Genomic DNA, 126,321 nt, shown 5'->3' on the forward strand with positions numbered 1-126,321 from the left:
GTGGCCAGCCACCAGCCTCTCGCCATCGCGTTCATTTGAGCTTTGTTCCTGGACAAATGCGTCGATAACTTTCCATATGGTTGGGTTGTGACACGAAACAACTGAGGCCAATCTCCTGTGCCATCCTTCCTGAGCGTTGTGACTCCTGTCCTCACCACCACTGGGTGCGCTCGTAAACGCTCCACAGGAGGATGGGGAACATTGGCGTCCGTCGTTGTCCATTTCCTTCTGAGAGTTCCGATGTAATATTGCTCAAAGTAGGCAACGACATCCCCTGCCTCATCTGGCAGAAAGTCCTCCAGTAGCTCGAAATAATGTATAACATCACCTGTGGGCTCAAACGCTAATGGTGGCAACATTCGAATTTGGACAGCGAACTGAGGCTCTTGGCCGTACCGTTCTTGACACTGACACTGACTTGAACGTCCCATCTGCGCGCCAGTTATCATGTCTTGCAGGTAAATCCATATTATCTGCAGTCGAGAAAACCAGAAACTTCTGCTGTGCTGTTTCCGCACCACTGACAGTTATCATGCAGCAGGAACATGTCTCCCCTGGAGGTCATGGTGTATGCCTCAGGAAGAACGATTTCCTGGAGTAACCCGGGATTGGGTGGGGCATTGTGAGCTTTCACCCGTTCTCGCTGCGCTTTCCGCTTTCCGCTGCGCACAGAAGGAAGCTGAGTCGCTGCTTCTTGCGAGACGGCTCCTACCGCTGCTTGCATGACGGCGTGGGTGGATTCCTGTGTTGTTGGCGCTCGCTCTGTGATGATGTCCCTTACTCTCACAGTGCCTCTTCTTGTAGCGTCAGGTGTGTGGCAGTGTGTTCAGCTAGCAGCTGTAACAGCCCCTTTATCCGTCTTCAATCTTCCTTTGCAGCTCAGTCCGTCCTTTTGGTCGCATCTCCAGTAGATGACACCTCCATTGCCCGACTTCTCTTTGATATAGGCATATCCGTGGTGAACAACCTTCATACCGCCTCATTGTGTCTTTCCGGCATAATCAGGTTCCATTGTGCTCTTCGTAACTCAAAGTACAAAGGAAGATTGACAATAAAAGGTGTGGGTTGATATACTTCATTTTCCAAATAACGTGCAACCAGCGCCAGTACGTCAGTGCTGCTTACCCTTTGAGAACTAGTTTTCATACATGAAGCAATTTGTACACTGGGAAAAAGTATGGACTTTCCCGTACATTGTGAATACTGTAATTTTAGAAATTTTCGGTGCTCAATATTTTCGGCATGAGAGCAAAAGTCTAGGTTAGGTGAACAGAAATTTTCGGAACAGAGAAGCAGTTTCCTATTGGATTACTAGCACGTGTGTTAGTGTTTGTTCGGTGTATTGAAATTTTAGGTATGGAACAGATGCACCAAAAGTACAATACCGAAAATAAAAGCACATCAAAAATTTGTGAAACTACAGTATGTGTGATCTGTGGTGCATGCAGTAAAGACATTTTAGTACAGAACTATATTATTTCATTATACTGCCGTACGATGTGTTCCCGCTGTACATTACAAAAGAAGGCTGTTAGATAAGTCTGCATTTGAGGAGCCAAATTAGATTGTTATGATTGCAGTGAGTCACAGAAAAGAATGAGCAGATCACACGTGTCACAGTGCAGTAGGTTTCATCAGTGGTACATGATTGTATTCGTATTAGTACTTTTTTTCTCTTTTTTTTGAAGTACATGTAGTGTATCAGGCCGGCTTATTTCTATTTTGGTGTCTTTTTTCTGAATAATGAACACCCATCTTCTCCCTTTGTTTGTTGTAGGTGAGCTGTCCTCACCCTCTAATGAATGGCCGAGTTCAGAAGCAGCTTTTCCTGGCCGCCGCAGGTCATCGTGTGTAGCGTTTAGCCAGAACACGCCTGGCAGCAGTCCAAGTAGTTCAGATCAGCAAGTGGCCGCAGGTGGACAGTGGCAGGCCAGCTACACCCCACCACCCACCGGCAGTCACACAATACTGCAGACGTGCCGGGCATGCGGCGGCCCTCTCTTTGACTCTGTCCAGGGGCCACCAAGCAAGGAGTGGCTGATGCAGCGACAGCGACAGCAGTCAATCACCACAACCCTGACTTCCATCTCTAGTCCGTCACCGCATGCACCAGGTCCGACACAAGATGCGGGCAGTGACACTGTTGCCATGGAGGCTGATTGCAGGTCTGCTGCTGGTGGTGGCAGTGATCAACACAGCAATGAATCTGAATGGCACGGAGTATACGGGTCACCGCTGGATAGCGAAGAGGACCGACTCCTGTGCACTGGATGTGGGCGATCCGGAAAGCTCTGCCAGTCTGAGAGAAGCATGCTTTCTGAAAGCTTATGGTCCATACCAGCGCTAGACAGAAGCAGCTCCTTCAGATGTTCCCGACTGAAGCACCTGTACGAATGTTTCTTCTTCCAGCACAGACGGCGATCACTTGTGTTTGTGGTGCTAATGTTGCTGGCCTATCATGTGATCTTGGTGGCACTGGAGGCCATCTCTCTCCACCACTGGAGGCATTGGTGAGCAAAGTCACTAGGCTAACTTATTCTATTGTTGTTTCCAAATCGTATTCTTGCGGCGTTGCTGTTGCTGTTGCTGTTGCTGTTGCTATTGTGTGTGTGTGTGTGTGTGTGTGTGTGTGTGTGTGTGTGTGTGTGTGTGTGTGTGTGTGTGTGTGTGTGTGTGTGTGTGTGTGTGTGTGTGTGTGTGTGTGTGTGTGTGTGTGTGTGTGTGTGTGTGTGTGTGTGTGTCGGAAGGGGGGGGGGGGGGGATCACAGCTGTGACACAGTTCTGAGAAAAATGATGATTTTAGTCCGCACTAGGAAGAACGGCAGTGGAAGCATGCGGAGTAGTATGACAACTGTTGTCCAATAAACAATTAGTTGTCACTGTTGGCCGGGATTGAGTGAGACGGGTGTGCATGTTGGGTAAGCTGCATTTGGTGGTCTCACTGTTCACCAGTTCTCATGCTAATCAGTGTAGCGCTTTTGTTTTGTTTTCTCTGTGAACGTTGCCTTTCTACAGGTTATTGTTCCACGTCATAACAGTGTTTGCACTGTACATCCCACTGCTCCTGTACCTGTGGAAACTGCCAACAGCTGACCCAGCTCGAACAGAGAATCAAGTAACTTTCCCAATGGATAGCCTGTGTCTGGCATGCACACACTCCAATTCTCCGCCGTACCAGAAGCTTTCAACGCGCCGGGAGGATCTGGACACGTCCGGCAAGACTTTCTGGCGGATCCGCATCATTGGACTGCTGTGTCTGATACTGATCATGATGGAGGCGTTCATCTACTTGGCAATGTGGAGTCCTCCGCGGCAGGTTATATCCGGTGCATGGTTTGTGCTTCTCGCTTCCTGCTGTATTCACACAATGTTGCCCTTTGCGCTTACGCTATCGATTCCGGTGGTCGCCATGTTTGACATCAGCTACATGGTCGTTGGCAGTCTATCTATTCAAGCAGCAAATGCCGATCAGGAGTACCAGATGTCTGCTGTGGCATTGCTCCTGATCGCGTCCAATCTCATCGGCATCACGCACCGTGCACAGACCAACAAGCACCAGCGTGATGAGTTTCTTACATCGCTGTCATGCCTGAAGTCAACGCGTGAAGTGCAGGGCTACATTTCCCTTCAAGAAAAGCTTCTCAACTCTGTAGTTCCACAGAGCATTACCAAAGAGTGGAAGAGGACCATTGATCACAATGGTGCACTGGAACTGAAACCAATGGATATTGCTGAGCAGTCTGACACAGCAGCCAAGTGCTCAGCAAACGCCACGGTCAATTTCCACGATGTTATTCTCTCCATGCACGACACGGTTACCATTCTGTTTGCTGATATCGTTGGATTCACCAAGTTGTCAGCCAGCATTCCTGCACAGCAGCTTGTGACGTTGCTTAACACGATATTCAGTCGCTTTGATGATTTGGCCATATCTGGGAACTGCTACCGAGTGAAGACACTCGGAGATTGCTATGTATGTGTGTCCGGCTTGCCAGATGCCCACCTGCGTCATGCTGATAACTGTGTACTGCTGGGCCTGAAGATGTTGGAAGAAACTCACCGCTTGTCTGAGGAGACTGGGCTGGACTTGGCTGTGCGCATTGGTGTCAACACTGGGTCTGTTGTGGCAGGTGTGCTGGGGAAAATAAAGTGGCATTATGATATCTATTGTGATTCGGTCAGCGTGGCAGCACAACTGGAGGCCAGCGGTGAGCCTGGCCGTGTGCACATCAGCCAGTCCACATTTGACCTACTCCAAGACACATTCTCAGTGGAGGCGGTGAGTCCCGAGAAGACTGGCCTGGGCGATGTCTCCTATCTGATTGGCTGCAGGGAAGTACCGGCTAAGCCTGACTCGGGCTTCGATGATTGTGTCTGCAAGCCTAGTGGAGCAGACTTGGAGACGAGCAATTCAGATCTGAGCTTACCAAAAGACTGGGATATCCATATGCCTTTTAGTGGTTTGGCCATATCTCAGTCTTATCCGGGTGAGAGAGTTCTTCCACAGGTGCCGCATGACTCCCTCCACAATGACGTATCTACGAGCGATCAGCTGAGTGACACCGCAGCCATCTCGGTGCATCGTCCAAGCGAGGTGTCCGTGGACGAACATTTCGAGCCGGACCACCCAGGAGGTGTTCTTTCCGTCAACGGTGAGCCTGTGATGTCAGTCTGTGACACAATGGCTAGTGTCTTGTCGTCACAGCAGCTGGAGCAGGTCAGAGCCAGCGATATGAACTCTTGGACACTGTGCTTCCTACCTACTGGCTTGGAAAGAATGTACCTATGCGAGGAAGACAAGCAGTTTGGAGTGCGCACCTTCTACTCAGCTGTTGTTATCTTGTTGGCAGCAGTTGCGCATGGCCTGATCAACAGGCACACCTGGAACCATGCTTGGCTGTTGTGTGCCTACTTCATCCCTACCGTCATCTACCTTCTACTATTCGTTGCAAGGTCGTGCAAAGTACAGCTGTTCTCATGCCATCACTATTTTGTTCTCTTTGTACAGCGGAATATCTGGGTGCGCTACATCACCACGACTCTCACTGCTTTGGTTCTGCCGCTGCTGATCCTGCTGTCAGTGAAAGACTGTGACTCGTCAGCCCCGTTCCTCCCTGGTAATGTCACATCACACGCAAGCGTAGGCTGTGACTACCCGGAGTCCAGCTACTTGTGTCTACTGATCGCAACTAAGCTGCTGCTACTGCAGACGGCTATACTCAGCTACTACGTTTGGCTTCTGGCTCTCTTGATTGCAACCACAGCAGTAACACTGATGTTCTGTGTGTTTCACTCAGTGTTTGATCGTAAGCACGCTTACCTACAGCTGTTGTCTGATACTAATTATGGGGACAGTGAGTTCACTGGGTACAATGCCATTGGCCTTGTGAGTGTCATTCTAGCCTACGTCTCTAACATTCTTCACGGACGCATGTGTGCTGAGATTCGCCGCTTCTGCTACCTGTGTAGCTGGAGAATTTCCAACAAGCAGCATGCTACCGACGCACTTCAGATGCACAATCGACACCTGTTGCTGAACATCATGCCAAGGCACGTTGCTGATTACTTTATCGCAGTGCCATCACACAGCCCAAGACTGTATTCAAAGGAGCACAAAAATGCCGCCGTCCTGTTTGCCAGCATCCCCAATTTTGGAGAGTATTTGAGGACCGTGCAATCATGTGAGAAGTCCTGCCTGGAGAGTGTCCGCATGCTCAATGAGATCATGTGTGAGTTTGATTCACTGCTGTCCTGTACACGGTCAGACGGCACAGCTTACTACAGGGACGTGGAGAAAATTAAGACGGTGAGCAGCACATACACGTACATTGTAGCAGCTGGTCTGTCTGGCAGTGAGGACATTGCTGATGAAACTGACATGACCGGCAGTGCGGAGGACAGTACCAATGAGATGACCATGGCCAGCCAGCGTCGAGCACACACCTCGGCATCCGCAGACCTAGTACGCCTGGCCCGTGCAATGCAACACAAACTGGAGGAGATCAACGAGAGTGCCTTCTACTCATTCAAGCTGCGCTGCGGTGTTCATCAAGGACCGCTCATCAGTGGAGTTCTTGGTGCCAAGAAGCCGCTATTTGATATCTTTGGTGACACGGTCAACATTGCTAGCCGCATGGAAAGTACAGGAGAGTCTGGTAAGATCCAAGTTGTGCAGCACGTGGCGGATGAACTCAGCGAATGCGGATTCAGCTTCGAGTCACGTGGTCTGCTACAGATCAAGGGAATTGGCGAGATGGCTACGGCATTTATCAGTGATGATCAGGAGTAAGTTGCATTGTTGACCCCCCCCCCCCCCCCCCCCCCCCCGCTCTCTCTCTCTCTCTCTCTCTCTCTCTCTCTCTCTCTGTCTTCTACTAGTTCCACTTGAAGTAGCAATTTGGTACATTGGCTGGCCGATGTCATCAGCTTAGTAAACCTTGCTGCTATACTCGAGGAACTACTGCTAGAACTGGTGACATGTAGTACATCTGCTGTGGACTGCATTGCCTCGGATTGGGCAGATTCTGTGCTGGTAACATCCTGCGTCCAAGTTTTCCCTGTTGCGGGTCAACATAGCTTCAGTCACTGCTTGAGAAGATGTTGACACTAGAAATGTACCTAGCAAACCCTTATCTATTTATTGATTGGCGTGCACTGTATTCATGCGAAAACCAATAGTTGAAGCACAGTTGAGAACTATCTGATGTTCCATTATTTGGAGCCATAAGTATTATTATTGATCCCTGAGTTTAGTGCACTCCGCTTGTGATACCATGGCGTAAATGAGGCTAGTCACACGTGACATGTTGTGATCTTGATGTATAGGGGTTATGCGATTACACCATCAGTTGAGATGCTGTGTCAGTGTCGCGGCACAGCACTGCACTTGCACTAGCGACTTGCACTGAATACTTGTAGTGCCCATTCGAAAATATGCTGACTCGCACTCGTCACTATACTTGAGCCCATTAGAAAATCCGCCATGACATCATTCACATAACCTCTAGAGGTTACGTGAATGATGTCGTGGGGTGAGTCAGCGGCCCAGCTCATGGGCGCTATGGATACGGCGTGAGTCACTAGTGAGTCGCTAGTGCATCGCTGTGTCATGACTTTGGCAAAGTATCTCAACGGATGTTGTAGTCGCATATCCTCTATCATACAGAGCACTTTAAATGTAGCTGATAATACAACATTTTAACGTTTTAACTGGAGGGCTGCCTGTCATCCATGTGGATCCCCAACAGTTTAGCATCTGTCTACGTGCAACTGCCAACTGCAAGCAAATATGCTCTTTCAGCGGATGGATTTTGATGGAACGCTGTGACCTCTATCACACCTACTGAGCTACTGTCTTGGTCAGTGAAATAAATTCAAATAATTAATTCAAACCCAGGGCATTTCCAGCATCTGATCTCAGCAGCCCTTGACCACACCCTGCACTAGCAGTTTCTTGTAACTGTGGGTGTAAGCTCAGCTCAGGCACTGGATAATACGGTCACGATTCTCAAGCAAGGGGTTGGATTTTACACTGGGCCATAACTGTTCTGTGACGCATGGATCTGTGGACATGTTGGAATGGCAGTAACTACTAGTATGACAAGTTTATTTGTTGCAGGTTTTCAGGCAGTCTACACAGGTACATGTTTATACACTTGTAGACAAAGCTCTTCTAACATTTCTATATTTTCCAACTGAACTGACCTGTTTTTTTATGGGGGGGGGGGGGTTAAATCATTGTGTGAAATATTCAGCCTACGGTATCCAAAATACTCAGTCGAAGTAATTGACTGGATACAGGGTCAGTGGCAGTATAGAAGATACAGTCAAGAAAAGACTTCACCAGATCTAAGTGAGTTCCTTTCCCTTTTACAAGGTTTTTTTATTTCCTACTGCAGTGCAGTGACTGAGCATGGAGTCAATATGGATTGTTCATGACAAACACTTCCGGCGCTAAGAAATAGTCCGATATAAGCATTCAATTTGATGGTGAGCCAATAATAATTGTAACAAAGCAACGGGACATAGCCGATTAGAGTAACCACTCTTCTTTTATAGTTTTATTTTTATGTCTCCCGCAGGCCATTGGCTTTCTTACAGGAACCAAAGGGAGGTACACGGAAAAAGAACTTTTTCTCGTCTCATGGTCTATTTGAAATACTAAGTCATGCACATGGTATGCTCCAGTGGAGCCATGGCATGTTTCGTAACAACTTTATTTCTACAAGGACTTGGATCTTTGGAGTTCATGCCACACGACATGGACATGTGCCTAGGGATGGCGATCACGAATACCTTCACAGATACTTTACGATGCAAACATGCTGTGAGATTTGTATTGACTGTATTTTCCATTATGCCCAGGTGAGAGTGTACCAGCAGCATAGGGCTATTGAACTACTACACAGGTGAAGGCCATAGCAGTGCCATGTGATCATGAAGATGAACATTAGTGGCAGCATTGTGCAGACAAGTCATGTTTAAAATGATGATGGAACTGTGCAGGGTGTAATGGAGAACTAGACAACTGACCAGCAGATAGGACAAGGGAATCTCAATGTGCACAGTCATACAGCAGTACAGAGGAAGCTGCGTAAAATTATTTCAAAAAACGATAATTATATCGGAATAGGAATCAAATATTAAATAATTCTATATCTGTATAACTAACTGATCTATCTAGGCAGGCAGTGAATGCACATCTAGTGAATTGTGGTGGCTCATCAACTGAACTAGCATCAAGCATGTGTCACTGGAGCAGATCATAGAGTGTTGCTGCAAGTAGATCTCATTCAAGTTATCAAGTATACTGCTAAAATGGTTCAAGAAACTGTTCAAGGCCATTGGGCCTGTGGCATATGAAAGTTCACTCATCCTGTTCGGCTGGTAACGTGTTGCCGTCACGCTGGTGCACAGACGCGTGCCTGGACAACTCGTCCGAGCGGGCGAATGTCCTGGGGCATTCGGGACACGAGTACGGCTTCTCTCCGGAGTGTGTTCTCTTGTGGCTGAACAGATGGTCTGAGCGAGAGAAGCTTCGATTACACACATCGCAAGTGTGTGGGCGTAGACCACTGTGTGTACACAGGACAAGAAGATGGCGGAGATCAACACTGGTTAGTACATGATAGTTCATCGGTGCTATTCAATACATGCCCACAGTGACGCGCTATCCACAATGCCGGAATCACAGCAATCAAAACACAACAAGTGAAGCTAGCATGTACATATCTGAATTTGTTTGGCCCCCTTCTACTAGCTAGTAGGTAATACAATAACCGCAGAGATAGCAGAGTCATAACTTCACATCTAACGCTAACTAATGCTGCTGGTGACTTACGTATGGCGACGAGCGTGCCTTGCAAGTTCATCACTGCGTGTGAAGGTAGCAGAACAGATACTGCAGATGTATGGTCGCTGTCCGGTGTGTGTGCGATGGTGTGCCTCCACATGCGATGATTTCGAGTATATCTTGCCGCAGCCAGGCTCGGCACACTGGTACTTGCGCATGCCAAGCTTCACGAACGCAGAGGAGAACCGGCGGCCTTTCCGGCCGCGTCGCTTCTCCTGCGGTGCCAGGACTATAGCCAGCACATCAGCGGGGAGGTTTGGTGGCAGACCCTCTGGAAGCTGATCATAATTTGGCGAAGGTGGTGTTGTCGGCTGACTTGATCCGGACTCCTCGTCATGACTATCACCAGGTGATGATGCCACACTATCAGTATCAACATTGATGAACTCATCTGAAGTAAATGAATCCAGGCTATCACTTGATGACACTCCGTAGGCCGGCACAACTTCTCCTCTGTCCGAACTGTCACTGCTGGTTCCTGAAGATGAAGCCGATGACGTCACCATCGATCCACTTCCACTCTGCAATCTCATTGAATCAAGGATAGCAGCTGCTTCCAAATGTCGATCGCCAATTTGTCCTTCCCTAGTTGTCATCATTGTGTGCACGGGAGAGTAGATGGCAGTAGGGGATAGTCCCTCTCCAGGGCTGCACGCCGGGCTGGACACTACCTGCTGTTGATGCTGGAGACTGTGACTGTGGGTCGTCGGTGGTGGGGAGCAAATCAGCGTGGGCTGCAGGGGTGGTGAACATGGAGTCGATGCCATTCCAGGCAGGCGCAATACCGGTTGATATGAGGACCACATGTTTGCACTAGACGTTGGACTCAGGAAGAAAATCGGCGCGCAGTTCTGCTGGAAGCGTTGTTGGTGCGGAGGGCTTGTTTGCTGTTGCTGCTGTTGCCGATGTTGCTGCTGCTGCGGCTGTTGTTGTGACAGAGACATAGTGGTATGGGGCTGAAACCAAGTTGTAGGCTGACTGTAGGCTGTTGCTGGCTGCAGCTGATGATGATTAGCCATTGTCAAATGTCCAGCTGGGAACGTTGTTGCTGCTGTTGGCACTGGCATGGTAGCTGGTGTCGGCTCAATGGCTATCATTCTCAGAGGAGAGATGTTCAACTGAAAGCGACAATAACACACTGACACGCACCGAACCGCGCTGCCTGTATTTTATATTCTCACCGCTAGCACTTACACACTATTCACTCGCCGTTGCGTGTACGCACGGAGGGTAATGAAGCGAAATGCCCTAACTGGCCTAAGCACTCTCTGTCTGGTCTGAATGGGGCAAATGGGCAACTTACTCTTTTGAGCAGTGATGGGCCAAGGTTGACTCAAGTCAAGTGTATTATTCAACATGCGGCCGCTTAGCCGATTACCTACTGGAGTAGTGGTAAGAGTGAACTCAAAGGTGAGGAAGAAAAGGAAAAATGGTGAACACCAACAATTGCAGCTGGTAGCGATCTGACGGAACTGACCGTCGTCGCGCTCCTTTTACGCGTCTCGACATCACACAGAGCTGGTGGCGACACCACTACTGTCCAGTACCACCAGCAACACAAGATCGTACTACAAAACAGCTCAGCGCTAACAACACGGTGACAGTTCGTACGGAAATCGTCCAACTCTCTCTTTCTTCGGAACTGAGAAGCGCGAAATAGACGTTCCGCTCCGGTGCACGTCTGCTGGGTACGCCACGCGTTGACAGTACACGTTCCTCGCGCTGACAAGTCCCCAGCCGCATGCTTGCATGCATACTATTTTGTACCGAATTGGGATACGGACACTGTCAGTAGCGCCGTGTCCACAGGACATGCAACCTTGCTGGTCGTGTCAACACGTCTGGCAGCACACACTCGACCTGCGCTGCATGCGCAAGTGCGCCTAGCCAATCGTGTCCATGCAGTACATCAGGCTCAGGTGCATGCAGCAGGCACTCGATAGCGCAGCCACTACTAAAAATTAAAAATTAATGGTCCTGCAGTCGACCAGTCAGTACCAGTATACTGCACATACAGTGATCATGGTGATACACGCAACACACGTGGCTCAAACGAGTCAAAGGAACATCGGTTGGAAACGTGGCCCCAGCTACGTCATCTGAGTAGAGGAGCGAGAAGCTAAAACCGGAAAATCTCCCCGTCCTGTGGAGGCAACACGGAAGGGATTGGGGCTGGAGAATATCTGTGGGCTGCCTGCCAGGGCCAGAGGTTGACCATGCCACTTGCGCCTCAATGAGATGCTCTCGGAGGTACTCGTTTGCATGTGCCGTCTTTTGGAGTGCGGACATTGTAACACTTCTGTTCCGGTACTTGGATGTTATGCTTGGATGAGTACGCTGGGCAATTACCACCACTCGAGAACAATGGAGGTATTGAGTGGCCAGCGTCACTCATCGGGAGCCATTTTCAAAGCTAAACCTGGCCTCTATGGGTTTCAACGGTGTTTGTGTTTGCTCGTTGAAGGAAGTCAAAGGATCTTATGATTCTTATCGATTAGGCAAAGCGTTGAGTATCAGACGCTGCAGCCTGCACATCCTCTCATTCATTGCTTTCTAACTCTAAGTACCCACCTTAGATTTAGGCAAAACACGGCGACACGTTTGATGCGGAATCAACAATTTACAAAATGTACACTACAGTTGACACTGCACTGGGTAGATCTACAGTACAATACATGTGTCTTGATAAAGTACCACCCCATGCCATGGTACATGGTGCAACACTGCATGATGCCTAGCGCCTCAACCAGTTAAAATTATATTATTTATTGTTTGTGTTCTACGTAACTCGTTCTCTAGCTTGTGTCACCAGCCGCGTACGTACATGTACATGTATACGCGTACCTCACTTTTTGTTTCCAAAACGAGTCTGTGGTCGTCAGTCAACACGAATAATTACCTTTGTGGGCACAGTACGGCTGTCCAATGTGACACTAAATTCCCTCTCATACCGTCTCATACTCAAAGTGACATAACCACACACTGTGCAACTGTTGTGAACTAATAGTAATACTGACTTGTGGCTATGCTGTATGCACTCTAATCATGCCGCAGTAATGCCATGGCGAAAAGAGCTGTTTTCGGGGAAGTTCCAGCTCACTGATCAGTAATAATACTAATATGACTATGGCACTTTCAGTCATCACGTGGTCAGGGGACGCGACGAAGTGCTATTGAGTTGCGTAATAGTAACTAATACTAATACGGTGAAGTGTCAACAGACTCAACACAAACCCTAGGCCCTAGTGAGCAACGCGGTGCGCGGTGCGACGCCTGGTGTTTGATTGCCATGGTCACGCTGGTAATTCTTTTTTAGCAAGCTCAAGTGGCGAAGCGACCCAGGGATAACGAGTTTTAGTTCGAATTTCACCTTGGCAATACCATGACTGATTCCGAGTGTGGACTGTGGAAACAAGACGTATTGGCGTCATCGCCATTGAAATTACGTAACAACAGTGCACACAATGTCATGTCCTCCGAAGTACAAACCGTTTACAGTGCAATTATAAAGATGATATTGTGCATTGTGCTGTATTTGTAGCCAGTTAAAAAGTCTACATGACAATACATGTATAATTATTATAAGTAGTAAGTACATACATATAGTACATGTACATGTATGTAAAAACGTACAGTCTGGAACCTCTGTACAGTCATGTATACAAAATGTAAATCCAACTCACATGGTGTCATCATTGTACTTCCTCACTACATGTACAATGCACATGCACAGTGACTACATGTACATGACCAGTACAAGACCAGTACAATCATTCATGGTAGGTCAACTTTACTTGCAAGTAAGTTACATGTACATGTACACGACTGTGCATGACAGTACCTCAAAGTTTAATAGTTACTATTAAATACTAGTATTCCTCTAAAGTGTCGTTATCCACACAGTGCTCCGCAACACCTGCGGCAAAGGGCAGAGCCTCCTTCGGAGTCCTTACACCGAAGGCAGAATGAGGTTTTGTTTACAACTCGAGTTTCACGCTTATGCGATGATCAGGCAAAATAGCGAAGTTTATTATGTACTGTTATGATTCAACGTACATGTACATGTACATGTACCGGTAGTAGTACTGTTGCCTCTGTTGGACTCGCGCGGACTCCTCTGTCTCATGGTATACATTGTACATCATTACGTGTATTTCCATATGACCCAGAATTGGAAATTCTGAGGGAATGTGTATGTCGATCTTCCTGCATTCATTTTGTGCTTTCAATAAAACACGTACAGTACCAGTAATCGTTTCAGTCAGCGGCCATAGTCCACAGGCATAGGTGTACTCAAATTATAATAATTATGTGTTTGTCTCAACCACGAAGACAAACAAAGCACTCAGACGAGGTGGTAAACATAGCAAATGTAAACAGCGATCATTCCATGTGTTTGATGGCGTGATGGAAGTGAGTGAGTAGTGAGCACCCATTGATGCATTGTGTGTCTATATGAAACGATCCCTGCAATAATGTGTAGCATGACTTTCTATCACCAAACATACTCACTCAGTATTGTATTTTTCCGACTGTACATTTGTGCCATAATCAATGAAAGGCACAGTGCCAGAACTCCGGAGGTTTCATCCATCAACATGACAACAATCCCGACTCCAAGTCTTATCACTATCAGCCTCTACCAAAATAATGCACAGATTGCTCAATCTGCACAGATAATGTTTATGTATTGGCTTGTGGTTCCTGTCATGTACATGTACATGCATCTTCAATCAGTGACGGTATCTTCAATCATGTACATGATTGTACATGTAGATAACCGGATTGGCCGATAATGTGTTGTGTAGGATCTGCAAAATGTACTCTATCCAAAGTACATGTACTACATGTAATGTACGTGTACGTGTAGTTCTTAGCTTCAGCCTTTTTTCCGTTCAAGATCGACGCACACCACGACCTGGTAGGTGGAGTCATGCTGTGTCTTGCAGTTTGGGATGAGTGGAGACCTGGTACCAATGTGCCAATTGTTATGCTTGCTTGGTTGTGAATGATCAAGATCACTATGGCCAGTATGGGCATATGCACATGTAGGCATCTGATACTTGAGTGATAGTCTGGGCCGTCTGGCCGAACACACGTGATCCTTTATCTTCCGATTTCAGCAAGCGATGTATTAGATGGATAGAATAAGACGACTCATGAGATAGAGCCTGACGGCGCAGACAAGTAAAACAGTTACTAGTAGATAGTTCGGATGAAAGGAAGGCAGTGATACTCCTGGAGCCCCACCGTCGTCCCGTCACGCTTGGTCGCTCCGCGTGCGTTTGAGCCTGCAAGGTGGTCTGCAGCCTGCAGCTAGGCCAGCGTTTGTATTGTTGATGTTGGCTTTCAGATAAGGGGAGCTGGTGGCACCATGTACACTGACTGTACCAGTACTGAGTTGCTGAGCTGGGCATGGGCCTCCCGGCTGCCGCGGTCTGCCAGCGGGATGAGTACAGGTGTGGTCATTTTGTCAGTGCCATCATGAATGATGCGTGGCAAATCTGAAATCTGTCCTAACTAAAAGCCAATTAAATATCAAAATTGTGCACTCAGAGACTCTTTGGTATACATCATGTACATGTACATGTGCATGTTGCAGTGCAAACTGCACTATGGAAAACCAATACTAGCCATGTACATGTCATGTACATTGTGCATGTCAATTTAGCTCACTGATGACCATGGTTCTGAATCTTCTGATGTTCTGCATGTAATCTACATGTACATGTACACACATGACATTGTACATTGCATGCAGCCGACTTTCCAAAGTTCCGTTACTCCTTGAACATCTGGTAATATGGAGAGAATCAGTATCGGATGAAAGCATCATGAAACCCAGACAGAGAGTCTTCAGTCGAAGACATACACTGAGAGACGCCAAGATGAGACGGTCTGCGAACGGAAAGAGCCATACCAGTAATAGTATTACATTATGGCGGTGATATGACCGCACTACTTTCCTGCCAACGTGCAAACTGTTACATGACTGTACATTGTACATTGTACTTGAAAAGGGGACATCCCAACTATTGTAGGATATACAGTATGCTGTATCGATACAGCATACTGCTAGTGCTGTTCACTGTATCGATGCAGCATACTGTACTGTACTGTTCACTGTATCGATGCAGCATACTGCTAGTACTGTTCACTGTATCCATGGTAGACTCTACATTGTGGTACATCACTACATGTACAGTGTACGTGTACATGTACATGATTGTACATTTAATTTTGTACATGCAGCGATGACTGGTGTTGTTGTAGAAAACAACGACATGTTATACTTGAATTGGCACCGCCCTTATTATACATTTTGGTACGTCCAAAGTCCAGTCGGACGCGACTCACGCGAGTAGATTTGTAGTATCCACGCTACAAAGTCATTGTAGTTCTAGTAATAGTATTGCATTGTACACTGATGCAGTGTGAGCAACTCACATTGCACTGAACTCTTGGCTGTGTACAGTGTGTGGTGTGGATCTATCTACCCTTGATACAGTCATGGCATTTACATGACTGTATAAAATACAGTACATGTACATGTATAAACATTGGGAAACGGTCCTGTCAAGAGTCCGGCATGTCCATGTACTGTACATGTATGTCAGTGTCCGCTGTCTGGTGATCGCTACTAGTACTGCTCACACAGGCTACAGTACAGGCTTCATCAGCACATGACTACACGTACAAAATGACAGTGGTACACAAACAGGTTTAGTGGAAGTCAGCTGCAGCTTGTCTGGTCTCGTGATTTCCTGGGAAGTCTGAGACACATTTAGAACTTACTTTGACAAGACTCCAGACATTTCCTGTCAGTTGCGTCCGCATCCTCAGCCAGACAGATCTGCCATGTATTGTCTTCAGTACAGTATTATGTACGTACAGGTTCCTGCACGAGTATGAGGGCAGTACCGCGGAATCCAGCCCGCGCCGCGATAGCGGCAAGGGCTGGATGAACAGCGGTACTGACCGAGTATGAGTGACTGGAACGTGTTTCCCGTATGCACCCAAGCCAAGGTCGCAAGGAGATCACTCAGTGACACTCACAATCTTTGAGTTTACAAGAACCATTCTGTGACTCGAGTCCTGTATGTACAGGTTTCCCGTATGCACCCAAGCCAAGGAGATCACTCACAATCTTTGACGTTTGAGTTTACATGAACCATTCTGTGACTTGACTCGAGTCCTGTATGGCTGTATGAGGCTGTGTCAGTGTGAGCTGAGTGAGAGTGACTTCGACAACCGGACACGGACTACAGACTCAGTACACGACTTTTGCATGTACTTTCAGACCACAGAAGCTTGTCATTGAAATGGTAGACTCATGAGTGGATTCTGTCCACTGCCCGTCGTCAAGTGACGACGGGCAGTGGATTCTGTCCACTGCCCGTCGTCAAGTGACGACGGGCAGTGGATTCCGTCCACTGCCCGTCGTCACTTGACGACGGGCAGTGGAACTAGTTCCATCACCATTCATCAGGCAGGATCGCGCTTTCCAGCCCGCGTAATTTGATCTGTCATTGGTCGACTCCAAGGCGACAGTCATGTGACATACGGGAAGTTATTGTACATAATACGTGTACCGGGTATGCTCAGTAGAAGCTCATACCGGTATACATGACCCATGTGCATAGTCATTGTACATGATTGTAGTTGTGTGTGCAAGGGGGGGGCAGCGAAATCCTTATCCTGTATCAACAATGTTTTCTTGAACAGAACATTGTGTGACTTTTTGTGCCAGATACACGTACCGGTACATGTACGATTCAATGGTTATGTGCATGCACCACTACTACAGTACTAGCTGCTAGTAGCACTAGGCATTACACTAAAACCTACAATGTCATGCACATGATTGTACTGTACATGGTATTCGATAAACCTTGTTTTAGTTCACACATGTTGTTGGTTGACAGCATGAAACAAAGTGGAGGACACCGTGTTCGGAAACAATGACCTTTCTACAACCATCCACGGTTGGTAGAGCCCCGGTCTGTTGAGACCATCTGAACCGTATAGGTCTTTAATAGAAGTCTATAAAAAAATCTCAGAGTCCCCTAGTAGAATAAAGAGGGTCAGAAACGGGTCAAGACCCATACGGTTCAGATGGTCTCAACAGACCTGGGCTCTACCAACCGTGGATGGTTGTAGAAAGGTCACTGTTTTCGAACACGGTGTCCTCCACTTTGTTTCATGCTGTCAACCAACAACATGTACATGTACTGAGTGTCTTCAGTACTTCAGTCGACACTAGACCTCGAAGTGCAATCACTGCTGGTGCCTGCACCAATACTGGCAATAGGCAATACTGCACTGATAACAGTGATGCACACACGTCCTACAATGCTACATGACATTGTACACATACATACATGTTCTTGACGTTGTACATCATGTACAATGTACATGTACCAATACTACCAACAAAGTCACCAATATACTCTTGATACTACACTACAGTGACTACACGCATGCCGTAGATATTGTACATGTACATGACTGTACATGTATTTGTAATTTTCGTGTTGATCATCTCGATTCATCTGCCATACTACATGTAACAGCAATACCTCAGTCGTCTCTTGTGAAGTCACGGGACATTTAAATTTTACTTGAAATACAATGATTATGTAGTTCGCTCAGCGGTCTACATGCAATGGCCAGCCCCAACATACATGTACATACTGGCGTAGATTGTACTGAAATAGATAGATTCTAAAACATCGTGGCAAGAACCTATCGTGTGGACATTTCGTGTCATTCTTATCTATCTTGAGAAGTAGCGCTAGCTAAGTCACAGAGTCGCACCTCACTGGTGGTGCCGACTCAGCCACAATAGTGTGCAGTCATGTACATGACTTGGTCCATCATGTAGATATAGCAGATGTAACTTGTATTCAGTCAGTGTGATGAAGCACAGAAACGCACACGGGCACAGTCAGCTTCAAAGCTCTCCGTAAGCAACACCAATCATTATCAAGACCCTTCCACGAAGAACTTCGGACTCGAAGTGCTTGAAAAGAAAAGTATATGTAAGTACATGTACATGTACTTCTAAACGGACGCACTGAGTTAAAGCACGGCCTCGGACTTCGGATCGCGGAGTGAACACTACACTTTTAAAGGTACTTGACAAGTACAAAGTGTCGACTGTCGTGGAGGTTATCATGGTTATGGCCCAGTCGTCATGTAGTTCTACTTCTAGGTTATGGCCCAGTCGTCATGTAGTTCTAGGCTGTGCCCGACTCTTGGGGCTACTAATAACTATTTATAAAATATGGCACGTCGTTTGACGACCTACGCCAGCTAGCGCTAGGATATGCCCCATGGCCATGTGGCCAAGCGGCTAGGAATACATGTACCAGTAGTAGTACCGGTACATGTATGTGGAGGAAATGGTGTAACACAGGCACTGGTGGTACTATGCTGCAGAGCAGCAAAGTCTATTCTTGAAAAGAACATACATGTACATGTACATGCACAATGCACATGTATTACCGGTACTCCATCTGCGGACAAAACTGTTTCTTCCTTTGTGGACTCATCATGTGTTGCCATAAACCTGAGTCTGAAGTATAGTGCATCATAAGATTCATAATACCATAACTGCACAGAGTGACATTTAGTGTCGAAACTCAAGGCGGCGTGACTCAAGCCAGTACATGATTGTACTACTACTAGGCAGTACAGGACACAGTGTAACCTAAACGACAATGTTATTGCCTAGACTAGAGTGCTCAACACCACAAGGTTGCATGGGAGCAATACCACAAAGGCATACAATGTGCATGTACATGTAAGACTAAGAGAACAGAGATAACAGGCTACTTCAGTAGATCATGCACATTATCGTCATAGCAAGGCTATCCTCATGCAACTTTAACTGAAAATCTGTACATCATCTGGCTACAAACTTATATCCAGCCTAGCGGGCAAGTAGTAAAAAGATCACGGTTCGCATGAGACTCGGCTAGAGACTCAGACCGAGTTTTCCGCATCCGTAGGAACGCCACCACCCTTCAAGGATCAAGGTGCATACATGTATGCAGCTCCTAAACTAAAGCGGTGGGAGGTGAGTAGATCAGACCCACCAAAGTGGTCAGAGACCGAAAATCCCATTCGCTGCATCCATTTAAAAAGGTAATAGTTAGAGAGCTTTCTCGCTACTACAGACAGGCAGTTAGGTATTGTAGTATGTGTCTCCGGGGTTGCAGGAAGCTGTTCGAACGTCCCGTGGTTCTGGAGGCTGGTGCTTCGTCTGCTGCACTAGCGCATAGCTGTGTCGGAGGCTCAGGTTCCGGTCTAGATTTATGGATTTCATTGATACGTTTTTTTAGAAGCTTACATGTACATACATGTATGTATGCTGTTGCCTCTTGTGTGCTCCGTGTGCGGCTGGTTGGGTTCTTTTCTTTAACTTTGGGTTCTTTTCATTTGCTTTGAGTTCTTTTCATGATATTTTAAAAGACGTGTGAATATAATGTACGTGGACGCACCGCTCAGGGTCGGATTTCAACAACAAAAAAGTTAGGAAGATATGGCGCAGATGGTGTCAATTTACATGAGAGGTAAAGAAGAAAAGAACTAATAATTATATAATTATTAGATGTCATGCAACACATCCTACTACTGTACAGTCAGCAAGAGTACCGAGTGTACCTTGCATTGGACGTGACGTTACCAGGTTACGGGTCGGATTAAATAATGCATGTACATGTACATTGTAGTACAGTATACTGGTACGCGCCAGAGTCCATAACTATGATAACACCACAGACTCTGTCATCCCGGGTTATGCTACGGGTAGCTTCGGATAGGCCCGGCCAGGAGTTGGCAGGAATCTACAATTTCACAAAACTGTGGGTGTCCGTCGGATTGAATTCATCATCCTCAGACAAGAAGTTAGTTCTATCCTCCCAGTGTCCCGAGCGGGCCAACAAATCTCCATCAACTACTTTCAAACATACATGTACATGTAGTTGACGCTATCCAAGTTCCAGAGCAGAATTTGAGAAGAGTTGAAGCTAACTGTGCGACTCGTGCATTGTAGACTGTACAGGTGTTTGCAGATGTCCCAGATCATTGAACAGAGAGTCGCACACCCCATCAAATCTGAAGAGAATGATACACCAAATCACCGCGTCCAAACTGCAAAATGCAATTACCGGTGACGCACCAGCAAACATGCATTGGTGCGCAGAACCGCCAATCTGCTAGTGCTACCCAGGGGTTGCTCTACCGGACACCACCATTATAGATGCTGGCAGATGCTATGTGTCAACTAACTTCCAAACCCAAAAGTGCAGAGCTAGACTGAGAAATCATTCCCCCCCCCCCCCCTAAACACACACCACGCATGCACACACACGCACACACACACACACACACGCACACATACACCTGGTCCTGGTCCTGGTAATCACTGCCATTACGGTCACGTGTCCCCTTGCGGGGCCGACAATATGGAACGACGAGCGACGGCAGTCCGCTGAGAGAGAGAGGTCAGGGACTCAGGAACCATGTTCGAGAGAGCCAACTCCGGCAGCTATGGATCTGGCTTATCATCGGAAACGATTCCTCCCACGGCTGCCGTTTGAACTGGTCCATCACTCTCCACAACAGAGCGAACATTCCATGAGCCAATGCTCAGAGTCGTTCCAAGTCGTCGTCTTCGTGCGGTAGTTAGCTCCACTTGCGGGCTTGCAAGGCCTCGCGAAGGACTCCGAGGTGGGGGGCGACGAGGAGAGTGTCGGCATCGTAACTATCCGACCAAGTCTCCTGTCAATTTGACACATACACATACATACATACACACACACACACACACACACACACACACACACACACACACACACACACACACACACACACACACACACATACACACGCACACACACACCATTAATTTTGACCATTTGACGCCCATCACCAGAGGCGATGATAGCGATGCTACAGCAAAAGCCATAGCAACTGGTGCTGGGATTGCACCATTCAACAGCTTGCAAGGCTGAAGAATTGACCGCCACTATTCATCCTGGTCTACACCACACAGCTATGAAGTGGCTTTTTCTGGCCAGTGAATCCCTAGTTTTTGGTCTTTTTCATTTTTTACACACACACACACACACACACACACACACCACCACCACCACCACCACCACCAGCACATAACAGCAGCTATCCCACCAAGGCGCCATGCGCGAACTGATGGTGATGATGGGTGGTGAGAAGGCCAGAGTGTGACTTTGCAGCTTAGAGAGCTTGTGTGGCAGACGTGTGTTTTCCGCTATTTCGCCAGGTGTATCTTTACCACCTGGGACCATATTATTCAACCTCTTGATTCATATTATGTACATGTACGTCGACTACATTGTACAATGTGTGACTATGCATTACGTTAATAAAAGGAACCGCCATTTTTAAGTCATGATTGTAGGGCAATGAGTTCGTTGATAGCAAACTGTTAGTCGTATTTTGTTGAAGGAGAAGACATTGTTTGTACTCGATCATTGACGATGGCCAGTTGTCGAAATGTTGTAATATAACGAAGCTGGTTTGGATTTCCAGTGTCACCTGGAATGGATTTGTTCACCTGACCCGTCTTCTGCTACTTGGACGAAACTGTGCCATTACGGCATTAGCCTTCTTCGTACTTTGTCACTTCAATGCTTGTACCATGACTATGATTGTGATCTACTACTTCAGAGTAGTAACTGTCTAAATAACGTTTAGTTCGTTTTCCAGTTTATGCAGGTACATGTTGTAGATGTACAATATTCATGTACATGTATACAATCATTGCACATGTGCCTGACGTCGGCTATCATGTAGGGCAAATAATCTCCACCCTTTCTGCCGCTGTCAAAAGTGCTACGACTTGTGCATGTAGCACGTGTCCCCGGAGATCTGGGCAGCGTGATCTGCAGATCCCATCTACTACCGGAATGTTGCGGTGTACGTGCTGCAGAGCTGGACAATCACTGTGTCGACATGTCCAAAATCAATATGTCCACATTCTGCCTTGAGTCAATGACACCTGCCATGCCAGGACAGATCCTTTCCCTGGTAATGTGGTGTATATGTGCTGCTGCTACCAGGTAACTCGTACATCGGAAACGTGAGTTGCTATGTGTAGGTCTGTCATGGCTCAGAAGCTATATGGGGTAAATAGCGTGTGCTTCTTCAAACTTCTGTCGCCACTGTCAATTGCCATGCGTAAAACCGTAAACGCTACATGGAGAATTGTCTGAACAGTGAACATGGTGTTCCTTTTGACTCCCACCATCATTGAGTTTTTGGAGGCAACGGCAAGGACGTAGGTAGTACAACTAGAGATCGACTCAACACTACAGGCCAAACAGGTGATTTGAGACGTGCCATCGTTGAGCACTCGACCGACGTCTACAGCTACTACTGAGCACTATAGCAAACAGTGTACATGTAGCTGTGAGCTGTTCTTCCGGGTTCTAAACATATTCCCGGGAACAATCATGTCAGAAGGAATCTGCACACGGTCATTGACATTATGATTGCAGTGTACGAGTTCGTACAACAATCAAAACACGGTTTTCATGTATCGCACTGGCTGTGAAGTAAAGCCTACAAAGAGAGGAGGTGGGGCAGAAATGCCGGACGACTGGTCCGGAGCAGAATGCAGTCCGCGGTGCAGTAACTGCAAGAGTGGGTTAGTAATCATGGTAATTTTGTTGGTGAACGCGACTCAGTCTGTTGAGTTTGTGTGATGGCCGAAGTCGGTAGCCTATTTTGTAGAGTCCACCCTAACTACGGTCTACCAAAGCCAAAGGTTGGCGCGTTATGAACAGTCATCAGTTCGGTTACATTGTAGGTGGTTCGGGAACCGGAAGATGTGTGGCTTTTCAGCTCGTCGCCTAAATGACGAGCGCCGAAATGGCCCTCTCTTTTGTCTTACATCATGATTTCAGTGGCCTGCACGCGCACGTGATGATCCTGTGACATCAGTCATCATGGTCATCAGTGGTCGAGTCGATCGAAGAACATTTGCCAAGATTTGGCAAGATTTGTTGGGGGAAAAGGTGTGTATGTGTTGCAATTGCACTCGCTTTTGGATTACTAGTATTTAGTCTAGTACTGTAGCTGGACTACTTTTCACTTTGTCGTGGAAACCTGCAGTGTTTTCGCGGTGGACGTTGCTTGAGGTAAGTCATTGAACATGTTAGTGTCTTGGAAATCAACACTTTGCTCGTTCGGCACTGTGCCATTCATTTACCAGCCCGATTGTACCCGTACATGGTAGCAAGGTTTATGTACTCTTGATAGTACATGTAGATCTACATGTAGGTGTATTTTTCAAATGAAGAGACACTCGTAGTTTCATGATTGTGATTTGGATTGTATGTGGTCATACACGTATGGGTGCAGGAGGAATCCGGATACATGTAATAATAATAATTCGCGGGATTCGCGTTGGCATCGCTTGAATGTTCAGAAACACACAAACTAGCCTTCGCTTCCGCAGGCCACCACTATGCCTATGCCTTGCACACCTGAGTGGCGAATGCAGACCTCACAAGTGAGTCAGGGGAGAGTAGGTGAGTCTCTCAACCAATCGGGCGTGTAACGGCCCATAACCCTGTAAACTGCATCCTTGTTACCCTCACTCCGAGCTGCGAGTACCCAGTTGACCGTGGGCGTGGGTGTCGGCGCAGTTCACCACGCATAAAAAGTCTTTACTCACGTAAAAAGTCTTTGCACGCTCCCTGCTACCAGCGCGGGTCTCGAACTCGGGACCTCATGATTCGCAGGCAGGCCTGCAAACCAATCGGCCATATGCGTTGGTCTATAATTCAAATCCCAAATTGCTGGGGAGAAACTTTTGATTACATGTACGGTACTTGGACATTCTCCAAACATGTACACACAATACATAATATAATTATGTGAAAAATGTCTATGAGGCTGTCCAAAAAATCCACCAAAATCATCGCCTTTTATCCGCAACTGCAAAGATTGAAGACTTCTGAGACTTCTTTGTACAGCCCATTCATAAAGATGAGTTTCTTGCTTTTTGCCATCAATGGGCCATATGGGTCAAGTGACAACTTTGAGTTTCTTTAATTTAAATAGTTTTTGCAATCCCCTATGGAATGCTCTTCCAATTACTGGTATGTTTCTGAAGTCTATTTCTCCAAAAAGCAAGCTGTAACAGGGGCGTAGCACCCGCTACGACTGGTACGACCATGGCCGTACCACTTTTCGAAAAGTGTGGTCCGTCCGGAACGTGCAAAACCGTATTATAGGATCCATCGATGCATATGCGCATCAGACTTTGACCTTTTTCTAGACTCGTACTCGTAGATCTGCCATGCATCTGTGCATGTCCATGCACGTCTCTTCTGACCGTGAAATAATTCTATGACTTTATAAACTGTGCCAGAAGTTCCCAGAACGCAGGATTTTGTGTCTTTTTACAAAATTTTCCCGGGGGAGGTCCCCCCGACCCCCCTCCAAAACGGCCTTTGGCCGCGCCGACCTTCGGTCGTACCACTTCCAAAACCCCTCCTACGCCCCTGCGTAACAAGAATAAGATTTCGGCCAGGTTTGCCTCAAAAGCATATTCTGGACCTTTTTCAAATTCAAATTTCGCGGCATTGCACCGTGTACAATAAAATCACCAAATATGGGACCTCACCAGAGCCAGAGCTCATCTTTTTATGAATGGACTGTAATGCCGTACGTTTTGTACGGTTTTGATAAATGTGATAAATGGTCATAATTATGACTTAGCAAGTTTTGCGGAATTTCTAACTAGGTGTGCGTGTCCAGTTGGAGTTTGAATTATCACTCAATTTATCAGGCATTGTTATGTGGGAATTGACTGACATCGGTCCTGGCAGAAAGTTCGAATCAAGCTATATTCAAATTATGTATGAGGATTCCACCTGTTACCAGTAACTGTAGAGCTTTCATGAGATTTGCTCGGTTTGACTTCTCCCTTCCAACGTGTAAATGTTTGGTGAGTTTCTGGCAAGTCAGGGCGTCCTTGTAGTGCAACACAGGGTACATGCACGTATGATGTAGTAATCCTGTATTGACGTCTCTTCGGTTTTGCAGTCAAACCAGAGTCTCACACCACTGAACACGAAAGTGAAACACCTGTGCTTCGCCCATCTTGACTACACTGTGTAGTACAGTGCAGTGAATAGGATACAGTAAAACCTGCCCTGACCAGATACCCTTGGTGCAGCGGAAACTGTCCTGATATGACCGGATTCCGCTCATCCAGGAATGCACGATCGATCCACAGCACTTTGGTGCGTGACAATTTGTCCGGTCAATACAGCATTTCGCTTGGTACACGGTCCGGCAAACACAGATTTTTGCTGTCTTGACTGTAACTGTGTTCCTTGTGTGCGTTCCTTGTGTGTGTGTGTGTGTGTGTGCGTGTGTGTGTGTGCGCACATGTGCGCATGTGCGTGTTTGCACATACTGTATGCATGTGTACGGACGTGTCTTTCTCAGCAATGAAGTCCTCAGCCGTAACAATGGCATCCTCTCTCGCAATGCTTCTGCTGGCCGTCAGTGTGGCATACACCGCCGCCACTGATGTCAGCACTGAAACGTTAAGCTTTGTTGTCATCGGTGATTGGGGTGGTATCCCGTTTTACCCATACACCACTTTGGCGGAAACGAGAATTGCCAAGGCCATGGGTGACGTCGGTGCAAACATCCATTCAAACTTTTCCGTGGCACTAGGTGACAATTTCTATTTCACTGGTGTCAAAGACGTCAACGATGCTCGATTCAAGGAAACATTTGAGGTATGTACTAGTACATGCACACAGCGGACGTGTTTTGTGTACGCATGCAAGGTGACATGATACGCAGCTTTGCAGCATTCCTTGATTTCCTGTGACAGGGCGAGTTCTCCCTTGTCTTGCTGCCCGGCATGTTGCCCCATTCTCCGGTTTCTTTCCTGTGTGTGTGCTGTTTGCTGTCTCGTCGAACAGCGTGTATTCACCGCACCGTCCCTGATGTCGCGATGGTACGTGCTGGCTGGAAACCATGATCACTATGGGAACGTCACAGCCCAGGTGGAGTACACTCATCTGAGCAATCGCTGGTACTTTCCCCAGCTGTACTACACACAGGTAGGGTGTCAGGGATTTGATGCTACGATGGCCTGTGCTGGTGTGCTTCATCATAGACCATGTTCTTCTGTACATTACAGCAGAGGACTACAGTACAGAGCCATGGCCTCTAGCATGGACATATATCATACTACCTAAGGAATTGGATTGCGATCATCACGGCTTTGTACACGTATGTTTTCCTTGTGTTGTGCTGGGTAGTGGGCTATGATTCGTACAGTGCTACAGATCACTGTATTGTGCATGAACTTGTAATTATTATAGGTAGTCCATGATTGGTGTCTCTTCTCACCGTATACACCCAACGTTGTGTTGTTTTGCTGCTTCCATTCAGACGATGAATGTCGGCACTGATGCTACTCTGCAACTTGTCATGATCGACACTGTGTCACTGGCTGGCTTGTCAGACATGTTCGGACGCAATGTCCCGTATCAACCTATTGCAGCACAGGACGAAGTCGACAAGCAGCTTGCCTGGCTTGAAGCCACACTGGCGGCGTCCGAGGCCACCTGGTTGCTTGTATGTGGCCACTATCCAGGTATGTTGATGGAATGTGTGCATTGACCTACAGTTACGGAGAAGGGCAACTTAAGCTTTTAAATAATAGTTAAAATGCTGCTACTCAGAGGTTCACGCGTTAGCCATCATCAGACAGCACGATGATTGCTAACATGGGAAGCTATCAGAAGCAGCAACACAGCTTTAGTTGCCCTTCACTGTATCAAGATCTGCACCTACAATCGTCGCCAAAACAAATCCGGCCAATGTCGATACTATGGATGCAGTGGTATGTTTCCGGCGGTGCTGCATGATGTAGCATGCATTTAGTCTTTACCAGCACTTCACTGAGTGTATGCAGGGACATTAGTCATTGCATGTGCAGTGCACGAGCAAGAGTTGACTGTACTTGGAAGTAGAGTGTAGTATAGTGGTAGTGCATGCCGCCCATGGCCATGTACTGTCCGTACGGCTAGCATAGCATTGGACGGATTTCTTTGGCGACGACTGTAGGTGCATTGAGCACTCTCTCATTTCCCCTAAGTGAACATAGAATTACTCAATCTCCGGAGTACGTACATTGAATTGTGTACCTAGCAAGTTTGGCTGAACTAGTGTCTACTAGTGGCCACCCAGCTGCAATGCATGTACAACTGGACGCTCATATGTCATGTCTTGCACGGCTAACTGGCCATGCACTCTGAGTTAGTATGCAGCAGCGCTGGCTTTGGTCTGAACTCATCGTGTCATGCGATCATGCACATTTGTTTTCCGCGAGAACGTGTGCATGTACTAGCAACGTTGTTCGCAGGATTGTTTTCATTCAAAAGACATGGAAAGATGGTGTATTGTATCCAGAAATCTGTGTGTTGATGTTACCATGCCCCAGGAAAGATGTAGTAAAAACTGGCCATGTGGGAAAGAATTACTGTACGTGCATTCATTAAATTATGACGAATATTTCTGCTCATGCAGTATGTTTGGTCTTTTCCTTCGATTTGTCTCTAGTATGGTCTGTTGGAGAGCATGGGCCGACCAGTTTCATGGTTGAAAATATCAAGCCACTTCTGGAAAAGTACAGAGTAACTGCGTAAGTCACATCTCCACACTTTGTACATCTTGCCCCTTGCTTCTCGCTGGCGTCAGCGTCTCTGAGCTCTTTGTACCGGTACTCATGACGTTGGATTTCATTACAAAAAATTCTCATTTAAACTGGAGTGCATGTAGTAGTAGTCCCATGCAGGTACACTGTACATCATGTCACAGTCGCCCATGTGGTGATTTGTGAACGTATTCAGGCTGCCCAGGTAATTGGGAAACCTGTTAGACAGACCGTAGTTTAGACTTAGTTCAACTGTTCTGTGTTCTCACTCCTGCTCTTTGTGTGCTTTTATAGATATTTGAATGGACATGACCATAGTATGCAGCACATTCGTCCTAGCAATCAGTCAGTGGATTATTTCACCATCGGTGCTGGACATCTGACAGATGACTCCACTAAACACAAGGTATGTACTATGTAGTGCCTGCGCCTGTGGAGTGTAGTGGTGCCTGCACTTTGTGTGAATGTCTGGTCACAAACCAATTTTCTACTGCCACTGATTCTGTTGGAGGAGCGCTACACAATCCTACCCTCTTTTTTTTACAGGCAAAAAGAAGTTTTGGAACAAATATTATGTAAAAGCTCTCATTGCCTGTAAACGATAGAAAGAGTGTGCACACAGTCATACCATGACACCAGAACAACAATACCTCATCCGATTTAAACTATGATTTTTGATGAAAGTCACAAAAACGACGTTTAAATCAATGGGCGCTTTCGATTACACGTTTACACAATTCTGGAACTGGTTTTTTTAATTCTGGAATGACCAGAATGAGCGGATTCCGGCCATGTAAATGAACGACTGGAATTCACAACGCATTTTATTCATGTCATGTCACAAATAAAATTGATGATAATCGTAAAAAGAGATCACGTACACCCGCCCGGTACCCGGCCTCGCGCGCACCGCGCGGTACCGGTCCCTCCTTTCCGTGTCCCGCGGTGTAACTCACCACCTCATGTTCCAAGCAGATGAAAAGATGCCACGAACTACTGAACTAGGCGCTAAGTGTTACTTGCTTTCATTTTATAAAGTTAGTTTCTCATCATGGATCCCGATGATGTGTTTTTGCTCTTGGAGCTTCTGGAATCGAGTGATGATAACGACAACGGAGACACCGATGCTGAAGAGGACATGTTGGTATTGCAGGAGATGCCTCGCAACAGAGTTCCCCGCGCTAGGGATTATTATGAGGTAGATGTACCACTAATGTCAGAGCAGATATCTCGCGAGAACTTCCACCTGTGGAAGCAGTCATTCAGCGTGTCCTGGAGAAACTGGAAGCTGATCCTGTGCTGTATGGGGATAATCTCTTTGGGAATCCATCCATAGTTCTGGGGAAGCAGCTTCTTATGACTCTTCATTTTCTAGGTACATCAGACTGCACCTTTCGTAGCATGTGCAATTTATTTGGAGTGTCCATGTCAACAGGTCACAAAATTGTCGCAAAATTGTGCGTCGAGTGTGCAAATCTTTACGATCTCAAAGCCCCAGCGCTATCAAGTGGCCTGCTGCTGCTGAAGAACAAGAAATTGTACACAAGTTTTCCTCGCGTGGATTTCCAAATGTGTTGGGACCTGTTGATGGCACGCACATCGCTATCAAACCTCCTGCGGATCATCAAGATGCGTATGCTAACCGCCTGAAGTATCATTCCATGGTTCTCCAGGTGATTTGCGATTCTGAAATGTTTATCCTTGACTCCTACACCGGCTGGCCAGGAAGTGTGCATGACGCGCGAGTGTTCCGTAACCTGCCCAATATTTCAAGCAGCAACCGCTAATCGTGCAGCTATACTTCCGCAGAACTCAGTTCTCCTGGGAGACTCAGCGTATCCCCTGAAAACCTGGTGCATGACTCCGTTCAAAGGGGTTAATCAGCCGGTGCAGAACGTGCGCTACAATTCCAATCACTCCGAAACACGGCAAGTTGTTGAAAGGACGATTGGACTTTTGAAAGGACGGTGGCGCAAGCTACGTGGAACCCTCGGTATGACAGGTGATGAAGTGATGGTGGACACCACCTTGGCATGTTGCGTTTTGCACAACAAATGCCTGGCACACAACGGCGACCTCGAGTATTTCATGCGTGCCCCTGCTAACCAGGGAGGAATTCCACAAGTGGATGGTGGCATTGATGGTCTTGCTGCTGAGGGTGCTGTGGCAGGTGATGAACCAGATGCAAGGGCTGTACGTGATACCGTTGTGGAAGCTCTAATGGGTTTGTAGCAGAATTAAAGAATGGTACGTGTGTCACCAGCAAGCTTTTTTATTGGAGAATTACTACTACCTCTCACCAGTATTCATCTTCTCCTTTCTGTGTTTGGTTTCGATTTTCTGATCCTGCATTGTTCTGACAAGTTGCGAATCATTTTTAGTGAAACATCCGTGCTTGTACAAAGCGAGACTTATGTGTGCTTGTTCAACCATGACAAACATTCTGCTATTATGGGTATTGGCCCCCAAAATATTCATTTTGTATGTTGCGTATTCAAAAGCCATATTTAGACAGTGCTTTGAAAATGGTTCTGCCGGTGTTTTACCTGCGGAGTGCAGGGCAGTCTTTGGGCGTACACGTACAGCGTATGCCGCACTGCTGTACATGTCTGCGCACGCTGTTGGGGTATCGGATATGCAACCTGATACGCCTGGCTGCGTTCGGTGTGCAGGTATATGGTACTCGGGGCTGTGTGTCTGTCCAGGCTCTGGGTCGTACTTACAGCTCAGCAATCGGACGCACAGCAGTTTGGAGGGCTCAAACTGTTTACAAGTACATGTAGTTGTTTTCTGGCGCTTTTTGCTCAGCAATAGTAGTTGGCTTGTGAATCCACGTACTCTCTTGTGCTCTATGTTGAGCCATGCTCTCTCTCTCTCTCTCTCTCTCTCTCTCTCTCTCTCTCTCTCTCTCTCTCTTTTGTTCTCTCTCTCTCTCGTGCGTTGAGCCACATTGACTCACTCGCAACACTGGTCACAGAAAGCAGGGAGATTGATTTTTCCTGGGCACTATACTAAGGTCAATAACCCAAAATTTATTTTGGCGCTGTCTCCAACTATGTAAGTAGATCAGGATAGACAGGTGGTCGCACTTAATAAGGGTGATACGGCCAAGACGCAGAGTACTACTCGTAACTTGTTAGAAAGTGGGTAGAGATTCGGAGAGAAAGACACCTATTTAGTGGTATTGCATATCAAAGCCATGCAACGCAAGTAGCTACGAGGAAACGCAAGATATGTTAAAGCAGGGCGGTTCGAGAAAAAAAACTAACACTCAACACTTCTTAGAAAGATGCGATGAGAGCGAGAAAATTAGAGACAACGAGGTAACTACTTGAAGACCGATTACCGAGAGAGACAGAGACAGAGACAGAGACAGAGAGAGAGGGTAAAGGTGGTAGGAGGTGGTAGGAGGTAGAAAGAAATGTTGACTGATGGGAGAGGAACCACTCAAGCATGTTCATCTTTTCTTCGTGCATGGCCCTCTTCTCTGCTGCACGCTCCTTTTCACGGCGCTCACGATCTTCCAGAAGTTTATCAATTGGTGAAGAGATGTTGCAGTTTTGTGTTGATCTTGGAAGTCGCCGACGTGGGCGAGCTGTTGGGAGTCTCCTTCTTCAGCATAGCTGCAGTACTAGTAGCGTCTGCAGTCATACCAACAGTGCCTGATGTAGTAGCAGCTGCATTAGGGTCTGGTGTAGCAGGGGCTGCCGCAGTGTCAGGGCCAGCAGTGACTACACCAGTAAGAAGGACGGCAGACTGGGAAGGGGGGTCGCTTACAGGACTCTCACTGCCACTATCCCACTCGTCTTCACCAATCACCGTCACTGGCTGAATGCTACTTGATCCCGAACTTGCAATGACAGCGTCCGTGGTAGCGTACATAGCAGCAGCAGCTGGTTCACCTGCGGGAGTCACTGCTGTGCACATGGGGACTTCATTGCATGAAGACCTTGAAGATCCCATGCACAGTGGTTGTACGTTGGGCCTCTCGCCCAAGATCTCGCCAACCTCGGCTTCGTACCTGAAGGTCTTCCTCGGACCTTCTTTTCCTGTCCCTTCGTTGTAATCCCTGACCGAGAGAGATCTGTTCTTCAGGGCTTTCCATTTATTTTCCACTCTCTCGCTGTCGACATGACTCATCCCCCTCTCCTTGCAGTCGTCGGCCACTTCTGCCCACACTTGTTTATTCCTTTTCCTAGGATGGCTGAGGAATGGGTAGTAGGCTAGGATCACTGAGGAATGGGTAGTAGGCTTTGAACACTTGTAGGAAGTCACTAGTTTCCGCGTCTGACCACGTGCACCGCTTTACGACCTTTGTGGCTTGTCCTGACGGAGGTGAAGGCTCCATGTCGGCAATAACAGTTATTGGGCTTCGATAAAGCTGAACGCGTGTACGAAAGGACAACAACAACACCCACGATCTGGTAATACTAATAATCAGCTCCGAGCGGAAACTCAACTGCGGCAATTAGCTTTTCGGGAAGACGAAAGTAGCAACTACATGCAGTTGTAGCCCTGCTTTCGCGCCACGCCGGCCAGGGAGGCTCTTCGCGCGCTTGAGTCATGACCAGACCGGTAACACACCGACTGTGCAATTCTGGCGCCAGAATTAGAGAAATTCTGCCCTCTCTTCAGAATTGGCGGATTTGACGGAATTTGATAAAATCAATTCTAACGACGGAATTTGTCACTTTTTGTGTAATCGAACTGTGCATCAACAATAACTAATTCTAGAATTGACCGAAATGCGTGTACCGTATATTCTCTATTATAAGCGCTGTGCTTATATTTTTCCAACACCCCTCTGCCCCGCGCTTATATTGGAGACCGTGCTTATATTTTTTCAACCAATGCATCCATACAGATCAAGAAGAAATACATGCTAGATATCATGCATGCAGCATTGATTTCCACCAAGACCGTGCTAATAATAGAGACTGTGCTTATATTGTTTCGAAAGGTGCTCACAGTGTGCTAGTATTAGAGACTGTGCTAGTAATGGAGACCTGTGCTTATAATAGAGAATATACGGTAATCGAAAGCGCCCAATGAGGTAATGTTCTGGTGTCATGGTGTGCACACTCTTTCAAGTGTTACTAGGATTTTTGTCTCCACGTTGCCTGTAAAGCGTAAAGGCAACATTTTTGTAATTGTTTTTGGTTGCTGTCTTGCTGGTGCACTGTACATGTGCGTGCATGGATGTTTGTGTGTTTAGGGCGACGTCCCGGCTGGTTCACTGCGCTATCATTATGCTCCGTTTGACATTATCGCCTCGGACGGCGGCTTTGCTTCATTCAGCGTCTCGGCACAATCGATGATTGTAACTTACTACGATGCACATGGTAAGTGATCTGTGTGTGTGTGGCCACCGGTAGATAGCAGATAGAACAATCAATAATATGTACTTACTTGAACGCACCTGTGCTGAACTTTGCCGTAGGACGGTCACATGTCCCCTCATAACGTTACAAGGGGCCGACAGACATAGGGAAGGTTGGTTGAGTACGGTACGCAGCACGCTCCGCAGGTTAGCGTCCAGTGAGAGTTCTGTTATACTTGGCACAGCTGTGGAGTTGAAAACCCGTCTTCGACCGGCAGCACCTGCCACATGCGCTAGAATGAGCCTGGCAGCAGGGTACAGAGAGCTGAGTCCTCTCCTAGCGAAAGGGACAAACAGAACCTGGGGCCGGGTGCACCAGGGTGCAGCGTGCACAGGCAGGGCGTCCCTTACTGGTGAAGGAGGCTTGCCTCAAGTTGGTGTGGATGACATCCCAGGAATAGCGGGTTGGCTGGGATGCTAGCGCCGCTCGGAATCTCCTGTCGTACGTGAGCCACGCATCAGTCAGGAAATCGTGATTGGCGTCGACAATGATTGCCTGGTACTGCAGGCATTCAGGCAAGCGCTGTGGGCTTGCATCCACAATAACACGGATATACGCCGTCCAAGCCTCAAGCCACGTTGCCAAATTGCAAACCCGGTGCTTGTTGACGTGAGCAGCACAGATCTATATGAAGGGAGTTCAGTTCCGGCCCTGGTGAAAGCTGCAGTCACGACTCGCTTGTACAAGTGCAATGGGGACCACGTGACAGCTGTTTGGGCTGACTTCGAGCCCGCCTCCATCTGATCCTGTGGCCAGCACTCCCTTGTCGATGCTTGCACATGTACTTTACGGTAGTAATGCCAATAATGATTTGAAAGTATCTCCCTTTTGTTTTGTCCTTGTGCAGGCAAGGAGCTCTATCATTATGAAAACGCATCTCCCCGTACTCGCTGAGAACCATGCCATCTACAACCAGTGATGGGATTATGCTTGAGTACTTGGTATTTACCTTATCACTTTATAATGAGATTATCCGAGCTTGAGTTGTAGCTTTCACTACCGCTACGAGCCAGAGGCAGACCGTTGCCTCAGTTGCCACTAACACACAGCCTGGCAGTATGTCAATATGCCGTGTGGTGACAACTGCTTCACTCGAGCAAAGCATGTGACACATGGGAAATTTCACTCTCCGCTATGAACTTGAATACGGCTTTTTACCCATTGACTGCAACGTCACTGGGTTTTTTCATGGCTCGTTATATGCCGTGGTGTTGGCGATTTTCTAGTCTCTAGTCTTGCCCAGGAGAATACTGTGCTATTGATCCAGTCATCCTTTCGTTCAGAACAGGTTTTCTACTTCGAAGTATAATTATTGGTAAATTACGCTGATTTTGTATGTTGCTGCTCTGCCACCTGGCAGGATATGCTCTATCGGAGTATCCTTCTTTCTCTCTTCTTCTTTTCTTCTTGGTCTTTCTTCTTTTTTTTGCATTGACAAATCCCAGCAGTGGCTCCTACCCTGATTGGATGATCATGAGTATAGCTGTGCTGACAGCACAATGCTGCTGCTACCTAATGATTGGACATTGTCCTGCACTGTGACGTGAGCAGACTGTTTGCATGCTGCATGTTATGACTGAATATGAGGTAAACACTAAACGTGGGTTTTCAACCTTTCCACATGATGATATTTTACTTTGGGTGCATGTTCACATCTCGACCATAATTATAATCATGTGGATCTGGCTAGCTCCTCGGTCCTGGTATGCGCTTACAGTAGAAGTATGTACACCTGTTACATACGCAGTAAGGAGAGAGAGAAAGATCCTGGCCTACAAAAAAAAAGATACTCGTACCTGCTGGCATTCTGTTATGACTACACTACAGTACTGTCTGGTGCCTGGAGGTTTAGAGTCATAGCCTAGTCCATTCTTATTTTTCATGGAGAACTGTCTCTATTACTAGTAGTATACAGTCCTGCTCAATGAAAGCCAGTCACATCACTCAAGTTTGCACCTTGCACCATTTCGCAGCCCAGTGTTCGCAGATCTAGGGCTCCGCAACGCCCTGCATACTTGAGTGACACAACTGGATTTCATTGAGCAGGACTGTACTGTAGCTCAGCCACCATGTACACAAGGGTACGTATACTGCACCTGGTAAAATTCCAGGCAACCTATTCGTTCTTTGGCAACTTGCACTATGATACTGTGCTACAGAAAGATTCTCTCAAACTCCGAGTTTCATGCTTTCATGCCATTGGCATTGGGCGTGAATCAAGCCAGGTGATCCAAACATAAAAGGAGAGGGTTTTGAGTTTCATGGCCGACATCAAGAGTAGCGGTACATCATGTTCAGTGTCAGATTCTTGATTTTTATGATTTCTTAGCTAGTGAAAAATAATTCCTATCCATCAGCACTTACTACAGTACATATCTGTATTGAGGAGCAATGAATGTCAATGTTCCCTCTGTAGGTGCTCAGTTCTTTCACAGCCATTGCCAAGCGATCTGGGCAAAGACAAGGAGGCCCAGTGCTGCACGAGACGGGGGCATCGGGGCCCGTGTGGCAGGTGCGGCTGAAGCCGCACCAATAATCTCGTCTTGAAATTTCTGAAGCAAAGAAACTGGTTCAATTTTTTCCCCGAGGGAAGGGCCCCTCTTCACGGCCGCACCAATGTCGAATACCTTCCGACGCCCCAGATCAGGTATATTTCATACCGCTGCAACACGGGCCAGTGCACACTCCAGTGCGGCTTTACTTTACCGATGACCTGATCAGTCGTACAATACAATAGCTGGCAGTTGCAAAACACACAGTATTTCTTTGTATTTGTTCCCTCCGTCCAGCAGAGATGTTAGCAATTGGGGCTAAGGGTGGAAGACCCAATTCAACGCAGCAGAAGATACCTCAAGGAATACAACTACATCGCAAGAAATCTTGAAAAGGGCTATCGCAATAAGTTATTGCTTGCAATGTGAATTGAATCAATAGTGCAGTGTTCAAAACTGGTAATTTGCCAGGTGATAAATATCAACACTTTCCTAACATAATACTCGCCACTAGAACTGATTTAAAAAAGATTTCGTATTCGTAATATGAAGGGTTCCAAACACTTCAACTCCCACTCAACACGCTCACTCAGCAGACGACTTGCAGTTATTTGTCGGAGGACAGGAGCGCATGTGACATCTTCTCATAGACCAGAAACGTGATGCATGTCGCTGGTGTCACGCGTAACAGGTTGGGAGAGAGGCCTTTGTAAAATCCTCTCCAACCCTCGCTGGCGAATGTTCTCCGAACAACGTCCGTCATGCTGGTGAAGTCACTCTGCTGGTCCATCAGCCTAGCTCGTACAACCTGGTAAGGATACGTACTTGTTGAAGCAAAGAGCTTTGATAAAGCTGCAAGACTCAGATAGTGCACGGCGGAGAGATGAGATGAGAGGGGAATACCCACCAGATGACAGTAGTACTGCTTCAGCTGCTCATAGCAAACAAACTGTATCGCGCCGTGAGACACTCCAAAGAGACCCGGCACAAAGCCGCGGTAGCAGCCGCGAATACCCTCCTCACGATACAGCGAGGTCAGCCCATGGAACATGCCTCGGTACATGACGACTGCTTCGCCACTGGCATTGACCTGACCGGGCACTTGCAAGCACATCCTGGTCTTCACCACCCAGATAGGATTAGTTAGGCTTAGTGTGGTGACCCCAGCAAGTGTACCTATCAACATGTTCACACCAGCTGGCATGGACACGTTAGCATTACCTCCTTGATAGTAGGACTTCATTGTGTTGTAGAAGAAGAAATACAGGCCCCAGGCAGCTCCAGCACCCCACATATTGGGAGATACTCCTTTGTACAGGCCTTTGAATCCATCCTCTCTGTGTATGGTTCTAAGCGCATCCCACAAGCCATTGTAAGAGCGATGCCTCTTCCCACTACCATCGTTCACTTCAAAGCGAATTTTCACCAAGTCCAGAGGATGCAGCAGCAGTGTTGATAAGATTCCACCAGACACACCAGCGATCATATGCTCCACTTTGATGCTGGGTAGGAGGAAATTCTGCTTCCTTTGCTCTGCCACAGACATTGTGCAAATACACTATGGAAAATACTCACAAATTGCAAACTTCAATAATTCACTGACTCCAATCCGGCCATATCGCCTAAAACGTTACCCTTACAATCAAGTTCAACGCTATTACTTTACTAAACGTGATTCTACAAAACAGCTAGAGGAATGCAAGAGGCCGACATGTACTGCCTCAGTTGAGTTTCGCCTACAATTTGTAGTTTCAGGTTTCCCGTGAGCTGATGCCTGATGGGGAGGAATATCGAAAATAAAGTAAAAATGAGCCACATGTGCATGTGCACAACTACAATTCAAATTTCAAGCCACATGATATGACTCAATGACTTGTGCATAATTATGCGCATCATCATGTTCATGATCACTGACCATGCATGCTGACGTCGTCCATGACACAACACACATAACAAGTCATGCTGACCGATCGAGCAGAGGTGATTATTTTGGCTAGATTTGTGACTGTGCGGATATGAACATCATTTGCACCAATATGTGTGTAGGTCCCATATGGTCTAGTGGTTAGGATTCGGCGCTCTCACCGCCGCGGCCCGGGTTCGATTCCCGGTGTGGGAACCATTATTTTTTTTTTTTTTCCTTTGCAAGCCATCCATCCTGATCATATGGGCTCCCAACAACTTGAGTTACATAGCAGGTCTAATCCTGCTATGTATGCTCTCCTCCCTCCAGTCTTTCGTATCTCCTTTTTTGCTCCCCTTTTTTACTCAGGGAGAGAGAGAGAGAGAGAGAGTCTGTAGAGTTGAGAAGACCAATAATGTACTCTTGCAGTCTTGGTACAGGTCTACCCTCGCTAGTACGACATCGGATACAAGACAAACCTCATTACTGTAGTGTTTGTATTGTATTTTATTATTTTACTTGGGCATTCCCAACAGACCCTAAGCCTAAGGTCTTCTTCTTACAGGGTGCCCTAGTGTTGTAGACAACGATCAATAATCCCCTGACGCCTGAAACGCCTCGTCCGGAAAAAAAGACGAAAGATATACATGTACAATGTGAATATGATCCAGCAATCATGGTAATACTACTAATAGTAATACAGTCATGGTCACTGACCCTCCCCCCCCCGGGGGTTTTCTACCGCTGGCAATGAAATGGTGGCGAATGCAGATCAACGCTGGCGTTCGTCGAGAGTGAGCGAAGATGGGCAGTCCGGCTATGCATAAAGTCTTTCCAAGAGTTTCTCAGTGAGTTTCTACTCTTGGTCGTGCTCATAACAGAGCTAATGGGGCTGTTAAGTGATGACGTAACAGTTCCTTCGATACGCATAACAACGATCCCACTGGGGACAAACAAAAGTAGCGTCGTCTCCACCGACCCAGTTGTCAGTGGCAACATATAGGAATCGTGTACATTTCTTCGTTTCTTCTTTGCTGTTTTCAGTGAGTGTTTTGTTTTCTCTTTGTCCTTGATCTCGACGATGTTGTCGTGCTCATTACCTTACTGAGACGTCTCTTGTGACTGTAGCCAGTGTCATGGAGTATTTTATTGGCGTGACAAGGTAGATCGCCGAGATCGAGCGTTAAAAACGCTCTGCATTAGTAGCTCCTGTAGAATGTTTTCTGGGTTGGCCTATCCATGGTCAACAAAACCAAGGTGCAAGACAGCATGAGAGATCGTGTTAACGATGTGAACTCCAAAAGGTAAGCTCCTGAACAAGTGGAAAGATATGGGTATTTACAAACTCTCTCTTCATCCATCGATTGGCGCTATGCATTGCATTTTGTCTTCACAGATAATCTGGCCAAATTTATTGTAACTAGAGAGTGCAATCGTGCACTGCTTGGGGCCCATCCCAATGTCATCACATGGCTGTGGTGACTAGTGTATATCTGGGAGAATTTTTCCTCGACTGATACGGAGTGCAGATGGATCGATTATGAGAAATGCGAACATGTGAAGTAAGTAATTAGTTGTGTCGAAGAAATGTGCAATAAAATAAAATTTACTTTACACTCAAACATACACTGTAGATGTACATGTAACATCATGATAATGATTCCATCTTCATTGTCCCGCAACTGGTATACCATACGCACCGAATACATGGTGTGTGTGTGCGTGCGTGCAAGCGCGCGCATGTACATGCACACACTCTCATGCGTGGCCGAGTCGGCCAGATGAACAGACCATGCATTTACACGAGGTGTCCGTAATGTCATTGGAACGCTGTACTTTATGACTTTATTCCAAAAGAGTATGTCTTGCCCCTGACGAATGGAGTTGTGTCTGTGCTCAGCGGGTATCGGGCTATGACGCAACACTGCAATCAGCGCTGCAATTAAAAGAGCACTGCATGGATTATTTTGACTAACTTCCTTTGCGTTTACTTGGTTGAGCCCGTGGTTTCATTTCTGTGTTCTGTCATGATTGGCCTCTGGAAATAATCAGAGTGGATGTCATTTTGCCATGTGTGCCTTGTGCGACAGGTTCAAGGCTAGATGCACTTCACATTCGGCGTGCGATCTCAGCGTCTGGGACCTGATGAAGTCTTGGTTGGATGATTATTCAAGCCTGATACTACTCGACACACCAATGTACATGTCAATGTAATTTTTTCAGAGCTGCACTATTTACGTGTTGATGCTTACTTCGGTGTTAGCGTGTTTCCCCCGGATTGTTTCTATCATCATGATCGTGTGTTCTTGGGCTGAGCGAGCACATGCACAAGTGTGCAGCTATAACCCTGTGTATCTTTGGTTACACTTTGTTCTGCAATGCATGTACCTTGTAACATTATGTGCTTGCACTGCTTTGTCTGGCCTGCGTATTTCAGGACTATTCAGTGCATTAGACCCAGTTTTGTTTGGTTGCCGGATGACCTCGTGTTGCGTCGCTCTGTATTTGTATTCATCAATTTTTGGGCTTGAGAATTGAGCTGTTGTGTGGTTCCCAATATGAAAACATCATGCTGGTGCTCTGTGTTTCGATTATCGACTGTCGGAGCAGTCATGCATTTATTAGCAGAACGGTCAATACTGTAGTCTTTTCACGTGTTTGTCTTTTTTGTGTTTTCGCCGGGGGTATTAGCGGTAACGTTGCACACAGAACGGCAGTGTTGCATCACTGGACGACCCTGCCTCTGCATCTGACTTAATTTCCCCAGGATCTGGTGCAGTTACACCAGACAGCCACTTCCTGTAAACACGCAAACAGCAAAAGAAGAGATCCCGCAAATCAGGAAAAACCATTATGGAAAATTTAGAGTAGATCATACAACATTCAATAATCTGGAGTAATTACAGTGAGACAAACACTTCAAACAGTGCTCTCTCTCTGTCTCCATCCTTCCAAAAATACCCTATGACAATTCCCTAGAACGATTTTATTTTATATTCTTAGGACATCATTCTGAACATAATAAATTCTTCCATGGGTCTTCAATCACCACGGAGGGCGAAAATATATCTAAGTCATGCAGTTTACGGGAGGTACGAGCTGTCATGGATATAGAGGCTGATACTGTGCCAGCGTGAGGGCAGAGACAGAAAGAAGACACTGATTTCTTGAACAACTCACCTATATATAATCGAATCCACAAGGAGCGCTCATACTTTGATCCATCAGGACGCGAAACATCTTCAAAGCACTCTCAAACACGGAGTTTTACTGTGGGCAGCCAATTTCACAGCCATCATGAAGGCACTCGACGACTACAGGAGTTTTGTAGAGGAAAGAACAAGGAGTAAAGAGCGACAACAATCGCTTGAAGAAAAAGCAAAGAAAAACAACTGTCTCTCCAGTCATTTAGATGCTGTTGCCCTTGACATCTGGTTCCATCCAGAGGACGCGACTTTTGTTTGCGAAGGACTAAAGGGACCGTCACTTAATTTTTGCCGACTACCCGCCTAGCGCCTGGACTTGTAAAAAAATTGATTTTGCAAGTCTTCAATCATGTCTGCATGTACGCGCTATCCAATCCAGCCATGTGGCGTGAACAGATTGCTTGACGTGAAAGGTAGCGCGGGCGAGCGCGAGTCGTACGCGCTCGCGGACGTGTCTGGCACGTGAAACGAAAAGATTTTTTTGGCGGGTAGTCGGCAAAAATTAAGTGACGGTCCCTTTAGTCCTTCGCCTTTTGTTTGTCCCCATTGCTCTCCGTTGCTATGCGTATCGAAGGAGCCGTGACGTCACACTTAACAGCCCCATAGCACAGTAGTAGAGGTGAGGGGTGGCATGGCGGGAACCAGGCCAGGGAGGCGTGAAAACTCCCTTCCGGAGCTTCCTAGCCCGTCCAGGCGAGAACTACAGCCGTTGAAGCGGCCTCACAAAATGCATCACGCCGTTAGCATGGTTAGCAGTGTCATTGTTACATCGTGGGGGGGGGGGGCAGTGTAACAAGTAAAATACAACCGAGTAACTACATTATAACTTATAAGGCGAGGTGACAAGGAAAGAAGGAAGAGCGCCAAAAAGGTGATCTCTTTTGTCAGTAACGCAAGCAATCTTCTCGACTTGTTCTCATTCCCCAAGAAGCTTGTTGCATGCTGTTCTGTGTTTTAAAATGTTTGTCCTCGAAGAAGAGGAGGTTTTTCTCCAGCGGTTTTCTACAACCCGGTTGCCGTATGCTAAAGAAATGCGTTCCAGTTGTCCGTCCCGCTCCTCCACGCTCAGCAGTTGCTGTGGCCTGCACGTCTCAAGAACTTCATCAGTGCGAACTCCAGTCGACTGGTTTTAGAAGCCACACTCTCTCTCAACGTCTCTCTCTCTCTCTCTCTCTCTCTCCCTCCCTCTCTCTTCGTGTTCGCCATTGGCAATGGGTATACAAGTCGCCAGGCGTTCTTGGGTGGCTGCGCCAACTCCAGCAATCCAGCTCCAGGTACCCTGAAGCACGGCAACGAAAGCTGTGTTTGTGAGATAAGTTAGTTATCACCGGCAAGCCTCGAGCAAGGAAGGCCAAGCGGGAGTTGCAAAAACTCCACACTGGCATGCCATGGTGCAGGCAACCACAAGTACGAGTGTACATACTACTATTACTAGTCATTGTACTCGTATGTTTAGCGGGCTCCCTGCGAGTATTGCTAGCGGGTTGCCCTAGCACACGAGTCTGGAAAACACTCGGATGGCATATGGACTTGTGTGGAAAGGTTTCGCGAAGTCAAACCGACTGAAGCTATCATCATCATGAAGGTGACCTCGCACTGATGATAGCCACAGATGACTGGGGATGTTGCAGCTCTGTGCGGTAAGACTCAGAGTTCTAACTAGGGCTCAAACGGTTAGTCCGATTAACCGGTTGCAGACCGGTTACGAAGGATTAACGGTTAACCGATAAAGATAACGGTTACGCAGTAACTTTTCAGTCAATTTTTCAGTATCAGATCGTTGCAAAGTATGCACTTTCGAAATTTCGCTGGCTGTCGCACGCGTACGCAATTTCTGGGCTGTCAACTCGGTCATATCTGGTCTCTTCGTGTGAGAGTATGTATGAACGAGCATGCAAGAGAATATACAGTAGGTATCGGTTATAGCGTGGGTGTTTGAAAAACGACTTTCTATTCTTATTTCCGATATTTCTTACACACGATAAATCCAGTGTGGCATATCATATGCATGTGCGCAGGGGCAGGAAGATCATCGTACATGCAACGCAGTACTTCTGTACATGTGGCTGGTCATAGTCCCATAGGCTTACCATGTGGCTATGCAAAATGAGTTACATGGCCACAACAGTTGAATCTGCAGCACTACGACGCAACGAGAGTCACATCAGAACGGCATTGGACAGATGTTATTACTACATGCGATACACTTTGTACTAATCTGGCATGTTTCGCTACACAAAGTCCATTCTTAGGACCGATATATTCCACTATGGGATAAAATTGCTTGTAAGAATAAATGTGCACTTGAAATCCATGTTATGATTATGAAAACATGAGAGTTCATTCTTCTAGGCAGTATATTCTTTTACACGACCACGCTATAACCGATACGCACTGTACATGTGTGCGTTGTACTGAATAGGGTACATTTTTTCACTAAGTATAGTCAAATATACGGTTAAAAAAGAGTCCGCAGGATTGCCGTGGCTTATAGGTTATAACCGTTAAACCGACCGTTAGCTTAGCAGTTAACCGTTGGGGGTAAAACCGTGACCGTTAGAGCCCTAGTTCTAACAGATAATTTCTTGAAGAATGTATTGCAATGCAGCTTGAACATCAGGACTGTAGCACTGGGATTCCAGGTGGTCCGCCAAACGGGATACTTGACCGGAAATGAACATCACCGAAACCAGGAGCTGCCTGGTTTTCAACTCTAGATTTGCCTGTATGAGAGTCACCTTTTCGAAATAAGGTCAGGCCATGCCCGGATGGGCTAGCTGCGGCTGGCTACGGCCCTGAACGTGATTGTTTCCCAGTGCGGACTTGATTAGTGTGAGCAGTGTTACAATTTTTTTACGAGAAACCACAAACCTCGAGAACAGAATAGAGCTTTTTCAAGGACGCCTTTCCCGCCACCGCCCCGTCGATCACCCCGAGATTGTGGTGAACAGGTCGCATGTCAAAATGCCTTGAACAGTATACAAAATGTGACAGGTTCGTCTCCACCAGCGCTTGGAACGATTCTGAAGCTTGTTCTTTTTTGCCCAAGCCATGGAAGGGCTTCCTGGCAACTGTTCTGACTCAACATGAATGTCGGACATCAAGTGGAGCGCCATTCTACTGCTTCTTTCAAGCATCCATTCCCATACAAAGTGAACATAAACTGGGCTTCGCCTGTTCACCAGAGATTCAAGAATTTCTCGCACTTTACCCCAAAAAGTGACCGTTGGTACAACCTTGAAAAAGCTCTATACTGGTGGCTGCAGTTGCAGCTGTGGTATTGAAACTGCAGTCTCTCCGCCGACCTGAAGTCTCGGCTTCAGCAACACTTTTAAAAGTGCACACAAAGTATGCTCTGTTCTGCCTTAGGCTGTACTCACACTACTTGAAAGGTTGACGCGAATGTCGCGTTCAAAACTAGACAAAAGTACTTGAAAAAGCCATTCCAAGCACACTGCACTCCAGTGACGACTTGAAACATTCTTGTCAGCAAATTACCATGGAGAAACATGATGTCATGTGGTAGTTTTGCAAATCCCGAGGCACGTTCCTTCAATTTTTTTTGCGCTCGATCAACTTATTTGCAATTTTCAGTTCATGAGAAAATAGAAACAGTTATATCTTGCTTGGATCATGGAGTTTGTTCGCCATGCTTCGCGAAGAAGTAGCACATCGTCGACGGATGAAGAAGTTTCTCTCCACAGCTCAATGAGCTTCTTCTCCAAGTCGTCAGAAAACACTACGCGAGGCATGATGTCGGTACAAAAGCAATGGTACAAAATAAATGCGACAGAAACGGCAATCAAAACAACGGGAAGCTACTGGAAGAAAGAAGACGAAAAATACTCAGAAAAAACACCACAGAATTCAGAAATGACAGGCAAAAAAAGGAAACTACAAGTATATGTACAAGAGCAGTACGACCACGAGGAAACAAAGCATGAAAAATATTCTGGAGCCTTTCACCGTACAATAGTACTCTGGCCTCCTGACCTCGCACAGCTTTCCAAACGGCTTGAAAGCAAAAAAAACTCGTAGAAGAGGGTTCCGTTTCCGCTGAAACCAAGAGTACATGAAAACCTTTTTCATCTTCGCAACCGTCACCGTGGTAACATTCACACGTAAGTCACTTGTATGCGGTTTTTCAAGTAGTGTGAGTACAGCCTAATGCACTGTTTAATAGAGAAAAAAAATTAAATTTCCCGGCATTTTCAGGAGTTAACTATGGATACATTGACGCATGTAAAGTTTGCCGAGCGCCGTGTGAACTGGGTCATGGTTTGCAAGCGACTTCTTCTTCACACACACGCATGTGTTTTCATGTCGTGTGAATGGCCTATTAAATTAATATGGTACGTAACACGATATGGACAATTTGTACACCAAAAACGGGAGAAAATCGAAATGCTGGCCAAAGTGGAAGAATTTGAAACGGAAATCTCCTGCCGTGAAAAATTGAATGTGTGAGCAGTCGAAACGGAGCTAGGCTACATCATTGCTTGTAGGGTTCGTCCAGAAAAAGTAGATGCATAGTGGACTACTGGACTTTTGTGTTTAGTGCATGTTTAAAAACACGTCCATTATGGTACATTACCATTACCAGATTACGTCTTCATTATGCCATTGGTGCTCACACAACGGCACTGCTCACATAATACACTTTTCTGGATCCTTCTGGCCGTGTAGACGCGCAAAAGCAATACAAACGGAAATCAGCTCTGATCAGCTTCGATCATGTGAACTTGCCACAACAGAAAGAAAGAGGCCCATGAAGAAATAAGGGGTCAAAACGGAATGCTGGCCTAGCAGCAAGAAAAATACCGTGCACACTTTGTGGGACTGTGCTGGTTTTTGAACGGTTGTCCGCGATGCATTTGCAGGGCTTTTCAGTAGTGTGCGACCGTATACAGGCGTGTCGCACCGACTTTGGAGGTGGGGCGGCCATGGAAGGGTCCGGGGGTCCTCCCCCGGGAAAAAAATTCAAAAATTGAAGCCAATTGCAAGCATTCCCGGGCATTTGGTGCCGTTTCAGTGTACGGTAACTACAATGAAAGGCTTTTTGATTCTGCAAAAAAACAAGAAGATGCTACGATCGGGGACAAACATTACCCTCCCCCGGGAAAAATTCAAAAATTGAAGCCAATTGCAAGCATTCCCAGGCATTTGGTGCCATTTCAGTGTACATGGACTTTTGATTCTGCAACAAACCACGATCGGGGACAAGGATTTGCCACGTTTGCGCTGAGATCATCGCGCTTTGCTGCAGTGTGCTCAAACGGCCGAAAAAGTGGGGCGGCCATGGCCGCCCCGGCCGGTGCGGTTCCGACGCCCTTGGTATATACGCCTCCTGTTCGGATAAATTAAAATAAAATTTCTTGTCGCATCCGGATGGATTCAGCAATGGTTAGTTTCTGTGGGCACTCTCCTCCGGGGTCTCCTTTGCAGTATTGGCGCCTCCGGCTTGGCAGTCCGATGCAGTACTTGGTGCGCATCCGCTGGCCGAGAAGTGATCAGACGTGAACTCGTCGTCCGCGTCAATGTGCGTATTGTTGATGGTAAATAGTCTTTGTCAGACGGGTGACAGGTTCTGGGGTGGTGAATGGCGGTGGCGGCGGCACTCTCCTTGGTTTCGGCTTGGTTGTCATTATTCCCGACACGGCCAACAGTGCGATCCTGGCCGGGGCATGGTGCCCGTTGCTCAAATAAAAAGGTCTCCGTCATCAGGTCAAACTCGATCTCCGAAAACGGGGGCTAGGTAACCCAGCTTTGATATCTTCGGTGTAAATGACCCCAACTCGACCTGTGAGCCTGCATGGCACTACATGTATTTCCACTATCAGGATTGACCTGCATGCTAAGCTGTCTGCCTCTTACAAGCAGCTTTGCATCATGCACCGCCGCCTGCTGTCACTTGGGGAGTCCTTGTGCCTTGGGAAGCTATTGTGCCTCGATTGAGCCTACACTTTAGGAGTGCCCTCTCTCCTCTTTCAGGCTTGCTGCTACTATGGGTGCATTTGTCCCTTGACAAGCTTGTGGCAGCTTCTTGTTGTCATCCGTGTACATAGTCAGTAGTTGGGTTGGGACATATTATTATAGGGGCGGCTTTATTGGTTTTGTGTCTGGATTATGCAGCATCCTGGGTCACTTAAGACCATGGGGAGTACTGCTGTTGTATGTGAAGAAATATAATAAGGGAGACTGAGAGAAAAAAAGAAAGAAAAAAGAGAGAAACACTGTGAACAGCAAATCCACAATGCTTCATGTACAATCTCTTATACTTCGAGTATAATTAATCTGCTAGAAAGAGACTTAACACAAGCAGGTACTGAGAGCTAAATCAGAAAAACAAAATCCGTTGAAAAGTAGCCGTCGTCAAACCTAAAATCGAGCCCTTCAGTGACACAATAGCACTGAAGGCGATGTAATTCTTCTCATTCAACATCAGAGAAGCACCGTCAAAACCGATGAATGGGGGTTGATAGTATTGTTGACGTCTTTGTTATTGGCAAATGATTAATATTACGATCATAATTATTTTCTGCAAATAGGGGCTTCAACTAATAGTTCGAACCATGGGCATTCGCAAACCAATGCAACTTATTGAAGGGTAAATTGTTATTTCATCTGAGTTATGATGATGTCAACTGTGCCAAGGAGCGCCTCCTTTTGCAAGATGGATACGCTGGCTCCGGCATCCAGTTCCCTCACAAAGTCAGCAGTCGAGGGGGTTAATCCACCTAACTCCCCCCACAATTTCTGGCACGATCTTGGCCCGAACCTGCCACATCTGTTCCACCTCGCGCTTCAGGCCTTGATATTTCTGTATCTTCTCCACAGATTTTCGGCGGATGTTCCTATCCAAAGGGACACTTACGTCCACAAGCAATGCTTCATCTTTGCCCTTGATAACAATGTCGGGTCTTTGCTCTGACGGGCGCTGCTGTTGGAATTGGCACTTCCCAGTAGATTGACACATCCGTTTCAGCACTGTACACGACGTTAGTGAGTTGGTGACTTGTGTTCTTATTTGAAATGTCCGATGCACCATGCTTCCTGCACAGCGTCCAGTGGAGATACTTTGCTAACCTGTTGTGGCGATTGACATAGTGACTTCCAGCACAAACCGTGCATGCTCCAATAAGGTGGAAAACCGTTTCCTTGTCCTTTCCACACATCCTGAAGCTCGTTTTCGTTGACACACCCATTCCAAGTCGGAGGAATAGCGCGAGCTCTGGTGTGGGGAGCGAACCCTTTCTTATAATTATTATTATCAAATTTAGCAATCCCCACATGCCTTCTTACAGGGCACCCTAGAAATGAAAGCACTGAACTTCTTTCTTGCTTGATCATGGAATCTGCTTCGCTGGGGTATTGTTAACTGTGATGTGTCACGACATAGCTACTTCAAGTACATGTAGATCCGATTTGTGGATGGGAGCCATCACCATCTCTACGAGGACATCTGCACTAACCATCTAGTGGGAAATTAGGAACATTATTGTTAATTTGTATTAGTTTGGTTAGTGACCTTAGCATTGAAAGATGACTTGGCGGAGTGCTATAAAGGCCTTATAAAGTTATAATTATATTAAAGGGGAAGTATACCCTAAAATCAAATTTTCACCAGTTGTAGTCTTCTGGGTGCTGAGTCGAATGGTCTTGGTCCGAGGAAGCTGCGACGCTCCCTTCCTACTTGAATCCCAATCGAACTCGCGCACTTCCACCGAAACTGGGTGACTGCGCCCTACTAGATGGGGATTTGTATGCAAAATGTCACTAAAAGCGCCATTTCGTTCTTATAAAAGCACGGATGACCGCGATTGGCCCATATGTTGTAGTCTTTTGGACGCTGAGTCGACTGGTTTTGGTCCGAAAAGGCTGCGATGCAGCGTTCCTCCTTTATTCCCAATCGAACATGGTTGAAGAAGCGGTCACGTGCTCCTGCGTACACCAGTCACCTGGTCACCGTGCCTGCAGGGTACAACTTACTAGCCTGTTTGACCTTTTTTGGGTGTAGTCCTGTCACTCGAGTTGAACTCGAGTTGAACCTTGGTGTGAAAGTTGTCACCTGCTGGCGCGGTGACCAGGTGATTTGGGCACCCAGGAGCACGTGACCGCTTGTTCAACCATGTTCGATTGGGAATAAAGGAGGAACGCTGCATCGCAGCCTTTTCGGACCAAAACCAGTCGACTCAGCGTCCAAAAGACTACAACATATGGGCCAATCGCGGTCATCCGTGCTTTTATAAGAACGAAATGGCGCTTTTAGTGACATTTTGCATACAAATCCCCATCTAGTAGGGCGCAGTCACCCAGTTTCGGTGGAAGTGCGCGAGTTCGATTGGGATTCAAGTAGGAAGGGAGCGTCGCAGCTTCCTCGGACCAAGACCATTCGACTCAGCACCCAGAAGACTACAACTGGTGAAAATTTGATTTTAGGGTATACTTCCCCTTTAACAAAGTGCTGATTTTGCCGAGGTAACGAGGAGAAATCTGTCATAAAAATAGAAAATGATATACAGAAATCGATACAATAATTATTATTATGCTAGTGAGAATCGCTACGGTACACGTATTAAAGCCGGTCAGTTTTAGGAAATCGCTATAATGTGCAGCTCGTTAGAACAATGCCGGGCCTGTAGTAACTTGGGCATATTTGTGCACTCTTTGCTTGGTAGCAAGAGCAACGGTGTATACGGCCCGTGCGGGAGAAATATTCTGCCAAGAGGGCTTTGGAAAAATAATCACCGAGTGTCAGACTGCCAGGGACTATTTCTTTATGCAAGTAGGTCAATACGTTTGTTGTTTAGGCAAACATTTCCCGTGATTTGTACTCGACTGAAGGAAAAATTCAAACTGAGCACCTCCACGTTTTGGCACTTTGGATACACGGATAAAATTTCAGCCGAGGGCAAACACCTTTTGGGCGCATTAAAATGTCAGCCTGTACTGCCCCTGCCCATACCGTATTCTGTCACATTGTACCTTGCACATAAATATTTCGACTGCCACAAATTTTAGGCCCGAAGGCCCAGGCCGAAAATAGCCAAAAATAAATGTGCAGAAAAAGGGACGGGAAACATGGATATGGGTTATGACTTATGAGCAACTGTCCAAAGCTGTTATTAGAATAATTATACGGTCAGAAAGGACGACAATTACACACCAAACTGACAGAGTGCTGAAACATTCAGCATTTAGTTGCTCATATCTCGTATCCATCTGTCCCTTCCTCTTTCTACATTTCGTTGGCTCGGTTTCCGCATTTTTAGAAACTGTCCCGAATATTAAATTCTGTTGATTTACAGTATTGGGAATGGGATAAACTTCAAACTAAAGGTAAACAGTCAGGGGAAGCACCAGAAACTTGGAAGTGGAAAAAATGCCAACCCCACCAGCACTGCGGTTTGAGTCCAGGTGGAGTTGGCATTTTTTCACTTTTCTGGCAGTTCGTCTCCCCTGATTGCTTGCCTTGAATACACAGTTGACAGTGGTCCCTTTATAATCCAGGACCATTATTTTGTGCTACGGAAATTCTGCTGGATTAGGGAGGGTGCTGGATTAACAAATCCGATTTACTGCACGAAGTGGACATTTGGGTAATTGAGATAATATATATGCTGGTTTCTTGAGGGTGGTGGTGTGCTGGACGACTGTACTACTATTCTAGCACCCATGTTGTGCTTTGGGTCCGTGTATGACACCGGTATAGGATAACCAAGAGTGTACAGCTCAGCAAACACAACAGAAAATTAAAACAAAATGAGTAACGGCAATTGAAAAGCAGCTGGATCGATGGGTACAGCGGAAGTCGAAGCGGAATTCAGAAAGGGTGAATGAGGAAAGCATTAAAAAAAACCAGTAGAAGTGAAAATAACGCTCGGACGCACACTGGGACAGCAGGTGCAGGAAAATAGAAGAAAAATAGAAGCAGAGGAGAATGGAATTCTGACCAAAGATTAAAAAACACAACAAGAACAGCACGACGAGTCTATTTGACACGACTGTCTGTGATCTCTGATTAGCATGTTTCGTGGAGGTTAAGTATGTGTGTGTTTTCATGGAACTAAACTGCTTTCATGGAGATACTATTTTAATACTTCGAGTACATTCGCATTGCCAAGGATGATGTAGCCACTGCAAACCCAACCAGGAAACTAAGCCCTTTTCTTAAAAAGGATGTCGCTAGTGTAAAAAAAATTGAAGTTATTCGACATGTTCCGTCTTCTGTACTGTCTTCTGTTGGCTGGCGTCAGCTTCGTGTTCTGCCAGCCACTGCTTTGCCAGGTGCTTGCGCCGCGCCATCTCGGTGGTAACCGACCTGGGACACGACGGAATGAAGTGCTCTATGACCAGGGCTAACAAGATGAGGATGTGCTCCAACGTGAACACCATACCCACCACATACCTGCAGCAGCAGCAGCAGTGAGCCATGCATGCAGCACAGTAAGAACAAGGACAAGAACAAGGACAAGAACAGGAACAGAAAGATGAGAAACAACGGCCAACAAGCAAGAGGTGAGAGCAGATTCCCGTGCCCTGTCAAATGCATGACACATGGTGGTAACTGCAAGAGTCTGGTCAACTTCTCTAAAAGAGAAGGTTAGGCTGCAGAACGCAAAGAATTTGCCAGAAGTTGCAAGAAAACACTGTGCCTACACACAACAGTAAGTATTTCTGCCTGAATTTTAGAATTCCCTTCTCTGGCTTGCTTTTTCTTGGCTTACTGACGGTTGCGCTCCTTCCTCATGCAGAAATAATTTTTTTTAACAACAACATACAAGTGTTCTGCATTTGGAAGGAGTGCAGCCATCAGCAAACCAAGAAGAAGCAAGCCGAAGAAAATTTTAAGACTGTCTGCAGTGAACCTTGATATCTGACTTGCATCATTATGTGTGCTAGGTCGGGCAATGCCCAGCAAGTAACACTTTTCCTTCATTTTGCAATTAGGGGACAATAGTTTTAGGCTGGAAGCAGGCTGCATGGGTCAATTGAACTATCGCATCAGACCGTTGGCCTTACGGTTAGCCTACACAGCTAAGAAGCCACGTGTGTGTGCGTGTGTGCGTGTGTGCGCGTGTGTGCGTGTGTGTGCGTGTGTGTGCGTGTGTGTGTGTGTGTGTGTGTGTGTGTGTGTGTGTGTGCGTGCGATTGTGTGTGTTCTACGCATAACTGCTGTGTGTATACAGAAACAGGGGTTGTGATGTCAACGGCTGTTCCGATCATTTCTTGATTTTGGTGCGTGTGTTGTTTCTGTAGGAGGAAGGAGTACAGCCATAAGCAAGCTGAAGAAGCAACCCGAGAAGAAGCCAAGAAGGCAAGCTGAAGAAGCAACCCGAGAAGAAGCCAAGAAGGCAAGCTGAAAAAGCCATCCCAAACCCCGACCACCAAGAAGCCAAGAAGGCAAGCTGAAGAAGCAACCCGAGAAGAAGCCAAGAAGGCAAGCTGAAAAAGCCATCCCAAACCCCGACCACCATCCCCTCCTGGAATGATTACTTTTATAGCCTATCCTGGCTCTGAACTTCACACCTGAAATGGTTGGTCAACCGCCCTCAGCCAACCAGAGTTCAGCGTATCTCTCCTTTCTCATGCAGAAACAAATTTCTAAATCGGTAGAATTATCGCTCCTTCCTATGCGGAAACAAATTTCTAGCCTTCCCCGAGTCTCCGCCATTGCACTCATCCAATACCCAGCGCAGCTTAACTCTGATTGGCTGAGGGCGGTTGACCAATCATTTCAGGTGTGAAGTTCAGTTATCTTTACGTGATTACTAACCGGCTGTACTCGAGATCGGTTGAGAATAGTTGACCAATAATCATTGCAGACTCATTCCAGGGTAGGTGATGCATTTGAGACTTTTTTTCATTTCAAGACTCTATTTTGAATCGGAGCTGTAAGCTGAAATACCGCAATTGTCGCAGGGTCACGGCGAAATTCCTTCATCATTACAAGCAGGATTCAAGCAGGTTTCCTGCTGTATAACTAGCTCAGTATGTGTGGTAGTAGGGGCTACTTGCACACTTACACAGTGCTTTCGACCATACGGTACAGCATGCGCCATGTTGGTTCCAACTACCGACAACCCTTGCAGCTATGGGTCACATGGTGTCGGCCATGTTGATCATGTGGACAGTGTGTGGAACGTGAACATGACATGTGGACTATGATATATACATGGTCACTTTCCACACAGGTTTAGTCACATGATAAACTGATGTGATGATACGACTCTATAGCAGTAGCATGCACACTCACACTCAGACATGCCCATCGCGGAAGCGATGATAGCGAACAGCTATGTGTAAAAACAGCTATGTTACACATAGCAACTTGTGCTGGGATTGTAATACCATTCAACAGCTTGCAAGGCTGCTGAATTGACCGCCACTAATTTTAGCCTGGTATCCACCACACAGCTGAGACTTTTTCTGGCCAGTGAATAATGGAAGTTTCCGGAGGAGAAAGGAGGAAACTGTAGTTATCACCAACCCTCACCGCGCCCAGCTCACGCCGCTACGGCGTGCGACCTGAGCTGGGCGCCCTGCCGTGCAGTATGGAACTGTCCTCAAGCCAGTCACGTATTTGGCAGCCCAGTGAGCTGTCTACCGGATCGCAGCGTTTAGAAGCGCCAAATGCGGCAGGGCCAGTCTCAGGCTGGTCGCGTAGGCGGCAGGCCGGCGGGCGACCGGCAAGGCTGCATTCGCATTTGGATCACCGAAGTGATACAGGCACTTCGACGGCACCCCGTGGCGCATCAGGGAGGCATCTGGGGCCCAGGCAGCCCGCCCGTAAGCGCACCACCGTATCAGGTACGCGCAGGTGGAGCAGCAGAGCAAGATGTGTGCCGGACACTCACCATCATCCGGTCGACTGCATGGTTGTGCGACTTTACACAGCCAGCACTCATTACTTGCTATTGCTTGCAGAAGGCCAGAATTTTTTTTCTTTTTTCGCTCTTTCCATTCTTCCAGGCACGGCTTCATGTTAGAGCAGTAAATTGCAGTTAGGGACTCAGCTGAGTCAAGCTGGACTCAGCGTGTCAAGTTTGGCATAATACAATAAGCGCGCTATCCCCAAACAGTTGTGTGGTTATTGTGTGAGTGTATATGCAGGAGTCCGCGGTCACGTGAGGGGGAGTGATAACCTATTTTTCACTTTTTCCTTTTTTCTTTTTTCTTTTTTTCTTTTTCGACACACACACACCACACCACATGCTCCAGCATACATACACGCATGCACACACACACACACATACACATACACCTCAGACCTCAGACATGCCCATTGCGGAAGCGATGATAGCGAACACCTATGTTAGACATAGCAACTTATGTTAGACATAACAACTTGTGCTGGGATTACACCATTCAACAGCTTGCAAGGCTGATGAATTGACCGCCACTATTTTTAGCCTGGTATCCACCACACAGCTGTTTGAAGTGACTTTTTCTGGCCAGTGAATCCCTATTTTTTTCATTTTCCATTTTTTTTTCCTACACACACACCACATACTGCGGCATACACTGGCTGTTGGTAACCACCCAGGAGAATGAAAGAAAAGTCAGGAAGAGTCCGAGAAAGAGAAGAAAGACGTGTGTGACCATAATCGTCGGGAATTGCACACACACACATACACATACACACACACACACACACACACACACACACACACACACACACACACACACATACACACACACACACACAGTTATAGCAGTAAATGGCATGTGTTACTGACCTTCCATAACCCAGCTTGAACTGTTGATCACCACCCTCGTGTTTGAACATGTTTGGCATCCACTGCATGAGCTGCTCAGATGAGAATCCCAGGATGAAGCAGTTAGTCAGGATGGATGCGATGACCATGAAGTACATCACTGAATACCACACACCAATGCCACCAGCCCTGTACACATCAAACCAACACAATACAGCAGGAATTATGCATGCACAATCCACACAACTACTACTACTAGTACACAGCTGGTCATGTCATACTCCAGAAGTCCCAGTCTCCTACAAGCCCGGCATATACGTATGCACCATGCTCCGAATAATAACACTAGCCCTAAGGGGCGTCCGAAGCTATTTTCAATTTGTCTGGTTTTGCCCGAAGGGTATTACTATTAGTAGAAGGGTATCTGGGGGACCTCTGCGGGAATTTTTTTGAAAATCGTGCCTTTGAGGGCATTTGCCACCCTTGCATGATAAAATATGTTAATTATAAGAATTTAGAAGTTGCGACTTCGGCGGTATTAGTGATGAAGTTGGTTGTTCCTACGTGGAACACATGCTTCCTGCCAAACTTGACACTTGACTGACTCATGACTGCCATCCAGAACACACAAGGAGCATGTCGCACCTTCCACTCGGCAAACCTGCAAGAAAGCACCACTCCGTGCTCAATACGCAGTGTTTTGGGGAACTCACCCCTCATCAGTTGAGCTTGAGTAGGCTGAGGAAGATTGTGCCTGAAAAGCACCACCTATATGGTGCTCTCCAGGCCAAACCATCACCAGGGATACAAACTTACAGAGACGCTCCATTTCCAGCGCGACAAACACCTCGTGAGGCCCCAGGTAGCAGCGTGAGTCGGAGTCGCTCATGGCGTTGTGCTAAATAGATGCTGAGAGCCAGTAGCTATTCACAACGCTGTCACCTCCCAACAACTAGTCGCACGTCAGCGCGAGGGACAACAATACAAACGTAAAAGTTGCGACTTCGGCGGTATTAGTGATGAAGTTGGTTGTTGGCTTGTCTCACCAACACAGGTTCCTTCTTGGAGCCCCTACTCTTCCCATCATTGTCCTGTTATTTCTCTCCCCTCTTTTTATGAGTAGGTTGTGTTTTCAGTCAAATACACACACACACACACACTCACACACACATAGCACACACACACGTGTACACACACATGCATACACACACACACACACACACACACACACACACACACACACACAGAAACAGACACACAGAAACAGACACACAGAAACAGACACACACACACACACAAACACACACCTCTCTCTCTCTCTCTCTCTCTCTCTCTCTCTCTCTCTCTCTCTCTCTCTCTCTCTCGCTCCTCTCTATCTATCTCTCTATCACTCTTTCACACAGACAAAGAGATTTACACATTGCAAGCAGTACCTGCGGGAGCGTGGGCGCCTGTAAAGATAAAGCAACTTGAGAGAGTCGGTCATTGTCTCAACCAGAACAAATCCAACGCTGATTATGGAGCAGAGCGGAAATGCTGATGCAAATAGTGTTATGTACTGCAGGACAGAGAGACACGTAAGCACACAGGAAATCCAAACACAGCATTTACACAACACAATATGTACTAGCAAATCAGTCCGGCAAAACAATAACCTGTTGCTTGATTAACGTTTAAAGTCTGGTGAATGACTCATCCACCCTTATAAGACTGTATGTGGCTAGTGCAACACTAACAGGTTAGAATCATGTACATGTACACAAGCCACTACATGTATTGCCATTTCGCACCTATGTTCACTCTGTGCTGTGCAAGTCACGGCACTTAATCTTTGCAGAGCAACCGTACTACATGTAGCTACAGGTCAGTGCACACTTTGAATGCACTAGTTCACACTCCACATCCCATGTCATGTAGTGGTGTTGCTGGTCCACCTTTCAAGGGGGGGGGGGGGGGGGGGTACACCTCTGGCTTCACAGCATGCACTGAACTGCAATCCCTAGCCTAGGGGCCATTGGGCCAAAATATGCACATACTGAATGAAGGTCGAAAGATTTTAGGGGGTGCACATTCCCAGGTATCCGATCAGTATCGGTATTGGATGAGATAACTCACCCCAAACTGTATAACCATCTCCAAGTAGTCATCAAAAGAGTCGTATTCTTCAAGTGGAGCATCCAGTACAGCCTGCACACGGTGCCAAGAGAGCAACATCCAGCACAGCAATATACAGTGGTTACATTGCACAGTCAATTCTACGCTGTCACGATGATAAATCAAAGCTCTGGATGACAAGAATGGATATGATGTTAGGAATATGTCCACTCCAATCCAGCCGGAAATTCACAGTCTGAGAATAAAATCACGAAACCACATCAGGAAGATGCCTTTTTTAATAGATCTGGGCTCTTCTTTTCGCGGTGATATGAATGAAAACAGTCACAAAAAAAGAATCACCAAGATGTTTCATTACGCTTTGTAGATCTCCTTGCTCCTATGAATGATCGCTTGCGTACTTTGTGAGCGGCAGCGGAGTGTGAAACGAGTTTGGCCAGGTTGGGTGCAAGCACTCAATCCCAGGAGCTTGCCAGTTCTTGGGCATGCCCAAGTCTACTTCGCTGTGTGGAACTTTATTGCTTTTATCAAGCTCCGTGAGTAGGCAGGCCTGCTCGAGTGATGTTGATTCGAACAACACCACGAGTGGGCAGGCAACCTCATGTGTGAACGTGGGCACAGATGATCTGGAGCATGCTCTGTTGTCCTCAGAGATAAAACAGTTCCTGCAAACTTGCTTCAGGAAGCCCTTGAAGAGCAAGGAGTGCAGGTTTCCTGTCCGGAGGTGGACACCGCGGTTACACCAAAGCTATAGTCAGAAGGTGCTGAATATACCTGGTTGTTCGGCAGTCGTTCAAGAAATCGCAGAACAACACGTTGTACTCGATGCAAAGAAATGCGTCGGATTGTTTGGGACCCCTCTCTGCCCTGCTGACGGAGGCCAAAGCAGCGCAGGCCGCTGGCACAGGCCTGGATCCCAAAGGAGTTTTGGACACGGTGCCGGCTGGCTTGTCTCTCTACTGGGCAATGCCAACAACAAGCTCTCGATGCTGAGGCATCAGGAGTTTCTAGAACATCTTGACAAGAGCCTGGCACCGATGGCAGAGGAACCATCCGAGAAAGCAGGAATGGCCCTATTCAGTCCGGAACTTTTGGAGAATGCATCCAGTCTAAGGGCCGGGTTCCATTGCGGCTCCGCGGCACGTAATTTTTTGGGTTTTACCATGGTAACCGCGGCTCGAGCGAGTGCCGCGGAGTGGCGGCCTGCCACGGGCTTTGGCTTTGCGTTTTGTAGTGTGGTGGCTCGCCGCAATTGCGGCTTGCATTGTTCATGATCACGTGAACTGGGAAATGCTGGCGGGAAACTTGAAATCTGCTTTGAAGAAGCAAGACCGGACGACGAACAACAAGATCTGTTGTGTCTTTCACTCGTTTTTGTCAGTTTCAACTTTGTCAGTGTTTCTCTTCCTTCCGTTTGCGATGGGTTTCAACTGGTCAAAAGATTTGGAGCGGGCCACGCTGAAACTTTGGCATGTTGTCAGCAGCCGGTTCCAGAAGCAGATGAAGACTGCCAAGGAAAAGAGTGGCTGAGGAAAAAATTGGTGGAAATGAAAAGAGATGGCAAACTTCTGGCGAGTCACGGAGAAAATGATGTGGAGGACTTGACTGATGACGTTGTGAAGAATAAGATTGACGGACTCAAGAAGCTGGGCAAGAAGATGATGGAGAGGGGGATCGTTCCTATCCTGAAAAGGAGCCCCCTACTGGATCAGAAGTGGATGACGACGATCAGCAACTTGATGGCGATGCGATTGAGGTCGATTGGGGGGAAATTGAAAATAAGTGCAAGTGGCATCTCGTCAGGTTATATTTTGAACTGTTCGGTGATCACCCCACCTGGGGCTGTGGACTTGGAGGAGCTGTCGACACAGCTACTGTTGTTTTTGAGGAGTCGCAGGGTGCTACCAAGCTGGTGGTTGCAGCTCACCACCTGGCCAGAACCTCGAGCCGCATGCCGCGGAACCTCGCGTGACGATTGTAGTGTGGAACCGAGCGGCTTCGCGTCAGCATGCGTTTCTGGCTCACGCAATGCGGACGCGAGCCGCAGTGGAACCCGGCCCTAAGGCAGAGTCCCAGAAGGCGCTGGGTTTGGTGGCGAAGAAGTACAAAGATGCTCGAGCTCCTCCAAAGTTGAGCAACACCAAGTCTGGCTCCGGAGGGGCATCATTGGGTGGACGCCGGTTATTTTGAGGTGCCGGGGCCAGCAGGTACTGCGGTGGCTCCCGGTACCAGCCTTATCCCAGCCCGTACGAACAAACTCAGTACAGCCCAGCAGGCCATGGCTATGCCAACCGAAGTCGGATGCTCCCCCCCCCCCCCCCCCCCCCCCCAACAAGGCAACAGGACGGTCAAGGGGCGAGCCCCAGCTATATAACAAAGCGGGACCTAAGCCATTCCCTTCCACCAGCAATGTGGGTGTTGGTACCAGAGTCTGGGACACCAAGCTGCTGTTGCCAGACTGGCAGATACTGTTCGCCGTCTCGGCTCAGGACTGGGCTTTGCCTCTCAGGGGTCGCCACAAACACTGCGGGACCTCCAACGACTGGTACGAGCAGACCGCCACTGGCCGAGGAAGTCGAGAAGGCCAAGCGCATGAATAACCTGATACTGCACGGGCTTCCTGAGCGGGAGAACGAGAATGCTGAGGGATCGTCTAGCCCTTTTCACCAGCATGTGGAGACAGCTGTCCGCCGATCCATGGGTAGTCAGCGCTGTCCAAGGCTACCTGCATCTTGAACTACGTCCCCAGCCTACCCAGGCCAGCTTGCCCAGCTCCCGATTCGGTCGCCGACCAACAAGCCATGCCCCAGGAGGTTCGGTCCCTCGTGGAGAAAGGGGCAGTCAGGAGAGTGGATTTCCGAGAGCCGCCCGGACTCGTGAGTGCTGTGTTTAGGGTGCCGATGTCAGGCAGGAGAATGCGGTCCGTTGTTGACCTGAGAATGCTGAACAGCTTCCTTCCCTACCACCATTTCATGATGGAAGGCATTCACTCCCTGCGCGATCTTCTCCAGCCAGGAGACTACATGACCAAGATCGACCTCAAGGATGCGTACCTAACAGTGCCGAATGCGCAGGACGACAGGAGATTTCTGCAATTCCTCTGGCAAGGCACGAGGTACGAATTCCAATGCCTGCCATTTGGTCTGTCTATGCATATTGGCGTATGTTTCGCGTTCCGCATCTTGGCATGCAGTGGACAACGAGCAGCCAACCCTCTTACAAGTAATGTAATACCAGAAGCCACACAAGCTGGTGTCCTCACCAACGGTTGCCCGTTGGCAGAAGGACGTGCTATTGCAAGCCTGAGTCAGCACGTCAGATTTCTCCGCCCACTCGACTAGCGGGACGTCGGCATCTGCGGCAGCTTGGGCAGCTAGTGTCCGTGACCATGATCATCGACACAGCTGACTGGAGGCGTGCGTCGACAATCCACCAGTTCTACTGCCGAGACGTGGCACCGGCACCAGCAGCAGCACCACTTACAGTGCAGCCGTTCTCAAGTCCGGGGATTAGGATATAGCCTCACCAGCTGGCGTCAGAGCACTTGGTGCACATGTCACTAGCAGTCATACGCTCATGCTTCAATGTTGCCCGTGCCTAGGATTGAGAATGTTTATCCCATACGTGTTTTATTTGGTTTATGCTGTGAAGGACACACTGTTATATCGAAGCTTTACGCCCCAGTGCGCATCTTCCCATTTTGCTAGCAGTGATACATTGCGACGGCGGGCTGGAGTTGTGCGAGGACCTGAGAGCGAGATAGAACAGTGTCCCACTCGCCCTCCCATTACGTGTTGGTGGATTTTTTTCGGAATGATTCATTTTTCCTGTCACGTAGGCATAGTGTCGCTACACTAAAAAAGGCAACTGTAGTGATGTGGTTGCGTGATTTTATTTTTCCATGCTGTGAAGTTCCAGTTGAATTTGAGTGGAAATAATCATGACGTCATAGGCAATACACTGTTATGCCTCACTCTCAGCTCCTCGCACAACTCCCACTTCCAGTCGCAATGTACCATTGCTTGTGAAATGGGAAATTATAACTCTCCTCTGACCCCTTATACATTTCCCACTTTGCATCATAAGACTGGTAGTGTTCTGCTCTACTTATAAGTTTATGGAAACGCTACATGAAGAATATCACGAAAACTCTTCGCATTCCCGTAACGTACATGTATAGGAAACTTGTTCTGCTTTGCGTTCACGCAAAGAAACCATGTGGAATGTGTACTGGAAATTTCCCGTTCCAAATTTGGCAGTTTCCTCTCATTTGAACAACACACATCAGATCCGTATGCATTTTCTTTGCGTGTGCCACAACGTAGAGAACATCATTTCCAAGTAGAAATCTGAACCCAAAACATGTGAAGCAGTCGACTCTAACCCAGACACCTGTTCTCTACGGGATTTCTCTAAGAGAACATCATCCCCAAGAGTGTGCAACTCCAGCTATGGGGTCTGCGATGGCAGAACTTGACATTACGTGACAAACTCGTACACGTTATTTGCACGCTGTGCATGATAGATACAAAACCCTGCTTTGGGTTCAACTCCCTGTTGGTCACTTTGCACTGTTTGCCAGCAAAACCTTTTTGAACCATGTCATATGATGTGAAGTTCTGAAGTCACAGCTTTGGATAGAGGTTGTACAGGCAGTGGCACTCTCTTGGGGGCTATGTACTCTTGGTGTCACGTAGAGTAGAACCTCACTATAAAGTCAGTTTCAAAAAGATTAGCAATCCTGGCGATCGCCCGGGGAGTTTGCCGTCTTACCGTATGACGGCTCGAGCGCTGCCTGGAAAAACTCACTGTGAACTCGAAGAAATATTCCGCGCGAAAGCATGAAAAATGACAATTCACTGACGTCAGTACTCGTACATGACTTTGTGTTCGTCTGGTTTACAACAAACGAGTTCTTCCTCGTATCGATATGGAGTCAGAGAGGACATGTCGAAACTTCAAAGTGTGGTAAATTTCGACGAGCGGGATGCGTCCGTTTTGTGACCAAATAGATTCTTTGAGCTGCCGCGGATGCAATTTACTCTCACGATGTGACGAAAACGGCATCGACACAGACTCATTCCCAAGGCCTTGAAGTGGCAAAGCTATCCTTGTGACTTCGACGACATTTTGAGAAAAGCAGACGCCTGTGAAAGCTGATAGAAGACTAGACGCCGTTGACGCCTAAATTCAAATAAATTGGCGATCTTCAAATACTAAAATAATTCTCAAACAGAAATCGATCGATTGATGTGCCGGTGTATTCAACAACACGTAGCTACAGCGCAATGACTTCCGTGTTCACTCACACGGTTTCAGTGTTGTGTGTGTTCACAACTTCACATGGCGTGAGCCAGTCAAGTGTCAGTCAGTTCGGCAGGAAACGCGAGCTCCAACAACAAGTCGTTTGGCGCAGCCACCTTCTTTGTCTTGTACCAGCGTGATCACCAAAACAATGAAAAAATGAAGAACAAAATGTTTGACTTGAAGATTTGTTGGGATTTGAACTCACAACTTCATGGTCAGCAGACAGCATTCATAACCACAAGGCCAAAAAGGAAGGGATAAATCGTGGGTTTTGATAACAAATCGATACTGGCTTCCAGGGCAAATTATAAACCATGGGAAAAGGCCAGAAACCTGGCCGAAATACTAACTCCTTAATGGTTGGTCCAATTGTTCCGAAACCTTCACAGAACAATTTGCCGTGTCCTAACAAGCCGTTTTATGTACTTTGTTGTCCAAATTTCCCTTATCTTCATACTTTTTAAGACCCAAACTTGATTGCTAATCTTTTTGAAACAGACTGTAGTAATGATTGTACCGGTACCGTTGCTTGTGAATTTTTTTTTTTTTACGGGGTAACGGCCTCTTTTACGGGCAAAATAAAGTCATGTAGACGTGAAAAAATTGAGATACCATGAAAGGTAAAATAGAATTTTATTCAAGTACAATACATTGGGAAACTCCAAGAAATTCCACGTGAAACAGACGGAATTCAGTTTTCAATGGCCGATGCCTACCCCAGCACCATCCTGCATCGACAGGCCTGTCAGGCGCCTTCTAGACCCGCGTAGCCGGAGGTCGACTGCATGGATCACTGCAAATTGGCTGCGAACTCGCACCCAAGCCATGATGATTGAAAATGGCTTGTCCCACCTGAGGGCGAGGCGACCAGCAAGTCGCTTCTGATAGCTGGCGTATTCGCGATGTAGCACCCCATCCGTGGAACAAACCAGTGGTGTGAACGACCCACGGAGGTCCTCGGAGGCCTGACGATACTTCTTTTTCTTCGCGTTAGCAGCGTGGTTGGAAGTAGCTTCCCAGGATGAATGGGAGTAACTGGGTGCGTTGGCATCAATGATGCGATTATCAAAAAACGCCACCCTGTTATCCTCCCACACACCCCGGGCAAGCCAATCTGTCCGAAGAGCAGGCTGCCCCGTCCGATCACCCTCCGGCACCATGATCGGCTCGACGACAACACCACCGAATGCCATATCAGCTAGCTTTGCATCGCTATCACGCAGATCATTGTGGCCTCGCTTGATAAGTCCACCTTTCGGGCAGTCAAGGCCATGCTGGAGAGAGAAGGGCTTCCCGCAGCCATCACATTGCGCTGGCAGGGCAAGCGGCTGCCGACCATAGCGGATGGCAAGTTGATCGCGGAATTCTGTACTCGACAGATCATACCCCTCGCGCTTCAGGGGCAACACCGTAAGCCATCCGGAGGCATTTCCCCGTACGATGCGGGAGAGGGTGCGCTCCTCAAGCTGTGGCAGGTCACTGAGAATTGATTGGCTGATTTCAGCGGAAATCACATCTCGTTCCCTGCTGATTTGGCTTGTGATGCGGCGACAGTGAGCGCTGTGATCGTTTACTTGGTCCGCGTCAGCGATATTGTCGCTTATCTTTCAGCTTTGTTTATAATGTCGCCAATGCTCACTTGGCAGCCCATTTCACCCCAATTTTGGTTAGCAAGTTAGTTTACTAGTACCTGAAAGGTCTAGCTAGAGTTCGAGTGGATTTCGAGAGCGATGGGTGGGTGATTCTGATTGATATAGCGCCGCATCAAAATAGATTATCGTGTTACGCTGTGCAGGCAAGAGCAGCGCAAGCCACAAGAAAGTAATCGGCTACTCGGAATCAGCTCCATTTTGCTGAACGGCCGAGATCGCTCACCTCAGTGATCGCTCGTCAAGCTGAGATCGCAGCTCCCTTATCTTCAGCTCAATGCTCGGAGTATCCAGCGCGTCGTGGAGATTTGCAAGTACTGTACGTGTCGTCGTCGTCGTTCAAAATAAAATCTTGCAAAGAACGGCGTCTGATTTGAACCACAGAGGCTGTCGTGCTGCCCACGTGAAGTCCTATAGAGAAGGCGACCGTCACAATCGACTTCTCTTTAGAAAATTGCCAGGCAGCGGAGAGGAAGAGAGATGAGCTTGCAAAAGCAAGAGAGTCGATCCCGAGCAAAAATATTTGTCACCAGCGCCGAGGGCAGCGACGAGGAGGACCGAAAAAAGTAGGAACCCTTCCTTGGACAATAAATTCCTCATAGCTAGTTGTCATTCTATACCTTACCGTCCATCCTACCAAGTTTTATCACTTCAAGTACACGCGTTCATGTCCAAAGTCTAAGTTCAAAAGATAAGCGACAATATTGCTGACGCGGACCAAGTACGTTTATGGGGTTACCAGATTGGATGGAGTTGCGCAGGATGTCAGTTGCGTTTCTCGAATTCTGGTAAGCCTGGGGTGCTGTGTGGACAGGATCGGCCAAAGCCAAGCCACCATACTTGACTGGCAGGGTGAGGAGCTGGTGTTCCCGAGGAAGAACCTCCTGCCCAAGGATGGCTGGGGCAAATTGCTCCAGGATGACGTCTCGAAGCGGAGCAAACTCCTCCTCAAGACCCTGGACAACACGCTGCAGGTATGACCACTCACAGGAGAGCGAGCGATTCAACGCACAATACGCCGACTGGGGGTATTTCCTGGCAGCAGCGGCAAGGCAATTGACACTGCTCACCCACGTCTCCACTCTCTCCTTGACAAACGATTTCACTCCGTCAGGTTCACCGATACAGCCTCCTAGGAAACGGGCGGATGTGGCTACTTGGATGTTCAGATCCCCAAAGATATCATTAGCTTGCTGAACGAGATCCGGGGAAACAATAATGATACTCTTTGTCGGCTCAACTTGGTAGCCGAAAGCTTCACCCTGATCGATAAGGCGGTCGAGCCACTTCCTGATGTTGCGCAACCGTCCCGCACAAGAAGAATCATCAGCGTACCAGTTTTGGGTGTGCTGGCTGGGTTCCTTCAATTTTTTAGTTCAAACTCTCAATCAGAGGGTGCAGACCAATGGCATACATTAGCATAGCCAGGGGACATCCCTGAGTAGTACCTTCCCGGCTGAGAAGGGTATGGACCTCAGATGTACAGGAACCTTTCAAGATGATCACAGCGTACCCACGGTAGGCGTTGAATAGAAACCTTGCGCATCTCGGCCAGACCCGGCAGTTCCATAGGGCCGCGGGACGGCTTAGCGAGTTAAATGCATTAGCTGCATCGACAAGAAGGAGTCCTTCGGTGTCATCCTCGGTGAAAACGTCGCTCATAGCATGAACAGCTGCCTCAATCCCAGCTTTTGCACCCGAGCATAGCTGGTCAGCCCCACAGACCTCCTGGACATCAATTCCCGTAGCAAGGGCCATGGCCTTTGCCTCAATGCGCTGCCTGCATTCGCCCACTCCGATTGGCCGCACTCCTGGTAGCTTGTCCAGCGCAATGCCTCTCCGAGCAAGGAATGCTCGCATGTTGCACCAGGGCACGATTCCATTTGCATGTCGACGGGTTGAGGCGGCCACAGCTTCCCGCAGGCGACTGCTGGCGTTGCCATGGGATAGCAAGAACGTTCTCCACTGCTCAGAGTTGGTCCCACTGGGACCGGCACTGCCGAAGAGTCGACGGGCCACCTGTTCAATCATTGCACCAGTGATATGAACATCCTCCAGCAGGGGCAGATCCTCGCACTCAAGGAATGCTCTTGGATCGGCGGGTTGTTGCTCCGGGTGTTTCTCTTGCAGCACATCGTACACGGTCCTACCAAGTGGGCCAGCCTTGCCATGAGCCTCACCACCAGGGTCCAGTACACCTCCACCACATCGATCTGTGATTAGACGCACCGCGGATCTGACCCTGCCTTCGAGCATAAGACGGTTGAAGGTCCGCTCTATTTGCTCTGGCGACATAGGACACATGCTGGTCAGCAGCTGAGTTGCTTGTGAAATGGCTACATGTACATGTTGTACTACAAATGCAGTGTCCAGACAACCAGAATGAGTCAGGATGGCCGAGTGGTCTAAGGCGCTGCGTTCAGGTCGCAGTCTACTTCTGTAGGCGTGGGTTCGAATCCCACTTCTGACACTACATCTCTTTTTTTGGAAATAAACTACAGTAAACTGCAAAATGAAAGCCAGAAATCACAAGAGTAGAAGAGCATATTTTAGCAACTGATGGAGCCACAAGGCCTTAACCAGTGATCCAACTTTTTGGACATACAAGTCTCACAATTGCTTGCCAAATAACGCAAATATGGATCCAAGCCCCCATGGCTCATTGTCGTAGCTGCTCTCTTCCTTGCTCTGACAAAGAAAGGTCGTAATGGGCGTTGATTTTCATATTTTCATCAAGAGTACATAACCTCCTAGAGTATGCAACTCTGATCTCTGTGCTGTGTGTGCTATAAAGTGCTGCCTTCTTTACACAGTGAAACGACGATCACGCTGACCGCATTAACATTTATGCACAACAATTTCACGCATGATACACGGTCGGAGTAGCAAAGCTGTCAATTTTATTGCTGCATTTTTCATCCACATTTGACGGATAACTATCCTCATTGCACGACGATGGGCCGTTACTGCAAGAAAGAGGTGCAACTTGAGAGGGTGTGTCTCTCTTTCAGTACCATCAGGTTCACTCAGTACGTTGCAGATCAGGATGACTAAACGCCCCTGGTGAGACTGGTGATCTGATTTTGTAGTATTTAAAGTACCAAATCCAGCCTGGGAATGGACAAATCCAACCTGGGAATGGACAAATCCAACCTGGGAATGGACAAATCCAACCTGGGAATGGACAAATCCAACCTGGGAATGGACAAATCCAACCTGGGAATGGACAAATCCAACCTGGGAATGGACAAATCCAACCTGGGAATGGACAAATCCAACCTGGGAATGGACAAATCCAACCTGGGAATGGACAAATCCAACCTGGGAATGGACAAATCCAACCTGGGAATGGACAAATCCAACCTGGGAATGGACAAATCCAACCTGGGAATGGACAAATCCAACCTGGGAATGGACAAATCCAACCTGGGAATGGACAAATCCAACCTGGGAATGGACAAATCCAACCTGGGAATGGACAAATCCAACCTGGGAATGGACAAATCCAACCTGGGAAAGGACAAATCCAACCTGGGAATGGACAAATCCAACCTGGGAATGGACAAATCCAACCTGGGAATGGACAAATCCAACCTGGGAATGGACAAATCCAACCTGGGAATGGACAAATCCAACCTGGGAATGGACAAATCCAACCTGGGAATGGACAAATCCAACCTGGGAATGGACAAATCCAACCTGGGAATGGACAAATCCAACCTGGAAATGGACAAATCCAACCTGGGAATGGACAAATCCAACCTAGGAATGGACAACGCCATCATACATGGCCCTAGATGAATTCAATGATGCAGTAAGACCATTATAAACGTCAGATTTCAACAACAACAAAAAGTGCCCCAATACTGTCCCTCATCTATCCCATCGTTTAAAAGCCAGTCGTGTTTTGTTTGATTTCATTGTCCCCCTCGCAGCATTGACTTACTTGTGAGAGTTCGATAGGCTTCTCATTGGATGCTTTCTTCTCTGCCCTCATCTTGCGAGTTGTACGCTTACGCTGGAACATCATAGTTAGCAATGGCATGATGACCTCCACACCGACTCGCCGAAGCTCATCACCTATATACATGTAACAGTAAAGACCACACACAATAATACCATAGTCATATGTGTATGGGGAGCCCAACGTGCTAGTGGGAATACACGCCCAAGCTGGTGCAAGGCTGAGACAGGAATATTATTATTCCAGAAACAAGAGTAGGGAGTTCAATTTCGACCCGGGTCAGACGAAAACTGAAGTCACAACTCGCGTGTACATTTGCAATGGGGCCCCGTGTGACAGCTCTTTGGCCTGACTTCGAGCCCGCTTCTATCTGATCCCGTGGCCAGTACTGCCTTGTCGATGCAATTTTTAGGTAGCCGAGGTCATTACCTTTCCAATGTTTCCATTGACATGATGCCACACATGCTGCGCTTGAACAAAAATGATTGCCGCGCTTTGCGCAGAGGCATAGCAGCGGAGGACTGATCTCGACCAGATGCATACTCAGCCCCGGGAGGAACACCCGATTTTCATGTTCAGCGGCCTTGAATTAGTCTGAAACAAGAGGATTCTAGAACATTTAGGCTCGCACTTTATCGCGGTAGAAGGGAAATGATCACAGAAACCACTTCAAACCAGTCCACGGTGGTTTCTTGGTGGTGGACGAAAAAAATCGAGTGAACTGCGCGCACACTGTAGAAGCGGTGACGGTGAAAACGTGTGAGTTGTGCAAGTAGGTGTGCATGGCATGCATGCACACATCCTGTATCGTCTTGCACTTCAGTTCGCACCTGGATGTACGCACCGGATAGTAAGGCACGACATTTTAACCGTGAAAAATAATAACTTCGCACCAGATAGTGCAGTGCTGGACGGAAACCACACCGACCCCGCACATACTTGCATTGCTTTCTGTGACCGCTCAGGCGATCATCTTCCAAACTTCAATCGTCCATAACTCTGGATTGCCTTGGATTTTCAGTTTCAAACCTTCATAGGTTGTTTCTGACATCTTCCCGGTTTAGAAAAAGTAGCGTTTTATGCAAAACTCGCATTTTGAAGAAAGAAATAGATTTTCGAGTGAACTCCCTAACAAGAGGCAGGCGCATTCTTTTCCTGATATTAAACTAAAGTCAGGGGCGTCGGACACGGTACAGCCACCATGGTATTGACCGTACCACTTTTGGGCTAATTACCCCGTGAATCAATAAAATACACTGATCCAGGATCTAAATTTCCAAAATTGTCGGCTCAGCCACCACTCCCCACCAGTAAATTGTACTTCAGGTGGCTGCCCGTACCACCCTAAAATGACTTCCGACGCCCCCGAAAATCATATGACATGTTCAGACACTTGGAGAGAACACGCAAATAGACCCCCCGCGCATTCCCAAATATGGGACACATTACGTCAGCACCGGGACACACTCGAATGCCGAATTGTGGCCAGCAGTTCTTCTTCACTTGTGTGCGACTACGAACATGCCATACCCTCGCTGAGCTTGAAGACAGGTTTGAAGTAGATGTGCAACCACTCTCTCAAGATACTTCACCATGTGGATCAACCTGCTGTATCGCAAATTCAAAGATCTACCGGTCTTCCCTTCCCGTCGCTGTGTAAGTGTTGACAGGTATATGCCGTAATGCTTCAAGACATAATATCCATCGACGCGCGCAATAATTGACTGCATCGAGTTTTGTTGTTGTTGAGACCATCCTGCCTGGCTATACAAAGTGCAGCATTCTCCAACTACAAGAATCACACAACACTGCCAACAGTGAAATCATTAGTTCATATTGGTACTGATGGTGCTTTTATTTTCGTATCCCGGCATCCTGGAGTCATCCAAATTCAACCAGGACACAACCACCAAGCAGAACAAGCGGAAGTATGTTGCGTTCGGCTACACTTACCTTGGACGGCATGTGTGTGTGTGAAAGCGTTCCGTACCAGTTAAGGAGTGGGAACAAAACGCCTCCGCAACCTTATCGGCCACATAAAGGAGCACGGTCCAGTGGCCAGACAGCATGGGAACACGGGGAGAAGGCCAGTGCATGCCTTGCGCTTTGAGCAGGTAGAAGGAGTGGTGAAGTTCATCAAATCCCTCAGTGAGCAGTTTGGCATCCCTCATCCTGCGCCTCTGCATGGCCGAAGTGCGCGGCCGCCGGTGTATCTTCCAGCACGCATGTCGCACACCAGCACCCACCAAGAGTACCTGCAGGCATCCGGTGAGGCTCATGCGAAGCCTGTCGGGCTCACCAGCTACCGTGAGATTTGGTCGCAGTGTATGCCGCACATCCAGTTTATGACGCCCCGGACAGATGTCTGTGGCAGGTGTGAGCAGTTCCGGAGGGGTGTGGTCAGTGCGCTAGGAGAAGACGCCAAGCTAGAGGCATGCGCTCAGCTCTCGTCACATGTAGGTGAGGCACAGAAGGAACGAGATGTGTACAAAGAAGCCACAGTTGCTGCAAAGTCTGAGCTAGATGCATGCCATGTACCAATTTCCCCGCCATGCCTCCCTTGTAGCAATGACCTCCATTCTACTCATTACACTTTTGATTTTGCTCAAAGTGTTGCTCTCCCTCACAATACTCGTCAAGTAGGTCCCCTGTAGTTTAAAGTTCCACGTAAAGCTCATAATATTTGGTGTAAATAATGAAGCCCTCCCCCGTCAAGTCAACTATTTGCTTGACGAATGTGACACCATTGGTGCAGATGGCAAGAAGGGCCATGGCCCCAATACTGTTGGCTCGCTGCTTCACCACTACTTTGAGACGTACGGCTATGGTGAGAAAAGCTGTGTGCTGACTGCTGATAACTGCGGTGGACAAAATAAGAACAGGACTATTGTCGGCTATTTGGCATGGCGATGCATTGTAGGCCTGCATTGCCACATCACGTATAGCTTCATGCTGGCTGGCCACACGCGGTGTTTAGTGGATGGCTGCTTTGGCCTGCTCAAGCAAAGATTCCGCCGGAGTGACTGCTACTCCATGGCACAGCTCGCCACTACTGTCAACGAGAGTGCCACCGTCAACGTTGCGCAGTTGATCGATGACAGTGTTCCGTGGTATACCTGGGATGCCTTTATCAGTCGGCACTTTTAAACCCCTGCCTGGCATTTCAAAGCTGCACCACCTCGAGTTCTCATCTGCTGATCCTGGTGGTGTGCTTACGAAAGTGCACAGAGAGTCTGAGCAAGTCAAGGTCTCCCTATTGAAGTCCTCTGTCGAGGAAATTCGTAGGGCTGGACTGCCTGATGTGTTGCCGTGTGCAGGAATGTCAATTGAGCGCCAACAGTACCTGTTCAAGCACATCCGCCAGCATGTTCCCCCCGAGTTTCAGGATGGACTATGCCCTCAACCTGCTGCTGCTGCTGCTGCTGCTGCTGAGGTCCAGGACGCAGATGCCTGATTGTCATGTCTATTAATTAAGGCTCCATGTCAGACCGTGATGTAGTCATAGACAGCGGATTCGTCCCACTTCTCGCCCATGGAGATAGCGTTATGGCAGATAAACTAAAGGGTTCATCATCCAGGACATCCTAGCGCCATACGGAGTCAACCTGAACATCCCACCTTTCAACACGAAAGCCCATCAAATGCTCCTCCAGGACGTTGTCAGCACCAAGTCAATTGCCTCAGTCAAGATTCATGTGGAAATCATAGATATGTCTCGGCGAGCCCCAACGCTTCATGCATCCCAGCAAACATCAGGAGACTGAGTTTCTTTTCCAACTCGGTGAGCAAACTGACACACCAGCATAAAAAGATGGGCCCTGGCTCTGGTGAGCTCCCGTTTTGGCGATTGTATCGTACATGGTGCAGTGCCGCAAAATTTGAACTTGAAAAGGGGTCCAAAAAAGGTACCTCAACTGGGGTTCGAACCGCACAATGTACTTTTGCAAGTAGAGTGAAACGGCCTGGATTTTCCCAATTCAGTGGTTTTGGAGCAGAGCCGGGCCAAAATCCTGTTCCTGATACGGTTTGCTTTTTGGAGAAAAAGACTTCGGAAACATAATTGGGAGGCCATTCCATAGGGGATTGCAAAAAAATCTTTAAAAACTCAAAGTTTGACCCATTTATGGCCGAAAGCTAGAAGTCCATCTTTTTACGAATGGACTGTAGGCATCAGGCTTCTATTCAAACCAGGTAGTTCTATGTGCCGTATTTTCCGGAGTACAAGCCACACTCCGATTTTTTGTCAAGAAATACAGATATCGTGTTGCTCACTACATGGGAGCTCGCGGTTTTCCTGCCGATTTGAATTCTCACTTGACTGACTCACGACTGCCATCCAGAGCACACGAGAAGTCCATCGAACCGTCCACTCCGCAAACCTGCAAGAAAGCACCACTCTCTGCTCAATACGGTGCTCTTCAGGCACAATCTTCCTCAGCCTACTCAAGCTCAACTGATGAGGGGTGAATTCCCCGAAACACTGTGTATTGAGCAGGGAGTGGTGCTTTCTTGCAGGTTTGCCGGGTGGACGGTTCGATGGACTTCTCGTGTGCTCTGGATGGCAGTCGTGAGTCGGTCAAGTGAGAATTCAAGTCGGCAGGAAAACCGCGAGCTCCCATGTAGGGAGCAACACATAATTCCCGAAGTATTGCCAAAGTCGCACCAACCTCTTCTTCCAATACATACATCTACCCCATTTAACACCGTTGATTTGACCATACTTCGAAGTAGTAGTAGTATAAGCCGCACCGACTTTTTCGGGTGAATTACTGGTGGGCAAAGTGCGGTGTAAACTCCGGAAAATACGGTGTGTCAATAGTAAAACCAGGCCTATGTGCCAACAGTGCATCTTAAAATCAGGCATGTATTCAAATCAGGCTTTATACGAGACTCTACAGTACATGTACATTGCCAGGTAGAAGTTAGGAAGTTCGCTCTCTTACTTACCCCAAAACAAACCAACAAGTTCATTGCGGAGTGCTACCACATCGAAGCGATAGAAGGCAATATAGAAGAGCGCCAGGTAACAGTCAAACGCCTCGAAGATTACTCTCTTGACAATGAACGACTTCTCCCATTCCTCTACCGTCCTGTCAATGACAAGACGCAGCAAAGAGACACTGATCTATTCACAGCTGTTCAACTGGTGGAGGAAAAAAGGCACCAGGCAAAGTACATGTACACAGCTTCGAAGGGCCGACACATTCCAGGCTTGCTGCTCTGCAACGAGATGCCATTAAACCCACCAGTATGAAGCAGAAACAAAAGAGAAACACTGGCCTGCAAGATGGTAATAATACTAATATACAGTCAGCAAGAGGACAAGGCGTGACTCATGATACACCATTCTTACTGCTAGAAGTAACACACAATGAGTCAATGATAATACAGTGATAATAGTACTACTAATGAATGGTGGATGACTTAGTGCAAGGCAAGTCAGCATAAGGAACCACAGATCACACGCTATGGAAAGGGCAGACTGAGAAAGTTGAGACACACGATCACCAAAGTGCTATTGCATGTACATGGATGAGAGTAATTGTCACCAAGCTCAATTTTCACACCATGCGGCGGGAACTGTGCACTCTTTACTATTATGCTGAAGAGTTGACACCAACAACGAAGTGTGAGACTGAAGATTCAGCTATACATTGTAGCACCAGGCTACTGCAGTGCTAGGAATAGCAGTATGAATGTACATGCCTGCACATTGCAAGGTCTGTCAACAAGGACACTGTAATCAATGGTAGTAACGGTTGTGAGGGGACCAGCTCTGGACAATGCTACCGCACACCACTGATACTATGACCGGACAATCCTGCACAACTGATAGTTAACTAATATGGCAATGTTACACTCTAGCACAGAGCCCTCCTTCTCGCCACCGCCACCGCATCAGTTTGTGCATGGCACATAGTCAATGAATAGCTAGTGGCATCTGATATCACGACCTGGCACTACAAGTGGAGTCTTCAGTTCAATTTCATACAATTTCATACAATACACAAAGAATTGAAAATAAGGACAACACCTGCCTCCTCTAGTCTCCCAAACTTCCAAACAAACCATAAGGAGGGAGTAGGCTTGGCTCAGGGAATGTGGAATGGAAGCCGTCTGGTGAGCAAACCAAGTAGCTGCTAAGTGTCATTGCAAGACACAAGCATACATACCTGTGGTTTTCGAAATTTGTTGACCTGAACGCTATGGAGCGGTAGACGGTGTTGAGAATTGATATGACGACTGAGTGGGCTATAGTTGGAACAAGGTATCCATAGTATGGACTGTCTCCAGCAAATATACCACCCTGAAAATCAAGAATACATGTATGCGCATACATGCACGTGCACACACACACACACACACACACACACACACACACACACACACGCACACACACACACACGCACACGCACACACACACACACACGCACACATACACACACATACACACAAACAAACACACACACAAATACGCGCGCACGCGCGCACACACACACACACACACACACACACACACACACACACACACACGCACATGCACATGCACACACACACACACACACACACACACATACATGAAAAACAGACTTGTGAAAAAGAGTACACGAACACAGGCATCACTTCACAAATAGAAAATCGACAGGGGCAGAAATTCGAGCAAATTCCTGCCCCTGGTACACTAGCAGTACAGGTATGGACATGGAAACGAGTACAATGTACATGTGTTTGATTTTCGATATACCCGTGCATCAGTGGAAACTAGTGTAAGTGCTGGAAGAAATCCTCTGGGCCTTCGGCAATTGCATGAGGCTTGGTATCAACGCTTCTACTTCAAGGTAGTACATGTGCTTTCCTCGTAAAAATGATTGATGTGAATGAGTCGATGGAGCGTTTTCGCTGATCTACCAAACATCAGACATACACGCACTGATTATCGAATGCCTTTCAGCATCAACGCACTGTTCATTGGTGAGCCAGAGGGCACAGACTGCAACGTCTACTAAAGTACAATGTTCTCACTTCGTCGACACATCTTAGTCAATTTAGGGACGCTAGTTTGTTATTGAACATGTGTGATTCTTCTACAGAGAGCTCTGCGCTATTCGCCGACACATCGAAAGTACAAAAACGCCACATGAGAGTCATGAAGGTTTCAAGAAATCAAAAAGGAAATAAAAGTGACCGTGGACGGCATGACGTAATGTAGGAGTTGGCAATCACTGCCAATGCCAGTTGCCCAATTTTCCCGGAGGGGTTATGGTCTCTTGCTGGTATGCCATGTATCAAGAGGCGGCTGTTCTGACAAGCTTGCCCGCATACCAGATTGTGTAGATGCATTCATGCCTCGTTAATATTAGAAAAAATTCAAATGGCAGGTGCACACGCACGCATGCGCACGCACACACGCACATGTGCGTGCGTGCACGCACGCACATACACACACAGACGGTAACATCATCTTGCTCCTTACCGGTTGTGCAAACACTGCTAACGTGCCAATATACAACGGGCTCTCCTCATCACGAATATAGTTGTTGAGATTGAGTGATAGACACATAGCACCCAGGGCAATACCCAGCATAGGCAACATCACTAGGAAACTGACAAAATAGCGTGTGTAGCGCTTCCACTCGGGAAAAAATACCTGCGCACCAGCATCACAACCAATATAAGAACAAAGACAATGAAAGTCGATGCCAATACAGCAGCTTCTTACTATCCAGACACAGCACTTGTCCAATGCGATGCAACCTTGACTACTGTATTGGACTGTGAGCATCCAGACGATCAAATACATGATCATTGATCGATATAGTGAATGCACAATATGCACAACAGGGGTTGGAGAGATCTCAGAACTGGGTTTTTCCCCTTACAAACTGTATAGAGGTTGTGCGATTACATCATCGGTTGAGAGGTTCGGCAAAGGCGTGGCATGGCGATGCACTAGCTCAAGCGAGTCCGCCGATTCATGCTGTGTACACATTGCCTATAGAGGTTATACGAATGATGTGATGGGGTGAGTCAGCAGAACTAGTATTTCACATTTTATTATTTGTGAAATTTAAGCAAAAAGTACAACCATGTTCTACCTGTTGTGTACATGTACATGTGTACATGTAAATGATGAGAGCACACAACACAAGAAAAACCTGACAATTGTACACATGTACGTGTACTAACCTCTATGTACACATGTACGTGTACTGACCTCTATGTACACATGTACGGGTACTGACCTCTACTGTACACATGTACGGGTACTGACCTCTACTGTACACATGCACGGGTACTAACCTCTATGTACACATGTACGGGTACTGACCTCTATTGTACACATGTACGGGTACTAACCTCTATTGTACACATGTACGGGTACTGACCTCTATTGTACACATGCACGGGTACTAACCTCTATGTACACATGTACGGGTACTGACCTCTATTGTACACATGCACGGGTACTAACCTCTATGTACACATGTACGTGTACTAACCTCTATTGTACACATGTACGTGTACTAACCTCTATGTACACATGTACGTGTACTAACCTCTATTGTACACATGTACGTGTACTAACCTCTATGTACACATGTACGTGTACTAACCTCTATTGTACACATGTACGTGTACTAACCTCTATGTACACATGTACGTGTACTAACCTCTTATTGTACACATGTACGTGTACTAACCTCTATTGTACACATGTACGTGTACTAACCTCTATGTACACATGTACGGGTACTGACCTCTATGTACACATGTACGGGTACTAACCTCTACTGTACACATGTACGGGTACTAACCTCTATTGTACACATGTACGGGTACTAACCTCTATTGTACACATGTACGGGTACTGACCTCTATGTACACATGTACGGGTACTGACCTCTACTGTACACATGTACGTGTACTGACCTCTATGTACACATGTACGGGTACTAACCTCTATTGTACACATGTACGGGTACTGACCTCTATGTACACATGTACGGGTACTGACCTCTACTGTACACATGTACGGGTACTGACCTCTACTGTACACATGTACGGGTACTGACCTCTATTGTACACATGTACGGGTACTAACCTCTATGTATACATGTACGGGTACTAACCTCTACTGTACACATGTACGGGTACTAACCTCTACTGTACACATGTACGGGTACTAACCTCTACTGTACACATGTACGGGTACTAACCTCTATTGTACACATGTACGGGTACTAACCTCTATGTACACATGTACGGGTACTAACCTCTACTGTACACATGTACGGGTACTGACCTCTATGTACACATGTACGGGTACTGACCTCTATGTACACATGTACGGGTACTGACCTCTACTGTACACATGTACGGGTACTGACCTCTATTGTACACATGTACGGGTACTAACCTCTATGTATACATGTACGGGTACTAACCTCTATGTATACATGTACGGGTACTGACCTCTATGTACACATGTACGGGTACTGACCTCTACTGTACACATGTACGGGTACTGACCTCTACTGTACACATGTACGGGTACTGACCTCTACTGTACACATGTACGGGTACTGACCTCTACTGTACACATGTACGGGTACTGACCTCTATTGTACACATGTACGGGTACTGACCTCTACTGTACACATGTACAGGTACTGACCTCTATCTTGCCAGTCACTGGGCTGATTCTTTTTTCACCCCAGAACTCAGGACGCAATTCTTCCTCTTCTTCAAAGTCGTGCGCATTCCACTCAAATGCCACTGCATTCATGTGCCTTTTCCAGAACTGAACATGGAAAAACACCAGAGCAGCAGAGAGCCAAAGTGGCTGGCAGAGTCAGTGATGATGTAGCGAGTAGTGCCGTGCACTAAACTAGACTGTAGACTAGTGTAGAGTGTTCTTACCCAAGCAACACATAGGCCTTCTCACACGCTTCAGAACAGTCTGTAATAATTTGAAGTGCAACAAACTACCGTTCACACATGGCACGTGCTTGTTGCCAGGTGACGGCCAATGAGCGGCCAGAATAGGCAGGCAAGATCAGTCGATCTTGACCGCTTATCTGGTCAAGAACAGCAGCCGTACAGCATTGCGCCGCACATGCGCACTTACTATTATTCGGAGTCCTTGCCTTGGGCAACATCTCATTTCATGCTATTCATGACCTTTGACCTTTGTACTTTGGCGGACTGGTGCACCCTGCGGTGGACTCGGAGTGGTTTTACTTGCTGTAGTTCCTGTGTTGCATACGATATTGCTTTTCCCCGTTCTGGTTGGCTTTTTGGTTGTCTTGCGTTTATTCAGTCAGTGAGAGTAGTTTAGTCATGTAATGTCTCCCCGTGAGTCAGATCCCTCGTTCATCTAGTGTTTCTTGTCCAAAAATGGCTGGACCTGCCCCAAAACGTTTTGCTTCCGTGACCGATGCCGATGTAGACTCTGTGATTGCTGGTCGTATGCCAAAGAGTACGGAGGATACTACGAAAACTGGGTTGCGGTTTTGGACACATTCATGAAGAATCAAGTTTGGTGTTGGACCTGAAAACGTGCACAAAAGATTAACTGTGCCATATGCTTTGTATTTGGTCCGCCAATGTGAAATTGGCGCTTATCTTCGCACTTGATTTTTCGGTGTTCTGCCTGTGTCATACGGCATGGAATCAACGATTCACCCTCCGAACAAACATAACCATTGACCATTGCATCCGACGACATGGTAGCACAAACCATCACAGAAGTTGCGATCAGTTCGTTTGAGTCCTTTTGACTGGAGCTGCCACCGACGAACACTTCCGTCAGTGAAAGAAAAAAACTGCAACCTCGGCTCCAGTCCGTAAAATAGGTCGGTACTTTCGCATTTCAGAGCGATGGAGAATACAGTTTCTGCCTACTTCCAGCTGTCTGGTTGCAAGAATGGTTTACCCCCGGTGAGGTATAGAAAAGCTGAAAAAGCATTTCTCGAGCTTGAATTTCAGTGCCCGCACAGTACAGCGCTTAGTGAAGAGTTATCATCGGTAGTGTTCGCGGCTTAAAAATAAAACAACTTCACGGCTCGTGGCTTACCTTGACAAAAAACACTCCCCAGATGGGTACGCAGAGTGAGTAGAGAGGAATGTAAGGACTGTTGTCAACAGTAACACCTTCGGGTCGGAACAGATACAGAGCAAGGCCCAACACGCCCGGGATCAGTAACCACTTGGCGAAGAACAGCATCCAGACAAAGTAGAAAGCTACCTCCTCTCCTGAACAGCATGGCAACCAACACAGCGCACACAGACACACACACACACACACACACACACACACACATGGTTGAACACATGTAATTGTACTTGCTCACTGCCATAAACTGGTCATGTGCGTCTCCCCGGGAGAGGGAAGCGAGATTCACAAGGAAGACGACTCAATGGCTATTGAGCCGCCTAGCGACTGACACTGGGAGACAGTACTCTACATGTCAGTTAGTGTGTACTCTGCTAGACTACTACCCCATGTACTGCTGCCATGTTGCTCTGCAAGTGAAAAATGAAAATCCAGATAATAGCCAATTGTAGGATGCACCCCCCCCCCCCCCCCCCATTTAGGACACCAAATTTCCTCGTTTTGAACAATAATATATTTATCTGTACTGCTACGCCAAATCACACCACGTGCCAGTAGTACGCCGGCAGGTCACACGCACATACACACCCACCATGCCGGGGCACCGCCAAGGGCACGTGTGTGTGTACGGTATGCCATATAGGTCACCTGGCAAAACAACATGCAGATGTGTGAGAAACTGCTCTTTGCAAGGCGACAAGTAACCACTCGCTAGTTGCCTTCTTGCACCAGCTTGTCGCAGAAACTGTTTACCCACCCTCCTACACCAACCTTCAATTATAATAATTATCAGGAGGCACGGGCGCTACTGATGTGCACCAACTCCGCAGAGTGCACGCACATCAGCCCTCGCAGACTTGAACTAATGTACTTATGTGTATCGAGTGTTCCGTTTCTATAGCCACACAATTGTACATGCAGCCTCTCGACAGCTGTATAGCGGGTCGCTATATTCCTGCCTCTGATGTCATATGCTCGCACAGTACGATCTTGTATGATCTCTCTACGCTAAGTTCTAGGCTACCAGCTTCAGCTGGCCTAGAACAACTAATGCAACTTTACACCATACTCGGTTTTACCGATCGCATATTCGAGATCATTTACATCTTAGGGACCGTCCGTAAATATCGATGTTTTTTCAAGACGATATTTGTTCATTTCTCCCCAGACCCCCTCCCTCCCCCCTCAAAACGAACATACACATATTTATGCAAGGGATCGATATTTTTTAATGAAGTTCAATTTCCTCATGAAACGTGACCAGCTGCCACTCTAATGTCACCATACACCTAGGTTTACGTTGCCACGGTCGCACAACCTTGCTATGGCTATGCTCACGAGGTTGACTTTCACTTTGTGTAGGTCATAAACTACATGTTCGAACAGCGCACGTCCATAGATAGAGTTCGATATTTTTTTCTGCAAAGACGAGACGAACAGGGCCCAAACCCCCTCCCCCCCCCCCCCCCCAAACGAACAAATATCTTCTCTAAAAAAACATCGATATTTGTGGACGACCCCTTAATAAACGCTTGCGACACCCCCCAGTGCTTGCCTTTCCTGTAGTGTGAGGGTTAATGTGTGATTTTAGACCATTTTCTTCCCTCGTCAGCACGTATGTATACACTCGACACCCCCAAGCAATGCCCTCTATGCCAACACTACAGGGTGGAGGAAATTTAATTTATCACTTCGTCCAATAGCAAAACACAGACATATTCGGCCTTGGCGAGACGTGGCTAGATTCTACGAGACCACAACTGATGATAGAGAAATCCCAATCCCAGGATATAGCGTCACTGTGGACGGAACTGAAGCTGAACAACTCTTGCGGGGGAAGTACATATACATGTAGCTCTGATCTACACGGTGGGACACGACTGAAAGACCAAGATCACCAAATTCACCTTAGGGTAGCGTACGCTACAATGAAAGGAGAATACAGTGTACATGCATACCTGGAGAATTCATTCTTTTGATGGTTAGAAAAAATGTCAAAACAGTAATATAAAATTCTCAAATTTGGGTCACCGCGCCGCCTCTTTCAATATAACTCCCATAGTAAAGTTACACGCTCACCGAAGTAATCACGCACGGCATGGTCGAGATTCACCAGTCGGAACGAAACGTTGCTGTTGAATCTCCGCTTTCCCCACGGCGAGTGCAGCGGGTAGCTGTCCTCCAGGCCAAACGCAGGTGCAGACTTCATAGCCGTGCAGAATGGAAATTGATCATTGAACTTCGGCAGCACACCTCGTCCAAAGTCATTCTGGCACATGCATACCATTGGTAAAGAGCAGACACAGCACAAAAAGTACGCATTAGGCCAAAACAAAAAATAACCTTGCTTCGGGTCGGCAACCTCCCAAAAAAACAAACTCGGTCGGCCGGGTAAAAAAGATTTTTGGACAATAGCCTCTCAAAACTGCCAACCGCCCATAGTGTGTTCATCAGCAGGTTTTACCCAGGGAACGGTGGTAATTTTACTACTCCCTAGTGTTACCCATACCTTGCTGTACGGTGTGTCCTCCAGGGCACTCCATATTAGACGGGCTTGTTCAGCGGGTGAGAAGAAAGTCATCTTATTCTTGTAGCCACGGTAATGAGTAAACTTACTGAAGTGAAAACGTGCCATCTGCAGTATACAATGAGCAGCCACGGAATAACAACATCCACCGATGACGCGCACGGACACTGAGCTCATACTGATCAACACCTGGATGTAATAATGAACATCTGGATATATGAATCCAACTTTAGTAAGGCGACACGGGAGCCAGCTTATTGTAACTTGGTAATACCTCAATGTATATTCGAAATGCTTTACTTGTCAACTACCCTGCCCGTATGTTGCTCATCTTGACATTATTGTTGCTGACATTGGCACATTAGTAGAAATTTAGAATAAGTCAGAGAAATGACTTCAGCGATCCTCTTCTAGGGAGAAGCGTAACAACAGAATTCTATTTCCATATAGACACAGAGAATGGGATCCACTCTGAACCACACCATACTTCACAGCAGTGAACATATATGCAGCGTCAACTGAAATCCTACCGAGTTTGCTTGTGTATTGAGTTTCTTCTCTAGTTTCACACGCTCTGCCTGAAGAACAAAACAGCAGCATACATGAATAAGGGTCAGCGAATCTGGATTTATCGCATCTTGTTTTCAAAATACAGTGAAACTTCAGTAAAACATAATGACTGTATCACAAAGGACATACCGGTAAAATTCGGTACTTTAAATCCGATCCAATGTACCAATGCATAAAACAATTGAAGCCGACATAATACCATGATGGACTAATAAAATAAATATGTGAAGTAGAATTCAGAAACGTTTTTTCTTCGATGGTCATCAGTGAACCTACATCGAATAATGCATATGGGAAAACAAACCAGAATATGTGCTCAAGCTATGTGTTCATTGAAGGTTACAAAGTGACTATAGTAACAACATTGTTGGCTGCAATTGTTTTATTCATTGCTTTGTTGAAATTCCTTTCTCCGAAACGGCTCTTTGTACTTTATACTAGTACATGTATGTATTCAAAAAAGAGGAAGGCTCTCTTCAATGTGCAAACGGTCCATCATTCATCTGCACCACCCCCATCACCACCTTTTGTTCACTAGATCACATTGCAATTGGTTCGGCTAGTCACTCTGAGCTCCGCTGATGAGACCTAACAAAGTCGAACCAGTTAGCTGTACGGGGATTGGGTAAATTGTGTCATTCACGTGTATTTTCGAAGTAGAGTGCATGCTGCACTGGCAGTGAAATCCAACCATGTCAGAATAAACCAGGTCCATTATTGCACAACTCATGCTGACACTGTAAGCAGTGGGTTGTGCAGTTCATGTGGCACTGGTTTATTCATGACCCCGGCCTGCCAAGTTATTGCACGTACATTTCTACACTGCAGCACTGTATATTGCGTGGTACAGTTCTCACCAATAAAATCTGAACCGATGTTCATGTGCGGCGCCAAAGGCCATGAGACAACGACTATCATCAAAATTAGATGGCGGTGCTAAAAATGGACGCCCGTCTGGCTTTCGCTGGCTACATCGCCGTATAAAAACAATGTGTCTGTGGATTGGTTGCTGGTGAACAAACCGAAGTCAAATCGAGTTGACGTGGTTTATGGGTGTACGTCATGTGTGTTCTAATTAAAACATACCTCTTCAGCCAGCAGATCGAATGGTGCAGTGACGGTGAGATAGAGCTTGCCTTGGTACTCTTCCCATTCTTTTCTCCAGCCTTTCCTGTCCAGTAGCGTATCGATGTTCGCTCGCAGTTTGTCATTGCTGAATACCAAGCAGTAGCTGGTTTCCACAAAATCACTTGTAGACATGATTACTTCACTGCACTTTCCAACCCGGACAATATAAAAATGCCAGTGATTTGGGAAATTTCAGTAGATGAGAAATGAGGTAATATTCCAACTGGGTCTAGCGCAAGTACAAACTACAATGTAGATAAATATGGACCTCGATGGTTGCTTTAGGCTAGCTTCCGATTGCTCGAACACAGTGCCGGAAGGCAGCGGTCAGATATTTACCATGATTTACAGAGGAAAGAAACTGCAAGGTTCTCCCCTCACCATGTAGGTCATTGATTGCACTTTGCAGTAAAGACGCTGCAGTCACCTTGCAGATACCGGGATATCAGCACAGGCTACTTACACGTAGATCTACATGGTTTTCTCCAGTGTGTGAAGATGCCACAGCACCCTTTCTTGACTCTGCTCTGACTGTGTGACTCGACTACGACTTTTTTTGTAGTCGACTACACTACAGTTTTGCCTTGCTTGGCTGTAGACGAGTCATGTGCATGATGTGGTCTTGAGCTGCGTGCGTAGCTGGGGGACGCTATCCATAGTAACCAGCACTAGAAATTCAAATGCCATGCCATCAAGTCATGATCATGCTTTTGAATTTTTATTGTGTTGCGAACAACATGAAACACACAATCCTCATTGCGCAGTCAAAATACTTTGAATTGCTATTGTCTGTAGTATTTGGTTCGTGCATTTACTTTGCTTTCTTTTAATCCAGCGGTACGTGTATCACTAGCGAGGGAGGCTGGCTTTCCACACATATTGTCACTAGTGATTACGTAAGTCGACGTATACGAGCCTGCTTTCCCATTCTCCAAAAAAATACTTCCCATTTTCCTTTTGTGTGCGGCGACTGCTCAGCTTTGAGGGGGTACTGTTTCTTCGTATAGCCCTCATAGAAACAGAACAGAGACCCAATATTTTGTAGTCTTAATAACACCCAACGCAGATGCCATGTCATCAAGTGCAGATTCCCAAATGGGGTCTGGACCCGCTGATAGCCAACAAAGTGAGAATTGGCTCATCGAGAAGTCACTGAAATGTCTGGAAGATGGCAAAATACAGGAAGCCAGAGTTTGGATATTGACGGCGAAAAGCCTTTATCCAAAGGATTTCAAAGTGCAATATGGCCTGTTGCAGATACAAATTACTGCCAAACAATTTCAGGATGCAGCAGTGCTGTTGTCTGCACTACTAGACAGTTTTCCTGATCAGAAAACACTCTGGGATTTAGTTGAGCAAGTAGTGAATGCAGTGGAGCTGAGATGGCAGAACGTCTCATTGGATGCGGATATACTGACTTTGGTGTCTCTCTACACGGAAATGGACAGCCAGCAGCAGAAGAAATTGATCATGCGCTTTGCTGAGCATGTGAACTCCACAACACCGTTGTATTGCCGTGTGCTGATGTTGTTAATGCGCCTTCATCCGGACACAGTACAGTCATGTGCATTGCAGGCGATTGATAGCGTGAAGAAATCAATAAAGAAGACCGAGTCGCCATCTTGCAGCGAAGCCTGGCAGACTCTAGTTGTGGATTTATTGCCTGCCATCTTGTCTTCACAGCATGTACATGTTGCCAGCTCTGATAGCACCAGCTCACCAGCCGATCATCTTGTTATATCGCGATCAACTGTGTATGAATGGCTGGAGTGGATGCTGTTGTACTACTTTGACGTGGCACTGAACCGCAGCACGTCAAGTCTTGGTGGCACAGCGGCGGCTGTAGCAGGTCTACTGTCACCAACAAGAACACGCCGCTTCAGTATTGATGGCCAGGCCATTGAGGTTTGTAATGAGACACAGCCATGGAAGAGTGCTTGGCACCAGCTGTTAAGCATAGCCAGCCTCTGCCAGTGGACAAGCGTGCTGAATGATAACTTGCTGGACAAGAACCTGGTATTGTTGGAGCGTGTGGAACGGCTACAATCCCTGGTTGCATCATTGACAGACTTGAGCAAGCCCAATGTGAGCAAGGATACTCGTAACAAAGTCATACTGCCTGTGTTCTACACATGTATTCTAGTGTGGCTGGAAGCATGCTGGAGCTATAGCCACCCAGCAGCAGCTCCTGGACAACCACCGCCCAAGCTTATTCTACTGGACCTGCCACAGCCCGATAGAACGGAGCCACATCCTGGCGGTGAACCCAGAGCCAAGAGATCGAAGAGAAGTGAGTCGGATGGAGATCTTCCCATCCGTGTCTCGCTACATCAAGACCTACCAGCATCGTGCAATGTTGTAGCCGAACAGTTTCGAGCAGCATATTCATCTTGGCAGCTGTTGAACGATGTGAGCGCACTCAACCGAGAGTACACCAGACTCGTATCAGACTGGAGTTCACATGGCACAGAATGGCACTGGCTAGGTGGATTTGAACGTGATGTCATGCTGTATAATGGTGATATGGAAGGGTTGAGAAAATGCGCAGACTCAGCTGCTGAGGACAGTAGCACCGGTGCATCACTGCAATGCTCGTTCGCACTCTTTGCCGGTGGTCAGCAGGAGAAAGCATGTCGTCAGATTTTGAAGATCTTCAATGAGCTGCCACCGGATGAACCCAACATGCTCACACCGATCGGTCAACGTCACCAGGCTCGTTCAACTGATGCCAATGCGCAATGTCGTGAGTTGCAGCTGACCCCATGCACCGCATCAGCCCTGTTGCCACTGGTGGTACGGGTCTTGATTTGCTACTATGAGAGCAAGGGTATATCAGCAACGACTAAGGATGCAGTGCTCGGCCATGTCCTTGTACTGTGCCAGTATGGCTGGCCAAAATATGACCCACTGGTGAGCAGGATTTCAGAAATCATCCAAGGCAAGGGCTCATTCAGCTATGTCCAGGCCTTTGACTATATCGTCAACGTTGATATATTGGAGGAGCTGAGCTATCTACACAACACTGGGTGTAAGTTATCGCTGCTGACGGGCAATGGTAATCCAACAAAGCGTACGGTCACGCGCGGTGTTAACAAAGGTGCCAAGGAGGAGATTCGCTCAGCAATAGAGCGCCAAGTGGTCCATGTGGACAGCAGTGCACGTGCTGTGAATGCACGCTTGGTTCGCTTTCTCAAGGAGGCCAAGCTGATTGTCAAGTAGCTCGCTGGCATTTCCTTGGTCCCTTTTTCGTAAGCAGACCAAGCTGATTGTCAAGTAGCTTCCTGGTGTTCGCTTTCTCGAGGAGACCAAGCTGATTGCCAAGTAGCTCTCTGGCGTTCTCGGTTTCTTTGTGCTGTTCAGTCCGGCTGTTGCTGATTTGTTTAAGTTTGCCATGAAACCTTCACACTCTTCATTCTAACCATGAAATAGTCACCTCATCAAATTCAGCTTGTAACGTTATGCATAGATTGAATCTGTGAACTAGTTTTCTTACTTTCAGATTGTCTCTGCATATCATCTGTAAGTAACTGCATACAGTCACTGTAAGTCTTTTATGAGCTACCCGCTTTGCACATTGGCGTTGCCGCCTTTGCAACACCGTGTTTTTGATTTATGAGCTCGTAGAGCCTACTTGAAGTAGTAATATTGACGTCAATTTGACGACTCCACATGTTTTCTGGACAATCTCGTAGAGCCTACTTGAAGTAGTAATATTGACGTCAATTTGACGACTCCACATGTTTTCTGGACAATCGTCACTCACGATCAGGGCTGAAGCAAACAAAAATTAATATTCTTTTCTGAATACTATATTCGAAACGTGAAAAAATATTCCAACCCATACCATATCCAAGGACACTGATTGTATTCATGGAAACTGTAGACCAGTACTGCTGGCGTGTTCCCAAATGTCAAGTAAGAAATTTGAAAGGACAGTCCTAGCACTAGGCTCCCCAATGATCACACAGCAAAGGAGACAAGCGTCGTACCAAGTACTCACAATCGACACCAATATACCTAACTTCTATGACATCACCAAGGCTCAAAAATTCCTTTCACTTCAGCCCAACTGGTACTCACAGCGCAGGCAAGTTTTAGTTTAGAAAAGAGAAGTACTGTCGTGGACATGGAAATTCGGTCGCACGTCTAGCGGCCCCAGGGCGCTGGTCATGCAGCCGCGGTACACACATGCATTTCCATGTATGCGCTGCAGCGCGCCGGTCACAACCGCATCGCATGTACACTGCATGCAACGTTCTGTACGCGCTGAGGGCGCCGGCCCCGGGCATTCGACCGAATTTCCATGTCCACGACAGTACTGCCCTGTAACTGGTAGTGAGTAGTACAAAACGGCTACTCATCAGGGAGCCGTCATGTACCTGTACTAGTAGTTCATGACTCTCTGCCTCTGATACTCATGATGGCATTCACGGTTGCTATTGACTTTCGTATCGGAACTTAATTCTATATACAGTTCACTTTCCCAAATGGAATGTTATCATTGAGATAAAATTGACGCTACACAATAATGCACAACGAATAAATAATGGTATGAAAGGATTCAGGTGTTCCATTCATGTCCTAAAATAGAAAATACTAGTAGACACTCCTTTCCGGATTGCTCATGACAGTCTATTTAAAAAATAAATACTAAAAATATGTAAACAAACGGCGAGGAGACAATAATTTGATAACCGCAATCAATAAGACGAGCTGAACCGACATTTGTGTACTTCATTCATGCAATGTAAAACGGTGGAGACGATGTGCAATAAAACAATGAAAATATGAAGAAATGGTGTAGAGAAAAAAATGGATTCAAACAAGTTTTCGTACACTCGTCAGGAAAAATATGTAGCAAATGTGGCCACAGCACAGATCGTAATGTACACTCACATACTTCAGCAAATACACCTGATTCTCAGCTTCAGGATAAAAATCTACCAAAGACTAACTATGCTGTAGATACAGTATAGTCTCATTCCAAGCAGCACAACACTGTCTTTTGCCTAGTACATGTATTGCCATAGCCCAGTGAGTCAGGCTGGGTGCAGAGCCGTAGGACCTACTGATATCCAGTGCATGTACATGTACTGCCATCGAGATCCTCGATGGTACATGCATTGCACTGTAGCTAGCAGTCTTGAGAGAAGCAGCTCAACTCTTGACCAGCATCAGGGACAGCACGACTGGTGATGTGCCCTCTATAACTGTCGAAACATGTTCCGTCACGACCTGGCCAATATGAAAAAAGGACAACAAAACAAGTGAAAATGAAGAGTAAGAACGCACTCATCCGCAGGCACAGGGTAACAAGTGCATTCGTATTCTTCATTTCAGTAGTTATCTCGTCGTAGAGTTAAAAAAAAAAGGTATTCCACATGTTACCATGTTTTTAAAGATGACTGACTTCAAACACTCCTATGAGGTAAAGAACTGAAGCTTGCTGCAGATGCCACTCCTATAGCTCTTAATTTGCTAAATCCTATATATAGGATTTTGGTCATATTTTTCAACTCAAAATGGGTGTGGCATGAGAATAGCAAAAAGTATGTGACCAATTCTTCCTTGCTAGGTCTTAGAAGATATCGAGAATTGAATAAGATAATTTTTTCAAACACTAACATCTCAGGCTCATCTCCTTGCTCAATATTACTAAGGCATGTGCCCTATTTTTCGAATCCTATATATAGGATTTGAGATTTTATTGGACCTTGTTTATCCTTAAAACTGGTAGTTTCATGACGGCATGTGCGATATGTCATCATGAAACCACCCCGTGCCACACCTGCAATGTTCTTCTGCACATTCACTGCTTCAGTCCTTTCCATGACAGCAGCTGAACAATTATGCTCAAATTTCCAATTATTGCTGAAAATGGGTATTCATCAGAAATATTATCGCCCTATGAATCTAAAATGTAAACATTCATGCCTCAAACATATTTACAACTTCCATGAAAACCACTATGCCATTATTATTGGTCGTGATGACCACTAACAACGGCATAAAAGGCACACATTTTCAAATCCTATATATAGGATTTTTGGCCAGCAAATTAAGAGATAGCGGTGGGAGGTGAGTAGATCAGCCCACCAGGAAAGTGGTCAAAGACCGAACATCCCATTCACTGCATCCATGTTTCCCTCGTGCCAGGCCACGCTGCCCAAAGTCATGGTTAAACCAAGCAAGTCATACCAGGTACTGTAAAGTGAAAAACTTTCGCTAGAGATTAAATTTCGCTATTTTCGCGACCATAAATCGCCGCAAACTGCTCTGTGCATTGATTTTTGACGGTACAAGATCCAACTGAGTAGATGAGATCGCGAATGTTTCTCATCGTAAACCAGTGCAATTCTTGAAAACGCGAAATTTGTGCGCCGCGAAAGTTTATCGTTTTACAGTATTCAACTTGTGCTGAAAGTGGCTGAGTTGAGTGGAGCGGGTGGTAACATACCAGCAAGGGGGCTAATAGTATCACAAAGTTCAGGAAACTTGGGCTGGGAATACGAGAGTTTTACAAGAGTACACCATGAGCTACGACTGTCAAAATTCTGCTGCAGCCAATGTAACACCTGTCCGGACGTCGTGAAACCTGGCCGACAATTTAGAATGCTCAGGAAAGATATTTCACAGGTTTCCACGTTTTTAAAGATGACTGAGTTCAAACATCACTATGAGGTAAATCTTGAAGGTTTATCTTAAAGTGACTTTGACTTTTCCCAGCCTCAAATTTTGATACGAAATGCATGGTCATTCTGAAGAGGTTTTCCAGAAAACATCGTGGAAAAGTTAAGGTTACGCGATTTTTTATGGAAAAAGCAAGACTAATCTTTTTTCTATCCAGCTAGCTCCGCTGAAACACAAGCGCTGTTTTCGTACCGTTTTCCATTGACCGGCTATGCTCGCAACAATACTGCTCAGTGATATCCAAGCTTTTCATTAGTACCATTAGTGGTGCCAACCAACATCCATGATCATATGACGTGGATTATTCTTTCATGAGAGTGTGCTCATGTACTGCCCCCCCCCCCCCTCTATGCATTCATGAGGCCACACCTGACTACTGAACCATACAGTTACATCACAGTTACGATCGTAGCCTACAGTAGCACAATGACTAACCATTGAGGAGATGCCCATAGCCATAGGACATAAGACAGGAACAAGGCCACGTTATCAGCCCAACTGCTACACTAATGTTACGTTAGACAACATGTCTTCCCAGATGTTGTTCTGAAAGTCAGCCTTCCACAGCAGACACTGCATCGGTGGCGACACAGTGCCATGCTCTTGCTGGGTCCACTGTGATTTCCTCTGCAGCTGCTCCAGGATTTGCTGGCGTACAGGGCCATACTGATGTGCCAGTGACTTGAAACATGTCACCAGTGTTTGCCAATGTTTCAGGGATGGTGGACACGCACACAGGCTCAGTGTCAGCTTGTCGTCGTCACTATGGTTGGCACTAGCAGTGCTAGACAGCACCTGTGCATGGCTAAAACAACGACGACGACGATGACAACAACAACAACAACAACAGCAGCAGCAGCAGCAGCAACGACATCAACAATAACAACACAATTTCAGGGAAGGATCTGTTGTGCCGCTGTGCGGTGGGAATTGTCATGAGTACGTAAACAAGACAAGAGTGTGCAACACCGCAGGTGGTCTAGTCCACGGTGGAATTTGTTTTGTTGACGTCCCCCTTTTCAGGACACATGACGCATATCGTACAAAGCACACGCAAACCATGCACTGGGTGCCAACATTCATCGCGATTCTAGCTGCCACAAATTTGCCCAGTTCATGGCGGCATTGGAGGGATGTTGCACAGCAGGATTTCCGTATGATTGACATCCCTGAGGAGCATTGGTGCGGTCTTGTGAAGTTGTGATGAGTGGCAGCAGTTGTGCAGTCTTCCAAGGCGGTGAAGGAATTCCACTGTTTACATGGTTGTTTCTTTTTCCACACTGGTGATTATACATTTCGCTTCTGCTCTACCAGACACCGCTATCACTGCTCTACCAGACACCGCTATCATCCTGCTGATTGTGGATGAGTGTTCATAGTCCAAGGTGTGCGGGCGAGTGAGATAGAGATAGAGAGTGAGAAAGAGAAAGAGAGAGATAGATAGAGAGAGAGAGATATCATGTGCACATGCATAAGTATGCGTGCATGAAATGAATGTTGTGATACACATCCGCACATCATTAGCACTCACTGCCAGTGATACGATCCTGGTTGCATATCAGACAGACTGCAGTCGCAAAGCTCAACACGAACAAAGCTCTCAGTCCAGTGCAGCAAGTGCTGAACGTAGCAGTCCAGAAGTGTATCAAACCGTATCGCACAGGACGACAGCAGAGATGGATCACTGAAAAAGAGTGTGTGTGAATGTGCACAGGGCGATAGTGTTGCTGCTGGTGGCGGCCTGGTTGAAGTGTCCAGTGCAGTGGACGGGACATTGCACGATAGCAGCCAGTCAATCAGTTCACTGGCCAAACGTGATGGAATCACACACTGGTGGTCATCATCAGCTTGAGTACTGAGACCTGACTGCACCCTTGTTGAATGAGTAGCACACACAGTCAGCATAATATCCTGTAGAAAATACAAAAAAAGTGCAAATTGGAAAAAATCAAATTCCGTGAAAGACACCATCAAAATAATATCTTCAGCCTCGCCACATCATCAAGATTGGAAGCTGCGCCTTTTCTCCGCGGCAAAAGAGCCTGTTGGAAACAAAACTGGATGTTAAGGATGCCCAACACATTCATACACACAGGTATACACAGTACACGAAGGACATACCAGACCAGCGTCTAATTTCACCACTTCATAAAGGAGTCTCTCCTGCTCAGGGGACAACCCAGTGAATCTGCAGAAAACAAAAACAAAAAAACAATCGTGAAACAAAGTGGGAGTTTTAGAAGAAAACAGAGCTGGATGACTGCCAGTAAAAGCAAACCTAGAGACCAAACGAGAGGAAAAAGGAACAAATCAATCGCATTACTCACAACCACACCGGCCATTACTCACTGTTCTTTATCGCCAGCAATAAGGCAATTGCAAAGCTGACATGCAAGCGCTGTCAGTGCAGCAGTGCTGTCTTGGTGAATAACAACTCCACTTGTATGCTGCGAAACTGGAGAAAATATTGACAAGCATATTACAGAAACGGTGATAGTCTACCACATGATACATGTAATGGTGAAGGAGCAGAAGCAGCTAACAAGGCCGTCAATACAAGACTTGCATAGTCCCGAGTAGCACTTCTACTCCTAGTACTGTCCCCGAAGTTGACAAACAACCAGCTATGACTCTATACATTAGAGAGCAGAACTTGAGCATCCCACTTACACACAGACGGTTTCAGTCCACTTCAAAAACAAATCAGTGTACACATCAATGATGGTTTTCGGATCCTTTCCAACTGTTTACTCATAACTGCAGTTTAGGATGGGAGCGCACCATGTTAACATAATATCTTTCCAAAATTTTTACACTTTCAAGAACGCTATCTACTCTGCATAAAACCGCTAACGCATGATCCCCTTCCTCCGGTAACTAGCACAGGATTCTAGCCAGGAAAAAATTGTAGGCGGTGGGGAGGGTTAGGGGAACCAGTTCACCCATTTTTTCAATGTTTCACTATTCCCTTGTCACAAAAAAATGCAACGTACGGGGGCACAGAGCGCCCGGAACGATCGATTTGTGGCCGCATTTTGCTGTGTGAACTGAAAAAACACAAAATAATAGGGTGGTGCACGATCATGGTACGGTTTTTTTTTACATTCCGCAGCACCATTCCAATTTCAATGCAATATTCGATAGTTGATACAATTTAGTTCAAACTCAAGCTGCTGCTTACCCTCCTATCAAGTACCGTAAAGTCGCGGATAAAAGCCGGGCTTATAAGCACATAAGCCGCTTTCTGCATCAGCCTTCAATGCAAACCAGGCTTGTATGCAAACCATGCTTATATGCACCACTGATATTATTGCCAGGCTTGTATGCACACCGGCCGATCCGGGCTTGCAGAGAAGCCAGGCTTCTACGCGCGACACGCGTAGATCTACCACTGACTACCGGTATGGCGGCAGTTTTACTATGCACTGTACATAGCGCATGCACTCTTGACCTACCCGATCCGCGCTTGCATAGAAGCCAGGCTTCTACGCGCGACAGGCTTATATGCATTTGACCCGTTTGATTTTCAGGCTTCTATCCGCGATGTGCTTGTATGCAAACCCGGCTTTTATCCGCGACTTTACGGTAAATACATTAAATACCGTGGTGAAATAATTCAAAACACTTTCGAGGCAAAAAGATCGAATTGCACTGGAAACAGATCATACGTACCATCCAGGCTAGGCAGCACTTCAAGGATTACAGGTTGCAGCCGTTCAGCAAGGTTGTCACTTTTGAACAAGTCAAACACTTCCTGTACACACACACATTCTGGCATAAATAAGGATTCACTGTCGACCCATACAAGAAGTATATCACGCTGGACGCTGCCTTCAAGAAGATATGTATCAGTGTACCCATTATGGTGCAAGGAGCCAGAGTTCCTACCCTACTGTTCAAAAGTTAAACCTATCGGGCAAATAAACAAGTCAAACACTTCCTGTACACACCCACACTCACACACGCGCGCGCGCGCGCGCGCACACACACACAGTGAGAATTCAAGTCGGCAGGAAAAAGCACGAGCTCCCACGTAGGGAGCAGCACACAATCCCCCAAGTATCGCCGAAGTCGCACAAACCTCTTCTGGTAAATAAAAATGTATTAAACGCACTGAAGGGCGGAAGCCCAGAATTTGACGTTGAACAGCCATGAAGCACCACTAGCAACAGTTGAACCAGACCTCCTGCACTAGGTTCCAATATCCTCATATCCACCGTGTACATGTCTGTACTACCGGTATTGTGCACATGACTGTACTATTGTGTTGGCTGGTACAAACCTTTGCCCAGAAGACAAAATCCTTCGATGAAAAACCAGCTCGGGCAGCCATGGCCAATAATGGGGAAGGTGCGAATTGATTCTTCAGCAGCACCGAACACATGTGTGACAAGCAGTGTTCTAAGTAAGCAAAGTCCAATTGTACAGAGCTGGGCCATGGCTCTTGAAGAGCGGTAACTTCAGAATGCAGCTGTTTGTGAACTGAACTGGACCGCGCCGGCAAGCGAATCATCATGCTGTATGCCTGCACATACAAGAAGAACGACAGAGATAGTCAGCAGAGATAGTCAGCAGAGATAGTCAGCAGAGATAGTCAGCAGAGATAGTCAGCAGAGATAGTCAGCAGAGATAGTCAGCAGAGATAGTCAGCAGAGATAGTCAGCAGAGATAGTCAGCTTCCTGGAACCTCCTTTGTTTTAAAGACATGTACTCGTACTTATTTGTAAAATTTGATGTGCATGTATGATTCACCTCTCTTGCAATACCGACCAAGTTCACAGTATGCCATGAGGTTTTCTTGAATTATACAATGCACATCAAATTTTAAAAATATCTGACAATGCTTATAGTGAATACTATAGTACTAGCAGTCCATTGAAAACCATCTACCACACGCACATATAATACCGATACGTGTGGTAATAAATTTAATAAACCACGACATCTTACATAAACAATGCACATGTTTATCGGTACGAAGGGATTCATGAAAAAGTTCACCTTTTCAAAATACACACACCAAGTGGTGGCACGTTGGAAATGCTCTGCTGTCCAATGCTGCACTTTAGGTCCATGTGCCATGGCCAGAACTTCTACAAAGGGTTTGCAATTGCGAAGAACCTTTTCCATTGTGTTTCAGATCCTTCATGACTTTGGAGAATACACGACAACAAGCCAATAACAACTCCCATGCACGTCATGTAACAACATGGACACTGCTTGTTCTACAAGCAGCAATATATCCGCGAGTGGAATCTGAAAAATAGATCTACAAAATGCAACAAAATACATAATCAAAGCAGCCAACTCCGGTACAATACTCAACAGCGCTGCAGCGTGGCCTTTTCAAAAAGTGCGGCACGATCCGGCCGATATGATCGAAGCAAAATCACATCAACTCCGCATACGCGGCGCATCTATATAATTACATGTATCTGCAGTTCTGCACTGTCGGTCGAGTCATGCATGATCATGTGATCATGATCTCATGTAGTTTCACGTCGACCATAGCAACAATCGCTAGGCTTACGTCATAATTGCCTCACAGGAAAAATCAGATGTGTGACTGACTGGGCTGAGACAAAAATAATCAGTGCCTATTTTCTGTCCCGGTTGTAGAATACTCTTGCGCCTTTGTAATTTTCTTCTCACGCTTTGCCTGTTTCCGTAATCATAGGATCATGGCGGTCTCAGATCAGGATGTGGAGAAGCAGATTCGCCACATGATGGCATTCATTGAGCAGGAGGCTAAAGAAAAAGCGGAAGAAATCGATGCGAAGGCCGAGGAGGAATTCAACATTGAGAAAGGTCGTTTAGTCCAGAATGAGAAGTTAAAAGTCATGGGATTCTATGAAAAGAAGGAGAAAGCACTGGACCTCCAAAAGAAGATCCAAAGGTCCAACCTGTTGAACCAATCTCGTCTCCAAGTTCTGAAATCTCGTGATGATCATGTCAAGGGATTACTGGAAGAAACTAGGCGTAGACTTGCTGATATCACATCGTCTCCAGCAAAGTACGAAAAGTTCCTCGAGGATTGCATCACTCAGGGTCTGTGCCAGCTGCTGGAGCCAGCAGTTATTGTGAGGTGTCGACGTGATGATGTCGATAGAGTAAAGAAAGTTATGAGCAAGTCTCAGTCTGAGTACACCAGGATTACCAAGGGAAAGAAGTGTACTGTGGCTGTCGACAGCTCTTTCTTGCCGGCTGATTCATCTGGTGGCGTGGAGCTATACTCCAAGGATGGCAAGATTAAAGTTGCCAACACCCTGGAGAGTCGATTGGAGATGGTCAGCAGCCAGATGCTGCCGCAGATCCGCACGGCACTATTCGGCAAGAACCCCAACCGGAAATTTGATGATTAGTGAGCAGTGTATGTTTGTACACACCATTTTTTACCTCTGTTGTTCCTCTCTCTCTCTCTTTCTCTCAACTGTCTTCTTTATGTTTTTGTTGTGTCCTTCTCTTAGGTGTTGGTCTCATCTATTTATATTTTCACAAATTGTAGAATTTACTTGAAGTTGCGGACAAGTTCTTCACGTGCCGCTTCATCTGTTCATAGTGCAGTGCAACCATGGACCTTGGACCTTCTGTGTGTTAATGTGTGTGTGTCTGTGTGTCTGTGTGTCTGTGTGTGTGTGTGTGTGTGTGTGTGTGTGTGTGTGTGTGAGAGAGAGAGAGAGAGAGAGAGAGAGAGAGAGAGAGAGAGAGAGAGAGAGAGAGAGAGAGAGAGAGAGAGAGAGAGAGAGAGAGAGAGAGAGAGAGAGAGAGGGGTTGTGGGTTGTGGGTTCAATTCCTGACGATTATGGTCACACATGTCTCTCTTCTCTTTCTGATTCTCCTAGCTCTTCTTTCATTCTGCTGGCTAGCTACCAACAGCCGGTGCATGCCAGAGTACATGTGTGTATGTGGTGGTGTGTGTGTGTGTGTGTGTGAAAAAATGTGAAAACATGAAAAATAGGGATTCACTGGCCAGAAAGCTATTGAATGGTGTAATCCCAGCACAAGTTTGTTAGCCATCATCGCTTCAGCGACGGGCATGTGGAAGTGTGGGTGTGTGTAGGGTGTGCATAGCGTAAGTGTGTTTGTCATCCTATGTATAAGGCTATTCCGATGTGCTCGGGTGGTGTAGACCAGGTGTACATTAGGAGTCAATTCATATGGCTTCTTCTTCGTCAGTTGTGTGGATTGGGCGGTTATCTGACGCTACACTTGATCTGTTTCATTCACTCTTGTCTGCTATCGTTGCTATAAGAGAAGAGAGAGAGAGAGAGAGAGAGAGAGAGAGAGAGAGAGTGAGTGAGTGAGTGAGAGAGAAAGAGGGCGAGTAGTGGATGGGCTCCTAGTGTCGCGCGCGTACCAAGGGAAGATCGAGTCCCTGACCTGGAGGGCCCAATCCAGTCACTAGCCAGTGCATTGTGTCTCTCACTATCCAAGCAGGGGTACCACAAAGTAGCATCCTTGGACCTACATTATTCCTGCTGGATGTAAATGACTGCGAGGATACCTTGCCTGCTGGTGCTGAGCTTGCCACGTATGCAGATGACACGACACTGAACCAGTGCATCTCTGCCACCGCCAGCATATCCGACTCTGCACTTCAACTTAGTCTTGTGACACAACTCCAGGAAGCAATGGACGCCGTCTCACACTGGGGTTCCAAGTATTAGTTGAAGGTCACCTTCGAGCCATCCAAATCTCAGGCCCTCATCATTGACCACCGCAAGCCTCCCCCAGTGCTCCCACCAGTGCTCTTCAATGGCGTAACTGTTCCTGAGGAGAAGGAAATCAAACTTCTGGGCGTAGCATTCGATTCGCAATCGTCCTACTCATCCCACCTCTGGGCCATGGCCTCAAAGGCAGCCCAACGCCTTCACTTCCTGAAAAAGGTTGCGCCCCTGTTGGACTCTAGCGGCCGCACGGCAGTCTATACAAAGGCTTCGTGCGGCCAACGCGCAACGATGGAATACTGCGGCCTGGTGTGGATGGGCTCATGCACATCCAGGCTGGACAGAATACAGTACAGGGCACTGAAGCCAATATTGGCCCAGCTCCAGGAACCTGGCTCCCCAGCCTGAAACACCACCGACTGGTTGCTGCGCTTTCATTCACCTTCAAGCTGTCCCACCTCCGAACAACAAGCCCCCTGAAGCCCATCCTCCCACCCCCAGCCAACCCCCGGCCCCGCCCAGTGGGTGGTCGATCGACGAGGCTAGCAACGGAGAGTCCGAGACTGCCCAATGCCACCCACTCCAGCTCAAGTCAACGTTGCCCGTGCGCACCCGTATCAGCCTCCGTGTAATAGCTTTACCTTGACACTTCTTGCTTGTCTTATGGTAACACCTTGTGTTCCTACTATTCTCACTCCTGCGGTTCTCACCTTTCTTTTGCTTTATAACCTCTGGTTTGAACATCATTCGACGAATTCTCCAATCAATCAAGTCTATACTGTTACACTGGTAGCTTGAGGATGGTTGAGATCATCGTTTGCCCTTTGACGTGCCTTGTGCTCCTGGCCGCTACTGCTCTGCTATACGCCGCTTTCCGTGAGATCCGCCGCGCTCGGGACAACGTGGCTTCTACAGTTGGACGACATCAATTACCTGCTACATCAAGCTCAAGTCCTCCGGATCTAGCCCCGTGTCGATCGCGTTCTCTCTCCCAGACAAGCCCGAGCGTCAAACGCGTTACCAGAGAACCGAATGTTTTCCATGGCAACCCTTCCGAGTTCAAAGAATGGGTATTTACGGTCGAGTTAGCCTTGAAGTGCTCACCTCAAGGTGACCCGGAGAGCCAAGTTAACTTTGCGGCTAGCTACCTCGCTGGGAATGCGCGTCTTTGGCTAATTTCTTCCCTGGAAGCAGGTGAGCAATTTTCGGATTGGCATTCTTTGAAAAGCGCCCTAGCGCGAGTGTATGGCCCGCACTATGATGGGGAAAGAGTGCGGTTGGATATGTTCTCTATCCAACAGCGTGGGTCAATTGAATCGTACGTAACGGAGTTTTCTCGGCTAAGTTTACAGGTGCCGGAACTTGACGAACTCTCCAGAGCCTTGCTATTTGTCAACGGCCTGCACGGTAACATGCGGACCTTGGTAGTGAAGGAACACCCCACTACACTGTCAGCCGCCGTTCAGTCAGCGCTAGCAGTCGCCTCAGACAGCCGATTTCAGCGCAGACCACCACTGGCGACCGCGCCGGGATTCGCACCACCATCAGGTAGCAAAAAGCTAACAAAACTAAGCCCCGAGGAACGTGAGACATTACGAGCCCAGGGGGGCTGCTTCGCATGTCGTCGACCAGGCCATATGGCCCAGAATTGCCCGCAGCATCGAGATCACCCAAACGGTGGACGTCAGTAAGGCCGATGCGATTACTGACGCAGCAAGAAAAGGCATCACCTGCGTGTAGTGTGTGCTCCGTCTCTACCCGTAACCGATTCAGTAGCCTCGCTGTGGAGGATGTTGACGATGATGCTGAATGCTCCGAAGCCAATTTCAAGCGAGATGTTACACCAACTATTGAGGCCCAGGTTACCAGCGTCAATGTGGAAACGGAACATGAGCTCCTGCGTGTAGAAGGCAAAATCAACGGTCGTCGCGCGCTTATGTTAATAGATTCGGGCTCGACCCATGATTTCATTGCCGAACAGTTTGCCAGGAGAGTTAACCTGCCAACCGAAATTGGCTCGGAAAACCTGAATGTCACGCTGGCTGATGGAGCATCAAGCTCGTTTCCCATGGAGACGACCCATGAATTGAAGGTTATCGTAGGCGACTTCAGCGATAACCAAACCTTCACGGTGTTCCCCCTTCATCGCTATGACGCTATATTGGGGAAACCTTGGTTAACGCGTAACAATCCAGACATAAACTTCCGGACGAATGAAGTCAGGTTGAACTCGAATGGTTTGCCTTGTGCATCGCCCAGTCAAAGCGATCCGACCGCTCCTGTGGAGGCGATGTTCATATCTGGTCGTCAGGCTAGGCATGCCCTTAGGAGTGGAGACGAAGGTGTTCTGGCGTGGGTCAGCGTAGAAGACGGCATTGGCAAGGAACCTCCCGACAAATCCACTCAGAACGGGCACCCAGATCTCAAGGCCATGTTCCGTGACTATGACGATCTTTTCCCGGATGATCTGCCAGCTAGACTCCCACCAGAGAGGTCTGTAGACCACGAAATCCGCCTGGAGGAAGGCTCATCACCCCCATCGCGACCTGCCTATCGCCTGCCCAGGCCAGAAATGGAGGAATTGAAGAAACAGCTCACAGAACTCTTGAAAAAGGGTTTCGTAGAACCAAGTAAGTCCCCCTTTGGTGCACCGGTGTTTTTTGTCAAGAAAGCTGATGGTTCGTTACGCATGGTCTGCGATTGGAGGGAGCTAAACAAGATAACTGTTAAGAACAAGGCGTGCTTGCCCAATGTGGATGATTTATTCGATACCGTACAGGGCGCTAGGTACTTCACGAAACTAGACCTCCGATCAGGGTATAATCAGATTCGCATTCAAGCTGAGGACGTGCCCAAAACCGCGATTAACACTCCCTTTGGGCATTACCAATTTAGGGTCATGGGATTTGGTCTCACCAATGCACCGGCAACATTTCAATCCATGATGAATACGATTCTTCAACCATATCTGAGGGAGTTCGTAGTCGTGTTCCTAGATGACATACTCATCTTCAGCAAAACGTGGTCGGAGCATATGCAGCATGTCCGGTCGGTATCGAACGTACTTCCGCCTAGCACGTTTTTTCTACTGGCCCCGAATGGGTCTCGATATCAAGAGATTTGTCAAAACCTGTGATCTCTGCCAGCGAACGAAGGGAGGTCAGCCACGAACAGGGCTTCTCCAGTCACTTCCAATACCTAATAGTCCTTGGCAGGATATCTCAATGGATTTTATTGTTGGATTGCCCCTTACTTCTCGTGGCTTCGACGCAATTTACACCTTTGTGGACCGACTTACGAAATGCGTACATCTTGTTCCAACAAACTCGAAGATTGATGCTAAGGGCAGCGCTCAACTGTACATTCAAAACGTGTTTCGTCTGCACGGGCTGAGCTCAACCATTGTTTCCGATCGCGATCCACGATTCACTGCAGCTTTTTTCAAAGAAGTATTCTCTCAGCTAGGAACTAAATTGGCATTCAGCACTGCTAACCACCCTCAAACGGATGGTTTGACAGAGAGAGTTAACCGGCAAGTGGGAGATGTTCTAAGAGCATTTGTGAACTTGAGACAGGACAATTGGGATTCGCTTCTACCACTCTGCGAGTTTGCAATAAATAGTTCACAACAGTCATCTGTAGCTAATACACCGTTCTATCTGAACTATGGGTTTGACCCTAAGTCCCCGCCCGAATTCATTCTTACGGGAGGGGAAAGGAGTGATTCGGTCGATTGGCTTCATGAGCAGGAAGCCGCACTAAGGATAGCTCGAGATGCTATGCTCGACGCCCAGGCAAGGCAAGCTCTATACGCAGACCAGACGAGAACGCCCAGTGATTTGAAGGTTGGTGATAGCGTTCTTGTCTACAGAGACTTTCTACTGACCCCGGAAGCTCGTGGCCAGCCCTCTCGGAAGTTGCAACCCAAGTGGTTTGGTCCGTATCGTATCCAGGCTAAGATTGGAGCGAATGCTTTTCGCTTGGAACTACCCCGTGAACTTCGCTGCCATCCCGTGTTTAATGTCACTGCTCTTAAACGCTACGAAGAGAACATGATTCCTGGAAGACACCAACCCCCGCCTCCGCCCTTCACAGATCTAGATGGACACACACGCTATGTTGTCGAAGCCGTTTTGAATCACCGACACCGCAGTGGTGAGCAACACTTCCTGGTGCATTGGAAGGGTTACCCCAGCAGCGAAGCTACGTGGGAGCCCGCTGGCAACCTATGTGATGAGTCTGGTCGGAATATTAAACCGCTGCAGAACTATCTAGCCTCACAACGACAGCAGCCTTGATCTAACTGGGCTGAGCTATATGCATCTCTTACTGAGATAGTTAATAAATATGTTATAGACTGATATAGTTTTGCGTCATCTCCTTGTGAGAGTGATGAAGTTGAGTTGGATTACACTTCAATGTGGTTATGCATGTGCATGAGTGATTATTTAATATTCCCCTTTCCACAATTGCATCTCCTAACTGGATTGTGTTATCTAATAGAACCTTGGGCTTCCTATGGGGCCGGGAGAGTGTAATAGCTTTACCTTGACACTTCTTGCTTGTCTTATGGTAACACCTTGTGTTCCTACTATTCTCACTCCTGCGGTTCTCACCTTTCTTTTGCTTTATAACCTCTGGTTTGAACATCATTCGACGAATTCTCCAATCAATCAAGTCTATACTGTTACACTCCGGGGTTCCTACCCAGATTGCATTATTCCCTTGTCGGAACAGCCTACCAGCGACCATCCTATCAGCAGGGCCGCAACCCAGACCGCTTCAGTCCTTCAATCATGATTCGGCAGAGGAGAGTCCATCACCGGCTGGCAATATCATGCGTGAAAACCGGGCTTACCACCGGTATGCAGCGCCTGCCTGCACCACACTTCTGATTTCTTCTGGAAATGCGGATAAGGAGGAGAAAGTCAATGGCATAATCCGGCGTTATCTAAAGACAAAGCTGCACGCGCCCTGTTGCAGCTAGCCTGGATTTCAGAACCAACACCGACAAGTAATGCCAAGGAGTTTATTAACTTTACTCTTGGGGAATGCTGAGGCAGGCAAACATAGTGGGATGGTCTAAGATCATGATTGAGAAACAGAGGGTACCAGGTTCAAATCCTGCTTTGGAACGGAAGGATTTTTTTCCAGCCGTGCTGCGACCCACAGTTAATTGGGAACTCGTGGCGGCCTGGCACGAGGAAAACATGGATGCAGTGACAATGTGAATGGGATTTTCGGTCTTTGACCACTTGCTGGTGAGCTGATCTACTCACCGTGAGCTGATCTACTCACCTCCCACCGCTTTAGGAGCTGCATCTGCGCCTTGATCCTTGAAGGGTGGTGGCGTTCCTACTACGGATGCGGAAAGCCCGGCTTCCAGCCGAGTCTCACGCGAACCGTGAAAAAAAATTGGGGAATGCTGTAGAGGAAGGACATGTGGCTCTGGGCCTCTCCCGCCGAATGTCAAATGACCGGACGTATCGCCGACAGGATCCGTAGAACGTGCCCTTGAGGCTTGAATTGATGGCGAATTCTCCCGTGTATCAATCAGTGCGTCAAGATTCGAGAGAAAGCGAGGTTCTGTCCCACACCGGGTGCTGTAAAGTGTAAGTAAGAACCGAGTCCGGAAGTAAGTGACCTTGCCTTCAGCGACACAGAAGGCCAGGGTTTTGGCACGATCTTTCGTTTTTATCTACGCGGTACGTTTACCTGTAATGGGAACGCCTTTAGTCCTGTGTGTCCCTCCCTCATGCCACCAGCTGGTTGATGAACCTTCGCCTGCCCTTGGCCTTGTTTCACTCCACCAGCATTGAGCAAGACATCGCTTTTATCTCCAGCTTTCAGGGATAACAGCAGAGATAGACTGAGATAGTACAGCCTACAGGTCCAAGAGCACTCTTGATCAGGGAGCCCTACACTTACCGGTATGTGTAGGGCTCCCTGCTCTTGATAATGATAGTACCGAAATGGTGACTGGGAACCTTTATTAAAAGTATCCGCCCTTCAAGCGCATATACGGGGAGACCGGTATGGTGCCCTTTTGCACCCAGTTGCCGTTGCTAGTTGTCGTTCCACCTCATAATATAGCTCATCGTGGACTAGTAGGGCTGGCCCGGCAGGAGAGGGTTCCTTATAAGACCCACAAGGCCATATGGGGAGTAAGGAGTCTATTTAAAAAGTCATACTGAGTGAGCAGATTTCTTCACTCCGATATCTTTACATCCGAAAGAAAAGATAAAGGCGTACATGTTCAAAACTTCAATGCATGTTGAATTATTTGGTTTTCTAATGATCTACGTCTAGTAGTAGTCAACTACATATGTATACACTGGTGCTCCAATCCAACGTCCACTGCTTTTTTGTATCCCCGCGATTGGTCAAGTAACTTCTGGTTCAGAAACTCGACATTTCCCCACCTTGGTGTCGTTATCGATATCGGTATGATAAACTTGTAAGGGCGGCATCACAAATTCAGTGGAGTGACTTGCTTTGACCGGCCAATATCGTTAGGTCTTACCCTGTGTCTGAGATTGTGCGGCGGCCATCTAGAACGCTCAGAACGTATCTTCACTACCGTACTACCACATAAATGAGCTCTTGACCCATCTGGCATATACCGCAACCATCCGTGGATACTTCGGATGACACTACACGTCGTGTGCTGCAATGTAAGTAATAATTTTACGACCTTCTACAACTGTTTTTCCCTTCTCCCAAGCCCATTGAGCTGAGTCGAGTCTTGAAAATTTTAAATCTTTATTATTTAAAGGATCTCCCAGAGGCGATGGCCTGTCGAGGGGATCTCCTGATGCAAATCATGCAATAGAAATAAACAGTGAGGAAAACTACACGCGTTACAGTATATGCTACATAATGAGCAATAAACACAGGGCTGGGTTGTTCAAAATAAAACAATTAGTTTTAAAAAATGTCCAGGGATATACCACTACAGTCAAATTTAAACCTTTTCACGTGCAAGCGATATTGCTGCTGAAATTTAGAAAATGAATCTTGGGATGTCAGCCTTGGTGAAAAGCAGTTCCACAGCCTTCCGATTTTATGCATAAAGAGAGAGGAAGAGATGCGGCCATGAGAATTGAAAATCAGTTTGTTTGGTCGGCGTGCGCTAGAAGAGATATTGATGTCAAAGCAGGATAGATAATCTGGGTGCCAATGGATATACTTCACGAACAAAACGGTGATGGAAATGTAAGTGCGTCGGAAGTGAAGGGATTCCAAATTACACAGCCTATTTAAATTATTCACTTCTATTCATAGCGATCAAAATCAATCTTCGCAGACCGCAGCAGGCATCTCCAGATCTTTGCTTGTAAAATGTCAAGCGATTCTAGCTGGCTAGCAGTAAGTCTGAAGCACCAGACAGGGATAGCGTACTCTACTGTGGGTCGTACATAATATGACTTAATGCAAGTTGCTGAAATCGCATCCATATTTTCAGAAAAAGCTCAAAAGTTGCTAATATCGCAACTTAATAAATTGGAGAGTTCTTGTGCAAAAAAAACACCAAAAAAGGAGATGAAATAGCAGAAATGCAGCGACAGAAAACTCGTACACCCTTTCCTGCTGTGAACCACCACTTCCTCACACAGTGCCAGTAGCCTGTTGCATATACACTGTATCCTACATCATTCCAGTGCACGGAAAAGGGAAGGCACATTATCGTAACTACCGTTGATCTACTGTTTCTCTGAAATGAGTCTGAAGGCAGGCGATAAATGAGCGAATATGCAATTTGTCCGACATGTAGTTCATGACTTGGCCGTTTGGCCCCATGCCATGGGGCCAACCAAGGTTGCGGAAATGTTGCGAAATAGTTCGCGAAAATGAAGAAAGATGCGAAAGTTGCGATTTCTTCCTAAACAACGAAAAGTCGCGAGCATCTTTGGGAAAGGGCTACCCATAAAGCATAACAAATTTACACGTTGGACGAAAAATTTTGAACACAGTAGTGAAATGGTCTTGGAATTTAAGATTAGTGCTGATCTCTACGCCTAGATGGATTGCGGTACTTTTAACATTGAGTGATACGTTGTCCATTTGGACAGACGAAGAGGGTGGAGGAGCATAGTTGGAGAACATGGTGGTCTTGGCCGCAGAAAACTCCCCGTGAATGCCTCTAGCCCAGCGCTGGCAGCTTGTTAAATCCAACTGGAAGTTGGCCAGATTCTCATCAACAGGTATGAGTGTTGAGCAGTGTAAGCATCATCAGCAAATAGATAAGGGGCGCTGTGGGTCAATGTGTCGGGAAGGGTATTGATGTAGGTTAAAAAAAACAGCAGGGGTGCAAGCTGTGAGCCTTGAGGAACACCACAATTCAAAAGATATTGGGGAGAGATCGTCTCCTTAATCTTGACAGCTATCGTTCTCTGATTGAGGTAGCATTCAAACCATTTCACTGAGTTTCGAGTCATAAACTTGAAGTACTCAGCCTCTCAATCAGTGTTGGATGATGAACCTTATCCAAGGCTTTCCTGAAGTCAAGAAATGCACAATCATATCTGTTGTGTTTGTCCGAGACACGAGCCATCTGGTGAGTAAGCAGGATAAGTTGGTCCGTTGCTGATCGCTGTGGAACATATGCAAATTGGGACGGTGATATTAATTTGTTGCGATGCAGGAAACTGCTGAGACTCAGTGCAATCCGGTATTCGAAAAGACGACTGACAGGATGCAGCAGTGAAATAGGACGATAATTTGTTGGTGAAGAGGCTTCCTTTGCCTTTATATAACGGGGTAACAGAGGCCGATTTCCAGGAATTGGGGAGGCACGATGTAGATATGCTCAAGTTAAACAGGAATGAGAGGGATTCACACAGTAAATCTGCCATTGAGCGTAGTATCGGGATCATGTGATTTGCTGAGGTGGATTTTCGGGGGGATAGGTGTGTTTGGTCGTAATGGACTTGACCAGGACTAAATTAGAAAATGCTGTACAAGGTGGTGCAAGCACTTATGATGGCGCTTGAGAGGGTTGTCCATTCACTGCTGGTGGCATTGAACACTGGGCTGCAAAATGTTGAGCAAGAAGATCGCATTTTTCATGCTCAGTGGTGGCGCTGGCGTCACCATCTGTAAGATCAGGGACTGACGATTTGCTGCCAGCAATGTTACAAAACTGCTTGGCCCTTTTCCACCATACATATCCGCCCTTACTGCAATTCTTTGATATACTAGCAGCCTCACGGTCAAGGAAAGCGTTGAAGGTTGGAGAGCGTTAGGCGAATGATTATGTTGGATGAGTGCAAGAAACAATGGTAGGTAGGTGCTTTCTTGCACGACTGGCTTCCTGGCGTTAGTACCTTTATACTGTTCATGTTCTGTCGTAAACCATGGTAAAGTTAGTTAAAGATCAAAGTTAAGCGTGTGTCCTCTTCGCTCAGTAGAGACGAGTGAAGCGAGCTGTACTTCCAGTGCCAAGGGGCGGCCACTCACACCCCAGTATGGCAACTTCCCCACTGTCTCACCCCAAGACTGTGACGAAGTGAATCCCTCAATGTCTCACCCCAAGACTGTGACGAAGTGAATCCCCCAATGTCTCACCCCAAGACTGTGACGAAGTGAACCCCCCCCCCCCCAATGTCTCACCCCAAGACTGTGACGAAGTGACCCCCCCCCCCCCCCCAATGTCTCACCCCAAGACTGTGACGAAGTGAACCCCCCAATGTCTCACGTCAAGGCTGTGACGAAGTGAACTCCCCAATGTCTCACCCCAAGACTGTGACGAAGTGAACCCCCCAATGTCTCACCCCAAGACTGTGACGAAGTGAACCCCCCAATGTCTCACCCCAAGACTGTGACGAAGTGAACCCCCCAATGTCTCACCCCAAGACTGTGACGAAGTGAACCCCCCAATGTCTCACCCCAAGACTGTGACGAAGTGAACCCCCCAATGTCTCTCCCCAAGACTGTGGAGCCGGCCAATCTCTTCGTGAGCGGTGAGTGTATCAAGTCCAGCGAAGGTACCACCCAAGGCGACCCGGTTGCTATGGCGATGTACGCCCTTGGTGTTCTCCCCCTCATCGAAGAAGCAGCAACAGACGGTGCCACGCAGTTTTGGTTTGCGGATGATTCTGCCGCAGGAGGCAAGTTGCAAGCAGTACGAATTTGGTGGGATCGCCTCAACGAGAGAGGTCCATCATACGGCTATTTCCTCAACCCGACCAAGTCTGTCCTCCTTGTCAAGCCACAGTTTCTGGATGAGGCCACCAGCATATTTGCTGGAACTGGAATTGACATTCGCACAGATGGATGTCGGCATCTGGGAGCCGCGCTTGGCTCAGCAGAATACTCCCGCTGCTTTATGGAGCGCAAGGTTCAATCCTGGGTAGAGGAGGTGATGTCACTCAGCACTATTGCTTCGTCACAGCCCCAAGCTGCATATGCAGCGTTTGTTCACGGCCTGCGAAGCAAATGGTCCTTCCTGTCTCGAGTCATGGCTGACCTACACTTGTACATGCAGCCGTTGGAGGATTCCATCAGAAACAAGCTCATCCCCGCTCTCTTAGGTGGCAGGACCGTCAACGATGATGAGCGACAGCGTCTGGCTCTGCCCTGTCGACATGGTGGTCTGGGGCTCATCACACCTGCCTCCCTCGGGGCCCAGTACGCCCACTCCAAGACCATCGTTGGCCCCCTAGTGCGGCACATTCAGCAGCAGACTGCCACGCTTGGCGATGCCCTGCAGGAAGTGCGGAAGAACAAGCAGCTGATGAGGGCGAAGGCAAAGGCATCACTCCAAGCCGAGGCCGTCGCTCTGCATTCTGCCGCACCTCCAGAGGTTCAACGTACCATCGACCTTGCTTCGGAGCGGGGGGCATCCAGCTGGCTCACCTGCCGGCCCCTAAAGGCCCACAGCTTCACCCTCACGAAGGCTGAGTTCCGCGATGCTGTGCACCTCCGGTATGGCTGGCACCCAGTACGACTGCCAACATCATGTTCCTGTGGACAGCAGTTCACCGTCAGCCATGCCCTCTCCTGCCCGTTAGGTGGTTTCCCAACCCTCCGCCACAACGAGGTACGCGACGTGACAGCTCGCCTTGCGAAAGCGTGTTGGCCACCAGGTGGCTATTGAGCCACATCTGCAGCCGCTCACTGGAGAGCAGCTCCGGTACCGTACTGCTGTGGGCGACGGCCAAGCCCGCCTTGACGTGGTGACTAGTGGTATTTGGGGAGGGCGGTTCGAGCGCACCTACATTGATGTCCGGGTGTTTAACCCTTTTGCGTCCTCGAATCGCCTCAACTCACTTGCTGCTAGCTACACCCGTCACGAAAAAGCCAAGCGCCGTGCCTATGAGCTGAGAATCCGAGAAGTGGAACACTCCAGCTTTGTTCCCGCCGTGTTCTCCACTACGGGAGGCATGGGGAAATCTGCCACCTCTCTGTACAAGAGGATAGCGTCCCTCATCGCCGACAAGACCGGAGAGGCCTACAGTGCCGTGATGGCTTCGATCCGGTGTCAGATACGCTTTGCCTTGGTCCGATCCAGTGTGATGTGCCTGAGGTGTGCTAGGCGGCTCTATGCACCAGTCTTTGCCGCAGACTCAGCTGCTCTTGTTGTTGCCGAGGCGGCTATCCCCTGTTGAGGTTGATGGCCGTGCTCATTTATACCATGTTCTCATAATTTCTGCTTTTCGTGTCATTCTTGCTTCTTGTGTTTGTTTGTTCTCCTCTAGTTTTCTTATGTTCGCGGAGAAGGCGGAGAGCCGGAACGCAGAACCTTTAATTTTTAATAAAATTGTAATAATCAAAAAAAAAAAGACTGTGACGAAGTGAACCCCCCAATGTCTCACCCCAAGACTGTGACGTAGTGAACCCCCCAATGTCTCACCCCAAGACTGTGACGAAGTGAACCCCCCAACAGGGCACACGATAACGGTCGGACATCGGACATTTTCCGACCATTTTCGATTCGAATCCGGCGCTTTTTTTCTTGAACGGACAATCTGTCCGATCGAAATTCACAAAATAGCGTCGCTGGGAAAGAGAACAACTGAGGACAATGGCGCTCTGCCTGGGAGTCTCACGAAGTCGGAGCAGCAACCTGTGACAACAGGGTTTTACAGCAAAACAGGGAGCTGTCCACTTCAGTGTAGCTCCAGTTTGAGCGTAGCAAACGATCGAGGAGTTTTGAAATGAAATTTCTTCCCTTTCTCGCTACAATAGGAACTATTCCGCGAGGCGCTTCTACAATCCGAAATATTGAAAACGTCCCTGTTCCAGGGAAACAAGGCGTCAGAAATGTGTGCCAGCTTGCGATATGCCTCTATCGAAAGGAGCAGTCTTCTGCAAATCCAGTCCAGTACGCTCCTGTTGCACAGGCGCTGTGCAAGATCGACGGAGCAGCAGCAGCGAAATATAAGTCAGAAATTCAACGTCGCGTAGAAACTACGTGCTGTTCAAAGAGCACATCGCGTTTGCAAAGATGGGAGCCTTCAGCCAACTCGAGTAGTGACATGTTGTCGATCTTGGAGCTGGCAACAAGAAGTTAGAATGGGCAAGCAGATGCCCACTTTGTCTTTTGTCGACTGCGTAAAAATGAATGTCTTTGATCTGCCGCTGAAAAACCAGGTCAAATCCGAAATGTGCAGAAACACTGCACGCTCATATCACAGTTACTATGCTTGCTGAAAAACGCACAGCGATTTGAATCAGTGTTACAATACTTGAGATCAGTGTATCATCCTTGATGTGACCAGCAATACGGTATACCGCAGTGTGATGTAGCATGTAGATCTACGGTACTTGCATGTGTGCAGTGGTGTCGTGTGTGAAACTGGTGAAGACAATAATTATTATTTTTTATTATGAGTGCTGAGTACCAGACTTGTAAAAAAAATCACAGTGTCCGGCCATGTCCGACCGGTTCCAGAAGTGGCAGGACATTGTGTCAGAACAATTTCGAAATCTTATCGTGTCCCCTGCCCCAATGTCTCTCCCCAAGACTGTGACGAAGTGAACCCCCCAATGTCTTACCCCAAGACTGTGACGAAGTGAACCCCCCAATGTCTCTCCCCAAGACTGTGACGAAGTGAACCCCCCAATGTCTCTCCCCAAGACTGTGACGAAGTGAACCCCCCAATGTCTCACCCCAAGACTATGACGAAGTGAATACAGTAGTTAGTAGTAGTCATACTGGCCTACATTGTAGTCGCTGCACTGGGCGTTTCATGCCCCTGATCATGTGCCGGAACTACATGTGCGTGTATGTTCGCACAAGCATGGACTGAAAAGCGCTGTCTGCTCACTAGTCAGTCCCTTCACTTCAGCCTTCTCTCTACTCTGACTCAGCACGAGTCAGTCAGCGCTGCAGAGATCTACTGTCATACTGACTGTCTGTACAATCAATGAATCATGTACTTTTTAAGTTACCTTTTCAACTTCAACTTTGTATCAGTGTCTGTGCATGTACTCCAATAGTAGCAGCAAGAGTAGACCTGGTACCGGTAGCTTCTGGACGAGACAGAAGGATGCTGTTGCGCCAAGATTGCAAGAAGTCGTGGGTCAGCTCCAGACCCATGCCAGAATGAAGAACAGGCAGTATGGAGAGCGCGTAACAACAGTCGGCCGTGGTTCATTTACGCCCCCTAACTCTGGCTTTCTCCATCTCCAGGATGGTTCGCAGAGAATGTTCAATATTCCTGAAAATTAAAACCCTATAGCGAGTCCGGTTGCGGAAAGGAATGAATCACCTGCGATGCGAGATTTCATTTTGGGATGGGCTAGCCTAACACAGTATCACGTCACATGGCTTCAGGGGCACCAATACGCTGCTCCATGATGATGAGACGAAACAATGAATCATGTATACGATCTAGGACAGAACCAAGGTTGAGGATATTTTTCAAGAAAGCTGCAAGTTGTGTTGAGGAACACAAAGTTGCAAACTCTACGAAAGTAAACCGCAAGAAATGTTTTGGGGTTGATTTCATGATTATTGTAGTCACAGGTTGTGTTAGTAGCATTAACGGTTGTGTTTTCACAGGTATGTTGTTTACATTCCTATTCTTTTACAGGATAATATTTTCACGAAATATGTTAGTCAATGAGTTTTGTTATGGTACACCGTACAGCCATGCAGCTGCTACAGGTGGAAGCAGTATTAGGCTTCGATGTATGCTTTTATCACATTGCTGCATATATCACTATAGCCGATAATAATATAGTGTGTTATGCATGTTTTGATTCTTTGTTGCTATCATAATAATTAATATTCGATTCATTACATCCGATAATATTGGTTATAGTGATATTTTTACTGGATAAAATATGTTTTGCTTTTGATATTTCGTACCAATATCACTGTAGCTGTTGTAAACCACCAGTTCTCAATTGGGAAAGGCCTTCGCGCTTATGGCATTGTATTCGTTGAAATGTTGTATTTCGACTCCGCCGTACCGCTGATGTTGCTGCATGGCATACGCTATATGCGTTGTGTGCATTTTGCTGTATACGCTGTTATGTCCAGTTTTATCTGCTTATGTTTTGCATGTACGCTGTTTTTGCATGCTATAAATAGCTGGTGTTATTAGTGTTCATTGTTAATTATCAGATGAAGTGAAATATACTGTGTAAAGGAAAACAGTCGTCCTCGTGCCGTGTGGTCGTACGATCCTGACAATTTAGAGAATCTTAGAGGGTTCATAACAGTAGCCGATATATTCTTCAATCCGGTCACTCTATAGCCGATACAGACTGTAGTAGGATGGATGCCCTCACAGCCTTCAGCTCCGCCACGGCCACATCGTCGCTCATCAGACAGAAGTTTTGGTGAAAGCTGCTCGTCACTTCAGACTCGTTTGCCAGCGAGGCGAAGAATGATCTGGTCCTAGATCCTGAGGGGACCTGGCCCTGATGTAGTGATGACTGCGCTGGATCGTCTACGTCCTCCGCGATCGTTTGATTGTCACGTGGTCAATCAGTACCTCGATCAAGTCAAGTACAATTACACTGTATGTCATGAGCCACTGAAGCTGAACTAAAATCAGTCTTTCCTTCAGCCTGCCAAGCTGCAAGTGCCAGTGAAAATGAAATAATAGTAGTTATCACTCCCTTAGTATTGACTCACATAGATTTTTGCCATACCTAAGCGGTCAAATATTCCTGCATATTTCACTCCTTAGGGCTATATTGACCGCTTATATTTGACTCCTTTTTAGCGATGGAACACATGCTTTGGTCAGTCGTGATAAATCTATTGACTTCGTACTTGGTCAGCATAGGAAATAAAAGACCTCGTAAAAGACCTCGGCTTCGTCTCGGTCTTTTACTCGGCTTTTATTTCATATTGACCTCGTACTCAGTCAATATTAGATACATACTTAGTTCGCTCAGTGGAGTCCACGTACACAGACTACTGTACTAGTGACTGAGTACTACTACACACAGACTAGTCAGTATAATACAGGCCTCAGGTGAGTGGTGTAGATCGACATGACTGTACTCTGTCTTTTGTGACTGAGAAGTGTTTTCAAATCAAACAAAGCAATTATTCGATACCCAGAGATGATTTCTGATGTGATGATTTGTAGATCTACGATTAATATTATTATCATTAGTAGACTATCAACAGGGGCGTGCTCGGCCCCCCAACTAGGGGGGTGCACGGGAGCCGAGGGGAGCCCCCCCCCGGCAATTTTCTGCAATTTGTTTGCAACCTTTCTTGAATTTTAGAGCATATTTGCATACATTACAATTGCAATTACCCAGATTGAAATTTTGGGGGGGGGGGGTGCACGTGCCCCCCGTGCCCATCGCCGAGCACGCGCCTGATCAACACCGCTACCGTATTCGCTTGTACTGTACTATTGATAGTATTGTCGAGTGTAGTGCAGCATAGCCAAGCGAAGTAGCGCTAGAAGTAACCGTGTCACCTAGGCTAGTGTATGACCAAATTCTACCCGGTATCTTTGAAAAACCCCTTTGAGCGTTGCAATAAATATCTCGATGTGACTATCACTTTGCTACCTGTTGGCTGAGTGTTGCAGTCAGTTACAAAACGTCGTTCTTCTAGCGAACGAAACGAGTTCTTTGGCACCTGGTCAGTGAGACTGCCCGAGCGGCAGTGTGCAGTTTACCAGTGCTAGTGGTGTACGATCCAGGTACCAATTGAAACATATAAGTGGCTACTTTCATTATCAATGAAATCATTGCAGAACTATGGTGGAGCCAGCGATCTGAGACTGATCCCAGCGTGATCATCACCTCACCTACTCATCGTGCGCGCAAGAGTGTGGTGAAGTACGCTGCAGGACAATGCTTCGACCAGGGAGAAGAGCAGGGAATACGCAGCAGCAGCTGCAAGCCTGGGTCATTCTGCTGATTGTGCTACTTGTTGCTAGCTTGGAACACATCGTTCTACTGGATATGTTCAAAGGTACGAATTTTTGAATGGGAGAATTATACATGACCGACACACACACACACACACACACACACACACACACACACACACACACACACACACACACACACACACACACACACACACACACACACACACACACACACACACACACACACACACACACACACACACACACCACACACACACACCACACACCACACACACACACACACACACACACACACCACGTGCACACATACACACACATGCGCACAGACCATGGTCTTCGTGTTATTGTAGTCATGTAGAAGTAGACATATTCTTTTTTTTTAAATCAATGATCAAAAATGTTTGGACATGGCACATCACGGTTTGTTCGGGAGCGCCGTACATATTCCAGTCCAGAATCGCAATCATTTCCTTTCCATGCCTATTTCATCCCCAAACATATTGATGCATGCCATTAGTAATACCACATCAGCCCCCACCCCCACCCTTCCCTCTTCCTCCCCATATCTGTTAGAGCACAGAGGAAATGTAGTCCAGACGGTTGGCTTGTGCCCCGGAACATAGTCCCAAACAATAAACCGACGGAAGGTAGGCTACCAATGCTGAGCAAAAACGTTCAGATATCCACTACATTTAAATGATGCATTCTTTTTCTTCCTCAGACAGACTTGATATTGGAGCGGCATTGTCTAGCCAGGGAGTGGCGGAGAATTCCTTCGGCTTTTCACCACCAGTCTTTGTAAGTACTGCAACTGAGTCTGCACAAATAATCTGCTTTAGGACCCCGGCAGGCACGAAAGTCACCATTTGCCCCGCATTGATGGCCTTGGTGGAGAGAATGAAAACAGTCGAGCTTCACGTTTCATGCACACACCGAAAAAAGACCGCTGAAACCGCCCTTAGTACATTATGACAGTCTTTGGCAATCCAACTCTCTGGCTTACTGTATGTACTGTTCTTCAGTATGGATTAGTGAGTGAAACCCATGGTGCTACTGGACTGTTCTTCAGTATGGATTACTGGTTGAAACCCATGGTGATACTGGACTGTTCTTCAGTATGGATTACTGGTTGAAACCCATGGTGGTACTGGACGACACCCCACTGAAGTACAATACCGCCCGTGGTCGAGTTCAATATTCCGTTTAAATTTTACAGCATGCCAGCTTGTCAAGTTCCAAGCCTACTTGTTCACTATTCCATTTACTAACTTTGAACTTTGACCTCCTTGCTGTGCGTGTCAATTTTCGTTATTGACACGCCATGTATGCGTGTGTGTGTGTGTGTGTGTGTGTGTGTGTGTGTGTGTGTGTGTGTGTGTGTGTACGTGTTACGGCATGTGCGTGTGCGTGTGTTGCATGCAGGAAACCCAACTAGCAAGGAATGAAACACGATGGAATGTCTGTGATTTTCAGCGGTCTTACAAAAACCTGTCACGGACCGAGCAAACTATTCTGCTGAATCACCTGATTGTCGAACCAAACACACGGATGATCTACTGCTATGTTCCCAAAGTAGCGTGTACTAATTGGAAGAATACTTTCCGACGTCTCCAGTCACCCAACTATGATCTTCCTGAATGGACTGAACACAACGAGGGTATGAAGCTGCTAAGTACGTATCCCCGAAAGCAGGCTGAGCTCATGCTCAGAACCTACTTCAAGTTTGTGTTTGTTCGCCACCCCTTGTCCAGACTGATATCGGCCTTTCGTGACAAATTCACAAACGAGCCATACATGAAAGAGCGCTACGGTGTGAACATCATCAAGGAATGTCGTGAAGCGCCGACGAATGGTAAAGTGACAGGGGATGACGTTACATTCAGTGAGTTTGTGTGTTATCTCCTCCGCCATCCAGTAGAGGAGTTTAATGAACATTGGATGCCAGCGTATAAGCTATGCCAACCATGCTCAATCAACTACAATTACATTGGAAAATATGAGCACCTTGAAGAAGACGCGAATGCAGTCCTCCATGCCGTGGTACCGGAATCAGGCCTGTCATTTCCTCATCGGCAGGCAAAATACCGTCCTGCCCACAACGAAGAGAAGATCAAGCTAATGAACGAAATCTCTTCTACAACTATGGAGCAGCTGGAGACTGTCTTCGATCTGGATTATCGGATATTTTCATATGACAAGAAGCCCACACACTAATTTTCTGTAACATATAATAATAATATAATATTCGCAGGATCCGCCGAACATATGGCAAATTATAACTAATCCACTTCCAAAATATGAAAAATAAAAAAGAAGAAGATTGAATACAGATGAGTGTCTGATATTCTCCTTTACGCGATCAGTAGTTGAAAACTGATATTTTGTAACAGGCTGCATGCACATTTTCCTCTTTCACAGAGTACATTTTTAATGTTAGGTACAAAATTATTTTTGTGCACGGAATGATCTCTTTCAGATGAGCAACAGTCACATAATTTCTCAGTTCCAGTCAGTCCTATTTCCTTCCGTCATGATAAGGGCATTCACTCGGCTCCCTGTGATAATGCCGAATGTACTTAGTCTAGTATTACTTTCTCCTTGTGCCAAGAAGAGTGGTTTGAAATTATTGACAGCGGCGTCATTTCATTTTCCTCGAGTTCAATGAGTAACAGCCAATCCCTGCGAATTGGTTTCAGCAACTGCACAAACACCTACAGTACATGTCGGTCCTGCTTCAGCTGTGTTTATGTGTGCGCGGACATGTGTGACGTCAGTAGGTTTCGAAGCAGCGGTGGACTTCCTGTACAGTACACAGCTGTCAACCCAACGCAAATCACGGTCTGCAATCCGGCCTGTCAACTATCGGTTACTTATGATGGGAGTGGCCAGTATGTAGCGGAGGTCTGCGCTAACTTCCCTTTTTGTATGATCGTGATTGATGCTCCTCAATTTGGCCCAAGATTTGACATACTTGTACATGTACACATGCTGTATGCCTGTGTATGGGGGGGGGGGGGTACAAAATGGAGAGAGAGAGAGAGAGAGAGAGAGAGAGAGAGAGAGACCTGACTTGAACTGCAGCAAAGGAAAGTTTCTGCATAAAACACGACTCCCATACTGTACCATAATGTGTGTGTGTGGTGTGTGTGTGTGGTGTGTGTGTGTGTGTGTGTGTGTGTGTAACTCTTGTGTAATCAATGGTGCTAGTGAAGCTAATATCAGATCCACTCTGATTTAGCCACCCACACTAGTAGCACGTATTACCTTCACTGGGGGCAGGGGTAACTGCAGTTGGATCCCAGGACGGATACCCTGATGCCGTCAATCCTTTTTCTGCACCTTGTCCTCACCCACTTACTGAGGTGTGGTGAGCCCATAAGTGGGATCATTTTCAAGTCCACCCAGAGTTTTGGGGATTTCAGGGGGTGTCGGCCGTTGGGCGGTTCAATAGCCAATTGAGTCATCTTTCCAAGATTCCTTTTGAGTCTCTCTCCCCTCTCCCGGGGAGACCCACGTGACCGGTTTTGGCAGTGTGCAACAAGTACAAGTTGTACAAGTACAAGTAAGTGTGTGTGTGTGTGTGTGTGTGTGTGTGTGTGTGTGTGTGTGTGTGTGTGTGTGTGTGTCTAAATACAATCATGATTGTACGTTTGATACACTTACTTAGTAAGTTGAAGTAGTTACTTTAGTAGTATTAATATTATTACTTGTATAATTCTGTATTAGGGTGCTCCACTCTCCCCCCCCCCCCCTCTCCCTCAACTGCTCAAGTTTCTCCCTTTTGTACCCCCCCCCCCCCCCCACACACACACACACGCCCAAACACACTCAGTACCAGTGCCAGGCAGTGGATGGAGTGTTTGCATGCAGTCAACGCGAAATACTCGCCCGATGGCAATGGCAATACCGGTACTACTAGCGCTATGAACCGATATTGCGAGCACTCCATCACTCTGTCTCTTCCACAGTTCCAGGTTATACCGGTAGATCTACCAAGCATTGTAATTGTCTTTGCAACAAATAATAATAAGGCCAAACTAAAGAAGGTGTGTGGTTCGACTCCGCACCCGACCGACCGTACAATTTCAGCCCGACCGTAACTTTTTTTCGGCGGGCTGTCGTGTGACTGACATGACGTACGTGGACTGAACACGTCCACGTCTACGTGCTGTGCGGCGTGAGTCTGCGGACGCAGGCGGCTCCTTTTGGACTTGACTTGTAGTTGTACTGCAGTGCAGTGCAGTGAGTGGTACGACTGCTGCCTTGTGCTGGTAGTAGAGTCTACTCGATACGCATATACAGTGTATTTACATGTACTAAAAAATATATTAAAAAAAAAAAATCCGCCCGCCCGCCCGTAAAAAAAATGTCCATGTTAGTCGAACCACACACCTTCTTTAGTTTGGCCTAATGTAATATTATTATTATAAAACACACGGCGAGGAGACAATTTTATTGATTGCGGTTATCAAATTATTATAAAAATCACTCATTTTGACATGCTTCATTGCTTGGTTCATTGAACTGTGCTACGAAAACAGACATGCACGAGTGGCGCAGCATGCAGCTGGCCTGCCGAATGGATCTCCACAACCTTGTTCTAGCAACTGCATGCTGGTCGTTACCAAAAATCCACACCTAGCGCACAGCACAGCATGGACCATGTGGACTGCTTATGTAGTATCCCTACCCAGTACCTTGCTGGTAGACAATGACGTAGTATCCTGCATTTCGGTTGACAGCTCTTATCACCCACATACTAACACCGGCGTTCACATCTACTGCGCACTAGCTCGTATTAATTTTTTGTACATTACAATTCTCCCGTTTTACTCACATCAGGTTGATCTCCTATTTGAACATGCGCATATGTGTGTGTATGATGTGCCCTAGCTCACTTTTAATTATTATAATATTATGTTATACACGTAGATCATGTCCATGATGCCTTTCCTCTGCGCAGGTCCACCGCACTATTGTTTTTAAGATTAACATCATTATTACTTCTGCATATGCATTACATACTATGATCATGCTGGCTTCATCCCTTATCTCCTAAGCTACCCCCCCCCCCCCCCCCCCCCCGGTGCGTCTGCCCAGTGTTGACTCCGAGACCCACGGTCGGACGAGCTGCCCAGGCCTCACCACCACTGCCGTTTCCGTGCTGCCTTCTCGATACATACGTATGTACACTGTATATCATGTGCACATTCACATGTCTGAAGGTTTGTGGTTTTTCAATAAAAAATAAAAATAAAAAAAAACATTACACCAATAGCTAGTTCTTCCATTGGTCTTGTCCTAAGTGTCTTCCAAGTATCTTCCTCAACACCCGTTACTTCTCAGAACTCTTATCGCTGGCTATAAAACCTTTTCCTTGCTCTATATTGTGTCAGTTCCGTTTAGTTGTTGTTGTTCAGTTGTGGTTCGGTTATAGTTCAGTTCAGTTGTTGTAGTTTGTCGTATTCTTTCTTCTTTTCTTCCTAAACTCCTCTCCAGGCCGTACCGGACCAAGATCTATAATACGTGTTCGTTGAGTGTGCATGTGGGTAGTGCCTCCGGTAGATAGCCTTAGATCGACCAGGCCGTGAATGCTGCACTTATGCACCGAATATTCAACTACTGCAGCCTTGGTAGAATGCATGCAGCCTGGTGACAGAGAAGTACGTGTGCGAGAGAGATAGTGGGCATTCTGCCGGAATAGAAGATTATGTACTAGTACTAGTAGAAGCACAGACTCATATCAGTAGTGAGTTGCAAAAGTGCCTGTATTACTCTGGGCTGGCATTGGTGGATGTGTTGAGCACTGACTTTTTTTAAAGTCTTTGTGAGTACAGTAGCTAGACTAGAGACCAGAGCAGTAGGGCTATGGTGCGTGTCAGGTACTAGGTGTGACGGAAAATACCGGCTTCAGTCAGCTTCAAGCTGCTTGATACAACGACTCGTAGAGTAACTACAACTCCACGAGGCTGTAACCAGGGCAATGCTATAACATGTGAGGTTTTTCAACAACCCAAAAACCGGTACAAACAATAAAACAAGCAAGGCCCGCCAAGTAAACAATGGCATTGAGAATGGTAAAGGTTTCGTTCAGGGAGTCCAATACCCGGTATTTGACGACTCCCTGATTTCGTTACTTCAGGTGGCTGATAACACGCAGTACAACTGTTACTTGGATACGATCAGAGACAGAACAGCGCGATAGAGCCTTTGCTTGCCAAGGTCGGTGATGGTCGATCGTATGTACAGTGAGGGTAGATCTACAAAGTGAGTCGGGTATCCCGCGGTTGCAGTACCGCCCAAACTACGCAAGATTCCTAGTACGTGTGTGTATATGCATCACATCAGCGCGCGCATGTGTGTGTGCGAGAGCGCGCGCGCGCGCGGGCGCGCGAGAGAGAGAGCTCCTACAAGTAACAGTTGTTTATCGCTGGCGGAAGGGTGAAAAAGGTGTTCCCTCACCACACCGCCTCAGTACAGGAAAGCCAAGGACACTACTACATGTATGATGTAGCCTAGAAATCGGATTGAATTTGAAACTGAGAACACACCTGTCAGGACAAACCTCAGCCTGTATAGTACTGGCAGTTACTAGTACCATGTACCAGGTGGTTACAGACTCAGTACCTGGCGAACCAGCATGCTACATGTATAGCAGATCTTGCAAGTACAGTCATACATGTATACTACAATGTACATGTACATGTATACTGGTATTAAAACACTATTAAATAATAAATTCTACTACTACTACTACTACTAGTACTACTACTACTTGACACAATCTTTATTAGGAAACTTGAAATGGAGATGTGAAACACAAATACAGCCATGTAGATGGAGCAGCAATGCAATACAATGTCCAAAAACTCAAGAATTCATTATCATGGGACAATGTTGGGCAAATGTCTGTGAGGTACTATCACGCTCAGGCTGCCCGCAACCTGCACATCGTCGTGAAATTCATCCTGTTGCGGCGGTATGACGATCTTGAACCACGCAAACAGGTGACTGCCCATCGCATAAGGCAGACTGACAGCTTACAACGGAGCTGACCCATGATAACCGATACGTGTAGGTCGACGTTCTTCTCTGCAATCAGGCATGCCAGTGTCTTCAGTGCCATTGAACATTCTCTACTACTACTACTACTACTTGAGAACGGTTTTATTCACAACACCATGAAGTAAGAGTCAAAGCAAAAAGACAACCCAATTTCGGAAATAAATAGTACACTCAATACTCAATTGAAATAATAGAACGCAAAAGCTTCACAAGAAAGCGTTACCTATTAAAAATGCCCACCAGCCTACTGCCTAATGGAGTAATGCCTACTATTACTAATGCCTACTATTACTAATTAATATAGGTTAGTGCATGGCAGGGAGGGCCTTATGGCTTGTTAGTGTATAATATTATTAGTATCTGGTATACAGTCATACGTCAGTTAGGAGTTGGTGTGCACGACTGGACTGCACGGCCAGCACTCAGCAGCCAGATGATCTACAGGTAACGAGTTACGTGCTAGTAGTAGGAAGGCTGAATGGTCACTTCCATTGTACTTTGGAGTAGCCTTTCAAGCAAATAATTATTTCTGGCACTCACACAGCCTTTACGTACGTGTAGGCTGTTACCACGTGCGCTACCTCCTTCTTGTCGGACAGCCTCGGCTAGCTAGAGGCACGCAAGAGGAGGACGATTACAGCGAGCCGTCTTGGTGTCACGAAGCGCACGCGCCACCGCGAGGCACACTAATCCTGCGGCGGAACTGACAGAGTTTGTGCTGCTGTTGAGTGTTGTGCCAGAGTCAGAGATGACTCGGCCGAAGACGAAGACTACACTGGCTTACTGTACAGTCATGATGTACAGTAGTCAGTGGCTCGTCTGTCACCACTACCAATACTCGATCTAGCGAGGCTGGCAAGAAAAGTAGAGTGTAGACTACTCTTTAGCCTTGGCTCTACGCCTACGGACTGTCGAGTAGTGACTGAGTGTACATGACGGCTTCTGTAGCTGCCATCATGCGCGAGAAAGAAATGTCGACTAGCATGACGTGCAACTGTCAGCTGTCAGCGCAACACGAGAATGTCATTGGTCCTGCCAAAGACAGCGGGAAACTCAAACTTTCTTCCAATCCGTAGCGTAGGGCCACGTGGCGCACTAGGGACTTCCCCGGTCGCCAAGAAACAAGCACGACTTGACGCGCCTGGTAAAGTTACTACGCGCGTGAATGACCGGAACTCGGTTTGCACGTTCATAGATCATACAGTCATAGCCAGTCAAGCTCTGAAATGCTGGAACCATGCACACAAGACCGTAGCTGAGAGAGAAGCGAATCATCGTTGCGTAAGAAGCTAACACTTGAAATACCAGTAGTAGGGTAGAGAGGGCCTAGGCCTGGGGAATCACAAACACAAAATGCAAGAGCACCGCTGCGTGGAGCTGCGTAAATTTTCATCCCATTATGATCAGCATCACAAGGCATGCATATCTACACTGTATAGAGGAAGCAAGGAATGTTGCGCAAAGTAGTAATATTGACTAGCAAGCAAGTACAACAGTCAAGACAGTTTGTGTACAGGCTAATCGGGTAGTATGTCGGAGTAATAAAATCTGATATGACACCGATGCCTGGTATTGCTCAGGCAACTCAAGGAACTTGGGGAAGCTACAAACAAGCCGACTCACTTCTTTTAGTCATTGACGTCCAACATTTTAACCACTAGACAAAAAAAACATCTAAAAGTGTACTGGATCATAAACACTCTCTGGAGCATAAACAGGTGGAGTTAGTGCATATCGCACATGCATCGTCACCATTCTGGTAAATTTCTAATCACGCTCGATCGCATCCACATCAAGGTCAGCACCCCACTCGGGTGGGCTGTGTGTTGTCATTGTATTCCTGTCTTGCTGCTGCTGCAGCTCAAAGGAGACATAGTCGTCGTCGAAAGAGTCCAGTCCAGAATAGCTGCAACTCTGCAAATAACGCAACACACACATAACGGTGATGAGATCAGACCAAATCGGAGACAAGCGAGAGATTCGGGCAAGAAACACACAAATAACACAAGCAAGCGGCACGTGGAAACTCAGCTGCAACAATTACCTTTTTCATTTTCGCAAAGCTGAGGTATGGCCGTGGACTGTCACGCTCGTCATGGCTTCTTTTCCCGAAACTGTTGCGATGTGGCAGCAAGCAAGGCTGCGACTTTGGTCGCCTTGTTGTTACTTCACTGTCTGAGAACGGTAAGCCATAGCTTGTATCTGCAGACAAACTCTTTGGCTTGGTAGACTTAAACTTGCAAACAGGCTTCCAGCATATGCTGTCAGCAGACCAGGCATCTTTCACATCAACAGGATCGAGAGTCGAGGCTACCTTGCGCCTATACTTAACCATCCAAACGCGCGAGCTGCCAGGTGGATGCCAGAGAACGTGGCTGCGTGCGCGCGGCGCAGTTGGTGGGGCTGACTGACGACGGGTATGCGCTAGTCCCGGTGCACTGGGGTATGATGAACTGGACCTGAACTGATATCTTGGTGCTGCTGGTGATGTTGCCAGTGGTGGTGATGCCGCTGCCACTGCCACTGCCGCTGCCATACCACCATTACCGATAGGTCGGCCGCCAACTTCTGAATACTCCGTGGTGGACGCCAGCGTACCAAACGGACCACCATCTACACAAGAGAAAAGTGAACAAGAAGACAATCAGCTCCGAACAGCGCTTATACCCTGCTACGCCAACAGCCCGCGATATGACAAGAAATTCTGAGGCCGCACTCATGCGAAATGGAGTCTTACCTGAACGAGTGATGGGTGAGCATGACAAGTTTGAAGGCTGCACAGAGCACACAAACACACACACACACACACACACACACACACACACACACACGTCCCGGATGGAGAATGAGGGCAATGAAGGGCAATGACCTGAATTACTTCTTGTTTTAGATTGGATGAATGAGAGCTGAAGTACCCTGCTCAGAGTTGCAGCTATATTTGACAACACACTGACGATCTCGATACGTCCCCCAGAGCACTGGCAACTACTACAACGCACATATGGAGGATATACAAAAAGACAAATGGAGATCCTACAACACTGTTTCGTTCACATCCACAGCATCTTCTTTGCAGCACTTCCTGTGCGAGCAATTCTGCATAGCAGCTAATGCAGCAGCTCAGATTGACTCGCGCATCTCTGCTCACTGACGCGAAAACACTCACGCATCAAACTTGCATACAGCAGCAGTCGCAACAACAACAAAGAAAAGCCAACCTGCTTGACGGAACTAGCAACGACCATCAATTCCATCTGCTTGAGCTGCTCAGTGATGACGGCAACCATGCTGAAACAAAGGACACCTACAGTCACACGCACCGCGCGCCAGTCGGGAAAAGAAGAATGAACACTGCAAGACGGCACACGATCGTGACCTATTTGCACGAACATTTACATAGAGTCAGTAACAGGGAAAATGAGTAAATAATAGCAGCTAGACAACCTTATGATGAGAAAGAATCGTCCTATGGAGTACATGTTATACAGCCGCCGTATTTTCTCTCACAACCCGAACACCGCCACCCCATATCCATGTCTAGTCCATGATCAGGGACAAGATTTGTAAAGCCCTTCAAAAGGAAAGGATCACTCTTGATGCGCACTCAGCCACTGGCTACGCGCTCAGGTACAAAGGCTAGCCAAGGTCACGGACTGATCTCCAGGCATTTTTTTAGCGTCCACCGAATGAACACCGTGCATGCACAGCAGAAATGCACGCAGAAAATTTCCCAATGTGCTCCAGCTAGCTGGCTGGCACGACAAACATCTTATGCACTCCGCAGCACAAAGTCAAGAAAGAGGAACACGATCCCTGCATACCACGTCAGAAGCGTGTGACTGCACAGGAGCATGGTAACAACCAACACTTACATGGGAGAGGTAAAGGAAGAGCTTTCCGCCGATAATGAGCACTCTAGCCAAACGCGTCCCCTTCAAAGAATGCACAGGAACGTTCCTTAGACCGATGTGAGGACAGCTCACTCCGCAGCGCAGTCGATGATGGAGAGGCCACAAGGGTCGAGTCAACCACGAGTCTCGAGACGGCTAGCACTAGCAGGAGATCACGCGCATTGACATTGCAAAGACTGGAGTGCTGCCACGAATTATGTTGCTGTGTGACTGCGAAGTTTGAGTGAGTTGTAAAAAAGGCTACCGGCATGGAGTGCCACTCTACTCATGCTGCAGCGCCAGTCTGCATACAATGCTTCACTGCACACCCCCAAGTGCCGAAGTGGTGAGCCCGTGCACCGCCGCACGGGAATGTTTTGTGACTTCTCGGAGACGTTGGACCATGGGGATTGCGCTCGGAAAGATGAAATCGGTTTTATGCGCGGGCGCAAAGCCTGCACAGAACGTCGACTCGAGCTGGAAATGAACTCGAGACAGCATACATCCGCCCGAGGGGAGTGATGCTCGTCAGCAAGCCATCACTGGCATCAGTCGGCATCGTCGCAGCACGCGATCTGCCATAGACTGCTAGGCAGAGTACATGAACATTAGACTAGTTAGTACTAGTGACATTATGCAAGGACAAGACCAGAATGGCATGTTTCAATGGATGGAAGCTGCTGCATGCTAGCCATTGGACGAGGAATCAAGGAGTGACTGACGCACGAAAGTGGATAGCAACCATGCGACAATGCAGTTGACGGCCCGGGTGTTCGCATACACACAGCGCTCCGAGATACAGTAGAAAAAATATGTGGCGCAGCTATCGCGGAACTGGTCGCGGATCACTACTGTTATGACTTATGACGTTATGTGTAGGACATGAACATAATCATGATCACACCTATTACATGTAGTATTAGTACCTAGTATTGAACAACTTGCGACTTGTGTTTACATGTGGCGTAATTCCGCGTAAATCATGGTCGAGGTCTCGAGGATCGTTCAAACATAACAGTAGAATACATACAACCACGATCACCGTGCGGCAGTGAATAACAGCAACAGTTTCTATCAAAATCCACACCACAATCATGAACGAAGTATAGTATCAGTATTCTGTAAGTCGTTTTCATGTCACGCGTGAACATGGTGAAAGCAACGAAGTATTAATAGTGTTAGTTCGAATCTGATACAGTGTTCCAGGGCAACTCAATCACTCAGTAATACCAAGTAAAGTGATTAGTGGTTCAGGATGTTCCTCTCCCCAGTCAGTCCACCATACCACCCGAACAGCCAGGATATGATGCAGTAGTATCAGATCACTGATCACTACACCAGTCTACTCGGAGTACTCCGGTGTCAAATGCGACGTGGATACAATCATGTGTATGAACAATCGCTCAGTCGCTCTAGTCTAGACAGAGCTAGAGGCCCTTCACTGTACTGACATACATGTACTGGTGCATGTGGATATGGTATGCAGAACGCGTCATTACTGTCATGATAAATGTAGACTTTTA

General features: G+C 47.1%; 9 protein-coding genes, 1 long non-coding RNA gene and 2 other non-coding genes across 14 annotated transcripts in view; 8 read left to right on the plus strand and 4 right to left on the minus strand.

Moving 5' to 3' along the window:
• Positions 1–6,802, plus strand: part of LOC135814561 (adenylate cyclase type 6-like) — an 11,199-nt gene extending 4,397 nt beyond the window's left edge. The window contains exons 3-4 of the mRNA XM_065327694.1: positions 1,778–2,510; positions 3,016–6,802. Of these exons, the coding sequence (XP_065183766.1) occupies positions 1,778–2,510; positions 3,016–6,289 (4,007 nt within the window). The 3' untranslated portion in view covers positions 6,290–6,802. The remainder of the gene's footprint in view (positions 1–1,777; positions 2,511–3,015) is intronic.
• A 1,525-nt stretch (positions 6,803–8,327) lies between these two features.
• LOC135814562 (Krueppel-like factor 14) lies at positions 8,328–10,931 on the minus strand. The gene is made up of 2 exons (XM_065327695.1): positions 9,341–10,931; positions 8,328–9,074 (listed from the first exon to the last, which is right to left on the minus strand). Exons 1-2 carry the CDS (start codon positions 10,447–10,449, stop codon positions 8,867–8,869), a joined length of 1,317 nt encoding a protein of 438 aa, XP_065183767.1. The 5' UTR covers positions 10,450–10,931; the 3' UTR covers positions 8,328–8,866.
• Positions 10,932–23,158: 12,227 nt separating this feature from the next.
• On the plus strand, positions 23,159–35,014 carry LOC135814578 (tartrate-resistant acid phosphatase type 5-like). Its single transcript, XM_065327713.1, has 8 exons — positions 23,159–23,538; positions 25,862–26,160; positions 26,350–26,490; positions 26,825–27,029; positions 27,998–28,079; positions 28,386–28,497; positions 33,307–33,433; positions 34,320–35,014. The coding sequence occupies exons 2-8, from the start codon at positions 25,864–25,866 to the stop codon at positions 34,364–34,366; spliced, it is 1,011 nt and encodes a 336-aa protein (XP_065183785.1). The 5' UTR covers positions 23,159–23,538; positions 25,862–25,863; the 3' UTR covers positions 34,367–35,014.
• Positions 35,015–35,717: 703 nt separating this feature from the next.
• LOC135814579 (solute carrier family 25 member 32-like) lies at positions 35,718–37,744 on the minus strand. Its single transcript, XM_065327715.1, has one exon. The coding sequence runs from the start codon at positions 37,508–37,510 to the stop codon at positions 36,572–36,574; it is 939 nt and encodes a 312-aa protein (XP_065183787.1). The 5' UTR covers positions 37,511–37,744; the 3' UTR covers positions 35,718–36,571.
• A 267-nt stretch (positions 37,745–38,011) lies between these two features.
• Trnae-cuc (transfer RNA glutamic acid (anticodon CUC)) lies at positions 38,012–38,083 on the plus strand. Its single transcript has one exon. It is a non-coding gene; the product is annotated as a tRNA-Glu (tRNA).
• Positions 38,084–38,790: 707 nt separating this feature from the next.
• LOC135813613 (uncharacterized) lies at positions 38,791–40,520 on the plus strand. 2 transcript variants are annotated; one of them, XR_010553042.1, is made up of 3 exons: positions 38,799–39,171; positions 39,264–39,429; positions 39,958–40,520. It is a non-coding gene; the product is annotated as an uncharacterized LOC135813613 (long non-coding RNA). The 2 variants fall into 2 exon arrangements; XR_010553041.1 differs by having other exon boundaries at positions 38,791–39,429.
• A 10,153-nt stretch (positions 40,521–50,673) lies between these two features.
• LOC135814576 (anoctamin-8-like) lies at positions 50,674–83,656 on the minus strand. The gene is made up of 14 exons (XM_065327711.1): positions 83,126–83,656; positions 82,000–82,047; positions 81,452–81,577; positions 81,022–81,211; positions 78,904–79,082; positions 77,503–77,628; positions 75,301–75,474; positions 74,000–74,133; positions 72,774–72,916; positions 67,809–67,942; positions 56,907–56,978; positions 56,225–56,349; positions 54,813–54,980; positions 50,674–51,481 (listed from the first exon to the last, which is right to left on the minus strand). The coding sequence occupies exons 1-14, from the start codon at positions 83,297–83,299 to the stop codon at positions 51,280–51,282; spliced, it is 1,995 nt and encodes a 664-aa protein (XP_065183783.1). The 5' UTR covers positions 83,300–83,656; the 3' UTR covers positions 50,674–51,279.
• Positions 66,249–66,332, plus strand: Trnal-cag (transfer RNA leucine (anticodon CAG)). Its single transcript has one exon. It is a non-coding gene; the product is annotated as a tRNA-Leu (tRNA).
• Positions 83,657–83,909: 253 nt separating the features above from the next.
• LOC135814563 (integrator complex subunit 10-like) lies at positions 83,910–87,015 on the plus strand. The gene has a single exon (XM_065327696.1). The coding sequence runs from the start codon at positions 84,239–84,241 to the stop codon at positions 86,384–86,386; it is 2,148 nt and encodes a 715-aa protein (XP_065183768.1). The 5' UTR covers positions 83,910–84,238; the 3' UTR covers positions 86,387–87,015.
• A 578-nt stretch (positions 87,016–87,593) lies between these two features.
• LOC135814564 (uncharacterized) lies at positions 87,594–95,282 on the minus strand. Of its 2 annotated transcripts, none has more exons than XM_065327698.1 (8): positions 94,859–95,282; positions 94,140–94,382; positions 93,530–93,611; positions 92,207–92,312; positions 91,979–92,045; positions 91,389–91,768; positions 90,293–90,662; positions 87,594–88,402 (listed from the first exon to the last, which is right to left on the minus strand). In XM_065327698.1, the coding sequence occupies exons 1-7, from the start codon at positions 94,985–94,987 to the stop codon at positions 90,359–90,361; spliced, it is 1,311 nt and encodes a 436-aa protein (XP_065183770.1). In that variant the 5' UTR covers positions 94,988–95,282; the 3' UTR covers positions 87,594–88,402; positions 90,293–90,358. The 2 variants fall into 2 exon arrangements, with proteins under 2 accessions (XP_065183770.1, XP_065183771.1); XM_065327699.1 differs by having other exon boundaries at positions 93,530–93,628.
• Positions 95,283–95,435: 153 nt separating this feature from the next.
• Positions 95,436–96,440, plus strand: LOC135814565 (V-type proton ATPase subunit E-like). Its single transcript, XM_065327700.1, has one exon. It carries the CDS (start codon positions 95,539–95,541, stop codon positions 96,217–96,219), a length of 681 nt encoding a protein of 226 aa, XP_065183772.1. The 5' UTR covers positions 95,436–95,538; the 3' UTR covers positions 96,220–96,440.
• A 16,884-nt stretch (positions 96,441–113,324) lies between these two features.
• LOC135814566 (carbohydrate sulfotransferase 14-like) lies at positions 113,325–116,469 on the plus strand. The gene is made up of 3 exons (XM_065327701.1): positions 113,325–113,923; positions 114,565–114,641; positions 115,266–116,469. Exons 1-3 carry the CDS (start codon positions 113,803–113,805, stop codon positions 116,055–116,057), a joined length of 990 nt encoding a protein of 329 aa, XP_065183773.1. The 5' UTR covers positions 113,325–113,802; the 3' UTR covers positions 116,058–116,469.
• Positions 116,470–126,321: the final 9,852 nt, after the last annotated feature.

This window comes from Sycon ciliatum, chromosome 4 (assembly GCF_964019385.1).
Source record: "Sycon ciliatum chromosome 4, ocSycCili1.1, whole genome shotgun sequence".
NCBI classification, from domain to species: domain Eukaryota; kingdom Metazoa; phylum Porifera; class Calcarea; order Leucosolenida; family Sycettidae; genus Sycon; species Sycon ciliatum.

What these genes read in the sequence shown, in the direction of transcription:
- LOC135814562 (XM_065327695.1), bottom strand. Translation starts at nt 10,449, where the DNA reads ATGATAGCCATTGAGCCGACACCAGCTACCATGCCAGTGCCAACAGCA. An exon ending in AGGCACGCTCGTCGCCATAC is followed by an intron (nt 9,075 to 9,340) that starts GTAAGTCACCAG and finishes GTGTACACACAG; the next exon opens with TGGTCTACGCCCACACACTT.
- LOC135814564 (XM_065327698.1), bottom strand. Translation starts at nt 94,987, where the DNA reads ATGGAAAAGGTTCTTCGCAATTGCAAACCCTTTGTAGAAGTTCTGGCC. An exon ending in GGTGTGTGTATTTTGAAAAG is followed by an intron (nt 94,383 to 94,858) that starts GTGAACTTTTTC and finishes TTGTATGTGCAG; the next exon opens with GCATACAGCATGATGATTCG. An exon ending in TGAAATTAGACGCTGGTCTG is followed by an intron (nt 91,769 to 91,978) that starts GTATGTCCTTCG and finishes TATTTTCTACAG; the next exon opens with GATATTATGCTGACTGTGTG.
- LOC135814566 (XM_065327701.1), top strand. Translation starts at nt 113,803, where the DNA reads ATGCTTCGACCAGGGAGAAGAGCAGGGAATACGCAGCAGCAGCTGCAA. An exon ending in TCTACTGGATATGTTCAAAG is followed by an intron (nt 113,924 to 114,564) that starts GTACGAATTTTT and finishes TTTCTTCCTCAG; the next exon opens with ACAGACTTGATATTGGAGCG. An exon ending in GCTTTTCACCACCAGTCTTT is followed by an intron (nt 114,642 to 115,265) that starts GTAAGTACTGCA and finishes TGTTGCATGCAG; the next exon opens with GAAACCCAACTAGCAAGGAA.
- LOC135814576 (XM_065327711.1), bottom strand. Translation starts at nt 83,299, where the DNA reads ATGTCTACAAGTGATTTTGTGGAAACCAGCTACTGCTTGGTATTCAGC. An exon ending in GGGGAGTGTTTTTTGTCAAG is followed by an intron (nt 77,629 to 78,903) that starts GTAAGCCACGAG and finishes TTCCATGTTCAG; the next exon opens with TTCTGGAAAAGGCACATGAA. An exon ending in AGCCTATCGAACTCTCACAA is followed by an intron (nt 56,979 to 67,808) that starts GTAAGTCAATGC and finishes CACCGTGTGCAG; the next exon opens with GCTGTACTGGATGCTCCACT.
- LOC135814565 (XM_065327700.1), top strand. Translation starts at nt 95,539, where the DNA reads ATGGCGGTCTCAGATCAGGATGTGGAGAAGCAGATTCGCCACATGATG.
- LOC135814578 (XM_065327713.1), top strand. Translation starts at nt 25,864, where the DNA reads ATGAAGTCCTCAGCCGTAACAATGGCATCCTCTCTCGCAATGCTTCTG. An exon ending in TGTATGTGGCCACTATCCAG is followed by an intron (nt 27,030 to 27,997) that starts GTATGTTGATGG and finishes ATTTGTCTCTAG; the next exon opens with TATGGTCTGTTGGAGAGCAT. An exon ending in AACTTACTACGATGCACATG is followed by an intron (nt 33,434 to 34,319) that starts GTAAGTGATCTG and finishes GTCCTTGTGCAG; the next exon opens with GCAAGGAGCTCTATCATTAT.
- LOC135814579 (XM_065327715.1), bottom strand. Translation starts at nt 37,510, where the DNA reads ATGTCTGTGGCAGAGCAAAGGAAGCAGAATTTCCTCCTACCCAGCATC.
- LOC135814563 (XM_065327696.1), top strand. Translation starts at nt 84,239, where the DNA reads ATGTCATCAAGTGCAGATTCCCAAATGGGGTCTGGACCCGCTGATAGC.